This window comes from Eulemur rufifrons, chromosome 2, assembly GCF_041146395.1.
Source record: "Eulemur rufifrons isolate Redbay chromosome 2, OSU_ERuf_1, whole genome shotgun sequence".
Classification (NCBI taxonomy): Eukaryota; Metazoa; Chordata; class Mammalia; order Primates; family Lemuridae; genus Eulemur; species Eulemur rufifrons.
Window position 1 is genome coordinate 101,508,349 of NC_090984.1, and position 144,179 is coordinate 101,652,527.

The 144,179-nt window shown below is 42.3% G+C and overlaps 2 protein-coding genes across 4 annotated transcripts; both read right to left on the minus strand.

Moving 5' to 3' along the window:
* Positions 1-2,645: 2,645 nt before the first annotated feature.
* Positions 2,646-44,663, minus strand: NEK9 (NIMA related kinase 9). 3 transcript variants are annotated; one of them, XM_069489015.1, is made up of 22 exons: positions 44,323-44,663; positions 41,883-42,060; positions 40,000-40,055; positions 39,378-39,448; positions 37,993-38,098; positions 36,315-36,446; positions 28,474-28,584; positions 26,490-26,554; positions 24,145-24,195; positions 23,549-23,741; positions 21,755-21,899; positions 20,945-21,145; positions 20,710-20,756; positions 19,269-19,424; positions 17,491-17,599; positions 16,813-16,974; positions 13,570-13,740; positions 12,712-12,771; positions 9,243-9,442; positions 7,997-8,158; positions 6,217-6,429; positions 2,646-4,508 (listed from the first exon to the last, which is right to left on the minus strand). In XM_069489015.1, the coding sequence occupies exons 1-22, from the start codon at positions 44,539-44,541 to the stop codon at positions 4,386-4,388; spliced, it is 2,931 nt and encodes a 976-aa protein (XP_069345116.1). In that variant the 5' UTR covers positions 44,542-44,663; the 3' UTR covers positions 2,646-4,385. The 3 variants fall into 3 exon arrangements, with proteins under 3 accessions (XP_069345116.1, XP_069345108.1, XP_069345127.1); XM_069489007.1 differs by having other exon boundaries at positions 20,909-21,145; XM_069489026.1 differs by lacking the exon at positions 28,474-28,584.
* A 7,258-nt stretch (positions 44,664-51,921) lies between these two features.
* TMED10 (transmembrane p24 trafficking protein 10) lies at positions 51,922-87,692 on the minus strand. The gene is made up of 5 exons (XM_069465132.1): positions 87,431-87,692; positions 68,843-68,954; positions 65,608-65,681; positions 55,703-55,829; positions 51,922-55,258 (listed from the first exon to the last, which is right to left on the minus strand). Exons 1-5 carry the CDS (start codon positions 87,653-87,655, stop codon positions 55,137-55,139), a joined length of 660 nt encoding a protein of 219 aa, XP_069321233.1. The 5' UTR covers positions 87,656-87,692; the 3' UTR covers positions 51,922-55,136.
* Between the last annotated feature and the right edge of the window lie 56,487 nt (positions 87,693-144,179).

Below are 144,179 nucleotides of genomic sequence, written 5' to 3' on the forward strand. Positions count from 1 at the left end.
TAACAAATGGCCACTCACTCCTCCTGTTCCAGTTCCTCTGCAGCTTCTGTCAGGTGGCTGGGCTAACAGATAAGACCAATTTGAAATGTGAGTTTAAGGCTTCAGCAGTGGAGCTATAGGACACTAGGCTGAAAAAAATTATCTACTTAAAGAGGAGCATATATTGAATTGCTTTGCACTTTTTTTTTTTTAAATTTTTCCAGATGAAAAAAGGTAGCACGTAATGGGGCCTTTGGTTAGCCCCTTTAGGAAACCTCACATAGAGACACTGGACATTTAACCCAATGTGTGCATTCTCCAGCCAAGTTTAATGAAGTTTTAAGTTTCACACTCGATGTTAAAAGCAATAGATGGCAAGAATAAGCCGTGGCCAAGGTCACAAAGTGGTAGACTGTGGACTGCTTTACCCCACAGATGTTTTATTGGGCTGGTACAGCATTAAATACGTGATCTGACACTTCAAAATCGGGATAGGGAGCAACTCTTGAAAAACTGGAAGTTCTGGAAACACTGGGCCAGCAACCTGCACAGCACAAATTGGGTGGGGTTCAGAATCAGTGGCTTTCAGATGGGGACAGCAGCACCACCTGGCCTGCTGCCCTTACCTACCTGGCCCCCAGGCACTGAGGTTTGGGATCCCTGGATGATGTTATAAAGGTCACAGTCGGGGACCTCCACAGAGAACAAATGTGTGAGGGGGCAGTGCTTTCTATAGACACAAGGAAGCAGTTATTCTTATGTTACTAAAGAAATAAAACAATAGTCAATGCCTTAGTGTTCCCTTGGATCTCTATGTGTTCAGGCCTTGATTATACTAGGAATATCTATTAGTCTTTTAAATTTAGCTTGATCTGGTCTTTGGGAAGAGGTTAAGAACCTTTTTCTGTCTGTCTCTTCCGGGATAGCTCAGAGGATGATAGTGGATAAATAAATGCTGCTTGTTAACGTCTGTATTTTATATTACTTTATCCAAGAAACTTTAGTGCAAGTAAATGTTATAAATTTTAAAGTTCAAAAGGTTAAGCCATGGGAAAAATTTCCTTGTGGAACTCACATGGAAACCCATTTCATTTTAAATGTATGTAGACGTGCTGAGACAATATTTCTTAATAGCAATGTATTTACTTCACAGCACCTTCTGGCCAAGATTTGCTTTCAGTCATCAATTTATCACTCTTCACAACTACACAGGAGGTAGCAGAGATGTGACATAGTGGAGTTTTTCTCTCTAATGTTCATGGTTTTGTGAGATTTAATGACCAGCATATTTATCTCCACAGTTAATCATTGAAGCAATAAATGATTTTTGGCTTTGCAGCAGGAAGGAACATATTTTATAGTCCTGACTACAGCCCCCTCTGCCCTGACACTATCATGAGTAATACTTCTTTGGAGGCCCAGGGATCTCATTTGAATGAATTTATTTAAAATACATTCTTGCTCTTCAGTTGTTCTTTCTATTATGATTGTTTGTGAATATATGGGAAACCAAATGAAATCTGAGTTTTACTCTGCTTTTACTTTAACCTTTAGTGAAATGTGAAGCCAAGAGAAGTTATAACTTGGCCGTGCTATTAGCCCAAATACAGTTCACCCTCTCTGAGGGAAAAGTTTAAAAACATAAACTGGCATAATCACTTGGAAAAGCCCCCTGCTGAGACTGAGGAGGTAAGTACAAGAAGGGATCCTTCTTTTAAAGCCTTATTTTTTTCTCCCCCTGCACTTTCAGCGCTGTCTTTTAGACATTTTTTGGGGAAAAAGGACATAATTCTGCTGGCAAGAATAAGAAACTGGAAAGAAGCAAAGATTATTTCTGTGCAAATGTCCCTTGTGTTATTTCTGTTCCAAGAACATTTATTTATTTACATAAAGACTCACTGAATCAAAGGTTCATGAAAGCCTAGAATCTGGGTGTTTTAACCCCAGTGACTAAGGTCCGTGTGCAGGCTTACTGAGGCACAGCACTGATCGAGAGTTTAAATGTTTATTTAAAACAGAAATGCCAAACCATTCCACCCTCAACCTTTCAAGCATATGGCTAACAATAAGCTAGTTCTTCCACAACAATGTCAGAGCAGAGGAGTAACTCAGGTTATACTATAACTCAAAAGCGATACTACTAGAAAACTTAAAACACCTAGCACTGCATAAAGTAGAAAAGCATGACAAAATCTAAAGAGAATTAGCTACAGAAAACCATTCAAAGGCATTATTACTGCCTCACCTTTCACTTTATCCACCTTTGAACTGGTTTCTGTTTGCATAGTTGTTTGGTGGGAAAAAATCGTATGGCTGTCCCAGGCACAATTTGGGAAAGTGCAAATTGTCTCTAAGGCACACAACTTAGATACTCGGCTAGATTAATAGCAAATCTAGACTTTCCAAGGGGACATGCTAGAGAAAATGACCACAGTGTTCCACCGCTAGGGAATGACCCCCCTCTGAACAAGAAAAGGGCTCTCACCCACCTTCAGCACTCACTTTCACCCCACAGTCTCAGCAACGTGCCCATGTCCCTCAGCTTCACACGGGAAGCAATCCTCATGATGCACACCCAAACTGACCCTGCCTCTCAGGCCTGCTGAGATGGTGAGCATGAGGATACAGGGACATGGCAGGCCAGTCAGTCCTTAAGAAAATCAAAGTTGCATTTACATGATGAACCAAAACCCACTGTTAGGGTTTACAGCAACCCCCAAGTCCCCAGAACTTGTAACTTTAATCCAAAGTTGGCCCTTCCCTTATTTCAAGAAAAGGCTTCAGTGATTACAATAGTACTAATGTACTAGGCTTCCCAGAATTGAGAAAACAATGAGAACATCAAACCAAAGAAGATCCCATTGAACAGAGTTGCCCATCCCCAGCCATGGGGTTTTCCCAGAGCATTAGCCTTTCCACCACCAGGTTTAGGGAAATGGCAAAATTTCCATTGCACAGGACCTTCCACAATATTAAACAGATATCACACATTTTGGTTTGGGGAAAACGAAACACAATTTAGCTGTTTGTAGGGAGGTAGGATGTGAGACTCATCAAAGCAGCTCTTATGACTCTAAGTACTAAAGGAACATTTCCTAAGGCTAGGCAGAAACAGAAAGCTCACATCCTTAAGTGAAACCATCAAATACCTGCCTAGAATGTTCTACATGAAGTTTTATTCTTCTAGGATACTCTTTCTCCTTGGGAAAACTAGTTTGCTCTTGCCTATAAGGACACAATGAATATGGGATTAGCAGTGAGCTCTCAGCCAAATTCCTTCCACTCAGCAGGTTCTACCTGTTCTGTTAGGCTTCAGGGACTCCCAGGGTTTGGTGCTGGCTCTGGGCCACTCAAGTAGGAAAGATGATACAGATTCACTGGTTATGATATGGCTTCATAAACACCAAAAGGGGAAAAATACTGACTAGACATACAGAAAGGGAGTGTTAGGGGCTGCAGCTGTCAAGGTTAGAACCTTAAGAGCCATGAAGGTAGAGGCATAAGCCTTCTCCTGAGCAGAAGACCAAGTCCCTCTCAGCCCTCTCTAAGATACCAGGTAGAGGCAGCTAAAGGAGGACCTCCATTCCCTCATGACTTTCTCTTAAGGCCATTCCTACTGCCCCACTGACACAATTCTCTGAGACACCTCATCCCTCAGAGGTATCTTCCAAAGCTACGAAATCCCACCCTGCATCGGCCACATCCTGAAACTCCAGCTGTGTGATGCGGAGGGACCTGCCCTTTCTCTACTCCTCACTGAAGAAATTTCAATCAACCTCAGAGGAAAAGCGATCTAAGCCCACTTTTCCTCCTAAAGCATTTGGCTGCATGAAGTAACTGAACTTTCTGGAAACAAGCTCTAAATTGTTTTCACCAGACATACTTTCCCGGACTTAGGGCTCCTGAGAGGGCTCAGAATGCTTCACCACTCTCGAGGACACTGGGCGGACCACGGCTGCTTCCAGCCCACTCCAGCTTTACACTTTGCCCTCCCCCACCCAGAGGTGCAATGCCTGGTGTTTAATTCCCAAGGCAGCTTCCAATCAATGGTGAAAATGATATATGGGATATAAGCTGCTACCAGCGCAATTAAGGTGAGCACTGTGTCTCCTCTTCAAAGGTGGGATCAACAGATGAGGTACAGAGCTGCTGTTGCTATGGCAGTCACTGATGACAAAGCCAGGGCCATGGGGCCCTTCCATACTTCAAAACAATAAAATCACTTCTAGATCCTATCTAAAAGGCAATGCCACTCTCCAAACGTACAAGGAGAGTGCTTCAGAGCCTCCGCCTTGCGCTCCTTGTCTGCAAGTGAACAAAGCCAGGAAAGCTGCTCTCTGCATTTGGTAAGTGTGCTGTGAAGTTCTTTGGGTCCCAGTTTCCTGGGGCTATATAGGCTCAGGAGACTAGAGGCTGGGTCGACAGGAGTCTGTTCCCAGGAGGCACCAGGAATCTGAATCTAAGTCAGGCTTTGGATCCATTTCCATCTCTTCCTTTGCTGTCTGAGTTCCTTTGGAATGCATCCCCACCTGTCCAGATAAAACACAGTCCACATTAGCAACAGTGCCACCTAGTCACAGCAGTTCAGGACAGTCTTGTGAGAAGCTCAAAGCACTATTTTACATAAAGTCCACACCCTCACATTTGTTGCAGGTAACATGACCAACTGTCCTGGTTTGTCCTGGACTGCAGGGTTTTTTGGCATGCAGAATTCTCAGTTTTAAAACTGGAACAGTCCTGGACAAAACAATATTCCTGCCTGCCACAGCTGCTAATCTTGCCTCAAGTATGTATGTTACTTTCTAAAGTAATTTCATAGACATTGTTTCTTTTGATCCTCAAAAGAACCATATGAGGTAGGTGGTACAATTTTCTTAAGTGAGAAACCAGGGCTCAGAGAAACAAAGTAATTAGCCCAAACACATACAGCTGGTAAATGGCAAAGCCAAGGGCTGAGCCCTATTTCCTTGTTCCTAGTTCACTCTATATAGAACAATACTATGGCTCGTTAAAAATAACGCAAGCAGCATCACCTGTGAAATATTTGTACTAAAAATGTTCAACCTGAATCTAATCAAGCCAGAAGTCAAACTTCTGGTTTTCAGAAAAGACAGGGTGACAGAAGAACAAGTTAGACAATACCCGAAGAAAACAAGACAAATCCAGAATGTGGGATATTCTGTTAAATAACTGGCCTGGTTTCCTCAACAAGTCAATGTGATGAAAATATTTTTAAAAAGCGTGATGGTGGTGGAGGGAATTGTTCTAGGTTAAAAGAAACAAGAGACATAACCAAATGGAATGTGGGGTTCTTAGATTTTGGTCTGATAAAAAAAGTGATAAAGGACATTTCTGTGGGGAAAACTGGAATATCAACTGGATACTGGATGTGAACTAAGAATATTAGTGTTAATTTGTAAGGTGTGATAGTATTATGGTTGTTCAGGAGAATGTCTTTATTTTTAGAGATGTGTAATTAAGTATTATGATTTTTTTTTTTTTTTTTTTTTTTTTTTTTTTTTGAGACAGAGTCTCACTCTGTTGCCCGGGCTAGAGTGAGTGCCGTGGCGTCAGTCTAGCTCACAGCAACCTCAAACTCCTGGGCTTAAGCGATCCTACTGCCTCAGCCTCCCGAGTAGCTGGGACTACAGGCATGTGCCACCATGCCCGGCTAATTTTTTGTATATATATATTTTAGTTGTCCATATAATTTCTTTCTATTTTTAGTAGAGACGGGGTCTCACTCTTGCTCAGGCTGGTCTCAAACTCCTGACCTCGAGCGATCCACCCGCCTCGGCCTCCCAGAGTGCTAGGATTACAGGCGTGAGCCACCACGCCCGGCCAAGTATTATGATTTTTATAATTTACTTTAAAATGGTTCAGCAAAATAAATAAAGCATATATTTATAAGTTGAAACAAATACAGCAACATGTTAAAAACTGTTGAATATAGATGGTGGATATATGGTTGTTCATTGTACTGTAATGTTTAAAGTTTTTCATAATAAAAAGAAAAAACAAATAGTAACACAAAAGAATGGAAGTTAGTTAGGTGATGAAAATGATTCAATCCAAGTAACTGAACAAGAACCAAGGCTTCTGGGATTAATTACAAAAGTGACATCATGAAAAAGTGAAGACCTGCAAAGGAACAAATCTATTTCAGCACTTGATGTTTTGTTTCCGTGATACTTCAAAACAGACTTAGATACTGGATAATTCTCGTAATGCTCTTACCTGCTGCCCTCCTTCTAATTTCTTATTCAGCTTCTGTAGTTGGGTAAAAATCTGGAGGTTTTCTTGCTGTAGCTTCTGTTGTTCAGCCAGACACTTTAACACCAGACCTTGCAATCTCTCAACCTCCACCTGCAGAGAGCTGCATGCACAGGCAGGAGTCGTCAGTGGTGTACCCTTCCCAGCACATGTTACTGCAGGATTCAGCTGAAGAGGCTAGAGAGACAAGGAGAGATTGTAGGAGGTTCTGCCCAGGTGCTACAGCTCCCCAATACAAACTTCCTCTAGGTGCAATCAGATTTTCCTTTTAAACTAACAAGATAAAACATATATACGTAAGAATATATGCAACAGAAACAGAAAAATACTGGGATTACAATAGCACTTGGCACTGATATAACAGGGCAAGGGAACCCTCAAATGCCTCAGTCCCCATAGGCTAAGGTAGAAGACCAATTGCCTATTTTGGAGGACGTTGTGAAAAATTTTAAAGTGCTTTGATACCTTCTCATTTAAAATGCTGAAGTGGGAGCTGGGCATGGTGGCATGTGCCTATAGTCCTAACTACTGGGGAGGCTGAGGTGGAAGGATTGCTTGACCCTGGAGTTTGAGGTTGCAGTGAGCTCTGATTGTGCCAGTACACTCCAGCCTAGGTGACAGTGAGACCCTGTCTCAAAAACAAAATTGGCCAGGCACGGTGGCTAATGCCTGTAATCCCCGCATTTTGGAAGGCTGAGGTGGGAGGATCACTTGAGGCCAGAAGTTTTAGACCAGCTTGAGCAACACAGCAAGACTGTGTCTCTACAAAATATAAAAATAAAATAAAATAAAATAAAATGCTGAAGTGGGGAAAAGCATGATTTGGTTTAGAACAAGTCCTTCAGACCACAGTGAGGATGCAGTGATATGCAGTGGATATATATATAACAGATGACACTTTAAAAAAGATTAGAGAAATGTGCAGTCAACAGGACCACCAACACAATTCAAGAAGGCTAACTGACAGAGGAATTAAAACACTCACCTTGAAGCTTAAAAAGTTTTATTACCTCTTCTGGGGAGCTTTTCAATTACCCCAATCTGGACTTTTCTCCCTTCTACTGTACTTTGTTTATAGCAAGGGCCAGCAAATGACAGCCCACGGGCCAACTCTGACCTCCTGTTGTTTTTGTAAATAAAGTTTTATTGGAACACAGGCATGCTCATTCACCATGTATTATTTGAGGCTGCTTTTGTGCTATAATGTCAGAATTAAATACTTGTAAAAGAAACTGTATGGCTCACAAAGTCTAAAATAATTACTATGTGGACCTTTATATAAAGAAATATAAACAAAAAGTCTAAAATAATTACTATGTAGCCCTTTACAGAAAAAGTTTTATGCCTCTGGTTTATAGTTTTATTGAGATATTCACAACAATTTCATTTCCACCATGGTTAGGTGTACATTAGGTTCACTTCCAAACTAAACTACAAGCTATATACTTCTTATATTTAGAGTTACCCACCCTAGCAGTGTCATGAAAAACTGAATTTGAATTTTGGAATTTCAATTTTGGTACTTCTGAGGCAGAGAGCAAAAGACAATCCCCTGGTGTAGAAAGGTGTTAGCCTATCAGAAATGTGAAAGAGTAAATACCTTAACAGACAGTATGATGAGTTAATGCAAGGCAGCTGGAAGACCAAAAGCTAGAGGAAGAGACAGTGGGGCCAGGAGAACTGGGCAGAGCTCACAATAACTGTTTACACCTAGTCATGATTCAAAGGCAAAAAGCTCAGTTACCCAGGCTCCCACTGGGGGCTTGTGTTCCGAGGGAGCTTCAGAGGCCACTTTGAGTCCTTGCAGCTCTTCATAAGGCAGGGTATCTTTCTCAGATTCTGAAAATGCTGCACTTAAGGGAGATGGGCTGTCAGGCATGGGGATGAATTCTGCATTTTCCAGCTCCTATGTATATGAGAAAGAACCTTATCAGTTCTGTTTGCAGTAATTTGCTTTCTCCCAAATTCTCTTTTCCTATAGTTTCCACTGTCATGACATCAGCACCCTCTAGTGGAGCAGAACAGTTGTTGTGGTGATTAACACCACATCTCACCCTACCTGTGAGCAAACTGCCATCCCTTCATCAGAGGAGTAACAGTGATGCAAATTCAACTTAAATTCAAGGACAGTCTGGAGAGTCTGGTGTGTTTCTCCAAAACATTTATTCTACACAGGCTATTCAGTGAATTGGGAAGTTCTAAGGTACTGGTAGTGAGTCTGGCTTCGAGGCTCCTTAAGGCTGGGGCTGAAGGTGTATCTAGAATAGTGTACTGGTTCTTCTGTTCAGACTCCTCAAACAACTATCAAGTTTAGTCTTATTTGATAGATTTTTTTGGGGGCGGAGGGTAAAAATTTTAAATTTCACAAACTGTAAATATTCACTGTAGAAAATGAGAAAATACAGATGGGAAAAGGAAGCTAATAAAAACCACCAACAATCCCATCACTCAAAGATAATCACTGTTTAAACAGTCAATTTATAGTTCTGTTGACATACTTTTGTGTGTTATATATTTTCTAAAAGAATGACATCATACTAACATGTATTTTAACCTCTTCTGCATAGTCAAATGTTGTGACCAATTTTCCTTGAAAATAAATATACTTCAATGAAATTCAACTTACATAAACCATTTTCTGATTGTAAGCATTCCAATTGCCCCAATATTCCATTTCTGTAAATGACAGTACAAAATCTACAAGCTTAATCTTTGCATACATGCACTACAAAAACTACCTTCAAGGCAGACTATATTAATTTACATTCACTTAACTAATACCGGTAGGAGAACATTTTGTATCTCTTCTTGTTGGAAAGAAAAAAGGATTAATGATTTGGTGATTTCTTTCTAGGTAGAAATCAGAAAACTTGATTCCTGCTGCAAAACAGTTCATACGACATGAAAAACTGAAAGATCATGACAGCTCCTTTCTAGTCCTTGCTAAGGGACTGATATTTCATCTGAGGTACCTCTTCCAAAGGAATTACCTTTCGAAGCCAGCCAGGACAGGAGCTGCTGGCCCCACTACCGTTCCCCATGGCCTCCGTGGGACTGATTAAACCTTCCATTCCTCGGTCTGCTTCCATTGTTCCTCGGAAGCCTCCACTTGGATCAGGAGTTTCAGATTCCTGCTGACTGTCCTCCTCTTCACCACCACCACCTCCTCCAGGGCTAGAGCTCTGAACCACTGACAGATACAGAGCACAGAAGTAGAGAGCTTTGCTGTGCAGCAAGAAAGATTTACCATCTGACAGTCCCACTTACCCTGAAAAGCTTCCTAGAGTTGCATGAAGTGGAATTGCAACAGTGCAAGTCAGATACTGGGGACTAAATTTTTATTTCTTACACAAAGTATGTGGGTATCAGGATGTTCATAATGATGATTCACTTCCATTTTCCAAACTTGCTTACCCTATATCCATAGCAGATTAGCAATATTCTAGAGCATTACTGAACAATCCCCCCAACCACACAGCTCATCAAATTTAGCACCCATGCTTACTCTGCTTCCTTAACACATACATTCAGATTCTAGCATCCCCCATGGACATTCATTTTATATAAAAAGGTCTTTAACATTTGAGCCAAACACCAATTAAAGCTGACAGATGAACTCACCACTAACTCCCTGTCTGGGGGAAAACATGAATGGTAAATTCTTCAACATTTAATGTGAGCATTAAATGTTAAAAATATGATAGCTGGTTCTTTTTATCATGCAGCATATTCCAAATTACTTTAATGATGACTACCTGATATGTGGTCAGGAAACAAAATTGAATTTTAATATGGGCCAAAGAAAAATATAATTAAGAAAATAAATTTGCCAAAACTAAAAAAAAAAAATTGCATGGTATATTCTAAGGTTAAATGTAAAAAAGTGTGTATTACCATCTGTTGTACTGGCCTGAGGACTGATTGGGCCACCCTGTGATCCTACTGAAGCAGCAGAACTAAAGTTACCAAAATTAGCTCTGAAACTTGTTTTTGTTTTAAATGGTTTTTAAAAATTATGTTACATTTGGCCGGGCGTGGTGGCTCACGCCTGTAATCCTAGCACTCTGGGAGGCCGAGGTGGGCGGATCACTTGAGCTCAGGAGTTCGAGACCAGCCTGAGCAAGAGCGAGACCCCATCTCTACTAAAAATAGAAAGAAATTATATAGACAGCTAAAAATATATATAGAAAAAATTAGCCGGGCATGGTGGCACATGCCTGTAGTCCCAGCTACTCGGGAGGCTGAGGCAGGAGGATCCCTTGAGCTCAGGAGTTTGAGGTTGCTGTGAGCTAGGCTGACGCCACGGCACTCACTCTAGCCTGGGCAACAGAGTGAGACTCTGTCTCAAAAAAAAAAAAAAAAAAAATTATGTTACATTTGAGATTCAGATAAGACTATTTTTAACCTATGTGTAAGTTCTGATGCCTAACAATAAAACAAACATATGTGAATCTGCTACTAGAACTAGAATTACACCATCAAATATGATAGTGACTAGCCATATGTACCCATTTAAGTGTAAACAGAATTAAACATTCAGTTCCTCAGTCACACGAGCCACTTTTCAAGCGCTCAATGGCCACATGGGGCGAGTGGCTACTATAGTGAACAGCACAGATATAGAACATCCCATTGTCATAGAAAGACCTACTGGACAGTGATGAACTAGAGCATCACCTGGATCACTGGAGCTGCCTTGTGAATTCCTTTCTTCTCTGGCCTCCTACCCAGAATAAAGCCATTCTCATTAATTCTGTATTTATCACTTCTTCCTAAAAAACCTTATCACCTACTGATATACCCTTAAACAATACAGTACTATTTATTTTGCTTGTTTTTAAACTTTATAAAAAGGCATGTAGTCTGCTGTCACTTGCTTTTTACATTTCACATTATGGAAATATTTGGAGATGCTGTTCATTTTCACTTCTGTTTAGTAGTCCAATGGATGGTTATAACACACTCAATCAACAAATATTTATTGAGCATTTACCAGGCCCTGTTCTAGGCAATGTGGATAAAATTTATGAATAAAAATGACAAAAATCTCTGCTTTTATACTCATTTACATTTGCTTTTTTTTTTTTTTTTTTTTTTTTTGAGACAGAGTCTCACTTTGTTGCTGGGGCTACAGTGCCGTGGCGTCAGCCTAGCTCACAGCAACCTCAAACTCCTGAGCTCAAGCAATCCTCCTGCCTCAGCCTCCCGAGTAGCTGGGACTACAGGCATTCACCACCATGCCTGGCTAACATTTTTAATATATTTTTAGTTGTCCAGCTAATTTCTTTCTATTTTTAGTGGAGACGGGGTCTCGCTCTTGCTCAGGGTGTTCTCAAACTCCTGAGCTCAAATGATCCACCCGCCTCGGCCTCCCAGAGTGCTGGGATTACAGGCGTGAGCCACCAAGCCCGGCCTGGACATTTGCTTTTAATGTTATGCTTTTCCTTTAAATACTTTTCCAGCAAAACAAAGTTGTAATAGAACAGCTGTGCTTAGCAGAAAAGATATTTTAGTCATTGTGATATGCACAAATAGAGATGCTGAGCAATAGATTACTTAAGGAAACCAATAAAACATAAGTGTATGTGTATGTGTAAACTAAAGTTCAACAAGTCTAGATCATATTTCTAACTGTTTCGTTTTGGGAAATTAATATGCTTATTTATTTGCTTTTTAGAAATGGTGTCTTGCTAATGTTGCCCAGGCTGGTATACACTGGCTACTCACAGGTGCAATCATGGCACACGACAGCCTTGAACTCCTGACCTCAAGTGATCCTCCCATCTTAGCCTCTTTAGTAGCTGGGACTATAGGTGCACACCACTGTGTCCAGCTGTAATCTGCTTTTATTTGGGGTGTTTATGTGTTTTGATTCCACAAAATATCAGAATCCAAATTCTGAGACATCAAAGACTACAGGAACTCTAGCAGGTGGAAAACCAAAAAGGTACATAGATTCAATCTCCTGGCATGGTTCCAAATAACACAGAACCATAAAGAAAGCAGCCAAAGGAAAACTATCAGAGAGCTTTGGGATGGTTTTCCTAATCATGTTGAAAGTTTAGCCAACTTTTATTTCTGAGGACCTGTTTTAAAGGACTGTTTCTATAGACTGGAGTACCCCTGGGAATACCATGGAAGTAAAGGGCAGAGAGGACCTATAGCCCCTAGGGCTGTAAGAGAAGGAATAATATAAAAGTCACATTACAGTGTTGGGCAAGCCACTTAATCACGTCCATATTTGTTGGGGGCAAAGAAGATATACCGTCCCTCTGACTACAATGTGAAAGTCATAACTTATTGTGAAACCCACCAAAATATGATCCTCCCTCTTAATCCTGTATACCTCATTTCCCAAAGAAATTTCCTATTTTCCTTTCAGTTTTGGAGACTGCATGGACTCTAACCCAAAGATCCACACTTTAGAAAACCACTGGTACCTGACACATTGCTACTCACCTGTTCCAATGGATAAGCCGCTGCTATTGGAACGGATGGTCTTAGAATTCAATACTTTCTCTGAGAAAAAATATTTGGTAGGTAAGCACTGTATACAGATATAGGCAAGAAAAGTGAAAGAAGACTAAGATAGGGAGATATTTGCTATCCCTGACTCCAAATAACTTTATAATTATTACTGCTTTAGAAATTAATACCATAAGCCAAGCACCACTTGCTATTCTAACTATATTCATTATCTAAAGTAGCAATTCCCTATTTTGGCTCTTCACTGGAATCACCTGGGAAGCCTTAGAATGTAACAATACCTACGTCCCACCCCAGAGATTTTGATTTAATTGATCAGGGGTAGGATCTGACAATGGGATGTTTAAAAGCTCCCCAGGGGATTCTAATGTGCAGCCAAGGTTTCAAACCACTGATCTAAAACAATGGACTTGTGAACCCTTACACACGCATTTAAAATTTAGTTCTTAACAAAGTAATCTTTATGCAAAAGCATTTATGATTTAAAGTTTCTTCTAAAAGATGTACTGAATGTTTCTCATGAAAGCATGAACACAGACAACAAACTATTAGATAATTAGTGGATGATGACTAGAAGTAACAAAGAGATGAGGCGGAGCCCAAAGTTATATTAAAAAATGATCAAGGGATGGTAGATTGCAAAGGTCCAGGAAATGACAGTGTTCTGTTCCTACCACTAGATATGGCATCCCTGACCATTATAGGACTTATAGAAGTAACCTCTTTTTTTCAGGATACTTCTGCATCCAAGAATGTGACCAAGAGTACCTTAGAGATGTGGGTCTGCCCTCTGTCAAAGCCATCCTAACCCTACACATATGAAACTCTTACCAACAATGAGAATGGTATGCCAGCCACGGCAAGATAGGTCTGGGACGTGGTGCAGAGATCCAAATATAGGCCGAGGCCATGAGGTACAGATATCAGAGCCATGTGGTCTCTCTGTGGGGGTCATTGCTAGGCGGCCATTACCACCATTGCCCCAGGCAAAAATGTGATTATCTAGAAAAAAAGTTAAACAGCAAATCATTTAACAGAACAGTGGCTTCCCAACTCCTTATGTGCCCCATCTTTATGCCCTAGAACTGGAAAGACTACGTACTATGTACACATGTACACTATGCAGCAAACAAGGGAAAGCTGCTTATTCCCCAATATAAAACCTAAACTCTTCTGATCACACCCACATAAAAATGCCCACATACTATTCATTCATTCACTCATTTGACAACATTTTATGGGTCATTCAAACTTCTATTGGGCATCTACTTCATAACAGGCACTGTATGAGGTGATAGAGCACTGAACAAAACCAAGTCCCTGCCCTTATGGAACTAATATTCTAGCGGGGGGAGACTAATAATACATCAATAAATAAACATCTAAAATTTCAGGTAGTGATAAGTTCTATAAAGGAAGATAAGTGGTTAAAAAGTAAGTGGAAATAAAGAATAGAGAGGTGCAGTATCATTATTTTAGATAGGGTAGTTGGAAAAGTCCTTTTTGACACTTGAGCAGAGATCTGATTGAAGTGAGGAAGAGAGTTTCGAGGCAGTAACAATAGCAAGTGCCGGGTCCTGCATAGGTAATGTTAGTAACACAAACAAGGAACAAGGAGGCCACTGCAGCTGGAGCTAAGTAAAGGAGGAGAAAGTGGTAGCAGAAGAGGTCAGGAGGGGCTGGGGTCTTGGGCTGGGGTCCTGGTAATGTACGGACATGCAGGCCATTGTGAGGACTTTGGTTCCTACTGACTAATAGAGGGAACCATTAGAGGTTTTGAGCAAAAGGTATTTAAAAGGATCCCTCAGGCTACCATGAGAATTGACTGCAGAAGAGCAAGGGTGGCACCAGGAAGACCAGCTGTAGTAGTGCAGATGGTGAGACGTGGTTGGACATATTCTGAAGATAATCAACAGCATTTGTTGATGGATGGGATGTGGCGTGTAGAATGGAGATGCCATTTACTGAGATGGGAAGGCTACAGGAGGAACAGGTCTGGGCCAAAAATGAGAAGTTTGATTTTGAATAGACTAAGTTTGTTTTGAGATGCCTATAACTTCTTGTCCAAACTAGGCCTTTTTTGAAAAATAGTTTTCATTTTTGAGACAGAGTTTTGCTCTGTTACCCTGGCTAGAGTGCAGTGGCATCATCATAGCTCACTGCAACCTCAAATTCCTGGGCTCAAGCAATCCTCCTGCTTCAGCCTCCTGAGTAGCTGGGACTACAGGCAGGTGCCACCAGGCCCCAGCTGATTTTTCTATTTTTAGTAGAGATGGGGTCTCACTCTTGTTCAGGATGGTCTAAAACTCCTCCTCGAAATCCCGCCTCGGCCTCCCAGAGTGCTAGGATTACAGGCATAAGCCACCATGCCAGGCTACTGGCTAATTTCTATATTTTTTGTAGAGACAGGATCTTGATATGTTGCTCAGGCTGGTCTTGAACTCCTGGCTTCAAGTGCTCTTCCTGCCTCAGCCTCCCAAAGTGCTAGGATTACAGGCATGAGCCACTGCGCCCAGCCCTCTTTTTTTTTTTTTTTTAATGAAAATGGGGTGCTATTAACGATTAAGCCAGGACAATAAGCATGAATCAGGTCTGATCCAGGATGACTGTGCTATATAGCCACCCTATCTTCAGACATTCAAGTCAAGAAGCTGTTGAATAAATGAGTCTGGAGGTCAGGGGTGGTGACATAAAGCTGTCAGTGTATATGGGGGATATAAGAGAATAAGCTCACTTTGGCATGAGGACTGAACTTCGGGGCACTCCAGGGCTTAGAGGAGTTGGATGCTGTTATCACAGCACATGAAAGACCTGCCTGTATTAGTCCCTTGCTCTACCAGACTGTGAGCTCCTTGAGGACAGGAGCTTTCTGAGATGCATTCTTTCATTTTCAGAGCCTACAAGAGGACCTGGACACAAAAGAGGCTAACAAGTACAGTTCGGAGAACAGGAACATTTATCAAGAGGTAACATGCCCAGCCACAGAATCCAATTCTACACTCCTCATTCTGAAGTTTAACTCATGATGTTTACAGATCTATTCAAGAAACACGACCTCTCCGAGACCCTGTCAGAAAGTGCTACTGAATTTGCTGCACTAAATTTATCCTCAGTGATATGCTGATTCTGTCCTACTAGGTACTGTTTCCATTTATCTAAGTCTGACAAGCAGTTTGCTCCCTAAACTCCTTTGTTTTGAGACAAGCAAGGAGGGTTAATGTGCTGCTCTGAAAGCTGGTTTACTTAATTACATACAGTAACAGATCACTTAATTGGGACTATCCCTGCCTGAGACTCCTCATGTGTATACACGGGCACAGACCAAAAGAAAACAAGGACATCTCAGAGTAAAGCAACAACAAAAATTGACGAGTCAAAAGATAAGAAGATCAAATGTGATTTGTTGTTCACCAATCATGAGAAAAAAGTGGCTACATAAATCAGGAAGTCCAGAAGACAATGCAGGAAGACGCGAGAAAAAAGAGAAAAAAAAAAGAAAGCAGAAGAAAGAGGGAAGGGAATGAAGGATGGCAACAGTTGCATCAAAGAAGAGAAGCAGACAGGAGCAAGAAGAAAAATGCAGAGAAGAAATAGCCACAAGAGAAAAGAGAGAAGAAAAATCAATTTAGACCAATTCAGAAAGCAGAGACACATAGCACAGAGGAAAATAGCCCTTCAGGCTTTAGCGGTCCCTAAGGATATCACTGCAGTACAACTGACCCCAACCAAGGAGCAAGATTAAATTATTCTGTTCTCTCCAGCCACTCAGTCAATGTTTATTGAAACCAACAAGGTGCTGGGCAAGGTATATACAGAAATACTTGATAATTCTTGAAACATTTACCAAAAAAAGCTGAAGTGAAAAAAAGGAGGAACTTAGAATATTAACTTGTCATTATCTAGAAATATGATCTTTTAAAAAGCTCAATATGCATATCTGGCCACTAATTTAATATAAATACAAAAGTACATGCATGATTCAGCTATACAAATAACCAGTCTACCTCTTTCCAAGTCAAAAATTAAAACACAGCCATCTGTCCAGAAAGCTTGAAATGACAGGTACAGACTCACCATCAGTGGCAGCAATGGTAAACTCATCACCGCAGGAAACCCTGATCACTTGCTTCCCACCTAGGGGTCCCCCCAACAGATTGATTCCCAGACGCTTCTTGTAATTCCCAACGCCCAGCTGCCCACACTTATTGCAGCCGAAGGTCAGCAGCCGGCCTCGCTCTGAGGGAAAAGCAAAAATAAATAACCAGGCACAAATGGGTGATTAAACAGAGAAAAGACGCAGCCAATGCAGAGCTCCATGGACTAGCTTCTGGCTCTTAGAATACACAAGTATAAACCAGCTACATGATCCTGGACCTATAGCAGCTAGGGTATCTAGACAATATATCCAATGAGACCCACTTAGTGACAATATTGTATTTTTTTCTCCAATATGGCAGTATTTTTAATGTGGAAAATAGGTACTATCTTAGAATACTTATGGAAGGTGCTCATTAGAGACAACAGATGTCTGGAATTATAGGTGTGGTGTTCTCATTAAGGGATATATTTATCCTGCATTTATAATGATTATCAACAAAAATGTGTACTTGAATGCCTAACTTGTTAATGAGATAATCCTGGATGCTAGCGGGAAATCAGAAGGATGTATATATTGTTAAGAAAAGCTAGTACTTGATAGGATAAAAGAGCCTGAGCTACTAAGGCATGTAATACAGTTATAAATTCACTCACCATCAATAGCAGCTGTGTGAGTCTTGCCTGGGGCAATGGTACGGATCTTATAAAAGGACAACTGTTTAGCCAAGGTAAAGGAGGTTGTGTAGGGAACTTCGTGGTAAGCCTGAAACAAGGTAAAAAAAAAAAAAGATTCATGAGTTTTTTTAAAAAAAAAACCAAAAAACAAAAAACAAAAAGGAGGAATAATCAGGCTGAGGAGACACAGTCTCACTCTGTTGCCCAGGCTAGAGTGCCGTGGCGTCAGCCTAGCTCACAGCAACCTCAAACTCCTGGGCTCAAGCGATCCTCCTACCTCAGCCTCCCGAGTACCTGGGACTACAGGCATGCGCCACCTTGCCCAGCTAATTTTTTCTATATATTTTTAGTTGTCCAGCTAATTTCTTTCTATTTTTAGTAGAGATGGGGGTCTTGCTCTTGCTCAGGCTGGTCTCAAACTCCTGACCTCGAGCGATCCTCCCACCTCAGCCTCCCAGAATGTTAGGATTATAGGCGTGAGCCACCGTGCCCGGCCTCAAAAGGCAAATCATGTTACTAAGAAGAAAGTGCCAGGTAGTTTCCAGCTCCAGCAGAATACAAGAAGAAAAAAGCTCAATATATAATCAGAGAATTTGGCATATGAAGCAGTACTTTCTGACAACAAAAGTTTTAGATTCTGAATTAGGGTATAAAAAACATGAACTCTCTATCCCAGAAGGTATTCATATTAGTATAGAATCTCTGGCATTTGTTTTGTTATACACTTTGTATACCTAACAAAGGCAGCAGGGCAAAGAATTAAAATCCTGAAGAACTCTCCAGCCCATAATGCAATTAGTCTCCTGTGATCTAATTTCATCTATAGGGTAGTGTTTCTCAATTTTGTGTTAAAATGCATATTCCCTGTGAATTAGTATAAAAAAAGAATCCTCTCATGTGAGTTTAAAATTTCACAACAAATCCAATGTTATAACAACAACACAAATCAAGTAATGGTAATGCTGAACATGCCTTCTCAAACTACAAGAATCTCCAGCCTCGCCTTGAATTTGTACTTTTCCTAATTGAGAATCACTACTTCAGAGACTGCTTAAAAATTAACTTTTACCTTTTTCATTGAGTCAGAAAACTTGTCTCTTAACCTGATTCTTTAGAAAATGACAAAAACTCATCATACTAACACAAACAGGAAACTAAGACAGTATCAGTGGTGAATGTCACAACATCCTTGAAAGGGGAAGATGGTAATTACGTTTAGTAAGCCTGTAATAGGATCAGTGACTTGGGAACCAATCTAAAAAACTCCACAGGGAGATGACACATGGAAATATGTTTCTTTTTCATAATGTTAACTTTCTTGTTTCTATTTAAATGATAAGGTAGAACCTGAATTCCATCATTTTATTCTTTGTAATCAATTTATTTATTGATGTATAACCAACATACTGCAAAATACTATACAGCTTGACACATTTTTCTGTATGCACATACTTGTAAAACCACCATCCCAATCAAGATAGAGACCATTCCCATCAGCCTAGGAATTCTCCCATCTCTTCTGTTAATACCCATACCCCTCGTCCCAAAACAGTACCCAATATTTTGACTTCTGCCATCATAAGTCAATTTTGCCTGTTCTTGAACTTTACACAGTTGGAATCCTATAGCACGTACTCTTTTGTGGCTGACTTCTTTTGCTGAAGACAAGGTCTGTGAGATCATCACTTTATTCTTAAGTCAAATTCTATGGTCACTAACCAATAATAGCATCCCAAAGAAACAAAGTGGGTACTCACTTCATGGTTGATGATTCCAGACATGCACTGATTCAGACCCAGTTTGTTGAACTCATTGAGTCCACAGGCAAGCACTTTGCCTGACTGGGTCAGCAGAAATGTCCCATCACAGCCACATTGAACTGCAATAATAATTAAGGCCTTAGGAACATCAACCTGCAAGGAAAAAAAAAAAAAAAAAAAAAATCAGAAAAAGAAATCCCAAATACAAAACTCAGATCAGGAAAAAAAATCCTCAAATTGTTTCAAAAGTAACATGCTGCATTTAGCAGAATGACTACAGGGAAGTAAAGGTTTCTGTATTCTCTTTAGATTTGCCCAGCGGCTTAGAGGCTACTATTTTCAAAAAGGAGCTCAAGTTTTATAACATAAAGGAAAAGGCAGCAGTTCCAGGTGACCTAAGCAGATAGTCTCAGTCAGTATGTTTTAGTAACAGGTTCTACTAATAGGGAGACTTCTCAGAAAAAGTTGGGAAAGAAGCAGCTTCAATCCATTACTGATTTTGTCCTCTGAGATGGGAGGCTGCTTGATAGTTACAGAAGAAACACAATAGCCCTGCGGGGTCCCAATCTGGTCATTTTATAGGAGAGGTAACAGAGTACTGAGGTAGCAGCTAGGACTTCCAAATGCTTACATCCTTCTATAGCTAAACAGAGAGAGAAAATGGTAGGGGTGACGGATGTGTGGGGCCACGATGGATGTGCGTAAAGCCTGAAACCTGGACCCTCATAGTTTCCATGACAGCCTTTCCAGGAGGAGGAGAACAGCCGTGAATCCCAGTGAGAATGGTCCCTACAAACACATAATTTAATTTTTAAAATGTAAATAAAAACTGGTAACAGTCAATAGTATAGTTAATTAGTCAACCTTCCAGTAGGGAAGCCTGTGCCCTAGATGGGGGTGGGAGAGATGTAACCATGCTTGTCCCTCAGCTGGTCTCAGCTTTTGTGAGCCCCTTGCAGTGCCAGCTCTGACAGTGCTGAGAGTAATTAGACATTATGTTTCATACAACATGACCCTAAGCAAAAACAACGATTTCATCTGGTGTTCAACTGTAGAAATAGGAGGGTAAAATGGCTGCGCAGGGTTAAGAGACAGTTTACTGCTTTCTAATATCTTCTTGAGGGGTTTTCCCGTGTATATGTAGCTATATTTTGACTTTTCTGCTGCACACGCTGATTTTGGCTCTCATCCCTGAGTGAGATGTGACAGTGTCCACAGTTGCTATTAATATATACACTTTCTCAACTTTCTGTGATTTAGTCAGATGATAAGACCACATAGTGCTAAATCGGAAATCCTACATTGTCAGTCTCCCACAATATTTCCTGAAATAGGAAATATTTAAAAAACAAACACCTTGATACGAAGTCAAGAGGACATATTATTGGAGTCTGTATGACTGAGACAGGCCTTAGGTAGAAGCTGCTTCTGATTTTACCTTTTGTGGTGTATAATAATCCTCTTCTGAATCCAAACCCAGTCGTCCTGAAACACACATAAAAATAAAAATCATTATAATGAGCACCTCCTTCCAATGAAGATGTTCTATAAGATTCTCTTTTACTGAATTAACACTTCTCATATAGAGGCTGCATGATGTGTTTAGATGCACACAAGCTTCGAGTCAGGCTGTGCACCTGGGAAGAAGTGGACAGAGACAAGGCTACCCCTACCATATTCGCCACAGCCCCAAGAATAGACTTCCTTGTTTCGTGTCAGAACCACCACATGATTATCTCCACAGGAGACCTGCTCCACTGGATTGCTGAGGAAGAAGTTCAGCTGCATGGGTTCTAGCACTTCAGGGCCAGCAACCTTGTCCACTCCCATGCAGCCATAGTAATCTGATCCAAAGGCATAGAGCTGACCCTCATCTGCAAAAGAAAGGAAAACAGAACCCATCAAAGGACTGAATTATTTTATTCAATCAGAAAGCTGGGCAGGCAGGGCTAGAATGAGAACTACCTGGCCAGTGATCTCCCATGAGATGACTCCATCAGGGAAATCTGAAGGATAGACTGTGTGAGTCTAGAGTTGTTTGTATATAGACGGTCACATGTACTATAATTATAATATAGTTTAAAAAGTATTAAAAGGGCTTAAAATTTTACCGGGGCCATCTCTATTTTATAGATAAAAACCAAGTGAGTAATGATAAGACAAAAACTAAATTGAGGTCTTGATCTTGATTTTGTGTTAGCTGTAGCCTGATGAGGTGGTAAGATTATTTTTCCCCCCAAATGGGACATACAACACATTTCTCCTGATCCCACCTCTTCTCCATTATCTATCTGCGTTCTCCTTGTGCACCATCCCCTAATACTAAAGCACATTTGGCATGTTGTTATTAATGAATATATTTGCTCAATGTCTTTTGCTCTTTGAGTATTGTCTTTTGTTGTAAAATCCCAACTAAAATTGTACAGCATTAAGCACAATAGCCTACATTAAATAAACATAGATGCTTTCTGCTGACGGCTTACCTGTCACACAGACAGTGAAATCATCACCACACGACACCTGGTGGATAGCTTTGCCTTGCAACTTTTCCACATGCTTTGGCTGTCGATAGGAGGCTTTGTCTCCATGGCCCAGCTGACCATGGAGTTTAGTACCCCCTTGCATGTTCTGTGAAATAGAGAGGTCTTGTGAAGTTTTAACTTTTCATGCCACAAACTAATCTTCAATATAATTTCATGTGAAGACAAATAGGAAGCAAAAAAGAAAAGCTGGAAATTTAGACATTGGAAAAAAAATGGGTAAGGGGATTAAACCTTTTAATGGTAGGTAGCATAAAACCCCTGCCAACAGGTAAAGAAGATTTAGAAAGTATCCAGATTGATATCCATCAAGACTTAAAAGGATACATTTCCAATTTTGTCTTTATTCTTCAAGTCTAAGATGAACTATATATTTAATTATGGGTGATGATGAAAAAATTCTTTATAGAATCTAATTGGATCGCTTCTCCAGTAGTACAGCCTCCTGGAAACCTGTACTAGAAGTTTTATAAATTTTGGTCACAGTTTCCCTGAAACGTGGAACAGTTATAAAGAATTGGGCTACATCAAAGAGGCTGCTATATGGCACTGAGAATAGTCCTGCCTGACTTTTCAACGGTTTTATAGAGATAAGTAATTCTTTCCATTCAATGACTCAACTACAAGTCCTTATATAAATGTTTTTTAAGGTACTAATTTCACTCCATTTCTGGTAGCTTCCCAGGAACTAGTTCTTTAAGGGATAGGGTTTTAGGATAGAACAGCAAGTCAACACTCCATAACGAAGGCCAAATCATTCATTCATTCTTTCAATCAATCAATAGTTGAGTGTCTACTCTCTTACATATTGGGGATGAAACAGTGAAAAAGACATATATGGTCCCTGTCCTCAGGGAGAAGGTATCTGAAACCACTGGAAAAAATGAGCTTCCTAAGAGAGGTGAACCGAGGGCTGAAGACAAGCTGGAGTAAAGAAAAAGTAGCCTGGAATGAGCCTGAGAAGGCACAAAGAAACAGGAAGAAAGCCAAGAGAACATGCTATCGTGGAAGCCAAGTGAAGACAAAGCTTCAAGAAGGAGGGAGTGGTCAACTACATCAAGCGCTGCCAAAAGGCCAAGCTAGGTAAGGACTAAAAATTATCTGTTTTATTTTAGTAATTTATAAATCATTTTGTCAAGACCAGTTTAAATTGAGTGGCAGAAATGGAAGCAGCACAGTAGGTGAATGAGGAGAGACTGGGGATAAGGAAACAGTTTAGCAAGAAGGTGAGAGACAGAGTGGAATCTAGAGGGTAACGGGGAAATTCTACACAAGCTATACCTAGCTATCATCAGTCATGGGTGGAGGTCTCAGAAGATTCCTGACATGGTTTAGCGCTTCATTTGTTTACAAGGCTGTTTCACAGATACTAGTTGCTCTGGACCTCATGGTAATAGAACAGAATAATTAAGTGACTTATCTTAAATCATCCAGCTGTAAATGGGAAAGCTTAGTCTCCTGAGTCCAAACGTAGGGCTCCTTTAATTTTCTCTCCTTCTGCCATTCATTCATTCAGAAAACACTTATAGGTGACCTAATATGTACCAGGCACTGGGGGATACATCAGTGAACTAAACAGACAAAATCGCTCCTCTCCTAAGAGCTTTCATTCCATGACCCCATACTGCCACTCCCTTAGCACAGGTTAAACTAACGAAATGCATAAACATCCTGGGCCCAGTAAACAATGAGGCTTATAGCACTGTTCCAAAGTATTAATACTTAACTTTTACTTACCACCCAGGTGTACAGTTCCTTCTCCACTGTGACCACAGCAAAATGGGTATTCCCTGCACACACCTGCCGGGCACTACAGCCACTCTTGATGACATCCAGTTTCTGGGGGGTAGACTTTCCACCACCCCAAACATAGACTTCACTGGTTCGTGATGTTACCACAGCAATGGGCGCCTCAGTCACAGTGCTTGACCTGCCAACAACCCCAGAACAAAGGCACATTTAATATAAAAACAACATCAAAGAAAAATGCTTCCAGTCTGTTCCCTGAGAATAACTGCCAATTATGGTATGAGAAAGTATGTTCTTTCTTGACAACTTTTCTCAACCCTCTATCATAGCAAGCTTTGAAATTCTTGCCTCAGGGCTTCATCACAGCTTGGCTAGATCAGATTCCGGCCTGATCCGCAACATCTACACTTTTCAATATTCGTCATAGGACTGATGGCTACTTTAGCGTGAGGGTGAAATTATAGCTTTCTCTCCTGAAAGGATGACAAATCCTACTGGAATCAAATAATGCACAAACCCAAGAAAGACCCTCCGCCATTGGTAAGTTAGGATGTATTAGTTTTCAATAGTCTCTTGAGCATTACCTTGGTCTCTTTGTAGGGGCATTAAGCAGAGTGACTTTTTCCTCCATCTCTCTACCAAAAGAAAAGGAAGGAAACATGAGTGAAATAATAGGTTCCTATATTGCAAAGATGTCTCTCTAATACATTTCACATATTTAATCCTCTTATAAACTGTATGCATCCTATAGCATTACAATACTTTTATGAAAGCACCTCAGTACAACTCAAACAGTTTTATACAGACCTAGCATTAGACAATTCATTAAATACCAAAGGGTCAGCTGTTTAAGACCATTTGTTTTCTATTTCTGAGAAGTGGTCCAGGCCGGAAGAGAGAGCCTTGAGAACCTCTGATACACATGTTTAAGTACCTGATGGACAACTCCATTCAGTCTGCCCACTGACTCTACAAATGAAACATCTCCAAATCTGAGCTCATTATCCTTCTCTCAAACCAGCTTTTCTTTCTGACTTCTCTATTTCCATAATTGTCAACACCCCTCTCCCATTCTCCCAATCAACTGGGCTTAAAACCTCAGTCATCTCTGACTCATCTCCTTCCCTTTCTTCAACATTCAAGTTCTACAGATTCCACCTATACAGTAGTTTTTACACTCACCTGTTCCTTTCCAGTCTCACCATCTTAATTCTGGGGCAGCTCTACTTCCCAACTGTACTGTGGTAGCATCTCTTAATTAGTCTCACTTGCTACAGTCCTAAACCACTTTACTATCCTAATTTCATTAAAACCAGTACTGATAAATAACTCTTTCTGAGGTACACCTCTTATCATATGAACTGCCCTCTCACAAATGTCCAATACTTCTGTGCTATCACGTGAATTAAGCACAAATTCCTTGGCCTGGCATGCATGATTCTCTACCCATCTTTCCTGTATTCCTTCCCTTTGCTTATACCCTGTGTCCTAGCCCAGGGGTGTCATTCTACCTGAATCAAATATAGCTGAACTATAGGGGTAGTGCTCAGGCATCAGTATTTTTTGAAAGTTCCCGAGATTTTGCATTGTGAGCCCCAGGCCTAGAACCACTAAACTAGCCAAGTAGGACTATGTGTTTCCTGAATATTTTCTACAACTTCCTGTGTCTGTGCCTTTGCTTATGCTATTTTTTCTGTATGGAAAACTCTTTGTCTTATGTTTTTCCATCAAAGTACAAAGTTCCAACAGAGTATTGAAGGTAAATCTATAATTATCTATGAAAAACTGCAATTAAAAATTATCAGTCAAAATATTTCAATATGAGATTAAAATAATGATATTTTTGGGATATAAGCCAGATAAAAATTTTAAATATGCTTAACTGGCCTAAAAAAGTGGTATTGCCTGAATATGCACAGAACATAAATGGAAGGTCATAGTGCTGTAGTTGGAGTATTACACATAATTCCAGGTATCAAAACACTGGCTAGAGACCAACTGGAGAAGAATCAGAAAAGATTAATTAAATAACACAACAGAATAAAAGTACTGACCAAATAGCAAATATTATGGAATTAGGTATGTACTTAATGTACTTAAGGGCAAGACTTGAAAAAGAGCATAGTAAATGTTTGAATATTTGGAGGATATAAAAACAAAGAACTGGTAGAGGAGGAAGAAGGGTAGTAAGGCAAAAATAGTATAAAAGGATGAAATACAGACTAGAAAATTTAAGAAAGACAAGGAATACCTTGTCCTTTAAGGTTTGAAGCTTCCTACAGGAAGTGAGGGAAAAAGGACATCCTTCCTATCCCCAGAGACCTCTGACACAGAATAAATCTCAGGAAATAACCTGTCAGGAGTCAATAAAGCTCAACCTCCAGAAATGGGCAAAAGGTATCTGAAGAGGACTCCACCAACTCCAACCTACCATCTACACGAATGCACTAAAAAACAAAGGCCCCATCCAATTCATACTACTATCCAAAAATCATTGAGCACCTTATACCAGGCCCTGGGTTGATCACTTTCTATGTATTACCTTAGTTAATCTTCACCTTATCTCACTTTATAGAGGAGAAAACTAAGAGATGGAGATGTTAAGTAACTTGACAAAGATGACAGAACTCAGATACAAACCTGAGGATGCCTGAGTCTCCCTTAATTACTATGCTGTAATGCCTAAATTCTAGACTTAAAAACCTACAGATGGGGACGAAGAGGGTTCTGGGGTCTCATCAGTACAAATTTAGAACTAAGGAGATGAAAGTCAAGCACTATCCTCAAGCAATGAAAGCAGAGATGTCGACAGAAAATAGCACTTAAGTGGCCAAGTCAGGAAACACCACCCTTTTTGTGGTCCTCTGATTAGGCCTCTAACAGTCAACCATGTCAGGAAAGACAATGGAGTGACTTCTTTGTACTTTACCTCCTGCGTTTCCTGAGAAGGGGGCGATCTAGAAGCTCGTCTGCAGTGGGTCTCTGCTCAGGATCCTAAAAGGTAAAAACAGAGTTAGTTTTCACTAGGGGGAATAGACAATATGGGATCTAAAGAGGCATTTTTACTTCCTCTTACTAACTCTTAGGGTTAGTTAGTGAAAGACCACTCTATATTATACTTTTGTTTCAAAAATCATAACTTCTCACGTCATACTCCATGGTTCATGCTTCTCACCTTATTATCATTAACACTTGTACATGAAAGAGGATATTTACAATGCACCTTCCTCACTTGTTCAAGTAGGGCAGTGGCTCTCAAACCTTAATATATATAGTACAGGGCTGGGCGCGGTGGCTCACGCCTGTAATCCTAGCACTCTGGGAGGCCGAGGTGGGTGGATCGCTCAAGGTCAGGAGTTCGAGACCAGCCTGAGCAAGAGCGAGACCCCATCTCTACTAAAAATAGAAATTATATGGACAACTAAAAATATATATATAGAAAAATTAGCCGGGCATAGTGGCGCATGCCTGTAGTCCTAGCTACTCGGGAGGCTGAGGCAGGAGGATCGCTTGAGCCCAGGAGTTTGAGGTTGCTGTGAGCTAGGCTGACGCCACGGCACTCACTCTAGCCTGGGCAACAAAGTGAGATTCTGTCTCAAAAAAAAAAAAAAAAAAAAAAAAATATATATATATATATATAGTACAGGCTGGGCACAGTGGCTCACGCCTATAATCCTAGAACTCTGGGAGGCCGAGGTGGGAGGATCGCTTGAGGTCAGGAGTTCGAGACCAGCCTGACCAAGAGTGTGATACTGTCTCTACTAAAAATACAAAAAATTAGCAGGGCATGGTGGTGAGCATCTGTAGTCCCAGCTACTCGGGAGGCTGAGGCAGGAGGATCACCTGAGCCTAGGAGGTTGCTGTGAGCTAGGCTGACGAAATAGCACTCTAGCCCAGTAAACAGAGCAAGACTCTGTCTCAAAAAAAAAAAAAAAAAAAAAAAAAAAAGAGGAATAAAAAGAAAAAGATAAATATATATATGTATGTATGTACAGCACAGAAGAATTACCTGGGGTGTTTATTACAGATAAAGATTTCTTGACTTTATCCACAGAGATTTTGATCTAGTTGGTCTGAAGTGGGGCCTAGGAATCTTCTTTTTACTTATAAAACTCCCTCATTTTCTGGTGATTCTGATGCCAGTGATTCATGGACCATATTTCGAATAATACTAGAACTATATAGCAAAGGAATTATGAAATATTATGAGCATATATATTTTGTGTATTAGGAACTCTAAATCATCTTTGCCTACAGTTTTATAAAATAAATATTTAGTGGCCGGGCGCGGTGGCTCACGCCTGTAATCCTAGCACTCTGGGAGGCCGAGGCGGGTGGATCGCTCGAGGTCAGGAGTTCGAGACCAGCCTGAGCAAGAGTGAGACCCCGTCTCTACTAAAAATAGAAAGAAATTATATGGACAACTAAAATATATATATACAAAAAATTAGCCGGGCATGGTGGCGCATGCCTGTAGTCCCAGCTACTCGGGAGGCTGAGGCAGTAGGATCGCTTAAGCCCAGGAGTTTGAGGTTGCTGTGAGCTAGGCTGACGCCACGGCACTCACTCTACCCCGGGCAACAGAGTGAGACTCTGTCTCAAAAAAAAAAAAATAAATAAAATAAAATAAATATTTAGAAATTAATCTTGGTCATAAAAAATGGAGCAAAATTTAAATGGCAAAATCATTTCACAAATTACTATTTATAAAGCAGAATAAAGTAAGAATTTGTTTGTTGAAGCACACAACTGTCTTGAATTACTGATGCCTCTTCTGGGTACAGCCGTAACATACATCCTACCCTGGGGTGAAGCAAATGTGGTTTTGTGTGGTTTGTTTCTGTGCCATACTCCAAACACTGAGGTTGGCAGGGGAAATATATAACTGAAATGAATGTGTAACTCATACCTACCTGGTCGAGGCACGCATGGACCATCTGGATCAATTCCAAAGAGTACTGGCTAGAATCAACTTCCATGGCCCGGATGCCTTGCACGATCTTCACACACAGGTTGAGTGGATTCTACGAGAAAATGATTGCATTGTTCCTGGATATATAAAAATTATGTTATAATCTACCATAAAGGGGCTCTGAGATGTCTGTGGCCATTATTTAAAGAATTGGCAATAGGTCTGCATTAGGCCTGACTTCTTTTTATAACTATTAGTTTGCATCAGCAAGAAATGGTTAGGGATGCACTGCTGCTATCAGACGGAATGAAGCCAACTGGCCAACGCGGAGATTAAATCTGTAACTGTGTGGCCAACAGCAAAATGCTCAGAGAATATTATAATCTAACCCTTCAACTGAATCCCAAGAAAAAGGAAAGCAAGATTAGCCTCGCTTCTTAGCTTCAAGTACCTCCTTTATCAACTAATTTGCCTCCTAATAATGGCTACACAGGCAATACTCTGCTGCAACAGACAAAACAGTGAATATATTAATAATAAAAATATTATAGTAATATCATCACCTTACTGAGAGACCACTATAAACTAGACAGGCACATTACATATATGATCTTTTTTATCCTCAGAAACACCATTCAAGGAGGTTATTATCATTATCAATTTGTACAACAGAAAAATGGGGCTCAGAGACGTAAAGTCACTTGCCCAAAACCACACAGGTAGTAAAAACAGAGCCATATTCCAACTAAGGTCTATCTGACTCCAAAAGTCATTTTTGTTCTACTATATTATTTAGGAAAATTAGATGATATACCAGAAAAAACTTCAGGATTTACAAAAACAAATAGAAATTATGGGCGCAAGATGGCTGACCAGAGACATTGCTTGCCAGACAGTCCCTGAGGGAAGAAAGGGTTTCAGATAAAGGAGATGGAAGAGGAAGAGTAGACGCAGCTCAGGTGTAGGTCGTAGAGAGAAGTGCTGGAGCCTGATGGGGACTTCACAGAGAAAAAATGCAAAGCAGATAAGGAAGAGGAAACCCAGAGAGGCTCGGAGCCCGGTGATCGAAGGGCTACTAAGTTACTTGGAAGCTTTCCCACTACCGAAGCCCAAACAATGCGGCAACCACGGAACTGTGGGGAGAACTTGTGTGATCCCAGAGCTTGGACATTTGGTGAGGGACTCTCCTCCAAGGAGAGTGACCCGAGGGGCTGGAGAGTCGGCTTTCTTCCATTCAGACTCTTATCCTTCCTTGCTCCTCCTCTACCCACTGCAACTGGGAGAACAATTTGAGCGAGTGGCCGCCTCTCCCCAGCTAGCGTGACCTCCGGTCTGAGGTTTCCAGAGAGTGGGGCCCATACCTTTCCCCATGAGGACCTGCAGGGGACCTGGGGTGCCTGATACGGGAGCTCCCTGCCTGCTGGCATTTCTCGGAGACACATGCCAGAGGGTCAGACACACAGGCCAGATCCCGTGCTCCCAGGACTGGAGTGGGTTGCTGGGGGAAAGAAACAAAGAGAAGTTTTGGAAGCTGGACTCGGGAGGTGAGGGAGCCCATGTGGGTGGAACTGACAGAATAATACTGTGGGGTCCGAGACATGGGGATCTGGGAGAGTGCCTACCCCCAATAAAGGAAAGGCGTGTTGTAGGACTAGGGCAGGTCCTCCAGTAGGAAAGCCCCTAGCTCATGAGGCCATAGCAACCAAGCGCAGCAGGTGCCAGGGCAGTAGGGGAATTGTGGCCTCTTCCTCATGAGCAGCCATACCTTGACGCTCCTCCCAGTAGCTCCCCCTAGTGGCCAGGAAAACAACCTCTGAGCGCTGCTTTGCAAAGCCTTCCACGCTCACACAATCTAACCACACCCTGCCTTGTTCCTCCACCCACCTCTGTGGTAGTGGAGATCAAAGCAACCCCCTGGGAGCTGCAGGGCCCCTCCCAAAGCCTGGGGCATTCAAGAGCTCCACCTGACGGACTAGAGCTTATCACAGACACAAAGAACATCTCTGCAGTTGGCTCTTTCCTGCAAGCATCCACCACTGACAGGAAGAACAACTCTATAGCTCATCACAGCATCTACCAACTCAAACAGGGCGGGGCTGATTCTTACTCACAAGTATCACCCACCATCTCGGAGATTAAGCTGGGGGTCCCAATACAATTCACACTGGTGGGAAGAGGTGAAGACAGCAGGATAGAGGCAACCCGAGGGGACACTGCTTTTTAGGAGAGAAATGAAAGTTACAGGCAGCTTGATCTGTGAGGGGTCTCCCTCTTCCACTGCAGACCTCTGGACTGACTGGGGAGCTGCTCAGAGTCTGTGCAGAGATATTCCACCAGAAAACAGGTACAGCAGAGATCTGGTGCCTGCCCTTAGGCAACCAACCATGTCCTGATCACTCTGGTACACAAAGCCAGGTCTGCTTGGGACCCAGTCTTCCAGCAGACAGTAGCCTTTGCATCACCCCCGCCAGGCTGGGGAGGGAACACACCCCCCTGTGTCATGTCCTGTGACTGGCAGCTGAGCATGCCTCCTCTCCCACGTAGGAGCCGAACAGAGGAGGAGCCTCAGACACCACAGGCACCACTTGGGAAGCCTGGGCTACTGCCTCAGTGGGTCCTAGGTGTGAGCGGAGACCCTTGGCTGACCAGCAGATCTGGCCCACCTACATAGACCCTGGGTCACTGAGACAAACCCCTGCCTACGTGACTGGGCATCAGCAGTCCCCATGCTAGAGGAACAGCTCCCCATATGGGCAGCTCTCCCCCAGAAATCCCCAGAGCCAGCTCTGAAGCTCTTGCTGTGCCTGAGTCCGAGGCTCTGCCCCTATATCTCCTGGGCCCCTGCTGGGCCTGTGACTTCACCCCTGAGACTCCAGAGCTGTGCCTAGTCCCTAAGACCCCACTACTGAGTCCCCACCACTACCACTGGGCCAGCAGAACCTCCCTGAGGTCCAACACTTCACTTGGGACCCTCCAGCCCTGAGCAGCTGCCATTCTTGGACTTCATTCAAGAGAGTCCCCAGCAAAGAAGAACAGGTGTCTTGCAATCCTATTAACCCAGAGCCAAGAGAATAGGAGCCAGATGAGGAGAAACCAGCAAAAGAACCCTGGCAACATGAAAAAACAAAACAATTCAACACCCCCAAGGGAACACAATGGAGCTACAGTAGTGGACTCCACCCACAACGAAATCACAGAAATGACAAAAATGGAATTCAGAATATGGATGGCAAGTAAGATGAATGGAATTGAAGAGAAAGGTGAAAACCAACAAAAAGAAGTTAAAAAAACTTTCAAGGAAATCAATGAAAAAAGTCACTAGAGAGCTAGATAACACAAGAAAGGATATAATAGAACTTAAAGAAATGAAAGAGTCATTTAGGGAATTTGAAGACATAGCAGAAAGCTTTAAAAACAGGCTAAACCAAGGAGAAGAAAGAATCTCAGAGCTTAAAGATAAGGTTCTCAAGATAACCCAGTCATTCAAAGAGGAAAAGAAGAGCATAAAAAAGTTGGAGCAATCATTGAGAGAGATGGGGCTATGTGAAGCAAACTAACATTTGAATTACAGGTATCCCTGAAGGAGAAGAAGAAAGAACTAAAAGCAAGGAAAACCTATTTGAGGAAATTATTGAGGAAAACTTCCCTGGTATCACCAGAAATTCATACATACAGACACAAGATGGGCATTGAATACCGGGAATATTCATAGCAAATAGGTTATCTCCAAGACACATAAGTAGTCAACCTGGCTAAAGTCAAAATGAAGGAGAAAATTGTGCAAGCAGCAAGACGAAAGCATCAAATAATCTACAAAGGAAAACCCATCCGGCTAACTGCAGACTTCTTGGCAGAAACCTTACAAGCCAGAAGAGACTGGGGCCCATCTTGAATTGACTTAAACAGCATAACTGCCAGCCTAGAAGTTTGTATACTGCAAAACTTAGTTTTGCAATAGACGGAGAAATTAAGTCCTTCCCAGATAAGCAAACACTGAGGGAATTTGCCATGACCAGACCTCCCCTGCACAAAATACTTAGAATAGCACTATACACAAATCAGCACAACAGATTCCCACCAGTGTAAATTCACCTAACAAACCCCAAACTCAAAATTCTTATAAAACAATAGAACAAGAGATAAAACAAAGCAATAAGGGACAACTTCACAGGATAAATGGACCAACATCCCACATATCAACTAACGTTAACAGACTGAATGCCCTTCTCAAAAAACATAAGCTGGCTGAATAGATGAAAAAAACATAACCCTACTATCTGTTGTATCTAGAAACACATCTAAACCACAAGGTCACACACAGACTCTATGTGAAAATACGGAAGAAAATATTCCACACAAATAAAAATCAAAAGACAGCAAGTGTGGCCATTCTCCTATCAGATAAAATTGACTTTAAGCCAATAAGATAAAGAAAGACAAGGAGGATCATTATGTAATTGTAAAGGGGGCAATTCAACAAGAAGACATAACAATCCTAGATAAATATGCATCCAACACAGGAGCTCCAAGATATGTAAAACAAATTTTACTAGAGCTAAACAAAGAAATAAACAGCGCCATTGTAATTGCTGGGAACCTCAACAACCCATTGTCAGAGCTCAACAAATCATCAAAGCAGAAAATAAATAAATAAACAATGGACTTAAACCAAAATCTAAATCAAATGGACCTAACATTTACATTAAACAGGTCTCAACAAATTAAAAAAAAACTGAAATTATACAATGTCCCTTCTTAGACCACAGTGGAATGAAACTAGAAATCAATCACAAGGAAACAAACATACACAAAGTCGTGGAAATTAAACAATCTGCCAGTGAACGATTATTGGGTCAAGAATGAAATTAAGATGGAAATCAAAAAATTCTTTGAACTTAACGACAAAGGGGACACAAGCTATCAAAATCTATGGAATGTATCAAAAGCATTCCTCAGGGAAAAATTCATAGCCTTAAATGCCTACATCAAAAAGACAGAGAGATCACAAATTAACAACCTAATGTCATATCTCAAGGAGCTAGAAAAGGAAGAACAAACCAAACCCAAAGCCAGCAGAAGAAAAGCAATAACAAAGGTAAGAGCACAACTAAATGAACTGGAGGAAAAAAAAGGATTAACAAAACAAAAAGTTGGATCTTGAAAAGACAAACAAAATCGATAGACCTTTTGCTAGAGAACAGAAGAGAAAAGACTCAAATAAACTTGATCAGAAATGAAAAAGGTGACATTACAACTGATACCACAGAAATACAAAACACCAACCATAAATACTACGTAAATCTCTACGTGCATAAACTAGAGAATGTAGAGGAAATAGACAAGTTCCTAGAATCACATAACCTCCCAAAACTCAACCAGGAAGAAACAGAACTCCTCAACAGACCAATAATGAACAGTGAGATTGAAACATAATTAAAAAAACTCCCAAAAACAACAACAACAACAAAAAAGCTGTGGACCAGATGGATTCACAGCCAAATTCTATCAGACCTACAAAGAAGACCTGGTATCCATAATAGAGAAATTATTCCATAATATTGAGAAGGATGGAATCCTCCTCAACTCATTCTAAAAGCCAGTATCACCTTGATAGCAAAGCCAGGAAAGGACACAACAAAAAAGAAAACTGCAGACTAATATCCCTTATGAATATAGATGCAAAAATTCTCAATAAAATACTAGCAAACCAAATTCAACAGCACATCAAAAAAAATAATCCACCAGGATCAAGTGGGCTTCATTCCAGGGATGCAAGGATGCAAGGGCGGTTCAACATATGTAAATCAATAAATGTGATTCACCACATAAACAAAAGCAAAAACAAAGATCATATTATCATCTCAATAGACACAGAAAAAGCATTTGACAAAATCCAGCACCCTTTCATAAAAACCCTCAATGAATTAGGCATAGAAGGAATACATCTCATAATTATAAAGAGCCATATATGACAAACCCACAGCCAACATCATATTGAATGGGGAAAAGTTGAAAGCATTCCTTTCCCCTAAGAACTGGAACAAGACAAGGATGCCCACTGTCACCACTTCTATTCAACATAGTGCTAGAAGTCCTAGCTAGAACAATCAGGCAAGAGAAGAATATTAAGTGTATCTAAAGCAGGAAAGAGGAGGTCAAACTATTGCTCTTCACTGATGATATGATCTTGTATCTAGAACACCCCAAAGATTCCACCAAGAGTCTCCTGGAATTGACAAATAAATTCAGCAAAGTCTCAGGATACAAAATCAATGTACATAAATCAGTAGCATTTCTATATGTTAATAATAGTCAAAGTGAGAGTCAAATCAAAAACTCAATACCATTCACAATAGCTACAAAGAAAATAAAATACCTTGGAATATACTTAACCAAGGAGGTGAAAGATTTCTATAAGGAGAGGACACAAATGGGAAAAATGCCATGCCCATGGATAGGTAGAATCAATATTGTTAAAATGTCCACACTACCCAAAGTGATTTACAAATTCAATGCAATCCCCATCAAATTACCAAAGTCATACTTCACAGATCAAGAAAAAATAAATCTATGCTTTGTTTGGAACCAGAAAAGAACCCAAATAGCCAAAGCAATCTTAAGCAAAAAGAACAAATCTGGAGGCATCACATTACCAAACTTCAGGCCAGGGGCGGTGGCTCACACCTGTAATCCTAGCACTCTGTCTCAAAAAAAAACCCCCAAGAAACAAAAAACAAAAAAACATTACCAGACTTCAAACTATACTACAAGGCCACAGTAACCAAAACAGCGTGGTACTGGTACAAAAATAGAGACACACACCGATGGAACAGAACACAGAACCCAGATGTAAAACCATCTACCTACAAGCAACTGATCTTTGACAAAACAGACAACAATGTGATGGGTATACCTATAGCGGGGACTCAAGCATTACAAAAATGATCCATGTAACCTAAAACATTTATATCTCCTTAATATTTTGAAATTTAAAAAAAAAAAAGCAAAGAAAAACAAATGGGTCTCATGAAAGGCCAGTGAATTTGCATTATTTTACATTTGTATTTTTCACACATATTATTAGAGAATTTCTGTGAGGCGAATATTGTTATTATATTACAGATAATGAAATAGAGGATCAAAGAAATGAAGTGATTTGCCTAAATTCTCACATCTGGTTGGCAGAGGAGATTGGATGTGAATCCACTTTAGTTAGTCAAAGTCTGGTCCATGGACTAATAGCATCAGCATCACCTGGGAGCTTGTTAGAAACGTAGAATATCAAGCACCCCCTAACAGAATCTGCATTTTAATAAGATACCCAGGTGATTTTCTATGCATATTAAAGTTTGAGAAGTGCTGCTTCACCCCAGGCTATACTTTAATTTATTTAGAAAAAGAAAAGAAAAAAGACTTAAAGGGATTTGTTGTCCATGAAGCAATGACAATCTTTAACAACAGTAAAAGCGTAATTTTTAATAAAAAAGATCAAAAATATCTTAATGGGCATTATATAATTTGCCTTAGCTTTTTAAAAAATGATGTACTGAAGCATATGAAATAAAATGGCTTTTCAAAACTGCAGCATCACATAATTTGACCCTACAGCCAGTTTTAAAATTATAGTCAACAAATTCAATATTTCAACAGGGAATTCAAGTTGAAGATAAACAGGGTCTATAGCATTTTAATAACATATTACTAATCCAGTGCCTGAATACAGGTTATTTTTGCCTGTAGTTGATTTCCATTTAAGAAATCAGAAGTTTGGGGATAAAGTTGATTCGTTTAGCCAAGTTGTACCATTTTCAAGGACAATGTGGGGGCGATACACCAACTTACTGTAGCATCAAACGTTCTCTTTAGCGTCAGCAGTTCAAAAATGACGCAGCCTACTGCCCAGATATCAGACTTGAAATTGTATTTTACTCCTTGACAGAGCTCTGGAGACATGTAATATGGGGTTCCTACAAGCTGAACAAGAAAGAAAACAATCAAAGAATAACATCCCTTCTGAGGTAACTATATTAACATTTCAATAGCTAAATTAAATTTCCCAGGAACTAATGATAACAACCATAAAACATTCATTAGCAGATTCCAAAATGGTTTTTATGAGATAATACCACTATGGGGAGAAATCTTTTTAATATCAAATCTCTTGGGCCAATTATAAAGGGGCAGTTTCTGTGATAAAAGCATTGTGGTAACTTGGGGGGCTCAATAGCTCTGTGACTTGTAGACCACAGAGGCTTTAGGCAATTAAGGCCTACCAAAAACTTTACACAGATACACTTAGTAAAGTTCACCAATAGAAAAACACCAAACATGGACTGTAGGGAGATAGTAATTGGATGAAAGGGTTAAATATTTTAACTAAAATACTAAATACATTTTAACTAATAAAACTTTTTAAATGGCCCAATTTGACATCTGTTAAAATAACATAGCTGGTAAATTTTTCTTTGAATTTGAAAAAGATTTTCTGAATTTAAGAATGGATTGGAAAATAAAAATGTCCTAAATAGAACTCATGCCTCTCCCAAGATTAGAGACAATGAATGCCCCAGCAGTTCTAATAGAACTGATAACCATCTTCAATCAGCAAAGCAAAGAATTTTCAGATGGCTTACATGGCATTTATAAATTTTCACATCATTCCTTCTTTGCATCTAACTGGCTAAAAAAAGTCAAGTCTTGGTTTTATCAGATTGTTCTTGATGAGAAAAATCCATATAAGGACAAGATTGCTTCCTTATAAGTTCAATTTGGCCACTATCATACCAAAAACTGCATCCCTGAAGCAGAGACTGCCAACCCAGGATGTCTAATTTGCTTGCAGGCATACCCTGACATTATCAAAAAAACATCAGGACAAAATTAATTTTCTTAACTTACATTTTCAAGTTCTTTTAAGGACAGAGCATTGTGAAACCATAAGAGTTAATAACTGGGTTTTATAATTCTTAAAAGCATAAGATCACTATCCTAAAGATCAACTTATGTCTACTCTATGTCTTTCTCAAAATCAGGTAAGAAGGGAGCCCTGCAGGTCAGACTATGTATGATATTAAGGAACAGATTGTTGTCCGGGCATCAGCCTTTATTTGTAATATAGGGCTTCTCTTTGAACATGAAGAAGCATTCAAAGGAAACACAAAGAGAGATGTCTGACACCTTGAGCTCAAACATTAAATAACACATAAAGCAAAATCTACTAAAGATCCTAGACTGGAAAAAACAAAGCATTTTGTTGCTTTTAGAAAAGCCTCTAGTCAGTGTTAGAAAGAGTTATGAGATCAGAGCCGTAATATGGACATTGACTCCTGAAAGAACACCTACCATGTACATGCCTATTAATGAGCCCAGGGAAAAGGTCTCTAAAGATTTGCATTGTAAGTATGGAGAACTTGCAAGAACACTGAAAAAAAAGTGCAAGATATAGGAGGTATAGTTATACCTCACAGTGCTGGAAGCGAAAAGAAAAAAGAATTAAGATTCAAGGGCAGCACATACATACCGTCTCAGCCATGGAATACTCAGAATTAAGTTTCTTTGCTAGGCCATAATCTCCAAGTTTTATCAAGTTTGCCTTGGTCAGAAAAATATTTAATGTCTTTATATCTCTGAAAAAAAAGAAGATGTGCATATTAAGTCCATATAGTTAATTGTTTTATTTCATCCCCCACCCTGCCCAAGATTAGTACAGAATAAAAATGAGTGTGTTACCACTGTTCAGATTCTGTTATGGGGTTCTAAACATCCCATACAGTGGTCACCACTTTCACATACAGTTTAACATTGAAAAGGGAACTCAAAGGAGTACAGGCAGAGAATTAACTCCATCCTCTATGGCTTCATAGCATAGGAATGTCCCCCATACCAATGAAGCCATTAGGGTGAGGGTGAGCCAAGGAAAATGGTGCTCTAGCTAAGCATAATTCCTATAAGACACACTGCCCCTTCAACTACCACCTATACCTTGAATTAAGTGTTATCAAGGCAATTTTAACTCTTGGTTGGTGTCAAAAGTTTCAAATAATCTGTTCAAAAGAAGAGGCTGCATATCCCAACAACGACATGACTAGGCTGCTTAGATTATCTAAATAAAATCACTGGCTATCTTCCTAATGATGAATTACCAGTTTTGCCACATGTAAAACAAAATAAACTGTGCCTGATTACCCTGGCTTCCTTTCTTGAAAGATGTGAATAAACCAGAACAATTTACCTTGTTACTTTAAAAAAGAAAAGAACAACATGCAACAGTAGCCATTCAATAGCTATCAAGAAATAGATGTTAACTGAATGAATAAATCAATAAAAAAGAAACCATATATATTATAATCGCTGGCAATGGTCAATAGCTCACTTAAAACAGGTACAATGATGTGAAAATGTTCTTACAATGGTTCTCTTCTATAGCTAGAAAGGAATGGAAATTGGTTTTTTTTAACCCCCAAAGACCTGGTAAGTTTATATAACTCATTGTACAAAATAAATAGACTTTTATTTAAATTAAAAGAACTTAATTATAGAATTAAAACAATGGCAAATTATTGCTCAGAGAATACATTTACTATGAATTCCAACCAAACTGATACTACTTCTCATAGTGTCTTCTAGGCTTTACTGATGAATTAAAAAACTGAACTCTAAATATCTGTAAAAGAAAAGCTTATGTGGTACTTAGGTATTAAGGAGATTCTTCCTAGATCACAAACATGGTTTCACCTCAGGAAGCGACGTTATCATTCTGCATTACTCACGCTTTCCTTTCCTAATTATATCAATGGAAAACCTATGACTGCTTCATCAAGAAAATAAAAGTGCTGATGGGAGGTAGCCAGGGTGGGGGTTGGAATGGTGGGAAGGAATTCATCCCATAAATTTTTTACTGATTACCTATGAAGGATTCCAGCTTTATGGATACAGCTCACTGCTGATACAATCTGAAACAGGTACCACACCACCATCTGCAAAGACAAAATAAATTATATTTGGATTAGAAACAAAAAGCTCCATTTACATAAACAACACACACATACACACGCACACACAAACAAAACAAAGGAAGCTGCAACCAGAGGTTATGATTCAACCTGATTTAACATTTCTTGCTTGTAGGTTGAGTAGGCAAAGAAAAGTGTAGGGATAAAAAAAAAAAAAAAAAAAGCAGGTTATAAAATAGTTCCAATATCATTATGAAATATAGTATGGTGAAGCAGATTTGTGGAAACAAACCCAGGAAAAATGCAAAGGTATAGAAAACTGGGCATACCAGTATGTAGTAACAGAACCAGGAAAGAAAGCCCATAGAGAATCATGATGTGGAGGTAAAACGTTTAGAAGCAGCTAGAGAAAGTTTCCTTGTTAGAGGTTTCCTTTCTCATGAATATCAGAGCCTGGAAGGAGACTGAACAAAAGGAAAAAAACACTCTTCACTGTTCGAAGAGTAAATACACAACTAGAATGCAAGAATTACAACATTATAATTCTAGCTTCCTTCCATAGAAATATGAATTACCTCTTCCTCAAACAACTTGTCCTTCTGACGAAGGATTTTGTCATACAGGTTCCCTCCTGCAATTAAACAACAGACAGGTTTGAATTGCTTAATATAGATCAAAGCTTGGATCCTATATCTAATAGGGCTTTTTTTTTTTTTTTTTTTTTTGAGACAGGGTCTCACTCTGTCACCCAGGCTGGAGTGCAGTGGCGTGATCACAACTCACTGCAAACTAAAAGGCTCCAGTGATCCTCCTGCCTTGCCTCAGCCTCCTGAATTCTAGTAGGGTTCTAACAGGTGATACAGGGAAATGAAGGATTCTGCTTTCTCTCCAAAGGAAACTACTTCTTCCCTCTTGGCTTTTCACATGGGTATAAAACTATTCCCATCGCCCAGAATCAGAAATATTCTTCAAAGATCTCCCTCCCTAATAAAGGAGGCTCAATAAAAAAAAAAGAACGATATTTTTAGAAAAAATGACAGTAAAGGCCATTCCTATAGTCCCCAGTTAGTGAAATATCTTCAAAATCAGATGATTTACTTTTTCATAGTTCCTTTTAAGGAATCTGCAATATTTTTATAACAACTCTCACAGTGTGACTACCAGAACATTTGGATTACACCTATAATGCAATGTTTTGTACATACAGGATCTATATAAACGAATTCTTTTTCTTTCCACTTCACACTGAAAAGTTTTCCCAAAATTTATGGTCCACTCCTAGATTGTTTCCAATAATTACTCCCTTTATTAATTTCTTCCTGTGAAATAAATGTGAATTAGCTTTTCTCTTTCCTTTTCCAAATAACATACACTACAAATGATCATGGTTCATCTTACTTTCCACCCGCAACTACAACTTACATTTTAGTTCTGGCTAAGTTTTTACAACTTCTCTTTCCCCGCAATTTAATATCTCAGAGTTTCAATAAATGTATCATTTGTTCTAGTTCCTCCTAACCACAAAGGACTTTAACTACTTAAGGCTTGCTACTTCAAAACTTTCTAATATAATCTCAAATATTTAGCATTGATCATGATCAGAACAAGAAACAATCATACACGAATCTAGACAAGAAAGTTCTAAGTGAAGAATACGTTGGGACCTCTTTATACAGTTCAAGAAAGGGCTCTGGGGGTTCTCTTGCGCAATGAAGATAGTGGCTAGTGCAGTAGGGTATCAAACACTTGCCACATACCAAGTACCCTGCTATGGGCTTTACATATTCATTTCATTTAATACAACAACACTAGAAAGTAGGCATCATTATCAACAAATTCATTTTAAAATGAAGAAGCCGAGGCACAGAGAAGTTAAATTTCTTGCTCAAGGTTATAAAGCAAGAAAGTGGAAATTGGGATGTGGGTTCAGAGTCTATTTTCTTAACAACTAGGCAATAAAGCTATTACACAGGCAAAATGGTCCAAAGAAATCGCAAATAAATAAAGCTCTGCTTTACTACATATCATTTTCACTCAGTTATAATTTTGGGGCCACTTTTCAATAGGATAGCTTTAGCCGAAGGTAATACAAATAAACATCATCTACAAGATTTCATTAAATATTGCACCAAATGGTGCCAAGCCACACTCTGATGGCTAACTAATGTCATTTCATGAGGTAAAACCTTGAAAAATAAATGTAAAATCCAACTGAAAAAATAATTTGAACACAGAACTATAATCACAGGGAAGAATTTGAGTATGCAGGGGAAAATCCCTCCCCTTATTTTGTACATCACTTCAAAACTCTCCAAGGCCTGAAATATTTCTCTTAAACTCTAGAAATCCATTTAAAGTTTTTATCACTCTATATGCCATTTCTTGTACTCTTCCTCCCAAGGTAAGTATGAGCACAAGAATGTCTTGCCCGAGGAAGTCCCGCTGAATTCCACCTTACCATTACAATACTCCAGCTCAATCAGCAGGGTGGTATTGTCCATGAAGTGATTGTAGTAGGCAATAATGTTGTCATGCTGCAGCAGTGCCAGAATAACAATCTCATTCAAGGCATCACGACGTTCCTTCTCAGACAGGCGGGTCAAATCAACTTCCTTCCACACAACCAGTGAGTCATCCTACAACACAGTGACAGAGGTATCGTGCCTTCCTCTTCCCTGGCAGCAAATTAATTCACACCCTCAACTCTAAGCCTAGAAAGAAACTTCCTAGAGGGGCAGAGACTGACTCTTTTTATTTTTTCCTTTAAACAGACTTTAGTGATAGGTTCTGCTACAATTGAACACTATAATTTACTGCAGGCCTGGGGAAAGTAAAGCATTAAGATGTTGTTATTTTGTTGCTACACTTAATTTGTATGATGTCAGTTCCAGGTAAAAATATAGGTTGGGGGTAGATCTCAAAGATTCTGTTGAAGACACTGACAGACTACTAGTCATGATGGGGACTGTAGTAGGACTAGGATATTGGAGAAGTAGAGAACTGAAGGGCAGTTATCTATAGCTAACTACAGATTCTTGTAAAATTAAAATACTAAACTTGCCCCATATTTTATAAATTTAGACTTCTCTAGTGATTTTTATTTACCCTTTCTGGTTAAGAATGTCGTGCCCCATTTGCAACTCTGTAATCTCCTGTCACATTTATGTATCACATTTTCCTCTATTCACGAAGAGTTACCTGCAGATCCCCATGTCTACTCTCCTTTATATCTCTAATTCTTTACTGACAGATGAGCAGCAGCACCTATATAACCCTCCCCATAGTTTCGAATGCCTCTTCAGGGCCTTTAAAACTGTTTTAAAAAGACCCTGATGAATCTTTTACTGTACATGTATTCAATGTAACCATCCCTTAATTTTCAGAGCTCATACACTGAAATAATATTTATCCATTACTTTCATTTATATATATACACAACTTAAATACTGTTTACTAACATGACTGACTTGTTTTCCCATTGAAATACAAACTTCTAGAGGAAAAGGGCTGCTTCTAATCAAACCTTTGTAAATTCACACATCTAATAAGCATTTGGTATGGATAATGCTATGCAGTTCTGGGGAAGTATAATCAAGTTTAACTCAAAACAAAAATAGTAATCTAGTTCAACAGGATAACAATGAAAAGGCATGGGCAAAAAGATGTGAGACTTTAGTTCTAGTCCAAGATTTACTACTAACTTAAGTGGGCAAGTCACAAAAACATACTTAATTTCTCTAAAAAATATAAATTCTGATGCTTATCTCTTCTTTCTCATATTGAATGCAAATAAGAAAACAGACTACAAATAATAACAGTAACTCTAACATCATACATTAATGTGGCATTAGGATAAAAAAGAACACCTAAAAATATTCTCTTGTAACCAGCTCTCTCCTCCATCTTTCAGCCTTAAAAGTATGCTGGCTTAGAACACATACCAGAACTGCAGATGGATCACTAATGGATGAATCATCTTCAGCAGCCCTAGCAAGTTCTCATTAAATGTTTATCCCAAAGCTAGAGTTTTAAGACTTTAGTGATCAAATCCAGTTTACCGTTAGGTTTTGAAAGAATCACCACTGCAGGGTTCTACATTAGTCTACATTCTTAACTTGGGATTCAGTGATCCACGGATCTCTCCAAAGATGTGTATATGTACAACCTGAATGGACGCAGGGAAGATTACTTTGCTTACGTTAGGTTCTCAAAGGGTTTCTTGTCCCTCCAAAAGTTTAGAACTGATGGCTTAGAATATACCAATAAAGTATTTCTCATGCATAAACCCTGCAGGATTAACACTGAGGAAGAAACCGACACACAATGATCTTCCCAATGATTTTCAAGAAGAGCCTCCAATTGCGTGATCACTTCTGAACTTAAGATAATGACAGAGACAGCGGAGTTGCCACTACTGTGGGCATTTAGAAGTTATGCCCCTCGTTCCCATTCCAATCTTGGACAGGATGGAAGTTTGGCAACAGCATGAGAGGAAGGAAGTTTTGACAATACCTCACATTCGTATACTACTTTAATTTACACTTTGCAAAGCACCTTCGTTGGATTCTCAAAAAAACCTTAAAAAAGTAAAGATGATTTTTTTAGGGAGTTATCAGTAAGCCCATTTTATAGAGAGGGAACAGCTCAGAGACAGTTCGGTGACTTGCTCAGTTCCCGTGTTAAACAAAAATGACCAGTTAGTAAAACCAATGCTCTAACCGATTCCCCGTGCAGGTGAGTTGGAAGAGTGGTGGAGAAGACCCTAAGACATACGCCCTGCGAGTGGCTAATCACTAAGTGAGGAAAGGCCCAAGACACGGAGAAAGCAGGGCCGGGAAGGAGGGACTCGGGGCGGCCCGGCAGCGCCGGGCGGGGCGGCGGGAGCCGAGGGCCGCTACCTCGGTGCGGCGGTACAGCGTGGCCTCCCCGAAGGCGCCACGGCCCAGGACGCGGATGGGGATGTAGTGCAGCTCCTCCTGCTCCGCCGCGCCGCCGCCGACTCGCGGCCCCTGACTGGCGATGGGACCGGGGCCCGAGTCCCCGCCACCCCCGGACTCGCTCCCAAAGTCCGAGTTGATGGAATCGCAGTGTCGCTCGTACTCGCCCAGCACCGACATGGCGGCGGCCGCGGGCCTTCGGGACCGGCCTGCGTGTCCCCGGCAGCGCTAACCGCGCTGCGCCCCGTTCGCCTCAGACACCGGCCTGCAGACCCGCCGGCCCGGCCACCCCGTGAGGTTCCATGGTGGCTCCTGCCCCCTGACCCGGAAGCAGCTCTCGGTGTTTCCGGCCGGGCTGAGTTTCCTCCGCCTTCGCTGGTCCACTTGATTAGTCCAGCGGCCGAGACTTCCCGCCCTCGGGGCCGGCCCGGAAAGTGAGGCCTCGCGGGGGCTGGAGTTGGCGGGCGTGTGGCGAGGACCGCGTGGAACCTCCGGGCTCCCTCAGGGTTAAGGGCGTCCCTAATGGGACGCCCTCCCAGATCGGTAGACCCTCCCCCGCATCCCTGTCCAGGTCCCGGTACAGCTTTGGAGGTCTGGAGGTCGTCCAGCCTCATCTTGGGGTCAGACCTATCTCAAGAGGGTGATTATGGAAGTAGTCTCTTCCAACATTAGCGCTCTTTTTTAGAGAGATATTATAGTAATTAAAGATATTAGAGCTACCTTCCCTTTACAATAAAGAAAAAAGAAGTATTAGAGCCAGCCGAAATAATTGCCTCCCCAGTCATCTCAGTGGTCCAGTTCTTTCTCCCAGAGCCATCCTAGGTCCCTCCCTCTTCCACACAACCCCCAAAATATTTTAAGTCAACTCTCCTTCTCTCTTTTCTCTTTTTCCAGATTCAAATTCTCCTGTTTTTCCAGACTTTGACCATCTGATTTCATGAAGCATTCTTTGAGCAGACACTATCTGGGAATGGGATGCTCCCTGCCCTCAAGTCACTAAGAAAATGGCAATAAAATGAACAATACGTGTTGCATCCGTTATGTGATCCTGGGCAACTTTGCACCTCCAAGCTTGTTTTTTAAGTCTATAAAGTTGTGGGACATTCAGGGTAGCAGCCAACATTTATTGAGTGTTATGTTCTGGGCACTATGCTAAAGATTTTCCATTGTATTATCCCACTTAATCCTAACATTGCCATTTTACAGAAACTGAGATACAGAGAGGCTAAGTAACCTGCTCAATGTGGCACGGCTAGTAAGAGGAGCTGGGAAGTCAAACCCAGCAATCTGACTCCAGAGCCATGAAAAAGCAGGAATATGGTGGAGCCAAGAGAAGGCCATGCAGCTGGAGCCCAGGGTGCATGTGAGGTAGAAGCAGAAGATAGGGTCTTGGATGTTTTATAGTTTGGTGTTTCCTGTGGGCAATGGAAAATTACTGGAGATTTTTAAGGAGAGTATATGATTAGTGACTATATGTTCTGATTTGCTGGTATGTCCCAGTTTACACCTTCTTCCCCTGACATAATTAATGGAGCCTTTTGCTCCAATGCCCAGCTCAGACGATAAGCAATATGGTCACCACAGGTAAGATCAAAATTATATTTCACAAAGAACTCTGATGCAATGTGGAGGATAAAGACTGGAGGCAGGGAGACCAGTTAGGAGGCCATTTATATTCTAAGAAGAGGCAGAGATATTAGTGAATGAAGAAGAGATCCAGATTTAAGAAATCCATCTGAGGAATATTTAGAACTTTATGATCAGTTGGGATATGGTTGCTGAGGTAGATGTAAGAGTTCAGGAGACTCACTTCTAGGTCTTTAGTAGATAGGGATAGCAAATATAGGAGGAAGACAGAATTGGTAGAATGGGGTGAGGGCGTGAGGGCTAATGAGTTCACATCCCTCTGGCCTCTCTACAGTTCATCAATGTTTCTTTTAAAATACGATATCCTGCACCCTGCATGACGCTCCACATCAGGTCTGAATGGAGAGAGTACAAGGTGACTTCCGTCTTCCTTGATCTGCAGCCAGTATTTCTATTAGTGCTCCAGCCTTCATGATGGTAGTCTTTTTATACAGGTTGAGCATCCCTAATCTGAAAATCCAAAATGCTCCAAAATTTGAAACTTTTTGAGTGCTGACATGATGCCACAAGTGAAAAATTCTACACTTGACCTCATGTGAAGGGTTGCAGTCACAATGCAGTTTATTCAGCATTCCAAAGGGAAAAAAGGCCCTCCCAACCCCCTTCAGCTGTGATTTATCTTTTCCATACATACCCAGATTTCCCCATGTAAACACACCCTACAGATTAATAAAATGGCACGCGTGTAGGCCAGATGTGCCAGCGACAGGTTCCTCATGATGCCCACAGGGAGCCAAGACTTACATGCATTACTCATTGTGTTGTTTTGTTTTTTTTTTTGTATTCTCTGCTTTGTGGTGTAAAGATAGTGTTGAAAATGTCAAAAAGGCTTACCGATACCCCTATGGGTAACAGTGATAAGAAAAAAGGAAGTATTTATGTTTATCTATAGCACAGAAAGTCAAGATTTTGGAGAAACTAGACAGCCATGTTAGTGTGAAACGTCTTGCAGAAGTGTATGGTGTTGGAATGACCACCATGTATGACTTGAAGAAACAAGATAAACTGTTGAAGTTCTATGCTGAAAATGATGAACAGAATTTAATGAAAAATAGCAAAATACTGCATATAGCTAAAAATGAAGTTCTCGGTCATGTATTGAAAGAGTGAATTCATCAACATCACGGTGAACACAAGCCACTTAATAATATGCTGATCATGAAACAAGCAAAGATCTATCACAATGAACTGAAAATTGAAGGGAACTGTGAATATTCAACACAGTTGAATATATTCAACACATGGTTGCAGAAATTTAAGAAAAGACCTGGCATTAAATTTTTAAAGATTTGCAGTGTTAAAGCATCTGCTGATTGGCCAGGCGAGATGGCTTATGCCTGTAATCCTAGCACTCTGGGAGGCCAAGCTGGGAGGATTGCTTGAGCTCAGGAGTTTAAGACCAGCCTGAGCAAGAGCGAGACCCTGTCTCTACTAAAAATAGAAAAAATTAGCCAGGCAACTAAAAATAGAAACAGAAAATTAGCCAGGCGTGGTGGCAGGCGCCTGTAGTCCCAGGTACTCGGGAGGCTGAGGCAGGAGGATCGCTTAAGACCAGGAGTTTGAGGTTGCTGTGAGCTAGGCTGACACCACAGCACTCTAGCCCGACTCTGTCTGAAGGGGGAAAAAAAAAAGCATCTGCTGATCAAGAAACATTGGAGAAATTCATTGATGAGTTTGCTAATGTCACCTCTGATGAAAATCTGATGCCAGAACAAGTCTGTAAGGCTGATGAAACATCACAGTTTTGGCATTATTGCCCCAGACAGACACTGACTACAGCTGATGAGAGCCCCTACAGGGATCAAAGATGCCAAGGACAGAATAACTGTGCTGAGATGTGCTCATGCAGCAGGCATGCATAAGTGTAAACTTGCTGTGACAGGCAAAAGCTCGCATACTCACTGTGTTCAAGGGTGGATTTTTTACCAGCACATTATTATGCTAACAAAAAGGCCTAGATCACCAAGGACATCTTTTCTGTTGGTTTCATAAACATTTTGTACCAGTGGCTCATGCTCACTGCAGGGAAGCTGAACTGGATGACAACTGCAAGATGTCGTTACTCTTTGACAACTGTTCTGCTCTTCCTCCAGCTAAAATTCTCCTTAAAAATAATGTTTATACCATGTACTTACCCCCAAATATGACTTCATTAATTCAGCCATGTGACCAGGGTATCCTTCTGTCAATGAAGAGTAAATATAAAAACTTTCTTCAACAGCATGCTAGCAGCAGTGAACAGAGGCATGGGTGTGGAAGGTTTTCAAAAGGAGTGTAGCATCAAGGATGCTGTATGTGCTGTTGCCAACGCTTGGAACATAGTGACTAAAGACACAGTTGTGCATGCCTCCTGGCACAACACGTGTCTGGCAACTATGTTCAGTGATGCTGATGAACAAGGTGGTGACTTTGAAGGTCAAGTGAGAAAAAAATCAAAGGGAAACTTCTAAGACAAAAACCACTGTTAATGAGACAGATGACTCTAAAGGAAACGTTTTAAAAAGCCCTCCAGCAGCATGCCTCCTCATCCCTAGAGGACCCACTTCTTGGCTCCTCAACTGTTTCTGACATTTCTTCTCACCTAAAAAAATGAAATACAATGTTCAGTAAATTTTAATCAAAACATAGCATTGTAGGTGGAGACTGAAGCCTGCCATTGTTTGTTGTTGCTGTTGTTTAACAGCTGATAGGTATTCTGGACGCTACTGTGCTGCTCAGCTACCCTGAAAACATTATTTTTTCACTGTATTTATGGTATGTCATTTTTTTACTGTTACATTCTTATATGTGAATAAGCATAAGTAAATGATTGCTTATCGATAGCATATAAATTCAGGCTCAGGAATGATGGTGATGCCAAACCACCATGAACTGCCCACAAAGTTGGCTGAGGTAGTGACACCTTTGCTTTCTGATGGTTCAATGTATACAAACTTTGTTTCATGCACAAAATTATTAAAAATACTGTATACAGTTACCTTCAGGCTATGTATATAAGGTGTATATGAAACATGAATGAACTCCATGTTTAGACTTGAAAGATAACACATTATATATATACAAATATTTAAAAAGATCCAAAATCCAAACCACTTCCGGTCCTAATCATTTTGGACAAGGGCTCTCAAGCTGTAATATGCTTGTGCTTAACTAAATCTCTCTTTTCCACATCCAATCCAATCCAAGATAACACAGCCCTTCCATCCTATCACATCAGTCCTTATTTTCTTCAGAATGCTTATCTTTAAAATACTGGTTATCTTTTTAATGCTTATTTTATTGATTCTTTCCATTCATTAGAATATAATCCCCATGAGAACCTGGATTTTTGCTTTCTTTTTCACTGTTATATATCATCAGTGCCTAGAAATGTGTTTGGCATTATAGTAGAGGCTCAAAAATTATTTGTTGAATGAAAATCATCTTATTATCACATATGTATATAACATTTTTTAAACCTAAATGTAAGACTGCCTGATAACCCTTTGCTAAATTTTATTTTCAAAGTTTTAGACGGTACAGATATTTTTGAATTTTTTAACTAATTCACTGAACAAACACTGAATACCAACATGTGCCAGGTGTTAGGTTACCAACAAGGAAAAGAAGTAAACAAGTTTCCTATTCGCATGAAGCTTACAATCCATATAAAAGAAAATAACTAGGCAACGACAACTGTTTGTATAAAGGCTATTAAATTGTAAGATTCTAGAAAGGCATTTTAGGAGGGACCAATATTTCCAAGTTAAACATGCTGGATGAGTGAAGGCTTTCTGGGGGAATATCCAAAATGTTAAGTCCAGCTAAACAAAGAGATCATTCCAGATAGAGGCCATTTCATCTACTAACTCCTATTAATTAAAAGGGACTGTGAGGACAGGTATTGCCTCTTATTTATATGGATATACTACACAATTTAGCTTGGCTTAAATGTTAATTCGGTTAACTGTTAATTCTGTTAAACAGAATACTCAATAATTTTTTTTTTCAGTTAAATGGAAAGAACAATTACTTAATATCAGAACTGTGGAGTTTCATTCAGAGAGGCTGAACAGATTTCAGCCAAAGCTTAAACATTCCTTTTTCTGGCACCTTTGCAATGAGGAACTAGATAGCTTTCTATAACTTGGTTAACCTGAAATTGAATTGTTCTAGTTACAATGCACAGATATCATGAGCTTAACAGATATACGTCCCATTACAGAACAGAAACACTCATGCTAAATTTTTCATTATATTGGATATAAAAGAAAATATTAATAATCATCTGACCTTTAAATATTCATAAGTCCAGATTCAACATTTATTCTGAAGGTGTAACTGAATTTAAAGTGCCTTTGGTCAAAAACAAACCATTTCCACATTTTAACAAGTGGATATTAGAATGCTAGCAGAAGTTCCCAATCTGTGAACGGCATATTCTCAGGCGCCATGGAGTTACTGTAAAGATGAAAGAACCTACCAAAGACTAAGCCAAGTCTGTATCTTCACTATCTGCTACAGTAGCTGCTAGCTACATGTAGCTAGAACACATTTGAATTATAGCTGAATGAGAATGTGCAATAGTTGTAAAATGCACACTGCATTTCAAAGATGTGATATGCAAAATAGAATGTAAAACATCTCATTAATCACTTTTATATTGACTACATGTTGAAATATTTTAGGACGTTAGGCTAAATATATTATTAAAATTAATTTTATCTGTTTTACTTCTTTAATGTGTCACTAGAAAATTTAACATTATACACGCAGCTCACATTATATGGGACACCACTGCAGAAGACTGAATAATTTATGAAACATGTTTTACCACTTAATAAGTTTATGATACTATTGAGACTACTAAATTCATTTATAAGTTTTGCTGAATTCATTCATTATTTATGCTCTCTAAAAGTAAAACATCAGTAAGAAACAAAACACTTTTGATGTTAAAATATTTATACCCAAATAATGGGAACCACTACTTTACAGATTATGAATTCATTAATATACTTTACCTGTTTTTTCGGAGAATGGACATAGTTGATAAATAATAGGCCAGCCAGTGATTATGCAAAGCACTTCATGTTGGCTCTCGGAAAAAAGCTTTGTGGAAAATGTTCAACTTAAGTAAAAGGAGAAAATGGCCTTTTATCTCCTCGGGTGAGATTTTGCATAGATATGATAGGCCAAAAAAGCAAGTCTCAAGCAGATCTAAATTGGGAGGGATATTTTAGGAATGAAGGGCAAGGAGAAGGCTCTCTGTAGGAATAATTCCAGCAGCAGTTTCCAAAAGGGAGAAGATACAGAGAATGAAATGCCTGGCTTATAGAACCCTATTTGTTTTGAGGATATATAATTAAGGATTATTAGCTGTATATATATATATATATATATATGCATATATATAATTTATGTAAAATATAATAAACTTGTACTGGCTTACATAAACTTTATCTATCTGGAGTAAATTAAGGACAACAATATTATTTCTCTTATTCAAGAGTGTCATTTGCCATATTTGAAAACTAAGGAATATGGCTGGGCACGGTGGTTCACGCCTGTAATCCCAACACTTAGGGAGGCCAAGGTGGGAGGATCAGTTAAGGCTAGGAGTTCAAGCCCAGCCTGGGCAACATAGCAAGACTCCCATCTCTACAAAAATTTAAAAAATTAGCTGGGTGTGATGGTGTGTACCTGTAGTCCTAGCTACTTAGGAGGTTGAGGCAGGAGGATCCCTTCAGCCAGGAGTTCCAGGTTACAATGAGCTATGACCATGCCACTGCACTCCAGCCTGGGTGACAGCGAGACTCTGTCTCAAAAAACAAAACAACAACAAAAACTAAGGAATATGGAGAAATTGTTCCTAATCCAGACATATAAATAAATACTCAAGAGTAACAGAAAAATATACCTAAAATGGTTTCTGCTAGCTTTTATTTGAGAAAATTTACACAAAAATCCCCAATCCAACATTTACAAGTAAATCTGTATAAATCCCACATGCCTGTTTCCATTAAACAGAAAAATGGCTTTATGACAGGGGTGCATGACAATGGTAAAACAAAACTTACTTCAACTGTATCATTCTCATTTATATCATACATGGCATTTTGAATAATATGCTCAACAATGGAGGAAAGCAGATAACATCCCTATTTTTAAAGCTGATTTGCTCTTGTATTAGCTTTTTGTCAAAGGCAAATACTTTTACTTTTTAGACAAAATCAAGGTATAATATCAATCAACCTTTAAACCAAAAGCACAAAAATGTCCAAGTTGATAGTTTTAGCATGAATAAAAGGAAGGGACATGAAATAATTTCAGTTCCACAAAGCTCAGAGTCACACCTGGGGAAAAAAACATCAACAAAATAAAATATCCTCTTCTCCTATCTTCTTGACATTTTATCAGATCAGAAGACCATAACTAACAGAGTAGCTTTCATTGTTCCTAAAAAGGGGAAAGGCACCGGTTAGAAATAGGAAAGAGTATCTTGTTAGGCTAATGGCACAGAATAGAATTCCACATTTAAAAGTCTAAATATGGATCTTAACCCACAAATTTGTTTATTCTTTTCCCTACTTGGACGCATCCTCTTGTCATTTAGTATATAAAATACTAAAGATAGACTTTCTCAACATCTGCTGCCCCACTTTGGAAAGGATTCTACTGCCTGGTTCTCAGAAGCAGAACCTATCAATTCTCAACAGCAGATGGCAATGTTACACAAGTTAAAGACAGACCACTTTCATACTACACAAGAGGAACAAATACACAGGGAGTCAAAAAGAAAAACAAAAAAGGCTTTTGGGTTCACAGTAGCTGGAACGTTACCAGAATAGCCTGAGATTTTAACAACACAACTCACTCCCTCTTTCACCTTTGTACTTCATCCACGTCAACACAAGTGTTCTCTATGATAATTCCAATATTCTACTTCACTGCAAGCTACATGTAATTCTTGCCACTGTGATTAGACAAGCCTTGTAAATAGCATGGTTTAAAAGAGATTACAAAGAAGATAAACTCTTACCTACTTTCCTAGGAAATGAGGGAAAGATTTCAAGTGACAGTATTTTTCATAACTTTATGAACATGGTCATTTGTATCCATATCTTCTCTTATTTACATTCAACATGTATTTTCAAGTATTTACTCTATGACCCTCCCAGATGTCTATTTTATACCTCATACATCTTAATTCTCTAGATGGAACACATAAGAACAGGAATTAAGTCAGTGACTGGCCATGCAAGAAGAGTTGGCAAATTTTACTTATTTTTCCTTGGTAGAAGTTATGTTAAAAATTCAAGCAACCACATACTGAGGCTTGTATCTAGGATATATAAGAAACTCTCAAAATCCAAATGATCTAACTAGAAAATAGGCAAAAGACATGAATAGGTATTTCACTGAAGAGGATATGTAGATGGCAAATGAACAAATGATACGATATTCAACATCATTAGCCACTGAAAAATCCAAAGTAAAACCATATGAGATATCATTACGCATGCCTATCCCAATAGCTAAAATAAAAGAAAAGTAATAATACCAAATGCTGGTAAGGATGTAGAAGATGTGAAGAAACTGCATCAGTCATACATTGCTGGTGAAACGTAAATTGGTACAACCACTTGGAAAAGGACAGTTTCTTACAAAAATAAATGTGTTTACAACACAACCCAGCAACTGCCCTTTTGGGCATTTATCCCAAACAAATGAAAATTTATGTTCACATAAAAACCTGTACATGAATGTTCACAGCAGCTTAATTAGTAAGGGCCAAAAACTGAAACAAACCATATGTCCATCAGTGGGTGTATGGTTAAACAAACTGTGGTACATCCATGCTATGGAATATTACTCAGTAATCAAAAGGAACCAACTATCGATATGTCCAACTTGGATGGATTTCAAGGGAATTATGCTAAGTGAAAAAAATTGACTTCAGAAGGTTACATCCTATAGGATTCCACTTATGTAACGCTCTTGAAATGATAAAATTAGGCCAGGCATGGTAGCTCACACTTGTAATCCTAGCACTTTGGGAGGCTGATGCAGGAGATTGCCTGAGGCCAGGAGTTTGAGACCAGCCTGAGCAACACAGCAAAACCCCATCTCTACAAAAAAAAAAAAAAAAAAAAAATTAGCCAGGTATGGTGGCGCATGCCTGTGGTCTCAGGTACTCAGGAGGCTAACTCCCAGACTTGAGCCCAGGAGTTTGAGGTTGCAGTGAGCTACAATGATGTCACTGCATTCTAGCCTGGGTGACTAAGACCCTGTTTCAAAAAAAAAGAAGAAGAAGAAGAAGAGAAAAGAAAAGAAAAAAAGAAATGGTATCCAGAGGCTGGGGTGAGGTGGTAAGGAAGGGAGGTGGCTGTGGCTGAAGGGAGAGATCTGTGTGATGGAACTGTTCTGTCTCTTGGATAGTAGTCACATGATTCTACACATGTGATAACATTGCACAGAACCAGATACATATACACAAAAAGAAAAAGTTCAAGCAGTTGAGCACAAATATTTTAATTGTCTAAAATGAAATTTTAAGAGTTATCTACAGTTTAAAGTTCACTTTTATGAGGTGTCACATCCGTCACCCTTTAAAGAAAAATAAAATTATGAAAAGGTATCACCAGAAGCTACGTAAACATTTCAGCTAAGGGCCAAGAGAAAGTTAAAGGTGTTTTCATAAGAAAACCAAAGAGGACAATCAGAATGAAACAAGTTCAACATGGTCATACAAATTTTGGTGAAAGAACCAGAGTGGAAGCCCAAGCTGATGAGCAAGTGGGAGAAGGAAAGAAAACATGGTTCAAACAGATCACACGAGGAAACCCAGTACAAATGCTGGCTTTGGCATTATCTAGGTAACCCCTATTTTTTGCCATAGGTGACTCTAACAATACTCCTATTGTCACAAAACCAGTCCAAATCCTACCAAGTTAAAAGAAGTCCCTCATTGACTTATTGGGTGTAAGTTGGTACCCTGTGTCCTCCCACAACAAAAGAGATCAGTTCTGGCAAGAAAGCTCCAATGTGCCTCGATGGTGCCGTTGGTAGGATGCCTGAGGCCAGGCACATCCCAGCGATGTTCTGCTGGCTGAGATACAAGGTGGGAGGAGACTGCACCTCATTCATTACTCAATCAACTTCTTGGCCTTGAAGAAGCGACGCAGGTAGAAGACCTGCCAGGTGGCTAGTCCAATGAGGCAGAACATTGAAAAGATGCTGAAGTACAGGACCCGAGTGTTTGTTGACTCTAAAAAACAAAAGCATTGTAAATATAATGAAGTGAGTCTCTTCAGCCGCTGAAACAACTGGGGTGGGGGGACAGAGGGAGGCAATTAATCAACTTTACTCTGTCCCTAGGTCTAACGGTAGGATCTCAGATAATTTTTTTTAAAAGTTCATTATTCTATATATAAATGTTAACAATTACAAAGATTAGTGCTATCAGTTGGATATGCTTATAAGCTGATAATGGTCAACTGCACAGCAAAGAAAAAATTTTTGTTCTCCTGAAAATCTAGGAAGGCTCATTTACCTTCAGCAGCAATAGCAGAGAAGCAAGCGATTTTCCTCCCACGCCATCCCCCCACATCTTTGCCAAAACTGAGAAAAAGGTATAACCAGAATTTAAATTTTGGGGCTCTGTCTCCTTTATGGGTCACTTGTTGAGAAAGAAGAACTGCCCTGCCCTCACCATTAGTGTCACGCATCTCCTCCTCTCTCTTCTTCATGTAGGCAAAATCATTAACAATAGATTCTGAAAGGTCTTCTAGGCGACGTAGCTCCACCTCTAATGGTTTGAGCTTCTCAACTTTTGCAATCTGGAAAAGAAAGAAATTAGGGAAACTGCTCCCTGAAAAAATTGCTCTGGTCTAGAACACAAGGCAAGAAGAATCTTTTTAGAAAAAAGTATTACCAGATTTATATTTTCTCCTGTTGATCAACCTAATGTATTTTAAAACTTGGACTTCTTCCTTTCCCTACAAACTATTTATATCTTTCTGTCTCACACCTTTTCTTATACTTTAATTTTGATTAAAATCTCTTTAGAAGTATATACAATAGGCTGTAAAGTAAGATACACTATTTTCCCAAGACTTTTTACTTTAATAAAGCACTTTACACCTTGCCCTTCCACTCATGTCTAAGAAATAAACAATATTATTAATAACATAAGTGTAAGAGTCATATTAGGTCAAACCTGATTTTATTTATTTTTTTGAGACAGAGTCTTTTTTTTTTTTTTTTTTTTTTTTGAGACAGAGTGTCGCTTTGTTACCTGGGCTAGAGTGAGTGCCATGGCATCAGCCTTGCTCACAGCAACCTCAAACTCCTGGGCTTAAGCGATCCTACTGCCTCAGCCTCCCGGGTAGCTGGGACTACAGGCATGCGCCACCATGCCCGGCTAATTTTTTTCTATATATATTTTAGTTGGCCAGATAATTTCTTTCTATTTTTAGTAGAGACGGGGTCTCGCTCTTGCTCAGGCTGGTCTCGAACTCCTGACCTTGAGCGATCCACCCGCCTCGGCCTCCCAGAGTGCTAGGATTACAGGCGTGAGCCACCGCGCCCGGCCGAGACAGAGTCTTACTCTGTTGCCCAGGCTAGAGTGCTGCAGCGTCAGCCTAGCTCACAGCAACCTCAAACTCCTGGGCTCAAGTGATCCTCCTGCCTCAGCCTCCCGAGTAGCTGGGACTACAGGCATGCGCCACCATACCCGGCTAATTTTTTCTATGTATTTTTAGTTGTCTAGCTAATTTCTTCCTATTTTTTTTTTTTTTTTTTTTTTTAGTAGAGATGGGGTCTTGCTCTTGCTCAGGCTGGTTTCAAACTCCTGAGCTCAAACGATCCACCTGCCTCGGCCTCCTAGAGTGTTAGGATTACAGGCGTGAGCCACCATGCCCGGCCTGATTTTATTAATAGAAGGGAAACCACTGAATTCTCAATAGTACACAGAGTATGAGAGCATGTATTATTATAGCATTAAGGCATAATTTATTTTTTTTTCTTTTTTTTTTCTTCCCCATATCAATAGAGATGGGCAAGGGCATAATTCAAAATTACACAGTGAATTCTGGTTTGCTCACATATATCCCGCAACAATTTTTTTATTTATATTTATATTTTTATTTTTTAAAGGGGAAGTAAGGAAGGATGGGGGTGGGAGAAAGTGATGGGAGCAGTAAGAGCCAGACTCACAACTTTAAGATTTGTATCAGAGCTCAGAGCTGAGATGAATCTGTGGTTTGCTCAAAAAATTCCACTGAGTTGTTTTTCTGGTTTTTTTTTTTTTTTTTTTTAGAATAACACAGCCAGTTATCAAAAGCAATCTTCAAGGTCTTCCCCGTATGCTGAGGAATTATGGGCGTGAGAAAGAAATGAACTGTCCTCCCTTCTCATCCTAGACCACCGTGAAACCTCTAAGAGTATCTAATAACCAGAGACATATATCACACAAACAAGGATTTCATTATTCTGCCTTTTTCTTATAAACCTTAGAAAATGATTTGCTTTAAAATGGGATAAACCACCAGAGCTTTCCAAATTTTAAAACTCTTATATACCAGCTGCTTTTAAGTTTCCACATAGGGAATTCTTCAATAATTCTTTTTCTGTATCTGCTTCTTTACTCCCTATTTACCATACATTCTCTATAGAATTCCCCACCTTTTCTTCTCTTTTGTTCAATTCACCATCCTTGTTCTTTCTCTGTTAAATATTAACAGAGATAGGCCGGGCGTGGTGGCTCACGCCTGTAATCCTAGCACTCTGGGAGGCCGAGGTGGGCGGATCGTTTGAGCTCAGGAGTTCGAGACCAGCCTGAGCAAGAGCGAGACCCCATCTCTACTAAAAATAGAAAGAAATGATATGGACAGCTAAAAATATATATAAAAAAAATAAGCCGGGCATGGTGGTGCATGCCTGTAGTCCCAGCTACTCGGGAGGCTGAGACAGGAGGATCGCTTGAGCTCAGGAGTTTGAGGTTGCTGTGAGCTAGGCTGACACCACGGGACTCACTCTAGCCTGGGCAACAGAGTGAGACTCTGTCTCAAAAAAAAAAAAAAAAAAAAAAAAATATTAACAGAGATGAAATAGTGAACATGGGATGAAAGGGAGGAGTTTAAGGATGATTTTTACCTTCTCTTTGCTTATCTATATTCTTCCCTGCGTGTGGAAAGAACAAATCAAAAGTTATTTAGAATAAAACAAGAAACTGCTGTTAAGATAGGGCTATAAAAATTCAGTTTATATTTAAAGTATATAAAAGTGTGGCAATGGATTTGTGATGATACAACTAAATTTTCTTTCACCGGATGCACATTTTCTTACATTTGTAAAATCATGGCTTGAGTTAATGGTGTGACTGGCAGCTGTAGAACAGCTTTTGGGTATAGAATATAACCAATGGTTGGTTAATGCATTGAGCTAACTTTCCTAGCTGAATGCCCAAATGCAGGGTTTTGCCATTAGCCCAGAATATATATCTGCTGATAGATTTCATATAGAGCTGGAGAGCAAAAAAAATTTGCCAAGAAAAATACAAGAGATACACAATAAACTGAATGTTAGTCTGTTAACATCTTTCCTTCTGCTCTATACTTCCTCCTCCAAAGCTTCCTGAATCAGATAGTATAAGGGAAAAGGCATGACACTTCTTAGAGATAAATTATTTAAGGCTGCCTAAATAGAGACTTGCAAAAGAAACTGGAAGTGAAACTATGGCTGTGCCTCTGCCAGCTGAAAATATTTTAAAAATTACTTTGAAGACTACTTCTAGTCCCTCCCCCACTTTTAATTAAATGACAACAGCCCAAAGGTCTAAAACACAAAAAAGGATGACAGAATTAAACCTGGTAGTGAGGATGGACTTTGTAGATTAAAAATCTACAAAAAATCTGTTCCCAATCTCTTCCCAGTATTATTTTGTAGTTGTATAAACAACACATAAACATATTCTCCTGCTAAAAATTTAAACTATTCAGAAACAGAGGTCCACCTTCATAGTTCCTTAATTCCCAAATCCCCACATTCCTTTTCAGAGGTGACTATGGTTATAAACTTGATGTGTAACTTTCCATACATAAATAGTGCTTATCTTCTAATAAGATATACAACTCCTGGGCTCAAGTGATCCTCCTGCCTCAGCCTTCTGAGTAGCTTAGACTACAGGCACACACCACTAGATGATGCCTGGCTAATTTTTGTGTTTTTAGTAGAGACGGAATCTCACTCTTGTTCAGGCTGGTCTCAAACTCCTGAGCTCAAGTGATCCTCCCACCTCGGCCTCCCAGAGTGCTGGGATTACAGGCGTGAGCCACCGCACCTGGCCTATAAGGCATTACGCATTAACTTCTACAACAAAGATACACATTGAAAGAATGGAAAGAAAGCAGTGAGAGATTAATTCTAGCTGGGAGGATAAAGGGCAGCTTAACAGGAAGTGGGCGAGCTGCGTCTTACAAGTTGGGTATGACTTTGAAAGAGATGGAGGGCCAGGCGCTGTGGCTCACGCCTGTAATCCTAGCACTCTGGGAGGCCAAGGTGGGCGGATCGTTTGAGCTCAGGAGTTCGAGACCAGCCTGAGCAAGAGTGAGACCCCGTCTCTACTAAAAATAGAAAGACATTATATGGACAACTAAAAATCTACATAGAAAAAATTAGCCGGGCATAGTGGCGCATGCCTGTAGTCCCAGCTACTCGGGAGGCTGAGGCAGTAGGATCGCTTAAGCCGAGGAGTCTGAGGTTGCTGTGAGCTAAGCTGACGCCACGGCACTCACTCTAGCCTGGGCAACAGAGTGAGACTCTGTCTCAACAAAAAAAAAAACAAAAAAAAAACAAAGAAAGAAAGAGATGGGAGAAGACATTCAAGGCTGGGGGGAACGTGTAAACCAAAACACAGAGGGAGAAAAGTACAGGCCATCTTTAGGAGACTACGAATAGTCTAGACATAAGTAGTCTGATGTGCTAGAAGCTAGACTAGAGGGGTGTGTGTGTGTGTGGTGTGTGTGTGTACACAAATATGTGCCAACGCTAGTGCTGGGGGAGGGTGGTGGATAATAGCAAATGAAAGGCTCAAGCTGAAGTTAGACTGAAGCTAAATTAGGGAAGGGGATGAAAAAGGTAGTATAAATGAATGAGACCTATTTGTATATGCTCAGAATGTGGTATGTATTTTATGCTTTATAATCTCATTTAATCCTCATAACCCAATATGGTGAGTATTATTATCCTTAATGTTTTTCAGATGAGGAAACTAAGGCTTGGAGATGTTAGATAATTTACCCAAGGTCTCACAGCTCAGTGGAGCTGAGCCTGGAGTCCAAGTCTATCTGAGTTTATACTCTTTTTGTAGGTACTAGAAATCTGATGAAGAAAGCTAGATGACTACACTAAGTTTTTCCTGAATCAAAGGTGAAATGAACAAGCTATTTAGGCAACAAGGATCTGGATAAGTAGTCCAGTTTGTTTGACTAATAAATGTACTGGGTTTCCTACTGCTATTACTTTTGCAGGCAACAGAGTAAATTTTTTAAATGAATTTTAAGTTTTCTCAAGAAGATCCTCTTTACTTGCTCAGGATGAAGCATTCAATGACTATCATCATAGTCAGTATAAAAAACTAAAAATGAAAGCCCCAGTATCAAAATCCCTACTAACTTTTGTTTTGCTCTTCTAAACATTTGATTTACTATTCAGACTATCTGTAAGAATGCCAAATTATACATGCTTCATGAAGGCAGGCCGGTATTTTTCCAGTCCACTTCTCTCCTGTATGGCTGGAAGCATGAGGTATGTTTTGCCAACAGCTTGAAAAAAGCAGTCTATATGACAAGATGTACCATAAGTTCTCCACTAGGGGGTGGCACTCCCTTAGTAGGCTGCACGTAGCTGTTAAATAATCAAAGGATGTTAGAGCTACAGGGGACTTCATTTTACAATAAGCCCCACCTTTTACAAATTAGGAAACTAAAGATGCCATAAAGTTACTCAGTCTTTGGGTGGCAAACCAAGATCAGCAGCACCATGGTCTTTTAACTCCCTATCTAGGGCCAGTGAAGCATTTATTTAACATTGAACTGCAAAACTCTGCTGCAAAATGCAAGAACAGAATTCCTGACTTCCAGAAGCATGCATACTCACTGTACCTAAATCCTACCTATCTTTCAACACTTAACCATGAAGCCGCCTTCAATCACTCCCATCCACTGACTCCTTCGTCCCTAAAGACCTATAGCACTTAGACTGTGTCACACAATTAACAATCATACACTTTCATAGTCACAAACTGTTTTGATTTTTATCCTTTTCCCTCACACTCAAATCTGAACAAAAGGAAATTAAAATGATTTCTAGTTTGTGTAATGCTAAATATCTGATGCATAGTAAACATTTGTAACTAACTTGTTATGTCCATTCTATGCCTTCTTCAAAGGAGCCAACTTTCTCATAGTACGTGAGTGCAGCTAGTCCCCTAAAGCAAGTGCTTCCTCCTATGCTAAAAGCACTCTGCATCTGTCTTCGCTTAGCATTCATATCATGAAGCCCAGTGCCCAAGAGAAAGCCCTCTCTACAATATTGACCATTCTCATCCATCCTGGTAGGTACTGTTTGGAAAACTAAATGTTATAAAGCCTTTCTCTGTATACCTGTGACACCTCCAAAATATCAGTAAAATTAAACTCTTCTTAAACCATATTCAAATCTTCCGTTCTAATGATTTCAACCTAGGGCTCACAGAGTTATTTATATGTAACTCTACCAAGAAAAGGTATTAACTCTCTGAAAACCTGCTTCTTAAACAGAGGTGTTAATCCAGCCTCTAGAAAATCTCTAGATTACTTTCCTTGGTGGAGCATTGAGACCCAAGAGAGAAGCTTCTTGTGACAAGCCAAATTCAGTCAAATTAGTTTGTTGCCCCCACAGCCCTCACAAACTCCAGAAACAGCAATAGACGTGAAGACCATCTAGTCTAACATAACTGAGATAAAGATGACATACCTACATCCAAGGACAAATCTACTTGCACCTGAGGTGGGGATATATGAATCACAAGCGTAGTTACAGAAGTTCAAAAGGTCAACAGGGTGCCAAAGTAAGTCCAGTTAATACTGCCAATCTTAGAGCTAAGTGAAATTTAGAAAGTTCCTATGTACTCTGTCATAGTCATTTGGCAGTTTCCAGAACAGGTAGGAGTAGGGAGCTAAAATATATTGAACTGACCAACAGCGTGTGCCTTACTCATGTTATTTCATTTAACCTATGTCAAGATGGGGATTTTGGATCTAGTACATGGAACAAGAGTTCTTCCTTCCTGGGGGCATTCAGAGAAACAGAACTTTTGAAAAGTCTTCAGCTATTGCTCCAACCAGGGCAACTTTGTTTTCGGTGTATCTGTTGATAGCAAATGACAGACTAAAAGCATCCCTAGGCAGAACAGGATTTTACTCATGTTGAAAACGCTGACATCCACAGCAAAGAAGGGACAGACACAGCCCAGAAGTTGAGGATATGTCAGATAACTCCTTCTTTGTGGGACAGTAATTGTCTTCATTCTCCCAGACTGCATGACCAGTCCCTGCAAACTGCTGCTCTAGTCACAGACCACAAATTAAAAAGAAATGGCTCAGTTCACACATCGAATCTACAAAGATGTTCCCTTCTGAAGGACAAAAGCAAGACAATGGCCAGAGGTTTGTAAAATACCTCACAGGTAACCTAAAGTCCTTTATTTCTGGGGACATAAACATTCTTTTTCTTTAAAGAATTCAAGCTACAATATGGCAAGCATTCTGTCTTCAAAATAATAGCATCTTATATTTGTATTGTGCTACATTGCAATTTCATGTGTGTTAACTAACAACAATTTAAGCAGATAACGTGGTACTCTGCCCAGCTATTAGTACTCTAATTACTATTGAATTTTACAGGACCACATGGGATTTCAGAATTATGAGTCCACAAATATAAGGGAGCGACGTGTTAGATGTGCGGAAAATTAATGTGCCATCTTCCTGAATCTTTATACTGATGCCAAAGATTCCAAATCATCTGGAGATAAAGACTCTCCATTATCTCAAGGGCCCGAAATTAAATGCCTCAAAAACTCTACAAATGCTTAGCGCTCTCTGGTAATTACCCAGGGAACAAAATGCTTCTATTATCCAAGTTCTTGTCACAGGCATTAGCCCAGAGACAACTAACAGCTATTTCTAAGCAAGGTTCCGGAGAGCCTAGCCATAGACAGAAAAGGGCTGGTCTTTGGCCTGTGTTATAATCACTCCTCCTCTGCCTCAGTCTGGTCTGCTGTTTGCGGGAGAGAGGGGAGTTAGTAAAGAAAGTAGTGGGGAGGAGTTTCTTGGTTAAGAAGCAGAACCTTAGAGCTATGTTGTAACCATGTGCGTAAAGAAAGGCTTAGGACGTGCCAGACATCTGAAGCAGGAAGCAGGCAGAGGAAGCACTGTGGTTTCCTTTCGGCTAGGGATTCCCCTCTTAGGTTAAGCAGAAGGTCAGGAAAGATAAAGCCCCTTTCCCAATGTCAATAAAGCCCGAGCATGATGAAAATTCCAGGAAGGGGTTCTAAAATGTTATACAATAATTGTGTCCAAGTCGTTCTTTATGTAAACCAATAATAATGTCATCTGTTTTTGAGGGGAACTAGCTATGTCTAATGTCTAACAGGGCATGGGTGCCCTGTTATTTAATAAATACCCTTAATGACAGCTATCATTTTGGAGAAAAAAGTTACAACAAGTAAAATTCCACAATGAATGCTTGCATAGAGAATGGTCCCCAGTGGGGGAACGGTAAACACATGCTGAAAATCATTTTACCTATTCTCCCACCTCATAACTACAACGTTTTTCTTAGCGTTTTATACCTTACAAAAGCATTGTAACATACATTACCTATTTGAAATATTAAGATTCTTCTGAATCATGAAGTAAAACGAATTTTCAATTTACTTTTAAATTTATCAAATAAAGAGGATCTCGTTTTATTTCTTTTAAACAAGCCTAGAGACTAAAACAAGCAATTGAAAGTCTCTACCGGGAATTGCCTCCCATTCACTACTGTATCACATGCTCCTACTTGTTGCTTCTAAATAACACTACCTAGTTTCATTTAATTGAATGTTTGAACAAGGAAAAAGAGGAAAGACCCCAGGAGATGCAATTGTTGTACTACTTCCTGCTGCAGAATTAACTAGTCACTTTCAATCTTCTTCCATTTTAGGATATCTTCCTTCCAAAGTCCTGACCAAAAAGAGCAACTTCTGTGCCATGATTCTTAGAAGACTCCTAAATCACTTAAAACAACTTTGCTTCATTTATTTAGTTTACATTCTTCAAAAGCCATTTACATTTCCTGTACCCCATCCTCTTTTTCATGCCCTCAGGTACTGTTTTGCTGGGTAAAAATATTCTTATCTTTCTGTAAAGATCAATTCTATAAAGATCAGTCTTATATAGTTCTTGTGGTTTTTCAAAGGTGCTCTTCATTTGAAGAACCATTTTGTGCTGCCTCCAAAGTCTCTCACAGAGAGATGAAAAAGGTTGTTTCTCTTCTCCTTAGTATCTGCACACCTCCACCTCCCTGTCACCCAAATAAATGTCAGTTTTTATTACTCTGTAATACTCCCTGTCAGCATCAAATTTTTATTTATTATCTCTATTCCTGGTCTCTTGCAGCTTTTTTCTCCATTCTTCCTTCTTCCTTAAAAGTTTGAAATTATTTTAACTAAAAGCTATTTTTGACTATTGTTGTTTCTCAAAGACAGCACAGTTCAAGACTACACAGCACTGAATTCATGTTCTAGAGAGAGAGAGAATGTAGTTGTTGGTCTCAGAAAAAATGTCTTAGGAATAAAAACTAATCATTTTTCTTAACCTTGGACATTAACACATAACTGAATTCCAGCTTTAAAAATTTTTCTACATATGTGTGTGTGTATGTATACATATATATATATAGAGAGAGAGAGAGAGAGAGAGAGAGAAATCTATCTTTATCTATCTAGTTTCTGCCTCAGGAGAACTAATGGCATTTTTTTTTTTTTTTTTTTTTTTTTTTTTTGACAAGGTCTTGCTCTGTCACCCGAGCTAGAGTACAGTGGTGCGATCATAGCTCACAGCAACCTTAAACTCCTGGGCTCAAACTCCTGCTTCAGCCTCCCAAGTAGCTGGGACTATAGGTGCATACCACCATGCCTGGCTAATTTTTAAATTTTTTATAGACACAGAGTGTCACTCTTGCTCAGGCTGGTCTCAAACTCCTGAGCTCAAGCGATCCTCTTGCCTTGGCCTCCCAGAGTGCTAGGATTATAGGTGTGAGCCATGGTGCCTGGCCTTTGAGTGTTTTATCACACCAACATTTCTATGGACAGCTGGTTCAGTCCTTTGGCTGACAGCACAGCCAGAATTATTGTTCAAGGCTGTTAATACAACTTTTTGTATCAATAAGATCACAGCTGGCTGTCACATGACTGCTGAGAAAACCACAGCTTTCTGGGCAAAGCATAGCCTATTGTCCCGACTAGGTCACAGAAACCTCACAGCACAACACGCTACTCCCTCCTCTGGCTGTTACAGCAGGACATACCTCTTCATAATTTTTTGCCTCCACTCCATGCTTCATGTCTAGGATCACGAGTTGGTCAGGTACCCGCCCTGTTCCTGAGAAAGAAATCAAAGGATTCATTGTGTGGAATGCTTAAAATTCCGGGAAATCACTCATCCACCCTCCCTCTCCCTAACCCCTACCCCTCTCAATAGAGGGAAACAGCCGTAACTCCTCCCCCTACTCAGCTGCAAAAAATTCCTGGCTCTGGCTAAAATCACAAACATTCCAAACAAAGCCTCTGTCTGTGTGGGGTGCCGGAAAGCAACGTGAACATGCTACTGGCAAACATATCTGAGCAGGCAGGACACAAGACACTGCAACTGGTGCTACAGAAGAATAAAATAGGAGAAGAGAAAACATGTGGGCTTATAATATTGGAAAATAAAAGTCCAAACAGTGTGAGAGTGAGTGGCATATAGATCAATAGATAGTAGGCACCAACTTAGGCTGAAAATGCATATTTCCACATCTGAAAAGGTTGCCTTGTCAAATTTTGAAAGAAGGTCATGCCCAATTAGGATAATTGGGTATATGCTAAGTTTGGATTTACTTAATACAAACTTGAATACTGAAAAGGATATAGGTTTTATCTAATATTCCACTTTAATTCAAATATTATGATCAATGTATGATCTATTTTAATAGGTGAATACAATGTTATAGGGCTATTCCCACTAAGCCCTTGAAACAGCTCAAGGAAAAAACTTTACAATAGGAGTACAAATCTCAGGCATGAGTCTTGGAAAGAAAAATGTCTATTGGGATAGTAGGACCAACAAAGCAGTGTTCATATTAGAAAAGTTAATCTGATTCAACTTGATCAAAAAGGAACTCTAATCTTAAATTATCAAGTAGGAGAATGGGAAAGACCCAAAGAGACCCAGAAAACTGTTCAGCTCCAATCTCCTGGAATTTACCTACTTATAAAATTAAAAGCTGCCTACATGAAATTTAGAAGTTTTGGGAAACTTGGTGCCACTTAAGCACTGGGGTTCCTGAGACCAGAAGTCACAGGGAATGGTAATGTACTCACTCTGTGAGGACTGAGAGACACTGGAGGTTTTCTGAAATGAACTGAAGTCAGTTCAATAACTACTCATTCAAACTCACTGTGTTAGAGATTTTTAAGGGTTATGCTATGGTTTAACTGTGCCACTCAAAGTTCATGTGTTGAAAAATTTATTATCAATGCAACAGCACTGAGAGGTGGGACCTTTAAGAGGTGATTAGGTCATGATCACATTTAAGAGGGGCCTCAACATCATGAATGGATTAGTGCTGTTATCAAGGGAGTGGATGTGTTACAAAAGTGAGTTCACCCCCTGCTTGCTCTCTCTTGCACACACTCTCACCATGTGATGCCTTCCACCATGTTACTGTGACACAGTAACAAAACCCTCACCAGATGTGGCCTCTCAATCCCAGACTTCCCAGCCTCCAGATAAACTTCCACTGTGTGTAAATTACCCAGTGTGTGGTGTTCTGTTATAGCAGCATAAAATGGAGGGTACCCTAAGATAGGGTACAATCTGCCTTCAAATAATTCAATGGGGATCTAAGACATACATACATACACAGTTATGGCAGACGTACATAACAATTACAGTGAAAATGCAAAGCAGTGTAAAATTTTAAGCCAAAACAACTGGTTCAGATAATCCTGGCTATGGAACAAAGGGAAGAGGAAGGAAGAGATTAGTTGTGCACAGACTTCACTAAAGAGGGAGCACCTAAAGGCAGGACTTGGGCAAAGTATTCTAGGCAAAAGGCAAAGCATGGGCAAAGGCTCAGATACTGAAATGAATATGGCATATTTAAAAAACAGTAAAGAACTTCTTTTGGATAGACTAGAAAGATTAATTTGAAAGCAAGAGAAATCGATTGCATAGGTAAGATTAAGAACAAACAAAGACAAGTTACATATGTTTTCTGAGCATTAAACCAACAAATCTCCAAGCAAAACAAAACAAAATGTGCCACTCAGCATGGTCTGCTCTCCCAAATTCAATGTGTAATTGTGATTATGACATTTCCCATAGGAGATGTAATACAAATTTTTGCTTTTCCTTCATCACTTAAAAAGTTGTGAAACCTAAGCCGCTCATAACCCGACCTAGTCCAAATGATCAAGACACCCTCTTCCTAACAGAGTCTTCCAACTATTTCTATTTGTCATAACACACTGCAGTCATGTGCTGCCTAACAATGACAGACTGCATATACAACTCTAGTCTCATGAGATTATAATACAGTATTTTTACTGTATCTTTTCTATGTTTAGATACACAAATACTTACCATTGTGTTCCTGTTGCCTACAGTATTCAATACAGTACCATGCTGTACAGCTTTGTAGCCTAGGAGCAATAGGCTATACCATATAGCCCAGGAGCACAGTAGCCCCACTGGATGATAGGGCATACCATCCAGGTTTGTGTAAGTACACTTGATGCTTGCACAACAACAAAATCGCCTAAGGACCACTTCTCAGAATATATTCCCATTGTAGACACATGACTGCATTAGCATTATTCAAGCCCAACCAAAACCTCAAAACCACAGACCTCTGGCTGGTCAGAGTCCAGACCATGTAGTCTCTTGCATAGAGAAGTCAGCCTATCCTCCTAGCTGATAACGTGGCCCTAAAGGGTCTCCTTTGTAAAAAAGACCCTTCAGTAATTTCTCTCTGCATTTGCCTGGCAAACAGACAATCCTTTTTTTTTTTTTTTTTTAGATTTTATTTTGTTAGAGCAGTTTTAGTTCACAGCAAAATTGAGAGGAATGAACAAACACTTCCCATATCCCTCTTACCCCCACATGTGTATAGCCTCCCTCATCATCATCTCCCACCAGAGTGGTAGGGTTCTTACAAATGCTGAACCTACGTTCACACACCATTATCACCAAAGTCCACAGATTACATCCGGGTTAACTTTTGGTGTACATTCCAAATGTAATGTTGGGACAAATGTACACTGACATGTATCTACCATTAGAGTATCATACAGATACTATTATCCTCTGTGTTCCACCTAATCTTTTACTCTGCCTAGACAATCTTTTAAAAGGTGCTTCAAAGACTACAAGATATCAGGTCTCCATATCAGAATAAAAAAAAGAACACAAACGAAACCAGATTTCGAGTGCTGACTATAGCAGGGGGCACTAAAGGTGGGGAAGATGCTTAATCCAGGGAAAACACTCTGACTACTTACCCTTGCTCTCAAAACACACTTCAAACATGTCATAATCTTCAGTGGTAAAGGCAAATTTCCCCTTGGTTGCATCCTCCTTGGAGTAGAGAATATGGCCAGCAGAATCTGTGATCTAAAGTAAAAACTTAAGTAAGAATAGGCAGCTAATAACACCCAGGAAGAGAACTTAGAGAAACTGGAGAGATAGACACACTATCTATAAAAGACAGTTGATAGTTCTCATTATGATGACTATGTTCCAACACCCACAAAGACAGGAACTGGATTAGAAGATGAAACCCAAGTACAACAAATTTTATTCATTCAAACTGCCTAACCACACTGCAGGCTAGAATCTGTTGCTGCTAAGACATAACAAAAAGTTGATCCAGTGATCCAGCCAATGCTCTAAGTTACATAAATTGGGGTTTATCAGCAAAAACTCAACCTTATAGAATGTAGACTTAGTTTCTTTCATTCCCTACAGAGGGACATATCACAAAAATGGAAGTGGCCGATTACTAAAAGATTATACAAGAGGGAGAAAGATATGTAAAAACACATTTCTTCTATAAAACAGATGTGATGGGGCAGGGGGTAGGGGGAAAGAATAGAATCAGGACACTTGATAGAAGGACAGAAAGAAAAGAAGGCATACATAGAGAAAAAAATCTGGGAGATCTCTTCCTGCAAATTTCATGTTAATTTTGTCAACAGCTGCACAGGGTGGGAACAAAACATGGGAGATAAACAAAATATTTCTCCTAAAAAAGATATTCTTGGTTTCCATATGTAGTTATTCTTTTCTAGGTCCTTAGCTTTATCTCTTCAAATTTAAACTGCTCCATTTACTAGAGGATGGCCTACAAGCACAGACGAAGGGGCATATGTTGGTATAAGTGAATGGCCACATACAAAACAAGGGAACAACATGGTAACTTAATACACTGGATCTCAGGCTTCTTTTCTAGAGCACATGGCTGTCAGAAAGGTGATGAAGACATATTTCATCATCTAAAACAAGAAGCTATTTTACAACATGGAACACAAAAGTAGTAGCTTCGTTATATTAAATTGGATGTGCTAATGCTATTTGTTAAAACAGAAGTCTTTTATAGGTGAAATTTTAAACAGGAAATTAAGTAGCATATGTTTGTACTTATGTATTTAAAAGCACTTTATAATAGTAGTTATTTCTGAGGGGTGAAATTTCCTCTTCATATTTTATTTTCTTTCAACTTTCTACAAAGGCATGTTCATTTATGGTCAAAATAATAAAGCTGGCCAGGTGCGGTGGCTCACGCCTGCAATCCTACCACTCTGGGAGGCCGAGGCTGGAGGATCGCTCAAGGTCAGGAGTTCGAGACGAGCCTGAGCAAGAGCGAGACCCTGTTTCTACTAAAAATAGAAAGAAATGATCTGGACAGCTAAAATTATATATATATTAAAAAAAAATTAGCCGGACATGGTGGCACATGCCTGTAGTCCCAGCTACTCAGGAGGCTGAGGCAGTAGGATCGCTTAAGCCCTGGAGTTTGAGGTTGCTGTGAGCTAGGCTGACACCACGGCATTCTAGCCCGGGCAACAGAGTAAGGTCTCAAAAAAAAAAAAATAATAATAATAATAAAGCTATTTCACTTTGGAAAAAACCATAATAACTAAAGAAAGTTATCAATACTAGATAAGTTTGAAATGATGGGTTAGTAAAAAAGGTTTTATGGTACATCTTCTAAATTTCCTAATAACAGCAGTTAATATTAAACAAGTGTCTTCTGCCATCCAACATCTTTCATTAATTTGTCAAGCATTTAAGATATCTAGATCTGTGCTGTCACTGGGGATGCAAGGATGAGTAAGATAGTTCCTGTCTTCAAAGGCAGGGCTATGAGTCTAAATGAGCAGAGGGATAAGAAATGAGACACCTTCATTGTGGTTTTAATTAGCATTTCCCTGACGATTAGTGATATCAAGCACTTTTTCATATATGTTAGCCAATCGTATGAGGTGATGAAATATGCTAATTAACTTGATTGTGATAATCATTTTACAATGTATATGTATATCAAAACATATTATCTTGAATATACAGAATTTTTGTCAATTATATTAATACCTCAATAAAGCTAAAAAAAAAATGAGACAGCTTCACTGCAATGTGAAAAGCTTGCTACTGGAGGGTATGCACTGGTGCCATGGTATGGAGGGTCAAGGTGGGTGTACAGGAGGGAGTAACATATGAGCCGAGTTCTAAAGGATAAATCTCAATCAAGGGGAGAATAGGGGCAAAAACATTCAGGGTAGAAGTAGTAAATATGGTAAATATGAAGGCCTGGAATCCAGAAAAAACAAACAAAAATATGGCATCATCATAACACTAATAGCTAATATTTACTAAACACTAAGTGTGGAGTACTGTACCGCTGCTTCATATGGTTGGTTTTTTTTTTGTTTGTTTGTTTGTTTTTTTTGAGACAGAGCCTTGCCTAGGCTGGAGTGCATGGCACGATCATAGCTCACTGTAACGTCTTATTCCTGGGCTCAAGTGATCCTCCTGCCTCAGCCTCCTGAGTAGCCGGGACTACAGGCACACGCCACCATGCCCAGCAATTTTTTTTATTTTTTGTAGAGACAGGGTCTCACTATTGTGCTCAGGCTGGTCTTATACTCCTGGCCTCAAGTGATACTCCCGCCTTGGTCACGAAAGTGCAGGAATTACAGGCATGAGCCACTGAGCTTGGCCTCTGTTTTAAATTTAATCCTCACTATAACCCTATAGGTAAGAATTATTTCCCCCACGTTTTACAGGAGGAAACTGAGGCACGGAGAGGTTAAGTGGCTGGAGAGGTACTGGCCAGATCATGTAGAACTAGAATACCAAGCTAATGAGTTTAAATTTCGTTAGTACAAAGTGGAGAGGCAATAAAGAATTTGAAGCTAGAGAGTAATGTGATTCAATGTACAATTTAAAAAGATGAATCTGAGATACTGTAAAGACAGACTAAAGAAGGACAACACCAGAGATAAGGAGATGGGTCGGGACACTAATCCAGTACTCCAGTTGAGAAACGAGGAAGGCCTTGGGTATGTATAGTGAGAAGGGGACAGATACAAGGGATTTTAAGGAGGTGGAATTTACAGGACAAAGTCAGAAAGTAAATGCCCACAGGGATTAAGTGAGAAACATATTGAGTCTAATGGAGCAGCATAAATAACAGGGAGGGGTGGGCACTATGGCAAACTGGAGAAGCCAGGAAGGCCATGGCACTCCAGGCTTTCAGATCACCCAATTTTTCAAGAGAAACTAGACATTTTAACTTTTATTTGAAATACCCTAATTTTTAAATCTTCACAACCAACCTCAACATTTGAAAAACAATCTCAAGGCCAAATGAAACATGCCTATCGAACCAAGTTCTTCTGGGCCAACAATTTTAACCTCTGCATAAGCCCCCAAAAAGCTGACTAAAATCACAGAAAAACTGGGCAGTACTGAGGTCTCAGCTAAGATAATGAACCACAAATTTCTAGTGGTAACATCTAGCAGCCAGAATGCAGGAGCAAAGAAAAGGCATGTGCATTAACTGATCTAAGCCTGGGGTTCCACACTGAGTGGTTTGGAAAAGGATTAAGGAATCACGCTATATATTTTATAATCTTCAATTCTCTCAACAACCCCACTTAGATCAGGCTTATTATCCCCATTTTACTGATGAGGAAACTCAGTAATTCGTCCATTATTACAATTAATAAATCGTGTTATGTGGCTCTGAGAAAGTCTAGAACTCATGCTCTTTCCACATTCCATTGTTGCCCCCTGGCAAAAGGAACTTCTGAAAGAAGTGGAATGCACAGAAGCCAAGAAAGACTAACAGAATCTTTGGATTCTTTGGATCAGTGCAAATCAGAGAGCTGAGAGTCCTCTCAAGTGGGACACAGCAATGTTCAGTGTACATTCTCCACCTTAGAGAGATCAGCACACAGCCACAAGGTAAAGACCCTGAAGTCAGCAACAGCCAAACAACCTGCACGGGAAAATTTAGCCCTGAAGATTCCTAAAGGCCTCTTGTTCATGTGACACTTTTTCTGAATCATCAACTCAAAGAAAAAGCATAAAAAAGGATGACTTTAGAAACTTGGATGTGCACATATTATAAGGCAAAAGGGTCTGGGAACTAATCAAATCCCAAAGTGTCACCACATTGTAGTCACCAGTATGGTGCCACTCTTCCTTTTTCCAGAATCAGTTCATACCACTCAGATACCCACTTCTCCATTCCCCAGTCCCTCAAAAACAAAATGACAATTCTCAAGGGCAAAGAGGAAGTTCAAAAAGATAGACACCAGGAATAATAGATTTTCACATTCCAAGCTGCTCTAAAAACCCTAATTTGGATTTGGCTCCAAGGAATAAAGTTACAGATAACGTAACTTCTCTAAGGTGAATTTGGTTTAAAATAAGTTTCCAGATTTGCTCACTGCACTATTTAATTCTAAAGGGAGAAGGTAAGAATTATAGATTGCTAGAAATGTGTAAATATAAGTGAAACTGGTAGAAGACAGCAGGGAATAATCATCAAGGCTATAGCACTGAACCTACGAGTCATCACAGATTTCATCATCTCCACACTAAGGCAAGGAAAGAGACTAGGTCACTGGTCTAGGACAAACAACTCAATTTAACAGGGCTTACAAGATTTGGCACACATTTGTCCAACCACCTTACTTCCTTCCTGGAAGAACAGATTATGATCTCTTTATTTTCTCCTAAGACATTAAAAGTGTCCTTCAAAAAAAATTTTTTTTTTAATTTAAGGAGAGGAGTCTCTTCACATCATAAAGGGGCTTAATGTAGGTAGTAACATTCTTATTAAGGCACTGGTAAAAATCTTTCATTGAGTTACTTTGCAAAATGAATTAAGAAGTCCGTCATGTTTTTCTGAAAGACTCCAGAAAAATCCACACCTCCAACAGGTACTCAGAAGGGGTAAATTATTATTTAAATTGTGCTCTACCACGTTGTACTGAGGAATCCTGGAAGAACTATTTGCTTTGTCTCTTCTCTCTATAACATCTGAAAAATTATTAAAAATTCATTCTAGGCCTAAGACTCAAATGCATTTTAAGAGGCTGAAGGCAAAGGACCCACGACTGCAGCCTGCATCTTTTATCAGCATGAAATTTTCCTCCCAGAAACAGTGTGTGATGATGCTTCGCAGTTCCCTCGGAGGCTCCACATGTCTATACTCCCTATAACCTTCAGGTGACACAACTACACAAGGGTATTTATCTGGATATTTGGAAATCTAGGCACACAACTTGACACCTGAACTTTTAGGTTGGGCTAACTCATATGGACTATAGGGCATTCGAAAAGATCCTTAGGTTTTTCTGAAAATCAGTAGATTTCCTATCTAGCTCCTATAACTTTGCAGTTATTTAGGAGCCAAGCCATTAGTCTTAAAGGGAAAAAAAAAATCACATCCCCTAACCCCAACATGATTACATAAACCAGCAGGTAGCTAAAATGAGGGAATAGGAAGCTGGGCCAACCTCAATGACTAACCAGAGCTGGCAAAGTCTAATAGGCTGAAATGATAGATTTTAATTTCCTTTACTTAAAATGTTCTGATTACAGATCACCTTAAAAGATCATTTGGTTTCTCAGGAAATGAGAGGTTCCTCCCCCCCTTAAATTCTACTAGAGAACCACCTTGGTAATATTCTACGTAACTGCTGGTTTTACCTTTAAGAGCTAAGCAAGCCCTTAAAGGATTCTTTTCTTTCCTTTTAACAATAAAAATACGTATATTTACCATAAAGTTATTTAATTAAACAAAGGTAATATCAAGCTATAAAGTTTGTCCATATGACATCAATGCATGGGAAGTAATAAAGATTTATTTCTAGATAACACCTTCTGAAGAAAGCAAACCAAAGTTCACAACTTAAAAAGTAGGGGGAAAAAAGTGTTAATTGTACATGCAGAGTAGCTGATGTCAAGACTATGTGAATACTCACACTGCAACTGTCAAATAAGTGAGAAGACAGGTCACCGGGAAAATAAAACTCACTTAGAATCGGATTTTCTTGGGCCATTCTAGGCAGTGGCTGGAAACAGGTTCTTGAGTAGGTCCTGCTCCCGAAGCCTGCCCCCATTCCTTTACCAAACAGTTAAGATAATACCCTGCCTACTTCAAAAGGGTCTCAAGTAACTTAGACCAATAAAGCAATTAGGAATAAAAGAGACTAGAGTTCACCTGAAGGAAGAAACACATGTGTTATGAAGAACCTGAATTGAGCAAATGATATTCGCACAATAAATTTGGCTCTAAGTTTTCTGGAAGACAAGATTAAAAGGCCAAAAGAGAAATAAGTTGGGTTACACATCATTTGTTTTCTAACAAAAGCTCACAAATTTATCTCAGGGGCAATTTTCCTGGAACTAACCATGAACAACAATTTATCAGGAAGGTCCCTGTAAAAGGACTGTGACCAGTATTAGACTCTTCATCTTCAACCACGGTCATGCTAAAGATACAATACAGTTAAAATGGATGCTTTTAGTGACCCTCCCTAATGATGAATGGCCTGACCTAATGCAGAGGTGGGACCTGGTTCTCTGCCCTGCCCCCCAACACTACCACTTTTCTCCCCATCATAGCCCACTCTTGCTGCTCACAGAATTCCAGCCTTACTCTCTAAAGTTGCAAGAAGGATGAGATTATTTTTGGCCACTTGCTGCTACCACAATTGTGTTAAAAAACAAACAAACAAAAAAGCACCAGGAAAAGTGTCTTAAAAATATTACTATTCACCCAGATTGGTTTCTAATACCCTTCCTCCAATAAAAGGAACCAGGGCTCCTTGGAGAAATGGTTGATCCTAGGACTGAGGCAGGAACTGTATAAAATGAGCCTGGAGCATCTTATAGTGCCAGAAAGTAAGGAAGTGCTCAAAAACAAGAACAAAAAAACACAAGAATGGGAGTTTGTCAAAGAGCCATAGCAGCCAACCTAAAAAGCATACAATAGGCCGGGCGCGGTGGCTCACGCCTGTAATCCTAGCACTCTGGGAGGCCGAGGCGGGTGGATCGCTCGAGGTCAGGAGTTCGAGACCAGCCTGAGCAAGAGTGAGACCCCGTCTCTACTAAAAATAGAAAGAAATTATATGGACAACTAAAATATATATATACAAAAAATTAGCCGGGCATGGTGGTGCATGCCTGTAGTCCCAACTACTCGGGAGGCTGAGGCAGGAGGATCCCTTAAGTCCAGGAGTTTGAGGCTGCTGTGAGCTAGGCTGACACCACGGCACTCACTCTAGCCTGGGCAACAAAGCGAGACTCTGTCTCAAAAAATAAAATAAAATAAAATAAAAAGCATACAATAGCCAAAGCTGAAACAATTTGAGCAACAAAATAAAGTAGTATTGGATTATAATCCAAAATACACAATAAATATTCATGAATCGATATTGATATAAATGATTGAATACATAAATGGGGAGAAGACAAATCTCCCGTGGAGAAGACTCTCAAATAATTTATACAGACAATGTACCCCTATGGAGGTGATGCATAACTCCTCACTCCTGAAGTGTGGAATGCATAAAGTGACTTCCTTCTAAAGAACACAGTATAGAATGGGGTGGGGCGGGGGAAGTAACTTTATAAGTGGAGAAACCTGACAGACACTCACTCAGCCAGATAATGAAGGGTAGTATCACCAGTGATAAACCACGTTGATATGATGTAATGAAATGACACTTTACCTCTGTGGTCTTTCTCCCCAAAACCCATGACCCCGGTCTTATCATGAGAAAAACATCAGACAAATACCAGTAAAGGGGCACGCTACAAAATACTCAAAACTTTCAAGGTCATCAAAGACAAGAAAGGTCTGAGAAACTGTCACAAACTAGAGGAGCCCAAATAGACATGACTAAATATAATGTATCCAGGATGGGATCCTGGAACAGAACAAAGGACATTAGGTAAAACAAACTATGGAAATATGAATAAAGTATGGACTTCAGTTAGTTTATAATAATGTATCGATACTGGTTTATTCATTGTGACAAATGTATGGTAGTAATATGTTAACAATAGCGGGAACTGGGTGTGGGGTATATGGGATCTATATTATCTTGATTATTTTTCTGTAAATCTCAAACTGTTCTAAAATAAAAAGTTTATTTGAAAAAAATACTATCCAGAAGGATGAAGTCAAACACACCTTGTAGTTCCTAACTCAGGAATTTAGAAATAGCAAGTCCCTTGTAAAAGTCCTATGTATTGAATAGAAATGAATCGAAACAGAAATAGCTAGCCTTTACTCTCTTTGAGAGACAGTATAGCATAGTAATTAAGACCGAAGGTTATAGAGTTAGACTGGGGTCTGTGCTCAAATCAGTTACGCCACTTAGCTGTAAAGCCTTGGTCATGTTCCTTAACCTCTCTGTGCCTCATTTGTAAAACAAGTACAACAATTGTACATGCTTCACAAGGTTATTGTGAGGATTAAATGTAACACAGGTAAAATGCTTTGAAAAATGTTTGTCACATAGCAAATAAATGTTACTATTATTGTTAACATCATTGTTTTTATAATGTTTGTTGGTGATAACTCAGAACTCTGTAAATACAGGCAGTCCCCCAGCTATGGACGACCCAACTTATGGCATTCTATATTTACAAATGGGCCCCCAAGGCTCTCCCTGAGGATAATTTATAATTAAATTAATGATTTGGGAACTAGTTTTTCCACGCATGTAAACAAACCCGCATGGCATAAGTGGTTCGGTGGCGTGCAGCATCTTTACACTAGCAGCTCATAGATAGAGAAGCAGCTGACAGAAACACAAGAACATGAAGAATCAGAAAATCCAGACAAAAAAGGTGACAACAAAAGAATTAGCTGAAGCCTTTTGACTCATTAAAGCACGATCTGCTAAGCGTGAGGAGCAAGATCCTAACATTGAGTGGTTTACAAAGTTTTACAGTGTAGTCAGTGAGAACATCAGCTGCTACAAAGCCACTTACGATGAAAAAAAGAAAAAGGCTGTGCAAACAACCCTAAGTACCTTTTTCAAGAAACTGATTTCAGTGGTAAGCTCCTCTCCTCCAGCAACAGAATCAAATCCTGATTCTCCAGCACCATCATTTCCATCATATTCCAATTAATGTTAACCTAGCTTTTTGCCTCAAAAATGTCCCTTCCAGTAAGCAAGACACTGATACAACATTAGGTGTTAACCTTTAATATTCTTTTTTGAAATTTCCCCTATCTCTTATCTAAATTTTTTGTATGAGTTTGTTTTTATGTTCTGTTTGTTTGAATTAAAAGGAAAAGCACACTAGTTTCTGTAACTTATTACAGTACAGGGGCAGTATTATTATTGCAGTAGTACATTACCGAATCTGAGCCATTATAGTATTATTATTATTATTATTACCATATATGTACTGTTCATCAGGGATCCAAGTTACATACAAATCCAATCTAAAGACATTCTCAGGAACATATCTCATCAGTAATCCAGGGACTGCCTGTATTTAGGTCACTAACCATACTTCCAATCTAACAGTACTAACAGATGGGAAACTAGCTGAAGTATGCTATGTTGACTAAACCCAGGAATGATTGGGGCCTGAATGGTTATTGCATGGACACAGAGAGAAAAGGACACATAGGTACACTCTCAAGAAAGCAGCCGCAAGATTTAGAAACTGAAAAGATAAAAAAAAAAATGCCTAACAGAATAAGTATTCAATCCTTTTAGCTGATAAAAAGGGACAGTAAGGAATCAAAGATGATGCCAGCATTCCTACCTGTGGTTTTTAACCTGATAAGGAATAAACCACATGAAGGATCCAACATTAGGGGCATGGAGGGAGGGCGAAGAAAGGACGGTGGCTGCATACATAATGATCAGGGGTTGTGGTTCTCTACGTTTCATTTGGTAAGAGTTCACAAGTACGCTTGACCCAATAGGTCTTTTCTCCTAAGATATAAAAAAGCAGAAAGAACACCAATGCATTAAAGATGCTGTAGTTTTAGGCTAGAAAAACAGTACCAGAAACACTTTCAAAAAGCTACAAGTCACCACTGTATCTCTTTAAAAAAAAAGAACATGGACAACTCTGAGGGCTTAGAAGCTTAATGGGCATAAAATGAATTTGCCCTGATCTTATAAACAAGAGCAAGTATCAAGTCTATCAACTGCATTCCTGAAATCAAAGGATCACATCTATATTTTACCTAGAACAAAGTCAAACTTAGAAAGGCCACGAGCAGCATTTAGCAACACTAAATTCTTTCAAATTTCCAACACAATTCAGTGATGGTATAGCACAGTACAGAAGTATTGCTTAAGCTAAAATATGATCAAGGAGGCTGGGAGACTTTTTGTAGAAGTGTTGAAACCAGAAATAGAAAATTTCCAGGCACTGGCATGATAATGGATAGATGCTCTGTTCCTGCTTCTATCAGCATTTGCTACATTAACTTAACACAGGCAATACGTCATGCTTGACTTGGGGGAGGAGGAGGTGGGGGGAAGAAAAGGGGAGAAAGAAGGGGAATGAGAACGAAAGACGGGCGGCTGCCTTAACAATACTACTGCGGGGGTGAAGCCAGATCAAATGTTTTTTTTCATACTGTTCCAAAGTTATTTACGGTAAAACCTCCAATGTGACCCTTTTAGGCACAAACAAAGCCTTGTTCTTTCTTAACAACTAGTCCCTTGATTTCCCACACTTCATGTTGAACAATGAGATTGGGGGCACAGGATAAAGCAGATGACATCAACTTTCCTCAAGTCGGAGGCTTGTTTGGGAACCCAAATTCTGGTCTGTGGCCAGCTGGCTGATTTCACAGAGAGCCCTACTGTCCAGGCTGCCAGGCTGCGTATGCATACGGGTGCAATGGCTCAGGATCAACCACCAGTCAGCAATCCACAATTCACAAAAGAAACAGCATAGAAGTCATTGCACCCCACTAGGTTACCTTTAAAAATTTGTTCCACTTTACTAAAAACTAGATTGCCTTCCGAAGTCATCATAAAGATACAGTATGGCAATTTCAAACTCTAACTAGCTCCCTTCTCTAGATCAGTTCAAAACAGAGGAGACTGTAGAAAACTGTTTATTGAATAAGTGACATATCTCAACTTCTATGGAGAAGGAAACACAAGGTCAAGTTTTAATGAAAAGCTAGAAATTTTAAATATAATACAAAAAGAATCTAGATTTATGCTTTTAAAAGCTAATATACTAGGCCAGGCGTGGTGGCTCATGCCTGTAATCTTAGCATTCTGGGAGGCCGAGGCAGGAGGATCACTTGAGGTCAGGAGTTCGAGACCAGCCTGAGCAAGAGCGAAACCCCATTTCTACTGAAAATATTAAAGAAATAAGCCAGGCAACTAAAAATATAAAAAATTAGCCAGGTGTGGTGGCACATGCCTATAGGCCCAGCTACTGGGGAGGCTGAGGCAGGAGAATAGCTTGAGCCCAGGAGTTTGAGGTTGCTGTGAGCTAAGCTGATGCCACGGCACTCTAGCCTGGGCAACAGAGCGAGACTCTATTTCAAAATAAAATAAAATAAAATAAAAATAAAAGCTAACATACCAATTAGTCTCCTGTACTGAACCATCTACTTATTGACCTGTTGCTAACCCAGTGGACACTAGTCACGCTAAATACAAATTGAAAGGGCCATATTTTTCCCAATAGAAAAAGATCAGCCTACGTAAAGGCCCATAGGATAGTTACTGATAAAAAAAAAAAGGATGGCTACGTTTGAGGAATGAGCAACAAGCATCCTATTCTTTCTCCTTTCCAGCACAGAACAGCCCTCAGTACAGATACCATTAATAAAAAGCTGAAATATAATCATTCCAAATAAAATAATCTGAAAACTATAGCATATATAGTATATTTTCATACAGCTTTTGGTGAAGGGGGAAAAAAGTTATAAGCCAATGGTTTCCCAACTGCCAAGTTGCTTCCTCATAATTTTTAGGCTTAAAGTTTGGCAGGACTACATGACTCAGGGCTGAACTCTTCAAATGATCTGTTTGGCTTTCTTATCTATAAACTAGCTGGGAAGGATTGAGACCATAACTGGGTATAATATCCAAATTTTAGAAAATCTCATTTAGCAAAATAAATTGTTAATTAGCATTAGTACTCTTGAAAAATGACAACAAAAAAAAAAATGTTAGACCAATTAGATTATTTGGAAAAAGCTGAAAAGGTGTTTATAAATGACTTAATTATTATCATCAGGCTTTTCTTTCCTTTCTGGTGATCATTATGACAACTCCTCACAATTGTTTTTTCCCTTTCTGTAACCTATTTCCAAAGTATAAATTACCCTTATGCAACAACTCCTCTTATCCCCTAAAATTAACTCATACCCCAATCTTCCCTAATAAATGGTACTGAATCTTATTAAACTATTATGGTATCATCTAGTCTTAATGAAAATGTGGTTTTCAATTCAAAATCAAGAGAGCTAAAATTTTGAGTACCTTTAACAGGCTTTTATTATGGACCTGAAATAATGGGGAAACTTCCATATTCACTATGAGTGATGAGTTGATACTTCCTGCTTCAACTCTGTGCAGCAAAGTCTTTATATCTGATACTATTTAGCCTGATTTAGCCTCATTTTGTGAAATGAGCAGGGAAGAGGGGTATGGGATAGACTCAACTGGAAATCGCAACACAAAATGCATGTCAATATAGGCCTAAAGCAGGTATCTTTGCAGCAGAGGCCCATCCATCATTTCAATCCATCTCTCTCTGTTCAGAGATGCCTCCCATGACCGCTCAAATACTCTTAACCCTATCAATCACCCTCTACCCCCTACTGCCTGACTTTTCCTTAAAGGACTTATCACTACCTGAATTTGTGTTTTTTAACTTGTTTTTTGTTTTTGTTCCCCACGAGGGTTCAAGGACCTTGTCCCCTGTTCATCCCACATCCCCAGCCAGGGCTGGCACATACTAAATATTAAATAATTGTTGAATGAATGGAAGAATCACAAACAAGGCCGGGCGCGGTGGCTCACGCCTGTAATCCTAGCACTCTGGGAGGCCGAGGTGGGCGGATCGTTTGAGCTCAGGAGTTCGAGACCAGCCTGAGCAAGAGCGAGACCCCACCTCTACTAAAAATAGAAAGAAATTATATGGACAGCTAAAAATATATATAGAAAAAATTAGCCGGGCATGGTGGCGCATGCCTGTAGTCCCAGCTACTCGGGAGGCTGAGACAGGAGGATCGCTTGAGCTCAGGAGTTTGAGGTTGCTGTGAGCTAGGCTGACGCCACGGCACTCACTCTAGCCTGGGCAACAGAGAGAGACTCTGTCTCAAAAAAAAAAAAAAAAAAAAAAAAGAATCACAAACAAAATACTCAGAATTCCTCTCATAAATATTCCATATCTGGTTATTTCAATGACATATAGGGCAAAGGGCTCAGATTAGCATTTTATTTATTTATTTTTTTTTTGGAGACATGGTCTTGCTCGATCGCCCTCTCTAGAGTACAGCAGTGCCATCATAGCTCACTGCAACCCCAAACTCCTTGGCTCAAGCAATCCTCCTGCCTCAGCCTCCCAAGTAGCTGGGACTACAGGTGCAGGACACTACACCTAGCTAATTTTTTTACTTTTTGTAGAGATTGGGGGGGGGGTGTCTCACTTTTGCTCAGGCTCATCTTGAACTCCTGACATCAGGTCATCCTCCCACAGAACTAGGATTACAGATGTGAGCCACCACACCTGGCAGCAATTCAATTTTAATTCGACAGAGAGGGAAACAAAGAGTACTAACATCTATAGAACACCACAATGCACCCTGTGCAATAAAGAACTCACCCATCTCAATCAGTCCTTCTAACAATTCTATGAGCTCTATCATCTCCACCTTACAGATAAAGGACCAGAGGAGAAAGGTTAAATAAGTCCCCCAAGACCATACACCCTTTAAGTGGTGGAGCTGCCGGGATTTGAACCAAATCTACCTGACTCCAGATCTAGGCTCTTTCCACTGTAGCACAGGGCTTCTCAAGAAGACTACGATATTTAACTCATTTGTACTACAATGTGTATGTTAAACTGAAGTCATAAATATGAATAAGACATTAAAGAGTTCACAAAGTAAGCACTACACTACATAAAAAATGCCATGTAAAAAAGGATTGATGGAAGCACATAAGAGGTGTGGAAAAGGCAAAGACCGATCCAGGTTAAAAGAACATTATGTTCAAAAAACTGCAAGGTGCTTAGTATGGCTAGAGTCAGAGTGGGAGGAAGGAAATAAAGACGAAGAGGGAAAGATCAGAGATGAGGCAAGGACAGTGCCTATTCCTTTGTTCACTCATTGCTTATGATGAAGTCCTACTGTGTGTCAACCACTATATTAGACAAGCATTGCAATGATGAATGAGACGTAGCCAAGGAGCTTATAGTCTATCCCAGGAGACTGGTAAACACACAGTTGCAACAGACTGATACACGATAACACAGGTGTGTTCATTGGATATTAAGATTCTCCTAGATGGCAAAAAGGTGAAATCAGACAGGTTAATCAAGGCACTACATTCAGAGATTCTTCTCAGAGAGAATACCTCATTCACTACAACCACCAAATGCCAACCCTGCTGGCAGGTTTGCACTATAGAAATTTCCCAGTTCTCTTCTTACCTCAAACCAAACCACAGCTGCTTGAATCAGGGGAAGACATGTGACCAAAGAGAAGACAATCCATAGGCTAATCAGAGACCTAAATGTGGCCTGGCATATAAAGAGGAGCTCTTGCACTCAGTGGTTGCACTTCAGAAGCCAAAATGATGCACAGAATCCTTGAGGCAGAGTCTGAGGCCGAGTGGTCAAAATATAAGAAAAAGCGGAAGTGAACAGACACTATGAAAAAGGTTGCATAGCTCACAAATGTGTTCTGTAGCCTGCATAGCATATTATATTTTTAAAAAATGACACCCGGCTTGCGGTCTCTAAATACTATTCCCCACAGAAAAGGGAATCAGAACTCCTTGGAAATAGCTGCTCTGAGGTCAGGGGATAGACATACACAAAATAAGCCCACAACACCACCTCAGCGTGCCAGAAAACAAGGCGGCTATCAAAGCATAACAGGATTGTGTCAAAAGGATACAGGAGCCAATATGAAGGAGCCAAAAGGACAAACTGAGCATAAAGAATGGATACAACTGACTAAAACACAATGAATCTAAAAATTGAAACAAAGCAATGAATTCAGTATAATACTTAAAAAAAAAAAAAAAATCCTCATTGGACTGCACCAGAAATACCACAGGCAGCAATTCCTTACTCTGAAAATTGTCAGAAGAAACGAATTCTGCATTTATTCTGCCTACATGAATTATAAATTTTAGGGTAATTAAATAGTCGTAATTGATGAATTTCTTAAGAATAATTTTAGCCAATAAATATGAAAGGAATAACAAAATTAGAAAATCATCACTTTGCCACTTTAATGAAATAATAAATTCATACAATAGTCATTAGTGGATTCATAAGTGAAAGATTAATGGGAAGCTTTACAATGGAAGCTTTAGGCTCTTACTACCTGGCCAGACAGAAAAATGCACCCCCACCCCAAGATGTCTACATCCTGATCCCCAGAACCTATGACTTTGTCATCTTACATGGCAAAAGGGACTTTGAAGAAGTGAATAAATTAAACTAATGGTCTTGAGATGGGGAGATTATCACTAGGGTCCTTATAAGGGAAAGGAGGAGGCAGGAGAGTAAGAGAATGTGATGAGATGATGATAGCAGAGGAGGGAAGGAGGGAAGGAAGAAGAGAGAGGGGAGAGATGGAAGAGGTAAGGAAGAAAGTGGAGAGAGGAAAGAGGAGGGAAAGGGAGAGAAAAGTTGAAGACACTGTGCTACTGGCTTTGAAGATGGAGGAAAGAGACATGAGGCAAAGAATGCAAGTGGTCTCTAGAAGCTAGAAAAGCAAGAAAACTGATTCCTACCCCCACCGGCCCCCCAGGTTCCACAAGGAACACAGCCCTGTTGACACCTTGATTTTAGGACTTCTGACTTCCACAACCGTTAAGATAAACGTCTGTTGTTTTAAGCCACTAAATTTGTGGTAATTTGTTAACAGCAGCAGGACACTAATATGCACCTGATCCCACTACTCAATCTTAGCAGCAGTAAAGGGCACAAAAAGTACTGTGTGTTCCTGCCGTGATGCCACATGGAGTACCCTCAACAAAAAGATAAACCTAAATCTAATTACAATCTTATAGCTGATTCCTTTTACAAGAAATATTGGAGAAGAACTGGTTAAAAGACACTTCTAGGAGGCAAACAGACAGATCCAAAATGTAGGACATTCTCTGAGGGCAACTGACTCCAATAATTCAATGGCAAGCCAAAAAAAAAAAAAGATGAGGCAAAGAGTAGACTGATGAAAGACTTGAGAAATACAAAAAATTAATTTTAAATAGATATTTTTGAGACAAGTGGGAAAATCTGAATATGAACTGAGTATTAGATGATATCAAGAAATCACTGTCAATTTTGTGAGGTGTGATTATACCCAAATAATACTATGGTTATGTTCGTATTTTAAAAGAGATGCATTCTGAAGTATTCAGGACTGAAATACCATGACATCGGGATTTACTTTAAAACAATCTAGCATAAAATGATAAGAGGGAAGCAGTTAAGATGACACAAGCGTGAAGATCCTGATAATTGCTAAATCTGGGTAATGAGTACAAAGATAGACTCACTGTACTATTCTCTGTAACACTGAAAACAAACCAATGCCAAAATCAATTGGAACTAATTGGTGACATTTAAAAATCTGGAGCTTTCACCTCAAAATCTGGATTTCTGACTTCATTTGAAAAATCAGATGTGGCAAAATGGGGGATAATTTAGAACAGTGGAGACTTATCATCATTATTGTTTTTTTTTTAAAACATCTGGCCCAATTCATTTATGTTACCTACTTGGCATTTGGGTTTAGAACCCTGTTTGATTAAGCTGGTTAGCAGGCAAGAGAACAGAATAGACACGGGAGAACAACTGAGTGATAGCGAAATGCTAATGTGTAGATGCAAACTCCTGCTTGAGGTTCCTTCAGCAGCCATATATCTAATATAATTCCCATAAGGCCATGCTACATACACCGAAAATAGTTTATACCTTCCAAAAAAAGTGGAAATAAATTACATCTATTACCACTAGTGAGTTCCAGTACCTTAAAAATAAATTATGGTCCTATTATATCTGAAGCTTTATTAAAAAGTAAAAATGGCCAAGCGTGGTGGCTCACCTGTAATCCTAACACTTTGGGAGGCCCAGGTAGGAGGACTGCTTGAGGTAAGGAGTTTTAGACCAGCCTGAGGAAGAGTGAGACCCTATCTCTACAAAAAAACAGAAAAACTGTCGAGGCATGGTGGTGTGCACCTATAGTCCCAGCTATTTGGGAGGCTGAGGCAGGAGGGTCGCTTGAACCCAGGAGTCCAAGATGGCAGTGAGCTATGATGACACCACTGCACTTTAGACAGGGCAACAGAGTGAGACCCTGTCTTAAAAAAAAAAAGTAAAACTGTTTCTTCCCATTTAGTCTAAAAAGAGTACTATTGTCTTAAAAACGAAAAAAAAAAAAAAAAAGACCACCACCAGACTTATTGTGATTGAATAAGATTATCTAAAATGCAATCAAATCCTGACTGATATAAAACTATATTAACGTCTCAAAGACCAGGCCAGAAGGCCACTCTTTAACCGCAAAATGGGACCAAACTGGTATTATGGTAATAGTTGTCACCATCCAAGAGTATAGCTAACATTTACATAAAATTTGGCCAAGTCCAGACTCTGGCATACTAAAGAAAAGGAACTAGAAACTGAGACCCTTTTGTAACCAATAATCAACTTTAATCAATTGCAAGAATTACAAATTTAAAACGAGGAGAGAATAAGATTGCAGTACTTTTCTCTCAACATACTTAGCTACCAAACTAAGAAATCAATTCCACCTGTGACATTTACTAGTTTAACCTACCTCTATAAGCATCAGTTTCCTCATTCGTAAAATGGGGCTAACAATACCTACCTACTCCGAAGGGTAATGCACGAACTAAATAGTAATATATGTAAAGTAGCACAGGAACTGACACAGCAGATTTTATTAATCACTGTCAGCTTTACTGTCTCCATTATTTTCCTACAGGTAGTGTTGTGTCTTATGACACCAATCCCCATAAATACTCAACATCGAAAGACTTCTTTGGAGAAGTTCAAAGTACCTGAGACCAAAACAGGTACAGGACCCTGACAATGGCCACCCCAGCTCCGCTGTCATCGCATCCGCCACGGCCTCAAGCCCTTTCTATGGGTTCCCAAGCATTGGTGCCCAGCCCCGCCCCGCGAATGGTAACGAACGGGGTGAGGGGGCGGTCTCCACCGCACGTCCTTCGCGCTCCGGGGAGGCCAGGCCAACCCCCAGGCCTTCGTTGGCCCGACTCCCCCGCACCCGGGCCTCCCCTCGCCTAAACCTGTGGTCCTCCCTCCCGGCCCTACGCCGCCCAGTGCCGCACCTTGAGGTGGCTGCGCAGGCCGCCCGCGCCTCCAGACTGGTCGGAGATCTCGTACGCGCCGGTCACTAGCAGGTCCTTGTGGATCTCCTCGCGGAGGCACTTGCGAGAGTTAATGGGCAAATGGAAAGAGATGGTGAGGACCAAGCTGGGGCCGAGCAGGAACAAAAGCAGCAACGCCAACGGGCAAGGGCCACTCCAGGCTAGTGGGCCAGTCAAACCAGACATGGTGCCGGAGACTCGTTCACCTACCCGGGCCTCTACAGCGCCGGAACCGGGAGGACCCACGTGACTCACCTCTGACCCACTGTTGCCGCCCACGCCATTTTGGAGTCTGGCAAATAGAGGCAGACTATATAGCGAATCTTTCTAAAGGGAAGAAAGCATGTGATACTATGTCACAAGTTTAAGTGGTTAAAGAAGATTTTCTAGAAAATTATTGCAGAAGTTTTATTTTTGTTGAGGTTCGTGACCATTGAGTCGGCCATGGCAAGTATGGGCACCCCCGGAAGCAATTCTCCTTTAACTTCCGGAAGATGTACCCGCGAGTTTTGAGGTCGGTGACACCATAGCAACCAAGCCCCAATAGGAAACAGCCACAAGGCCTTTCACTGGGCCCGCCCACCGGTCGCCTGGGTGCGCGGTCGGAGGCGGAGGTTGAGTCTGTGTTTCCCCGGGCTGGGGTAGCTTGCAGCTACGCAGAGCACCTTGACGCCTTGGTGACAGTTGTGACATTGAGGTACCCGAGAGGAAAATTTCGAGGAAGGATCTTAATATGGTTATTAGCGAGTGTGGATCAGTACGTCAGAGAAGAAGCTGTGACAATCACACCACAGGCGTCCAGTTCGTGCCCCCGACTAGGGTATTTGGGCTGGAGTAACTGGCTTTCTGAATGTGCATCTTATTATTTTTTAGCAAAGAGTGAGCATCTTCTATGCTAAGTTATATTCCAACTAAATTTGAATTGATTTAAGTTGAATAAAATACCACGTTTTGGTCCAGTCTGAGAGATGACCATAATTAAGGCTTTACCAGGTAATCGAATATTTGTAGGTTTTAAATGCACACTTTAGGGATCAAATTGGCTATCGATAGTAAGCAAATTCACACAGTCATCATTCATGCATTCAATCAACAAATATTTATTGAGTATTTATGATTTAACAAACCATTATTAGGATGCTATCAAATATTCAGAACTGAAGAATATATGAAAATAAACATGGAAAACAGCCTATGTTTGGAATCATTATATACTTTGATTAATGTTTATTGAGCAACTACAGAAGTACACAAAAGATGGACCATCTGCTCTTAGTAATTTAAATGATTGTTCTTTTTTTAATTACTCCTTTCAGTCCATCTAGTTCTTTTCCTGGAACTGAAGTCCCACAAACAAAACAAGAACTATAGAACATTAAAATTTTGATAAATGCCATACAATAATTATTTTATGAGGTGTCCACTTAGGAACATTTAGTTTGATTGTTTTATCTCTCATCTAAGATAAGACTGTTAGTCTACTCAGTACATCCTGATCATTTGCATTTGCCAGTGCAGGGAATCAGTATAAGCAGTTATCTAATTCGTTGTTTACTTGCATTCCAGAGGCTCTGCTGACCAATAGCAAGAGTTTTGCAGCCCATTAAAAAACTGTGTATTAGGCCAGGTGTGGTGGCTCATGTCTGTAATCCCAGCACTTTGCAAGGCAGAGGCCAGAGGACCGCTTGAGCCCAGGAGGTCAAGGTTACAGTGAGATATGATCAGGCCACTGCACTCCAGCCTGGGTGGGCAATAGAGGGAGACCCTGTCTCTAAAAAAAGACAAAAACAAAACCAAAAACCTGTATGTGTTTTCTTTACAATTTCCACCTTACATTTTACATTTACATAATAGATCATGTATTTTGAAATATTTTTACACATCTGAATGATCACATTTGACGTTTTCAAAAACACTGTGAAATAGTCTGGGTAAGTCTGTTCATTTTACAGATGAGGAAACTGAGGTTCTGAGAGGCCGAAGAACTTTTGTATTGTTAAAGAAAAAATTATTCATAACACCTACCAGAGAACTGTAAAGCGGACCTTCTTTATTCAAGGGAGACCATCAAGATAGGTATACAGGGGACTACTACAATGGGGCATCGTAGTAGGGGAGGGAGATTGGACTCAACTGTGAACACAAAGAAAAGTAGGAATTTATAGCCAAGGATCAGGGTGAGAGTCAGTAGATGAAAAATTACTAAAAGAAACTATTGGGGGAAAGGGGAGATTCTGGCGAAACTAACTTAGCAGGATTCTTTCTAAAATTGGACAATGCAGAGACAAGGAAGTCTAAAAGTCATGGGCTAGTTTAGAAGGCATTTCAGAATAGCCTGAACACAGTTTGGTTAAGGAGCGAATCTTTGTTAGTATCCCAAATCCCATATCTGTTTTTTTTTTTTTTTTTTAAGAGATGGGGGTCTCACTATGGTGCCCAGGCTGGTCTCGAACTCCTGGGCTCAAGCCACCCTCGCGCCTCAGCCTCCCAAGTAGCTAGGACTACAGGCTTGTGCCACCATACACAGCTCAAATCCCATATCTTAAAAGTGACACAGGCAGTCTGAAGGCATGAGCTTTCCTCAGGAAGGTGCTATTATTTCTTATTTTACAGATGAAGAAACTGAGACTTAGAGAAGTTGAGTTACTTTCCTATGTCCCAGCCCTCAAGTCCTTTCTTGTCCTGTAGTCTCACTTTTCAGCAACCTCCAAAACCTTCTGTCTCCCTTCCCTCCTTTATAGTTTTCTCCTTAGCACTCACTACTTTCTAATATGCATACATTTTACTTATTTATTGTGTTTATTAATCTGTCTCCCTAATTAGAATGTCTGTTTTGTGATGGCAGGGATTTTTGTCTATTTTGTTAGCTGCTTTATCTCCCAAAGCTAAAAAAGTGCCTGGCACTTAGATCAAATAAGTAATGGTTCAATGTAATAAGACTGTTTCCTTAGAAGGCCTAACAGCAAATTCCTTCCATTATTCTTTAGCTATTTTCACACAAATTAACTTAATCCATAATGTGTCTAAAGTATAGGTACGATTTCAGTTTCACCAGTAACATGCATATCTTTTTTTTAAATTGGAAAATGTGTTCTTGTTTTCATATAAGGACAGAAAAAAAAAAAAACACAGCAGTTCTCTCTGTGCTGTGGAACTGGAGGACAGGGTAGATGCTCCTAGGAAACTGAAACTTTTAAACTTGCACTTGCATTAAAGAAGGTACCATTTTACATCTTTATGGGAAAAAGGTCTTGTTTGGAATTGAAGAGCAGATGGAAAGTGTCCCATAACTAGAGCAAATGCTGCTCCCTGGCCAGTAATCTTCTGCCATCCCGCGTCATCCTGAGACTTCCCCAGCCAGACTCACCTAAGATTCCTGAGCCGTGGGACCCTCTGGAGGTGAAGAAATATCATGACACACTCTCTACCCTGTCTATCTCTCAGCCACAGGTTTCTTTTGTATAGGAAGGAGCATATTTAAAACACACCTCATCCCAGACAGTGAATCAGAAGCTCTTATTAAAAATCTGCATTTGTAACAAGCTTGCTGGGTGATTCTGTGGCTGGGAGTCCTTGGAAGTGCTTGGGCACCTTCCTGACACCTTCTTTAACCAGCCTGATCCTCCAGTGTGGCTTGAGGCTCCCCAGCTCCAATGCAAAAGCCATCAAGGATTCCTAACTCCAGTGTCTCTCTGCCCATTCATGTGTACCGTCCACTCACAGTGTGTATTTACATAGCTAAGGCAAGCTGGGAAGATACAAAGGACCCCTTTGGAAAGCAATTTGGCAGTATTTGCCATGTGCCATACTCTTTAACTCAGAGAGGTTTCCAAGGGTCTCTTCAGTGGGTCCTCTAAATGTTGGAGTCCCCCAGGACCTGATCCTGGAAACTGGTGCTGCATTCCAGGTGATGTCATCCAATTCCACAACTTTAAATGCATTCCTAGGCCAATAACTCCCAAGCATGGATCTCCAGCCCTGACCTCCCCCCGGAGTTCCAGAGTCTATATCGAGCTCCCTACTTGACATCTTCACTTGGGTGACTAACAGTGAACTCATACTTAACTCCTTCCCCCCCCTCCAAATCTACTTCTTCTCCAACTCAGTCAATGGCATTACCTTCCACCCAGTCACTGATACCATCTTTGTTTCCTCTTTCTCTTATCCTCTTCCCACACAGAGCCAGTTCATCAACAAGTCCTATCAGTTCTGAGTCCTAAAATATACGCTGATCAGTTTCTACTTCTCTCTAAGCTAGGGGTCCACAAACTACCGCTCAGCTAGGCAGGCCATAGCTGGGATGCAACCTCCTGTTTTTGTATTGCCCGAGAGCTAAGAATGGTTTTTACATTTTTTTGGAGGGTTGTTAAAAAAAGAGGAGGAGGAAGAGCAGGCGCAGGAGAAAGAGGAGAAGAATGTGTGACAGAGAGCTTGTGTGGGCTGCAAAGCCTGAAATATTTACTATCCGACCTTTCACAGAAAAAGTTTGCTTCTCTCACTAAGCAAACAAGACAAAAGCCTCCTGACTGGTATCTCTTTCATTCTTGCCTGACAATAACCATACTCATTAATACATGCAGAATGATTTTTTTAAAAAGTGTAAATCAGATCAATTAGAAGAACACCTAAACACCTTACCACAGCCCCAGAGGCCACGGCAGTCTGACTCTTGCCTACCTCCTTAATCTCATTCTACCCAATGATGACTTACCCGGCCTTCCAAAAAGTTTAAGCTCCTACCTGCATCAGAACCTTTGTACTTACTATCTACCTGGAGCTCTCCTTCTCTCGTGGACTCTGGACTCTGCAGACTGTCCCTCACCATCCAGGTCCCAGCTGAATGTCAGGTTCAGAGATTCCACCCTACATAAGTAACTCCATCCCCAGGTTATTTGTATCACATTATCTGGTTCTATTATCTACATAGTACTTACCGCTATTTGAGAGTATCTCGTCTATTTCTTTTCCTGTTTATTACCATCACCCTACGCCACTGGAATTTAAACTCCAGAAGAGCAAGGACTTTGTTTTTTGCCTGATAGATCCCTGAGACCAGGCACAATACCCTGTACAGAGGGGACGCTCAACAGATATTTGTTGAATGATTGAACGAAATACTGTAATGTAATATAAAGTGCCTAGTGCAAGATGAACATAGAGCAGTTGCTCAATAAGTGATAGTTCCTCTATCTAGTAAACACAGCATTTTCGTTGCCATTTTTCGTATGGAGAAGCTGAGGTCCAAAACTGTTAAGTGACTTGCCTCAAGCCATACAGTGAGTCAGTGTGAGAGCTGAAAATAGAACTGAGAGCTCCTAACTGCAGACCAGTTTTTGTCCTCTCATCTGATAAAACCTGGTATCTATTTAGCTCCTACTCTACTAACAAATTTTAGATTCCTGGGTAGTCTTTCCCTATCCGCACTTATATTCATAATACAACTTTTGTGGTTCATACATGAATTTGAGTTTTCCAGAACATCCATGAAGACATTACTAGTTAATACTGAAACTTGTTACATCCACTAGCATCTCCCCTCAATTTATTTTGCTTGAAGACACAAGCTTTGTCTTCCTTTTCAGATTCCTGTGTTGCTACATCTTTGTCTTCTTAGGTGGAAAGATAAACCCCTCTGCGGCTCCTCATTAATGCCCATCACCAATGTTCTCTGTAGAACGTTGTCACAATTAACTATTAGGACACTGCCTTGTATGCTCTGGCCTGTAAGTCCTGATTGCCAGGATCAAAGCTCTTCCAGTGATAGATGTGGGCTGAGAGCACTAAGAGTCTGGATTTAACAACAACAAAAAAATTTTATTAGGAAGAATCTTAGAGATGATGCAAGCAAAAGATACCAAATGTGTGCCAAAAGTGCAAATTTCAGGAAACATAAGAACCATCACATGAACTATCATCACTACTCACAAGCCTTGAGAACAAACCAAAGTTGAAGAGGACAGGACTAGAATAGGGGAGGCCTCCCTTCTGCCCCTTAAGCACTGTTTGCTCTGCACCCCAGGCCCTGATGTAGAGAGGTGAAGTCCTCGAGGCCAGGAAGGCAATGTCTCAAGGCAGAAAAGAGAAAAAAAGAAATCCACTGGACCAGTTGGAGTGGAGGAAGTAAGGGACATATAGGAAAGGACATAAGGATTGTAAAGAGGGGATTCTAGGGGAAAAAGAAAGGATCAGGGAGGGCAGATGGGAACTGCAGGGGCCCCCTGTTCAGTTGATGTCTGTAGCCACTTATGCTACAAAGAAGGAAAAAAAGACATAGTGAAAGAAAGAAATAGAAAAATTGCTCAGAACTTTATGAAGTAGCTCCAGAGTTAAGATCCTCTTAAGGAAGATTAATGAAGAATCAAAAGACATCTACCCACAAACATTAGCTATACTCTGCACCTGGACACAGCCTTTCCTGAAGCCTGCCCACATACAGATCCTCAGAGGGCTTGGGATTACTTCAAAAGGGCTCTGAGATCTTAAGGGTTGGTGGCCTAGAATGGAGGACTACACTGTTATAGGTCTTTACTCCTGATTCTGAGCAAGTTTTGGGTGTCCTCTCCAATGCATATTCCTTGCCAGGCCATTAAATTGGCCAGTATCTGGCATCCACTATCACAGGCTATCTCTGAAGTCTGCCAAAACTCATTCTCCTTCAACAAAAGCTCCATCGTGTGAGAGCGATGGACCATACAAGTGGAAAAATAGCACCAGCTGCAGACACCTTGATGATGTCTGTATGACTGCTTTTCTTTATTATCTACTGGAATAGCCTCTGCATCCAAGAATCACCTGAGCAGTTTTTTAAAAAAAACTACCAACCTACATGAATGAAAACAGAATATCTGGGTGTGGCATCTGGAAATAGTATACTTCAGTGATTCCCTAACTTTGCTGCACGTTGGAATCATCTGGAATCTTTAGAAAACATTGATGCCTGGCTCCCATTCCCAGACATGCTGATGTAATGGGCATGTGATGCAACCTGGGCATCAGGATTTTTAAAAACTCCCCTGTGACCTCTAACAACTAAAGCAAGTCAGTGCTATTACAAAAAAAGAAAAAGAAAACTCCCCTGTGGTCCAATGTGCAACCAGGGTTGAAAACCAACGTGCCAACCTAACCCAGCACCTAACATTTCAATGCCTTCTGAATAGCATCCTCTCAATAAATATTTCTGTTTTTCTTTTCTTTCTTTCTTTCTTTCTTTTTTTTTTTTTTTTTTTTTGTTTGTTTGAGGCAGAGTCTTGCTCTGTTGCCTGGGCTAGAGTGCTGTGGTGTCAGCCTAGCTCACAGCAACCTCAAACTCCTGGGCTCAAGTGATCCTCCTGCCTCAGCCTCCCGAGTAGCTGGGACAATAGGCACATGCCACCATGCCTGGCTATTTTTTTCTATTTTTAGTAGAGATTGGGGTCTCACTCTTGTTCAGGCTGGTCTCGAACTGCTGAGCTCAAGCTATCCTCCCGCCTTGGCCTCCCGGCCTCCTAGAGTGCCAGGATTACAGGCGTGAGCCACCGCGCCGGGCCAATAAATATTTTCTTAGTTTGATTTGCACCCTTTGTTTTCCTGCTGAAGCACTGCCACCCTTCCACCTAGAACACAGCACGAAATGTGTACTCTGGCAAGTAGAGCACCTGCGATACCAGCAATACCAGCTTGGAGACCAGGTCCATTCCTCCCCGCTGGCCACGTGCTACCAGCTCAAGCGTTAGCAACGAGGGAGGAATGGGAAGTGAAGGCTTCAAAGGAGGAGGAAGCTCTCTGCACAGACACATAAGGGAGCCTTTTTCTTCCCCCTTGCAGAAAATCATGTGGCACGTGGACAAAGGAAGTATTAATAAACTTTCTAAAGACATACTTCTCCAACATTTGGTGTTTCACAGACCACAATCAGTGCTGTCAGTTCTACAGATGGCCAACTTCCGCATTTTGGATGACGGCTTCCGAAGATAGCTCAGCTCGTATCCCTAAAGCAGAAGACCCAACTGTGGGGAAAACCATTCACGTCTCTAAGCCAGAGGTCAAAAGCCGCTACCCACATGTTGGTCAGGGGCAGGAAGACGGACCGCCAAGCAAAGGCATTAGAGGCATCCAACTTTTGGGGAGTAAAATTAAAGGATCATTACAGCATTATCACAACCAGGGCTTAATAGCACGGACCAGACATTCCACAGGAGATATGTACTCTAGCTGGGGCTCCTGGCTCTGCCCTGCCACCCACTCACTGGGTGACCTTGGGCTGCTATTTACATGTTTGAGGCATTGGCTTCCTCCCTTGTAAAGGGTGAAGCCAGGGCCCAATGGCAGAGCCTTTCTTTGACTTCTTACAAACTGCATCCGGAGAGAAGTGGAGAAGCAGCAAGTTCACAAAGGCGAGGATACTGCATCACCAACAGTTGTGGGTCGCCATCCTCCTTCAGGGCCTAGTGTCCCTGCGGGGGATTTTGCATGGGCTATGACCTCCACTGCTCAGAGTCTAATCACAAAGACCTCCCCAGGGCAGCTTTTGTGACTAGGATGAAAGCCTTTGTATTAGTTTCCTAGAGCAGTGGTGACAATTGGAACAACAGAAATTTATTGTCTCCCAGTCCTGGAGGCCAGAAGTCTGAAATCAAGGCCTTGGGAGGGCCTCGCTCCCTCTGAAGGCCGTGGGGGAGAATCCTTCCTTGCCTCTTCCAGCTTCTGGGGGCTCCAGGCATGCCTTGGCTTGTGGCTGCATCACCCCAATCTCTGCTTCTGCCTCCCCACGGCCTTCTCTCTTCTCTGTGTGTCTCATCCAATGACGAGTTAGACCCACTCAGGTAATCCAGGGTGGTCTCAACATCCTTAACTTAGTTACCTCCACAAGGACCCTTTTTCCAGATTCTAGGAACCTCTGCCACAGGTTCTAGGAATTAGGACTTCAATACGTCTTTTTGTGGGTCACAGTTCAGCCCGATACAGCCTTCAAATGGAAAAAGGTAGGGGGATGCCCAGGAGGCCTTGCCACTTTATGCCAAATGCTACCACTTGCAGGACGCCTTGCCACGTCATGCCACACAGACCCGAAATCTTCCACCAGACCATCTAGTTACTCTTGTACTGTCCAGATCTTCTTCTTCCTCTACCTCTGGGCCACCTGCATGAGAATTACCTCAAGAGCTGCTTAGAAATGCAAATTTCTGTCCTTCATTCCATAGCCCCCACTGTCACTGCTGCCAATGAATCAGGCTTTCCGGGGACAGGGACCAATAGTGTGCATTTTAAATCACCTCCCTGGGAGACTCTGATGCACCTGACTCTTCGGTACCACTATGCCATGCTGTGAACGCAGTGACTGGTTTTCTGCTGTATCCTTAGATGTCTTACAGTTACTAGAGTTGATAGGAGGCAGGATTTAAGTGTGTAGCCCTGGAGTCAGATTGCCTGGGTCATGCTATCAGCCTGCTATGGTTTGAACATGTTCCCCAAAGTTCATGTGTTGGACACTTAATCCTCAATGAAAGTATTGAAAGGTGAGGCCTGATAAGAAGTGATTAGGGGCCAGGTGCAGTAGCTCACGCCTGTCATCATAGCACTCTGGGAAGGCAAGGCGGGAGGATTGCTGGAGCTCAGGAGTTTGAGACCAGCCTGAGCAAGAGTGAGACCCCTGTCTCATTAAAAATAGAAAAATTAGCTGGACATCGTGGCATGAACCTGCAGTCCCAGGTAGTTAAGAGTCCAAGGCAGGAGGATGGCTTGAGCCCAGGAGTTTGAAGTTGCTGTGAGCTATGATGACTCCACCGTACTCTGGCCCAGGATAACAGAGTGATATTGTGTCTCAAAAAAAAAAAAAGGAAACTGAATCTCCTCCTCACTCCCCCCACTTCATATTAAACAAAAGAAAAGAAGTGATTAGGTCAGGCGAGCTCTGCCCTCCTGAATGGATTGGTGTTATTATCGTGGGAGTGGGGTCTTGATAGAAAAGTGAGGTCAGCCCCCTCTTGCTCTCATGCCCTCTCCCCTCTCTTGCCCTTCTCCCTTCCACCATCAGATGTTGTAGCAAGAAGGCCCTCACCAGATGCCACCCCCTTGACTCTGGACTTCACAACCTCCAGAGCCGTAAGAAATAAATTTCTTTTCTTTATAAATTACTCAGTCTGTGATATTTTGTTATGGTAACACACAACAGACTAAGACAGAAAACTGGTACTGAAAAGGACTGTTGCCATAAAAAGTGCCTGAAAATGTGGAAGCAGATTTGGACCTGGGAAATAGGTAGAGGCTGGAGGAATTTGGAGAAACAAAATAGAAAAAGCCTGGATTGCCATAAATGGAGTATTAAGGGCAACTCTGGGTGAGGGCTCAGAAGAATAGGAGAGCTGTAGGGAAGGTCTGGAACTTCTTAGAGATGACTTATGTGGTTGTAATCAGAATGTTGGTAGAAATAAGGACAAAGGCCATTCTGATGAGGTCTCAGATGGAAATGAGGAATAAGGTATTGGAAACTGGAGTAAAGACCATCCTTTTTATGAAATAGCAAAAAACTTGGCTGAATTGTGTCTGTGCCTGAGGGCTTTATAGAAGGTGGAATTTAAGAGCAATGAACTAGGATGTCTGGCAGAAGAACTTTCTAAGCAAAATATTGAAGGAGCTATGTGGCTACTTTTTTATTTTTAAGAGAGACAGGGTTTGGTTCTTGCTGAGGCTGGTCTTGAACTCCTGACCACAAGTGATCCTCCCACCTCGGCCTCTCAGAGTGCTAGGATTACAGGTTTTGGATTTACTTGGTACCAATTTCTTCTTGTTTATTTCTCCCTTTTGAAATGGAAAGTCTATCCTATGCCTGTTTCATCACTATATTTTGGAAACACATAACTTGTTAATTTCACAGGCTCATAACTGATGAAGAATCTGCCTTGGGATAAATTGTTCCTTGCATCTCCCCCATATCTGATCCAGGTGAGACTTTGGACTGTGAACTTTCGAGTTGGTGCTGGCGTGAGTTAAGACTTTGGCGGGTACAGGGATGAAATGGGTGTACTTTGTATATGAGAAAGACATGAGTTTTGGGGGGCCAGGGGCAGAATGCTATGGTTGGAATGTCCTCTCCAAAGCTCATGTTGAAATTTAATTGCTATTGTGATGGTGTTCAGAGGTAGGACTGCTAAGAGGTGATTAGGTCATGAGGGCTTTACCCTCATGACTGGATTAATGTTATTATCATAGAAGTGGGTTTATTATCACAAGTGGGTTGTTAGAAAAGTGAGTTTGGCCCTCTCTGTCTCTCGCTCTCACCCTTGCTTGCCCTTCCACCTTCTGCCTCCTGCCATGGGAAGATGCAGCAGGAAAGCCCTCATTAGGGGCTGGTGGCACACTCTTAGACTTCCTGGCCTCCAGCACCATGAGCCCAATAAATTTCTGTTCATTATAAATTACCCAGCATGTGGTATTTTGCTATAGCAACACAACATGGACTAAGACACAACCAAATCCAAGCTCTGCTATCCACTAACTGTGTGAGTTCAGGCTAGTTACCTGAACTCTCTGTGCTGTGTCTCTGCCTCCTCGTGTAAATGAGGATAATTATAGTGCCTACTTTGCAAGGCTGTGGTGAGGATTAAATGAAATAAAGCAGGTAAAATGCTTGGAACAGCGTCTGTCACGTGGGATGCACCCAGTAGATTTGAGCTGTCATGAAACACAACAGGTTGGCAGTGGCTTATTTTTTCACTATTATTATTCTTCACTGCATTCCTAGATCCTTCCCTTTTGGGAATATACCCTGATCTTTCTACCATCATTAATTTTTGCTAACATTGATTGGATCTTTTTGTCTTCCAGGCACTGTAATAACCTCAACACAGGCCAAGAGACCTGGGATTTAGTGGGGATGGGAGAGGCATCCTGAGGGTTGGCTGGTGTCGGCTTCCTGACATCTAGGCCTTCTGGTTTCTGCCTTACACTTGTTTCATCCTCACAACAGTATAAGGCATATGATATTATCTCCCATGTTATGAATAGGGGAACTGAGGGTCAGACAGGTTAAGGAACTTGCCCAAAGTCCTACAGTCAGCGGCCAGGAGGTGGGATGTGTAGTTTCAGCTTGATCGTCACATTTGCTGCTCTTCTGCACTTTTGTGTCTCCCTGAAGGCACCTCCTGTACTGTCATCTGGCCCAGCCATCTCTCTGAACCAGCTCCCTAAACCTCCCCTCACACAGCTCTGTCACATCAAATTCCGTCTTTTCTGACCCCTTGAAACTATGCTTTTCCATTACCTTCTTGCTCTGGGCGCTCCAGGAAAATGTGCTCTTCTTCTAGGTGTTGAATCAAACCATAGTTCTCCTCCATTTTCCTGTAGAGCTCCTTCAAATCCTACATCTACCCCCGGGGTCTCCCCAACCCAAATCCTTCCCCCTTGCACCCCCGTACAGAGTCCTCCCCTCCCACACAGCTGCTCTGGCTGGCTTCCCCCAGAGCCCCCAGGTGACCCTGTGTCCGTTGAGAGGTTGCCTCCCTCTTACTTTCCTGTCTCTGTAGTTCCTTCTGGTGAGAGAAACCTGAAGGCCTAGATGCCAGGGAAGCCAACATCAGTCAGCTCTCGCGATGTCTCTCCCATCCCCACTAACGCCAGGTCTCTTGGCCACCCCAGTCCTTCCCTCTGCCCCAGCAGGGCATGCATCTCACTCTTGTTACTGGCGCAGGGCATGGGGTGTGCCATCAGGCACATGGGCCTTATCACTGCACAAACACTTCTTCTTTCCCCAATGCTGGTTCTCACACAATTGGTAATCAGGGTAAACTTCCTCCGACAACTTATCAAGCAAACATTCACCATGCAACTGCCCGGTGTAGGGTTCTGTGCTAAGGGCCAGAGGGAACCTGAACCTGGTCTCCACCTTGAGGTGACTCAAGTCTGGTAGAGATGAAGCACACAGTGAGTGTCAAATGCCCTGTGCCTTATGGCCACACACACTGCATCCTAATCCCATTTCTGCTCTTTACTTGCTGTCCCACCTGGGAGCAAGTTACTTACCCTTTCTTGTCTTAAATTTCCTTAGCTATGAAATGGCAATAATGCTATCTAGGTTTTTTGTGAGGATTAACTAAGATAAGATCCATAAAGGGCGTAGCAGAGCACCTGAGATAGGGACAATAGCTCTAGGAGCCAAGAGTAGATATGGTGCCACCTCATATGTAGAAATTGAGTGGTCCTGTGAACCACAGGGTCAGCCCATCAGTCAGTCATCAAGAATGCATTAAAAATTAAAGTATTGGGCACTGTATTGGCTAAAGTGAGGAACACAAATGAAGTATACAACCTAACCCTTTAGTTTAACTGCGGTGAGTGGGTGATGGGGGGGTGGTTAGTTGTAATATATCCATATGCAACAAGAGAACATTACGGGACACGGTTTCCTAGGTAAATGCTAATTCTGTTTGCACAGCCTAAAAAGCGAGGTCACTGCAGGCCTGGAGTAGTCGGGAAATTTCTCATTGCTGAAGAGTCAGCATCCAAAATCACAGCAACCCAGGCAAAGCAATCATCGACATATCAAGACACAGAGAGTAACCGCAGTTCCCTCCCTCTGCCCTTCCGTCAAAACAAGCAACCAAAAGGGACACCCTTTAAACCTAGCGTTTGCTTCTTTTTTTTTTTTTAATTTAATTTAATTTAATTTATTTTTCTGAGACAGAGTCTCACTCTGTTGCCCGGACTAGAGTGCCATGGCATCAGCCTAGCTCACAGCAACCTCAAACTCCTGGGCTCAAGCAATCCTCCTGCCTCAGCTTCCCGAGTAGCTGGAACTACAGGCGTGTGCCACCATGCTCGGCTAATTTTTTCTGTATATATTTTTAGTTGTCCATATAATTTCTTTCTATTTTTTAGTAGAGACGGGGTCTTGCTCTTCCTCAGGCTGGTCTCGAACTCCTGAGCTCAAACGATCCTCCCGCCTCGGCCTCCCAGGGTGCTAGGATTACAGACGTGAGCCACCGCGCCCCAGCAGTGTTTGCTTCTTTCTCAATACTTTAGGGTTCCTTTGTGCTCTGGCCCCGGTTTGTAGGAAACACAGGAAGGAAGAGGGGAAAAGGGCAGGAAGGGAGTGGGCAATGGTAAAAGGCACCGGGGAGTAGGGGTAGGGCACAGAGTGATGGGTGAGAGGGTAGCAGGAATTGTAGGTCTGGGCTAGCTGCCCTCTGGGCCACAAATGGGACAGCATAGGGAAAGAGGTGACATTGATTATCCCTCTGTTGAAGGAAGATTCCAGTGAAGGATGCCCAGAGGGAGCACAGCACCACACCGAGTGTGAGCTTTGGTGCGAGGCCCCCTTGGTTTTCATGGGGTCCTTGGCACTGACTTGCTGTGCGACCTGGGTCAAATTACTTTACCTCTCTGAGCCACAGTTGCCTGATCTCTAAGTGAGTAGAGCAACATCTGTTTCATAAATGTTGTGAAACATCTGTTTATGAGTTTGTGAGGACTGTAAATTATATAACACAGAGCCTGCCAGAATGTAGGTGATCAAGCTCCCTTCCCCACACTCCAGCTTCCAGGAATGCCCCAGAAATACAGGACTGACTATATTTAGTGTCTGGCTCCTTCCCCCGCCAGCCTATGGTTAAATTAGAATGAAACTATTTGTGCTAAAGTCCCTAAAGTTCTAAAAATCTCTGGTAATACGAGTAGATGGGGCCGGGGCGGGGGGTGGGGTGGGAGAAGACAGCCAGTTCACCTCCTGGGGAGTTGGTGGCCACTGCCCCTTCGAGGGTGCACTCTCTGAGCAAGCACGTGCCGGTGTCCTGCCGGGTACAGGCATGTTAGAGGGGATGCCCAGAAGCCTGGCAACTCCTCCCTTCCCCATCCAAGTTCCCTGTGTCCTCATTCCCTCCTCCCCTTTGCCGGGATTGGCCTTGGGTGATGGTGGGGGTGGAGGAAGAGATAACATTTGTAGAAGAGAGAGGGGAGCTGTCTGGCTCCACAAGAGTGTGTTTGCAGAAAAGGTACAGGGAGGCTGATTTCCGCCCACTCTGGGAAAGGACGTTGTAGCAATGGGATGTCCCACACTGGAAAGGTGTCTCAGGCAGCAGTGGGAGATTGGGCTCTGGACGGTTCACCTGGACACTATGGTTTTCCACTCTGGACACACATAAAATATCCCAGGAGTTTTGTAAAAATACCATTAGCCTGGCCCCCATCTAGAAGATTCTGATTCTGTTGGTCTGTGGTAGGTGTAGATTGTTGGGATTTTGTTCACCATGCTCCCGGTGACCACGTTGTGCAGAGGCGGATGAGTGAGGACCAGTGTTCCCGGCACATCCCTGTGCCTCGAGACAGAGCTCCCCTGTGCTATTGTTGCTGTAGGAGACCACGTTCTGGTATGATGTGTGTGTTGTAACCACATGGTTACAACAAGGGGCTTCCATCCTGGCCCCTTGCCATCCCCTCTTTGAGGCACAGCAGCCAGAGTGATGCCTTTCAACACAAATCAGATCCCATCCCCTCCCCACCTCAGCATCTTTAGTGTGCCACACTGCAGTCCCCATTGCTGTCACCACGGCAACAGGATGCTGTGTGACCTGGGTCTCCCTTACCGTTGACCCTTGTCCTCACCCCTCCCACTGCTAGAACCTTTCTGCTCCTGAAACACACCCAGCTGTTCTTGCCCCTGGGCCTTTGCACCTGCTGTGCCCTCTGTCTGGGTGTTCTTTCCCAGCCTATTTCATGGCTGGCGCCTCCTCATCCTCCAAATCTCAGAGGCCTCCTTTCCAGAGAAGCTTTCCCTCACCTGCCTAGTCCACCCTGCACTCCTTCCCCCTCCCCTCCCCTTCACATCACCTGGAATACTCCCTGCTAGAAAGCAAGTTCCGTGAGAACCGGGAACTTGTCTAACTGGTTTGTCACAGTGCCTGACACACGTGAATTTTTAATAACTAGCTACTGAACAAATGAGTGAATATATACATGGAATGTTTGTATATTAAAATTATGTGTTTTTGTGTACACAGGCATATGCGTGTACCTGGTATAACATGATTAGAGGACAGGAGTGGAAAGGGATAGGTGGTTCTAGGGAATAGGGCATGGAAGGACAAGGGAAAGGAACGCTGACCGAGCCTTGGCACTGAGTCACTATTCTAGAGCTTTTCATGCACTTGATCCTTACAGCAACCCACTGGCCACTGTAAACAAAAGTCCAGGGATCCAAGCCACCATGGCCCATCAGAATCAGAATCTTGGGGCTGGCGGGCTGGCAGTATTGTCCCCATTCTACAGATAAAGAAACGGAGATTAGAGAGAAGAAATAACTTGCCTGAAGTTAAACTACTAACAAGTGCCAGAGCAGGATATAAACTTGAGTTTATTGGACTCCAAGGCCGTCTTGTTCATTGCATCATTCTTGAAGGGGAAATTACCTTAATCATTATCTCTCTCCACTATCAGGGAATAAAAAATCTCTGGTGAATGTGGCTCCAGATTGCAATGGCTAATTGGCGACTAGAGCTAATAACATTGGCAGAGGAAGCTGGGCAGATAAGGAAAGGAAAGAGAATTTACTAACAGTCTTGCCATCAATCTAAAATCAACCTTGTTTCTTCATTTTATTTGTGTTCAGTTAAGAATTTGCACTCCTTTTTGCAAATACATATAGTCTGCTTGACTTAAGTTCCCAGAATGCAGCACCTGTAAGATTTCCTGGGTCATTAGGATGTCCCGAGGGTACACATAACCTTTCTGCACACCACAGCGCACAGCCCAGAGGGGTTTGGATTCATTGAGAGTCAGTGGGCTGGTAGTTTGGACCCTCTATCTTAAACTTCTATATCTAATTTCTAGCCAAAGGAATAGAAAATACTCTTCAGAATATACTTTTAAAAATACCCCCAGAACTTATTTTACATTCAGGTTGTCTGTAATCTTAGTCTCTGGCAACCTTTAAAAATGACAGATGCCTTTTCTTATTTTTAAATGTCACAGCCAGTTCTTAATTATTTCTGATTGAAACATATGAGCCATGTAGCACAGGACCTCAAGGGCTTATAGAAATGAATTAGATATCCTCCTTGCCTATACAATGCAAACAGTCTAATAGCTAGCTCGCAGGGGATTATCATATAGGAACTTAAAGCTTAGTTAGGGCAGAGGAATTAAATGACATACAAACAGAATGTGAGAATCTGAATACAAGATGAGAACTTCGTATGCTTCCTTCTGTGGACAATGGGGAGATATATCAATTAGGGCTCTATGGTTTCAGGAGACAGGAACCAATTCCAGGTTAACAGAAAAAAGAAGAGACAATCTGTTGGAAGGATATTGGGAAGTTTACAGAAATGGAGGAAGAAGTGACCAAGCAAGAGGGGATCTCCAGGGGAACTCATGACTCAACTTCAAACCTCTCATCCCTGTTCAAATTTCAGATTCCTGGCCGGGCGCGGTGGCTCACGCCTGTAATCCTAGCACTCTGGGAGGCCGAGGTGGGCGGATCGTTTGAGCTCAGGAGTTCGAGACCAGCCTGAGCAAGAGCGAGACCCCATCTCTACCAAAAATAGAAAGAAATTATATGGACAGCTAAAAATATATATAGAAAAAATTAGCCGGGCATGGTGGCGCATGCCTGTAGTCCCAGCTACTCGGGAGGCTGAGACAGGAGGATCGCTTGAGCTCAGGAGTTTGAGGTTGCTGTGAGCTAGGCTGACGCCACGGCACTCACTCTAGCCTGGGCAACAGAGTGAGACTCTGTCTCAAAAAAAAAAAAAAAAAAAAAAAAAGAATACAAATTTCAGATTCCCAGGAAAGAGTCTCATTGGCTTAGCTTGGGTCATGTGCCCCCCTCTTATGACCTGGGACTCATTGTCCTCCAGAATTCTGCACAACAGGGAAGGGGAGACAGATTCCAGAGGAACAGATGCTAGCCAGACAGACATGACATATCTGCTCTAGTAGCCACTGGACATTTCTGAGCACAGAATTGATGTGATTAACTTAGGTCATATGTCACTAGGTGCTTGGATCAATAGACTTGTTTGATCCTTACAACAATCCAGTGATGTGGGCACATTCATTAACCCTTATTTTTGAAGATGAGGAAATTGAGGTTTTGAGAGGTTTAACGACTTTTCCTAAGAAGTAAAACTCTCTTTGGGCACTAAGTCCTGTTTCTTTTTATTATATGATTTTCCTGTCCTTTAGAAGCATTGGTTTGGCTGCAGTGTTTAAAGAGAAGGGGGCAGGCAGGAGATGTGTTAGGAAGCTGTTAGAGTCACCCAGCATGGAAGGAATGAACCAGGCTGGGCTGGTAGGGAATGGAAGGAAGCAACCAGATATGTGGTACAGGGTTCTGAAAAGTAGTTTGCAAGTAGCATTAGAATCATCTGATCCAAGGAGTCCAGCTCCAACCTGCACCAGAATCCTCTGTGGGTGGTGACTGGGACTCTACCATTTTAAAACACACAGCTATCCTCCACAGAGGTGATTATTCTGTAGCCAGTTGGACACTGGTCTGTAGACGGGCATTTGGAAACCACTGACCCATTAGACCTTTTTTTTCAGAATGTCCTCTATCCAGTTTCTTGTCTTATCTCTCTGCTTTCTCAGTGAAGCATTAGCAAAGAATAGCTTTTGAGTACTTGTAATTTGTACTCATTACATTTAGAGTCATGTATCTGCAGGATCTCTTCTGAGGTCTTTGGGATGAAAACAAGGACAGAGAGGTACGGTGGCTGCTAGCTGTCCCCTTATTTTGTTAGTGTGTCTGGGGCTTGTGGAGATGACTTTGTCAGCTTTTCCCTTGAGGACAATAACCCTGGGTTCTTATCCTCCCTTTTGGTATAGTAAATCTCCATAACAAACACACCCAAGTCTGGTGTTTCTGAACTTAATGGCTGTGTGCTGAATACACGCTGTTCCTGGAGCCAAGCTCATGTTACATTTTCCCCTCCCATCTCCACCCTGCTGCTGGGCTCATCCAGCCTCGGCATGTGACAACCTGCATGTTCTGGGTGTTCTCTCCAGGACACTGCAGAAGAGTATTGACTTTTCAGTAATAGCTGGAGTTAAAAAGCATGATGGACTTTGGGAGTGGGGGTCTGGTACAGGGGGGAGAACAGGAATTATGGTCCCAACTTGCACCTCCCTGTTTCTACAGTGAGGGGACTCAGAAGAATGAGTAACTAGGAAACGGTTTCCCAAACTTCAGTCGTTTGAATACTGTCCTCGTGATTTTTGCCAAGTCTGCATGCTATCCATCTGTTCTTTATTTAATATTTTTCATTACATTAATTAACATGTTTTTGCTGGAGTAATCACTATCCACTTTAGCCGTGCCATAAATAACAATATCCATGAAGTCGCTGATTCATGAAATCAGGTCTGATATGCTACCTATAAATTTTTTCCTAGTATACACTTATTCAATAAGTTCAACACTTATTGAAATTGCATCAGTGTTCACTCATGTACTATCTAAAATCCTCCCATCTACTCCTAGAGGTATATGTGTCACACTTGGGGAACATTATCCTAGGAAAATGAACTAAGAGATGGGTGATTCCAGACCCCCCCCCAATTCATCATATGGTTGGCATCAGTTTGGGTGCCAACCATAAGGATATTTTTTTTGAGAGACTATTTGCTGAAAAGCTACCCTTTCATGTCTCTTGCTGCAGAAGTCAAGGTTCAGAGGAGGAAACAAGAGCTACCCAAGATATTTTAATCTAGAAGGAAATTAATAATTTTACAGTTATCACAATGATTGGGAACTGAGCTCCCTCTTGGATTGAGTTACCAGAGTATCCCAAAAGGGACCTTCCAGGGCAACTGTAACTCCTCCATAAGCAGGAGGCTACTGGTGAGACGACTTGGTTTGAGAATTCACCACCATGGCTGTAATCCAGGGATCAGATGCCACCTCCACTCCCTCTGCCACCCATTCCACTAGACACTCGTGGATCTGGCAATGGCACACTGGAGCCGCTGCAGATGCTGCATCTCCTTGATGTTGCTTGTGAGCAGCACGCAGCCAAAGCAGCAGGAAGGAGCTACTGATTCAACTCCCTTCTGCTTTTTAAATCTCTTAAGAGTGCATCTAATTTGATGAAACCTACTTGCATCATCCAGAACTCTAGCTGCAAGGAAGTCTGAGAAATATAGTTTATGGGTGGAGACCTTCTGCAATATAAGAAGGCCCAGTAAAAAGTGGGAATGGTTGCTGAGAGCCAACTAGTCCCATCCAACACATTGCCTATCCGTGGCAGCTCTGCTGCTGATTCCCAGTGAATCACTAAGCCAAAGGGGGAAAAAATACAATCAATGCAGGTTCTTCAGTTACCAAACAGTTGCTCTATAGTAAATTGGAGAGGGGTGTGTGTGTGGGTGTGTGTGTGTTTGTGTAAAACCAGGTTTTATGTGATCTGAAGGTATGCATTGCAAACATACAGGTTAAGTCAATAAAAGTGACCTTGGTAGCACAAATTGACATGCTGTGCCAAAACCTCAATGGCTCCTCGCTGCCTGTGGAAGTAATAGCCTTGTGTTCTGTATCTTTTATGAGTTGGCCCTTAGTTACCTCTCCTACCTTAACTCCCAGCACATTCCGTGATACCCTCCACTCAGGTCAAAGAGCTCTAGTGATTGGACAGGAAACAACCCAACAGTCCCCGTCCTGGCCTTTCCTGTCAACAGGGTGCTGCCTGGAAAGTGTGTCCTTTTCCCTTCCACTAACTTGAGTCTTAATCTTCCTTCCAGGCTCAATTCTGCCCTCTCCTCACTTCCCGCAACAGACCTTGCTCTCCTGTTCTCTTCTCCCCGTATTATAAAAACCCTTCCCCTCAGTTGAGACCTAGTTTCCACCCTCCTGGTCACCCTTTCAGGTCTTCACTTCCCTGCAACCTGCTAGGGGAAGTGCTGCTACCGTGTGTCTCCATTTCCCCGTACTTCCATCTGTTCCGCCCAGAACGTGTGAAGCTGGGTGAAGGAAACCACCTGCACCAGACAAAGGCTCGGGAGGAGCATGGCCCTGATTGAAGGATTGAATTTGGTAGATCCTTACAAGTAGTGACACCAAAGCTTTAGCCAAATCATCAGATGTGCAAAAGAAGCTCTGGAGGTGGGAAAATGGAATTGCCGTGCATAAGAAAAAGGGAGGGGAAAAAAAAAAATAAAAGCCAAGAAGAAAGGAAAAAAAAAAAAAAAAAAGAAACAGGGCTGGCTTCTGAGCAACAAGAAGGAGGTAAAGCGTTGAGAGAAGGGAAGTTGGAGAGAGGGAAGGGAGCCAAGAATGATGAAGGGCCTCTGAGGAGATGGCTGCTTGGTGCTGTCGGGAGAACAGGGTACATGTCCCAAACCCTCATGAAGGTCTGCTGCTGCTCCCTCCAAGGCCACAGAGGGTGGGTTTTTGTGCCAAAACTAGAACAGGACTGAGTTCCAGATCTAGGCTGTCGTAGGATATAACAGGGACCCTTCATGGGGACAGCTAGAAGATTCACAGACTGACTTCCTTTGGGGGAAGGAGAAGTGTGGCCCCACAAGTAATCATGGTCACCAGAATCCCCCAGGAAATCACAGAAGTCACAGAGTGGGTAAGAGACCTTTTACGAATGTGTGCGATCCACCGTGCAAAGGGACACCTCCCGGAGGTCACCAGAATGCAGACTCCACTTCCACCCTCATGTAAGTCTCACGCAGAACCTCAGCTGCTGATCAAGGCCTGGTGGGTAGGATTCCAAACTTCCAATTTGATTCCTAACTCCTGGAGGGGATGGAATTTCTAAAATGGTCTCACAAAGATGTCCTAATCCCCAGAACCTCTGAATATGATGGGATTTTAGTCCCATGGTTGTGTTACGTTTCATGGCACAGTTGACCTTATGATAGGGAGATTACCGGGTGGGCCTAAGCTCATGGGCCCTTGAGAGCAGAGAGCTTTCTGGGGCTGGCAGCAGAAGAGAAAGTCAGAGAGTCAAAGCATGAGGGAGATTCAATGCACCGTTGCTGGCTTTGAACATGGAGGGGGCCACTTGAGAAGGAATGTGGGTGGCATCTAGTTTCAGAGAGCAGGCTCCAGCTGGCAGCTAGCAAGGAAACAGGGATCTCAGTCCTACAGCCACAAGGAATTGGATTTTGCCAACAATCCAAATGGGTTTAGAAGTGGATTATTCCCCAGGGCCTCCAGACAAGAGCCCAGTCTAGCTGATACATTGACTTTAGCCTTGTGAGAACCTAAGCCTGCTGGACTCTGACCTACAGAACAGTAGCTAATAAATGGGTGTTGTTTTAAGCCACTAAGTTTGTGGTGACTTGCTGTGGAGCAATAGAAAACTAAGATACTTCCCATGCCCTGCCCAGCATTCACCTGGGCAGCACCTTCTGGCTGTATGGGACTCGTGTACCGTTTTATTATGGGATGCCTTAGCTGGGACCCCTTTGTTTAGCCCCTCCCTCTGTGACACACTCTACTGACCCTATCTGAACACAGGCCTGGCCTCCCTTGGACTGTTCCCTCAGGGGGATTCTTGAGCCATAACTGTAAGGACTCTGATGTCTCACGCACCTCTTCCCTCTCGTAATTACAGTAGCTAAAGGACCTGGACTGGAGTCGCATGTCTAATGGGACTGTGACATTTATTACCCATATCCCCAGCACCTAGTGTGGTGCTTAGCATATAGTTGGTGCTCAATGATATGTGTTGGTGATGCAGATGAATACAGAGAGAAGAAATCCCCAGCTCCTCCACCTGGAACATTCTCAGCGTTGGCCTGTGCTGCTCTAGCAGTGCTGAACTATGAGCAGTTCCCAGTAGACACCACAGTCTCCCTTGCCTCTGAGATCCTCCATCTCTAACCCACCTTTCTCTGCCCTCACACCCTGTATCTTCCTCCCTCCTTCAACTGGTGAAATCTGCTCATTCGTCAGGTCTCAGCCCCAATATGACGTCTTCTCTGATCCTCCAGTTCCAGATCAGGCCCTCTTTTGTTCCCTGTCTCCACAGTTGTCTTTGCAATTGTAATTGTTATTCTCTGCTAGACTATGTGTTCTATGAAGGCAGAGAGATGGCTCTTTTTTTCATTTTTGGAACTCCAGCACCTCACACAGAGTAGGTTTTCAATAAATATCGGTTGAACAGCCATGCTTCTTAACCACCCGGGGATCTTATTAAAGTGTGGATCCTGATTCTCAGAGCTGGGGAGGGCCTGAGATTCTGATTCCTAACAAGTTCCGAGTGATGTGGATGCTGCTGGTCCACGAGCCACACTTGGAGTATCAAGGCAATAGAGCAGGCACTTCCACCATTATCTCGTGGTGGCAAAAAGTTTGCATTTAAGAGAAGCTGGACAGGGTTTGGGGTGCAAATAATGGCCACAGGATAAAATTTTCTCCGTCATTGCTAAGCCAGCTGACTCATTTACAGAGATGAAGCCAATAACCTTGGCCTTAATAGCAACTGAGCTACCTGCCGCAAAAGAATAAATAACAACATTTGGTTAATTTGCATTTCAAAACTGTTTCCTTCCTTTGCTCACACTCTAGTGGAGGTGCTAATGAACCATGAAATGTCTAAAACATTGGCAGCAAGGAGGAAAAGAAGCAGAGTTGACCCAGGCCTGAAGAGTAATGATCTTCAAAAATCAAGAGCTATTAAATGCAATGTGGTATCCTGGATTGGATCCTGGGACAGAAAAAAGGACAGTAGGAGAAAAAAACTGGTGAAATCAGAATAAAACAGGGAGTTTAGTTAACAGTAACGTACAAATGTTGGTTTCTTAGTTTTGACAAATATAGCATGGTAATGTAAGAATGTGGGAGAAATTGGGTGAGGGGTATATGGGACTCTGTATCATCTTTTCAACTTTTCTGTAAATCTAAAATTATTCCAAAATGAAAAGTTTATTTAAAAAAAAAAGAAAAAACAAGAGCTAGACTGTATAGATTTTCTTCACTTTGCATAATAGCATTCTTAAATATAAAGCAAGCTTTTTTGAATATTAAAAAATTGCCATTGACTTAACAATATAAAATTAGAGATGGATATTCACGGAAAAGATTCCCTAACCAGACCTAAGTATCAGTCAAGAAAGAGGTTAGAGGGTGGGTGGTCTCAACAGCATACCTGGCAATGTGACACACCAGTGGCCCCTACTCCCCTGAGACACTTTGCCATTCATCATGAATTCTAAGGTAGTCTGACTGCTATTGGCTCCAGATTCATAGTTTCCTTTCTTGAGCATATCAGGAATTTCTTCCACTCCTGGGAATCCCTGGATTCTGTACTCAGGACTCAGGATGTCTTTGTTTGTATAACGACATTATCTTCAACCGTTGGTAATGGTATCACATTTTGCCTCACCTGTGTTTCCTTAGATACTAGAGACACTAAGTCTAGGAGGCCATGGACTTGCATTTTTTTTTTTTTTTTTTTTCTGAGACAGAGTCTCGCTCTGTTGCCTGGGCTAGAGTGCCGTGGCATCAGCCTAGCTCACAGCAACCTCAAACTCCCGGGCTGAAGCAATCCTTCTGCCTCAGCCTCCCAAGTAGCTGGGACTACAGGCATGTGCCACCATGCCCGGCTAATTTTTTCTATATATTTTTAACTGCCCAGATCATTTCTTTCTATTTTTAGTAGAGACGGGATCTCGCTCTTGCGCAGGCTGGTCTCGAACTCCTGACCTCGAGCGATCCTCCCGCCTTGGCCTCCCAGAGTGCTAGGATTACAGGCGTGAGCCACCTCGCCCGGCCTGCAAACTACATCATGAGACAGGCCAAGAGTCGAGACAAGAAGAGCTGAACTCTGCGGTCAAGTCCCAGGGATGATTTCAAGGATGGAAACAGGAGAGAATTTAGAAAGGTCAGCAACTGGGTGGGCCCTGAAAGAAGTAGGACGTGGGAGAAAAGATCAGGGACAGACACAAAGTGGGAACAGACCGAGTGGGGGTGGCTGCAGTTTGGTTTCTGTGGCTGCCAGCAGCATGGAGCATGGGCGTGTCTTCCTGGTTTAGAGGGGCAGGGACAGGGTGGGCAGGAAGCACAGGTAACCTGGGGGAATGGTGCCAGGTGTTGGGCCAGGAGGATGAGTCGAATCCACAAGCAGGAAATCGGTCATGACGTCAGAACCTCCAAGGCTTGGGAACATGTTGGGATGTAGGGCAGGAAACAGGTCAAGGCAAGTGGTTCAGAACTAATGACCGAGGTATTTTGGAAGCCTCATTCTCTGTGGAGTCTTGTGAACGGGCCTGGTAGGTAAAGGAAAGGAAAGTGGCAAGTGGGGCTGCAGGGAGGGCCGTGCCCCCTCCAAAGCGGGCAGCTGATACTCTGCTGCTGCCTACACCTGCCATGTGGCTACACAGCCCCCAAGTCTTTATATCTCCGATTTTTAAAAAAAAGCAGGAAATCCGGATTTTTATGTGAAATCTCCTGATATTTAAATGCTGGCAACTAATTCAAAATTTTAAAAAACACCCTGTAGGCCAAACAAAACACACTCACAGGCTGAATTGGTACACAAGCTGCCAACTTTTGGCTTCCAGCTTAGAGGAAATGGGCAGGACCAAAAGCATATAAAAAACAAAAACGAAAAAGCGTGAAAGTCGTTCAGTTCCCTCTGTATTGCAAGCACCACAAGATACTACTGGGAAAAGAGCTTTGTGATAATGCTAACAACAACACAGTACATTTGTTCTTTAGAAAAGCTATGGGCTCTGGAAGTTGTCGGAGATGTAGCGTGTAGTTTCCCAAATCTGTTGCAGTTTCCTCAAAATTGTGTCTCCAGCTTTGATGGAGTGAGCTAATTTCCTTTAATCTTTCTATCGGGTGTGTCACTTTTGAGGTTTACCTTCTTTTCTGCAAGGCCATCAACTCTACCTTCGCAGCTGAGTTTCCAGTAAAAGCAATCGCCTGGGTGAAGGTAATTTAGAGAAACGGCACTTGAGCCAAATAAGAATTTGACTTAACTAAATTTTATGATAGGAAATGCTTGCAGGCCAAAAACCTCAAAAGTGATCAAAGGTTTTCAAGGACTGGATCCAACTAGTTCAGTTTATTAACCTTGGCCTGTGTCTGGGCCAGGGTCATGCCCAGAGGATGTGGCAAACACAGAATCTGATTTTTTTAAATGTGGTCTCTTAGAGGGTGTGTCTCGCCATTACTGGCTGCTGAACTGTTCCTTTTTGGTGCCCCAACTTAGTATCTAGCTTAAGGCTTTGCACATCCCAACTGCCAGCCCAGGACTAAGCTGTTTCTTGTGATGCGGGACTTTCAGTGCTAAAACTGCGACATTCTTGGGCAAACTAGATGGTTGGTTGTCTTACACACCAGGGCTTTTTGTCAGTGTTCATGCTATGGAGATTGACACTTTTTGACTGTTCCTTAAAGAAAAACAACAAACAGTAGGCCAGGTGGTGGCTCAGCCTGTAATCCTAGCACTCTGGGAGGCTGAGGCAGGAAGATCGCTTGAGCTCAGGAGTTCGAGACCAACTTGAGCAAGAGTGAGACCCCTGTCTCTACGAAAAATTAGCTGGGCTACTTGGGAGGTTGAGGCAGGAGGATTGCTTGAGCCCAGGAGTTTGAGGTTGCTGTGAGCAAGGCTGATGTCACGGCACTGTAGCCCGGGCAATAGAGTGAGGACTGTCTCAAAATAAATAAATAAATAAATAAATAAAATTAATAAAAGAAAAACAACAAGCAAAGCAAAACACTCTTCATCCCAAACTGCAATAGTGCCATGCTCTCCTGGTTTCCTTCCTGTTTCTCTAATTGTTCTTACTCATCTCTGCTGCTTTCTCTTCCTCCTCCTACCCCTCAACTCTGAATTGTACCTTGAGGTCCAGCCCCTGGGCTTCTGTCCTATTTTCTGCCCATCTCAGGGAACTCACCTGTGTGTGGAAGACTTCCACATTTAGTTCTTGATCTCATATTCTCGCCTGAGATCCAACTGTCTGGCTCCAACAGCTTCATGAACATTTTCCACTGGGACGTCCTGGTCGTCTCACACCCTGAGTCATTGTCTTCCAGACCAATCCAGCGCCCACTCCCTCACTTAGTGTGCTCTTCCATCAGAGGCAATACTGTTTTTTCAAGCTTCAGTCTCAAAATGCCAGACTAATCCCAAATTAGCCTCCACGTACTATGCGTGTATCCACAGCAGGACCGCACTGCTGGGCACATTGGAAGGGCTCAGGAAATGCTTATTCCATCAGATCAGATCTTGGGAAAGGAGTCGAAGGAGGAGTGCTTATAACAGCATCCTACTAGAGGCTCAAGATATCCAAGCAAATACCCAGGATTTTCAGGAAGAAGCAAACAGAAGATCTGGCAAACGTTAGCACTGCAGGGATAGTTAATTTGATGCAACTTCAACCACAGACATTTGACCACCTGTTAGTTAAATGAACCAGAATATTATAAATTTCTAGTTCACTTTGTATTGTGTTTCAGGCATGGTTAAAGATACTTCCAAGCTTCCAGACACTTCTAAGTGTTAAGATGACAAATATGGGCCGGGCGCGGTGGCTCACGCCTGTAATCCTAGCACTCTGGGAGGCCGAGGCGGGTGGATCGCTCGAGGTCAGGAGTTCGAGACCAGCCTGAGCAAGAGTGAGACCCCGTCTCTACTAAAAAATAGAAAGAAATCATATGGACAGCTAAAAATATATATAGAAAAAATTAGCCGGGCATGGTGGCGCATGCCTGTAGTCCCAGCTACTCGGGAGGCTGAGACAGTAGGATCGCTTGAGCTCAGGAGTCTGAGGTTGCTGTGAGCTAGGCTGATGCCACGGCACTCACTCTAGCCTGGGCAACAGAGTGAGACTCCGTCTCAAAAAAAAAAAAAAAAAAAAAAAAAAAAAAAAAGATGACAAATATGGATTCCACTCTTTTGCTTTATTTGACAGATTCCTGAGAGGAGAGTCTGTATCTAATCACCAACTGTTCAGAATCAGAGCAAAGCTAGTGGCCAGAATCCAGATCTTTCTCCTTCCGCCCTCTACCCTTTTCCACATTCTTTTTTTTTTTTTTCCTTAAAAATGCAAGTACTTATAAGACAATCGCTTTAAACAATACTTTTGAAATAGAGCTATACCATGTTTTTGAAGGGAACCAGCCACTTGAAAACATTGCTATTATTTAGGAAAATCCTCTTCCCAGTAGGTCTTCCTTTTCAGATATTCCCAAGTCTTGGGACTCCCCAAGAGCCTCTTTTCTTTGCATATATAAAGCACAGGGAACACCTTAGACCAGAGTTTCCCAACTGTTGGCTTTTGGGGCTGATTAATTCTTTGATGAGGTGGGGGTGTGTTGGGGTGGGGGTCATTGTAGGGTGTTTGGCAGCATCCCAGGCCAGTCCCCTGGATGCCAGTAGCATACCTCCCCTCCATTGTGATAACTCAAAATGTCACTGGACATTGCCAAATACATCCTGGGAGGCAAATTGCCCATGGTTAAGAATCACTGAACTTGATTCCTTTACTTGGAAATGATCATGGAGCCTGTTTACTTGCATTAGTGAAATGCACCTGTTCTTAGAGTCCCTTTGGCTGTGCCCTGGCCAGCGGCAGTTCCCAGAGATGAAAGGAGAGGATTATCTCTGGGCAGGGTCCAAGGCTAGACCTGACAGCTCAGTCAAAGAGATTCTAATTGGACCCATTCCCTTATTTGAGCAAACTCTCCTTTGAAAATCACCCTGTACCCAGGTGCCTCTGGGATCCTTTGCCTTCCTCAGGAGGTATGGGATGGGGGTGGGAGCGGTTCTGCTGGAGAGGGGAGGTCGGCTGGGTTCTGGGGTGCCATTAGAATGAGTGGCCTGAGTCAGCAGAGCTGCTCTGGGCCTTGGGGATTTCCACGGGGAACTGTGTGGACAGAATTCCCCCTGGATGATGGTCTAGACAGGGCTCACCCTTCCTTCTGCTCACCAGGAGCTTCTGCTTCCCCTTTAGGAAGAGGAAACACCCTGGCTGCTTATTTTGGGGCTGAGGATCTGTTGTGAATAAGCTCCCAGGGGTCAGCAGAATGAGTCTTCCCTGGTGCACCTCTCAGGAAACGTGCAGAGCTGACCGCAGCCCTGGGCCACAGGGTTCCATGCAGGCAGGCACACTTTACAGCAATTAGGAAAACGAAGGAAGAGAACACCTGCGATTAAGTTCAATGACTAAGAAAGCACAATTTAAAAGCAGATTAGAGTTCTTGTTAACTTTTCCAATCTTAAAAAGCAATTTGCTTGTTTAAAAATATAAATTAATTTAGAAAAACTGCAAAATGGGATGAAGCAAAAAATAAAGGCACACATAATTCTACAGCAGTAGACAGCTGCTATTAAAGTGTCTTCCACAGTCAAATTAACACAGAGCTGGGCTCTGGGCTCGTACTAGACATACCGTTATATAATCTGTTTTTTCCCACTTAAAAATATTTTTTCTAAGGCCAGGTGCAGTGGCTCACACCTGTAATCCTAGCACTCTGGGAGGCCAAGGTGGGTGGATCATTTGAGGTCAGGAATTCGAGACCAGCCTGAGCAAGAGCGAGACCCCCGTCTCTACTAAAAATAGAAGGAAATTAGCTGGACAACTAAAAATATATAGAAAAAATTATCTGGGCATAGTGGTGCATGCCTGGAGTCCCAGCTACTCGGGAGGCTGAGGCAGAAGGATCACTTGAGCCCAGGAATTTGAGGTTGCTGTGAGCTAGGCTGATGCCACAGCACTCTAGCCCAGGCAACAGAGTGAGACTCTGTCTCAAAAAAAAAAAAATTTTTTTTTCTAAACACCATACTTCATGTTAATAATTAAATATGCTCTTCATTTTTAAGGGCTAAAAAGCTTTTTGATGGTGTGAACGTGTCATAATTTTTTCAAACTAAAATCTACACTTAAAACATTTTAGTTGTTCACATTTTTGCCATCATAAACTATGTGTGCAACAAACATCCTTAGGGTTTTTCTAGCTGCTTTCTTGAAAACGTCTTATTCATTTTCTTTCTTCTTTTTTCCACCTTGTTTCTCTCTTCTTGCACCCTCCTCCACACAAACAGATGTTGACAGCATGGTATATATTTTTTTGACATCTTCTTTTATGCTCAAGCAATGATGTACAGCCTGTACACCCATAGAGGGCTTGTTGGTTATTGGTTTGGTCATTTATTTATGAGTAATGGAATGCTGCTACATATTCTTAGTGACTTGGTTTTCTCTCTGGATAAGAAACCTTCTATCTATAGCCACAGGTTTTTTTCCCAGGTGTGAGCACCCATCGGATTAGGAGACCTGAAAACTTTCTTTTTTATTTTTTATTTTGAGACAGAGTCTCACTCTGTTGCCTGGGCTAGAGTGCTGTGGCGTCAGCCTAGCTCACAGCAACCTCAAACTCCTGGGCTCAAGTGATCCTCCTGCCTCAGCCTCCCGAGTGCCTGGGACTACAGGCCCACACCACCACGTGTGGCTAATTTTTTCTGTTTTTAGTAAAGAGGGGGTCTTGCTCTTGCTCAGGCTGGTCTCAAACTCCTGAGCTCAAACAATCCTCCCGCCTCAGCCTCCCAGAGTGCTAGGATTGCAGGTGTGAGCCACTGCGCCCAGCCACTTGAAAACTTTTTCTTTCCACATCTTCCACTGCTACCAGAAGGCCTTGGATAGAAGCCTTTATCTCGGCAGACTTTTAGTTTCCCAAGCTATGAAATGGGAGCATGCTGCTGCCCAGTCTACTTTACAAGATTACTCTGAGCAAAACTCTCAAGCGAGTATATGTACCTTTATAGGTAGTAAACCCTTACTTCTTAGCCACGGCTGTCAAGAGATACAATGTTCTTTGGGTGTTATTTCTCACACACCCTGGTAGGCCTGCCTCTGTGCCTTCACTTATGCCATTCACTTTGCCTGGAATGCCATTCCACCTGCTCCCTTATCCAAGTCTTGTCCACCCTTAAGGCTCAGAAATCCCATTTCATGCATGTCATTGCCTTTAATGCCTCCCGATGTGGTTATCTTATCCTCCCAGGACCCCTAATTTTGTGCATTACTCATTCATTTCCTTGCCTTATTCTGTTTTAATTTTTTAAAATTCTAAATCAAAAAGAGGACAGGAATTGTATCCTAAACATCTTTAATTCTCATAGGGTTCAGCAATAATGTACATCAGGCGCTCAAATATTTGTCGAATGAAAGAATGAATGAAATGGATGCGTGAAATGAAAGAGCAAGTGAATGAATTCTCTCTGCTATCACCCTCATACAGACATTCCCCCCTGAGTTGGTTTCAGGAAGAGATTAGAATCATGGAAGGTTCTGAGTACTTTGAAAGAAAGATATTTTAGAAGTTCTTTAACTGTTGTAATATTTTTGCCCGCATTGGAAAAAAATGCATTGCAGAAAATACAAAAAATCACAAAGATAAAAATAAAGATCACTCATAGTTCTGCCATCCAGAGAAAATCCAATTTTAACATTTTGATGTATTTTTTAGTCTTTCTATACATATATGTACTTATAAAATATGTGTGTGTATATATATACATATACACATACCTTTATAACTTCAAAAAAGATTAGCACTTGCGATCTGTCAGAAGTGGAGAGGCAGAGAGTGGGGAGAGCAATTTTTAGATGCCCTGGCCCCTGCTCCCTGGTTCTGGTTACAGGAGGTCCAGATGCATTTCCCCTAAGTGCAAGTGGAGGCAAGTTCCTGGGGCCCCTGTGCTCACTGAGTCATTGGGCCAGGGGAGGAGCCCTGAGCACAGAGGAGCGGGTCTCTGGGGGTCCTGTCTCCCCGGATCCCACACGGACAGGGGAGCAGCACCCGCAGCCTACTACTCTTCCAGCTCCCCTCTCATTCTTAGCCCTTTTAAGAGAAGTCCAGATCCCCCAAGAGTTCTGACTCTCACTCACCCCAAAGAATCTTAGCCCTGGGGCAACGATTTCCCTGTTGTCCCAGCCCTTCCTAATGGAAGTGCCAAAAGCACAAGAATTACTCAAGTGGGTGGGTGAATCAGATTCTCCCTGGGGACTGTGACACTCCCAGAGGAGTGAGGGCAGTACACCCACTCCCCAGGGTGGCTCCTTGGACAGACTGGCTGACAATGGAGAGGGAGGGTGCCCTGGGGTGGGGGAGTGGATAAAGACTCACATTCATTGTGCATTGGTTCATTGCTGGCCCTTTATTTAACCTTGAAAAGAAATACTGAAGATGGTATTAATCATGCCCATTTTATAGATGAAGACCTGAGGCCGGTGCTGATGCTGATGTCTCTGAAATAAAACTGTGAGCTTGGCTGACTCCACCTGGTGTTGCTAGCTGGTATTCCTGATTGCTTCCTTCCCAACCATTGGTGCCCCCCTCATTCTGGAAGAGTGACCTTCCTCCTCTTGGGAATCATCCTGACCCTTTGCCTCACCTCCATGTCTAATCCTCCAGCAAAACCTGTCCATGCTGCCTCCAACACATCTCCTGAGTCTTCCCCTTCTCTCCATCCTCACTGCTCCCGCCTATGCCTAAAACACCATCATTCTCTCCTAAACTATTGCAATTGCCTCTTAATTGGTCTTCTTGCCACCTTATGGCTTATTTTCCACATCACAGCCAAAATGATCTTGTAAACAGATTATATCGCTTCTCTGCTTAAAAGCCTCCAGTGGATTTCCAACAAGCCTCCAACAAAACCCCAACTCCTGGCCTTGGCTTGTAAAGCCCTACAGGATGTGGCCTCTGCCTGCTTCTTGGACCTCATCCCTGCCACTGCCCCTGCTTCCCGCCTCTGGCCACACTGCCCTTCTCTCTGTTCCTCAAACAGCCAGGCGGGCTCTGCCTGGGGACAGTGCAGTTGCTGTTCCTTCCGTCTGGACTGCTTTTCTCACTCGGCTTCCCATGGCTGGTTCCTTCTTGCCATTCAGGACTTGGTGTAAAGATCACCCTCTTCAGAGAGGCGCTCCCTGACCACCTGTTCCAAGTAGCCACTTAATCACTTGCTGTCACATCCTCCTAGTTGTAATGATTTGCACTTTCCACTATGGGGAGCTTTTAAAAATGTTGTCATTCATTCATTCATTCCCAACGTCCTCCCCCTAGAATCTACCCCCAATGCCTAGAACAGTGTCTGGCATTTAGTGGCTGCTCAATAAGTTTTTGTTGAATGAATTTTTGAATGACGGAATGAAAATTTTCTCTAATTAATTCAATTAACATTTATCTTCTGTTTGGGGCCAGATGCTAAGTAAGCTAAGGTAATGGGAAACACAGAGATACACAGGATATGTCAACCCTCAGGAAGTGTTTAATTTCTAATGTCTAAGATGTGTTTTAAAATAACTGAGAAAAAAAAAAGTAAGGAACAGATGAAATAAAACTGGCCGAAGGTTGACGACTATTGAGGCAGCATGATGGAAAAAGGGGGTTATCATATCATTTTCTTGGCGGTTGTGTATATTTGAAATGTCCATAATAAAAAGTTTTGTATTCAATTTAAAAAGCAGCTTATGATCAAGATAGGGAGAAGTATGTAAATGCAATTGACTATCTCATTGTAGATTGCTGAGTGTGCTACAAATGGGGAAACTTGTTAGAGCATGTGCGCTTACTGAGCCTCTAGTGTGTGCCTAGGCACTGTGCTAAGTGCTGGAGATACAGTGATACCAAGACACACACAGGCCCTGCTATCACGCAGCTCACAGCCCAGCAGATCCCATAGATAGAGGGACAATGGCTGAATAAAAGGACAACACAGGGTAGCAGGAGGGTGTGTAGCAGAGGGCTCTCACGTGGTCTGGGAGCCAGGAAAGTGAGAGGGGAAGAGTGCGCAGGGACAGCCTTCCAGGTAGAAGGAGCAGCATGCACAGTGGCTCATTGGCATGAAAAAGCATGGCATATCCCAGGAATCCAGAGAAGCTCAGTGTTCTAGGGCAGACGGAACAAGGAGGAAAGTGGAAAGAGAGAAGGCGAGACCAGTGAACAGGCCCCAGACCGACCCCACAGGGATAGGAAGGTCCTGAAAAACACTGGAGGCTTTATCCTCCACCACTAAAAGAAGATGCAGGAAGGTTTCTTGAAGTTGATGGCCTATGATCCAGGCCTTGCATGTTGGGGAGAATTGCAATAGGCAAAGGTAGCCCCCAAAAGCATTCCTGGTAAAGGTAATAGAGTGAACTCTGATCCAGAGGGAGAGAGTCCAAGGTGTTGAGGAAATACATAGTGAGTGGCCTTGCATGGGAGGAGCCCGTGGTGTGTGCAGAGGAGTAGAGGGCAATAAGCCCAGATAGGAATGTCAGAAATGAGCACCAGACACGGTATGCTAAGGAGTTTGGACTTTGTTCCACAGACAATGGGGAGCCACTGAAGACTTTTTTATCATTGGAGAGATATGATCAGAGCTGGCCCTTAGTAAGATTGGATTTGATGGGGAAACTAGGCAGGAGAATATTATTTATGTGAAAGGCAACATGGCTATGATTTTAATACTCAACAATTTATTGAGCACATACTCTGTGCCAGTCCTGAAAACTGGAGGTGCAAAGAGAAAAAAGGGACTGCCTGTGTCCTGCCCCCTGGAGCTGACAGATGACTAAAATGACAATGATAACACAATGTGATGTGGTAGCGATGTGACCATGATGTTATGGGAGGTCTTAAGAAAGGTGAGGAGCAGTGTTTTGGGCAGCTGCAGCACGCATCGGCAAGCAAGGAGCTGGGACGGCAGAAGGGCTCCGCTTGGGCTCAGGATGGGGAAGCTGGTGCTGTCTAGAGGGAAGGCCAGACAGAGGGCAGAGGACAGACCATGAGGACTTTGCATATCGAACTAGTTGTTTCTTATCTCCTCTGGGCTGCTACATTAATAATCCCAATGTCTTCCCTTTGTTCCCACAGCGCTGGGGGGTGGGGCGTAGCTCCTTCCTGCAGTTGCTGCCTCAGTGATACCTTAGTGTTTGTCTTTTCACTTTCCTGGTTGGCAACCTCAGACCTGGTCAATAATTCTTTACCTTACATTGTCTCTGTTAAAATAGCTGGTGTGATTTCAGGTCCCTGTCCAGACACTGGCTGATAGAGATTTCTAGGTAAGAGGAGGAGCATGGTCAGATTTACATGTTAGAAAGTTCTCTCTGGGGACAGTTACGGAGAGTGATGAGGAGAAGCAGAGAGCCCACTGAGGCAGGATTGCAGGATTCCCAGGAAGACACGATGATGCCAGAATGTAGGTGGGGGAATGCAGATGGCAAGGGGGTAGAGCTGAGAGACACTAAGGAGATAGAATTAACAAAAGAGGGAGACCAATTAGGAGGTTTGCGTGGGTTTTTGGGTTGTGCCATTTGCTGGGGCAGAAATACAAAAGAGTTAGGTGGGTGTTGAGGAGACTGGCTCCGTTTTGGACACATTGAGTCTGAGGGGCTGTGGAACCACCAGGTAGAATGTTCTGGGTGCAGCTGTGTATACGGGTCTGTGGCAGAAGAGGAGTCTGAGCCAGATGAATGGATTCAGAACTCAGCAGGGTATGGTTGTGGTTGAGGTTACCCAGAGAGATGGGGAGGGCTGAGGGAGGAACCCCACGGGACCCCAATGTTTAGGAGAAGGACTGAGGAAGAGGAGCCCATAGATAATCTTGAAGAGAAGCCAGGGAACTACAAAAGTGGTCAGAGGGAGGGCCAGGCAGGGCATTCGTGGGAGCACTGGAGCCTGAGCACCCCAATTTGTCAGGGGTGTGTGTTACTAGCACATAGATCCATACGCATTTTTAAAGTAATTTCTTCCCATTGTTTGGAATATGAAGTAAAAACTCTTTCACATCAACCCTGGTGCCACCAGTTGGCCTGGCCCACCCCTTCACTGCTGTCCAAGTGCGTCAGGAGAGCCACCTGGCAGGAAGCAGCCAGGTGGAGCAGAGGGCAGCCAGTCTTACAGTCAATAACCAGCGATAAGGCCAGATGTGTGGCAATATCAAATAACCAAGAAGAATCAGCGTCACCCCCAACTGTCTTCTTCGAGCAGACAAGGAAGTTGCGGAGGAGACAGGAAGTCATGGAAGGGTAGCCCAGACACCTGGGAGGGAGCTCGCATTTAAGGAGGGACCAGGCACTGTGCTAGGCTCCTTGCATGTTATCTCAGTTAACCCTCCCAAAGATAAGGCAGCTGAGGCTGCAAAGAGGTTGCATAATGTGCCCAACGCAGTAACTGGGTGACCTAGGATTTGAACCCAGAAGGCCAATGCCTGTGGTGTCTCAAGTGTGCCCTTGGTCACCAGTTAAATCTATTTCCCTGGTGACCTGAAAGTCCACATTCTCTAATTTTTGGGCACTGTTACAAATCTTCCTGTCGAAGCTTGATCTGAGTGATGGCTCAGCGCCCAATCAGCCGCCCGATTAGGTATTCTCCATGAGTGGTTTACTGCTGGCACTTGCTTCCAAACCAGACTTCCTGTTCGTCTTCCACACCTATTGTCTCACTCCTGGGTTTCTTGCCAAATGCCTTCCTTGCCACTCCTGGTGTAGGGGTGAGGTCACTTGGGCACGGCCTATAATATAACAGACCTACTCACTTTGCAGAGACCCTAAGATCTGATGAGCAGCCAGCAACTGTGGGGGTGGACCAATTTCCGCCCAATTTCTCAGACCCTAAAAGACTCTCTTGGAGCCTGATTACAGATCAAATAATGGAAATAGCTGAAGAGTACTGGGTGACTTTCCATGTGCCAAGCCTAGAACTGTGTGTCTTAGGTGCATTGTTCCATATAATCCATAAAACAACCCCATGAGGTGGGTATGATTATTACACCCATTTTGCACACAAGGAAACAGGCTCAGAGAAGAGAAAGGTGTCTACACCCAGGAAGCACCAGGAATGTCTGAATCAAAGGCACAGAGCAGTGCCTGTCATCCCCGTCACTTCCTCTTCTGTCCCTTCCCCCAAGGCCCTTGGCTTAGATTCCCTGATCCATGAGAAACTCCTCCTCCTCTTTTGTCAAGCCAAGGGGAAGTCTGGCCAGGGTTGCAAGATGGTGGCAAAGGAAATGTGTGCCTTGGGTGTACCCAGAGTCCCAGTCAGGAGCTTTCACTCCATAAATCCTTTTACACAGAGAGAAATAAAAAGCTCTGTACCCTGTTACAGGTATTTTATATTATCAGTGGAGCCAATAAAGAAGGGGCGTGGGTGTGTGTGCGCGCTTGCATGTATCTGTGTGCACACGCAAGTGTGCGGGGGTGGGGTAGGAATTAAGCAAATCAACGTCATGACCTGTTCCCTATTTCTGGGTTCATATGTGACTACAGTGACTGCATTTCTTTTCTTTTTTAAAAAATTTTAGTAGATTTAGGGGGTACAAATTGAATTCTGTTACATGTGTATATTGATACAGTGGTAAAGTCTGGGCTTTTAGTGTACCGATCACTCAAATAGTGTACATTGTACCCCATAGGCAATTTTTTATCCCTTAACCCCACCCACGCCCCTGTGACTGCATTTTTGAACCCAAAATCAGGACACACATACAGGCCAGTGCAATGGTCTTTGAGAGGACAACATTACTGCCACCAAACTGATACCATTCGCATGAGGTATAAAGGCTATTGGCGAACAGATCAGTAGATATGCTCTGGTGTGCTTTGGGGGACAATCTAGAGGCCTCCGAGACAGAGAGAGAGAGAGAGAGAGAGAGAAACAAGATCTTGCTAAGAAGTGAGGCCTGGATACATAAGCATACACTTGACAGCTGCCCACAGCCAGTTTAGGATTAGCATGAGATGCAATTTTAAAGATATTGTCATGGAGGATCTGATATTCCCAGAACATTCAAGAGAAACATTATAGCCTAAAGCCAGAGGGGAAATCCAAAACATTATCTTGTTTTAGGGGCAATCATGGAATGCATTAAATTAATAATTGACTCTGTTCATGTGCATATAAAGTGTCATGGAGAATTGAGCCAGCCCTGCACACACAAGATGTTAAAAAGATTACCTCTGCTAGGCCGGGCGCGGTGGCTCACGCCTGTAATCCTAGCACTCTGGGAGGCCGAGGCGGGTGGATCGCTCAAGGTCAGGAGTTCGAGACCAGCCTGAGCAAGAGTGAGACCCCGTCTCTACTAAAAATAGAAAGAAATTATATGGACAACTAAAAATATATATATATAGAAAAATTAGCCGGCCATAGTGGCACATGCCTGTAGTCCCAGCTACTCAGGAGGCTGAGGCAGGAGGATCGCTTGAGCCCAGGAGTTTGAGGTTGCTGTGAGCTAGACTGATGCCACGGCACTCACTCTAGCCTGGGCAACAAAGTGAGACTCTGTCTCAAAAAAAAACAAAAAAACAAAAAAAACAAAAAAAAAGAAAAGATTACCTCTGCTTAAAATATCCAGCAAGTGAAGACAGAAGCAAATTTTAGGTTGGTACAACATTAATTCAACAAACACGTTTAACTAGCTTCCTACCTATTAGCTTCCAGATACCTGGTGCTGGCCCCAAAGAAGACTGAGACAGGAAATGCAGTGACAATGGGGTGGCAGACGTGTGGGGGATAAATATGATATGATGAGAGGAGGGTTACAGTATTGGCAAGTGTAATACGCTGTGGAGCCCAGAGGATGAACAATTCTTGGAAGGGCAGTGGTATTCATTTTCTATTGCTATGTAACAAATTATCACAAATTTAGCAGCTTCAAATAACAGTTGTGTATTATCTCATAGTTTCCTTGGGGGTCCAGGCATGGCCTAACTGGGTCCTCTGCTCAAGGTCTCCCAAGGTGGCAATCAAGGGTTTTGCTGGGCTGCTTTCCTTTCTGGAGCTTGGGGTCCTTTTGCCGGCGCGCGTGGCTGTTGGCAGAGTTTAGTTCCTTGCATCTGTATGACGGAGGGCCCTGTTGTCTTGCTGGCTGTCAACAGGGACCTCGCTCATCAATAGCGGCTGCCCTCAAGTCCTTATGATGTGGCCCCTTTCACAGACCCTCTCATAAGGTGGCAGCTGACTTCTTCAAGCCCAGCAGGAGATTCTCTTTGACTTTAGGGAGGGTCCCAGTCCCTTTTTGAAGGGATCTCCTGACTAGATGAGACCTACCCAGGAGAATCTCCCTGTTGACTGACTCAAAATCTACTGATTAGGGACCTTAATTACAGCCAAACAATTCCTTTTGCCACAATCAAAGGAATCATATGTTGTTATATTCACACTCAAGGAAGGGAGATTATATAAAATATGTACACCATAAGATAGGAATCTCGGAGGCCATCTTAGAATTCTGCATACAAGAGTGGGAGAGGGAGCGGAACGGGGGAAGCACCAGGGCAGGTAACCTTTGAGCTGAGTATTAACGAGTGAACTTAAATTCTCTAGGCTGCCAAGGAAGGGAGGCAGGTGGGTACGGGAAAGGGAAGAGTAGAGAGGACATTATGGAAAGAGAGAAGACCATGCACGAAGGTTGTTCGTGAACAAAGGCTTGAATAAACCTGTCCAGCGGCAACGGAGCTGTCCAGTGGGGCCGATGTTCACTGGGGCTCTGGAGCCCGAGGTTGAAGTGGCGGGTACAGAAAAGATAGACAGAATACTAAGTCTTGAACACCATGTTCTTTCCGTAAGCTCTGGGCCTCAACTCTTGGTGACTGTCCAGGGTAGGCTAAAGACAAAAACTGTCAAACATGAGAGATTTCACTCTGAGGCTCCCTCTACTCCATTTCTCCACCCCATCTCATCTCCTTTAGAAAAGTCTTTTTTTTTTTTTTTTTTTTTGAGATAGAGTCTCACTCTGTTGCCCGGGCTAGAGTGAGTGCCGTGGCGTCAGTCTAGCTCACAGCAACCTCAAACTCCTGGGCTTAAGCGATCCTACTGCCTCAGCCTCCCGAGTAGCTGGGACTACAGGCATGCGCCACCATGCCCGGCTAATTTTTTGTATATATATATTTTAGTTGTCCATATAATTTCTTTCTATTTTTAGTAGAGATGGGGTCTCACTCTTGCTCAGGCTGGTCTCGAACTCCTGAGCTCAAATGATCCGCCCACCTCGGCCTCCCAGAGTGCTAGGATTACAGGCGTGAGCCACCACGCCCGGCCTAGAAAAGTCTTTTCTTTAGAGGTCTCTCTCTTCTTTCCTTAGAAGTCTCCTGACCTCACCCATCAGGGCCTCACTCTGTGGGTCCAGCAAGATGAGTATTCATACTCTCTCCGAACCCTTATGCCTGGACCTTGAAGCAGAGACAGACTCTTGCTTACTGAGTCAGTGTCTACTTTTTTTGAGACAGAGTCTCGCTCTGTTGCCCTGGCTAGAGTGCAGTGGCATCATTGTAGCTCACTGCAACCTTGAACTCCTGGGCTCAAGCAATCCTCCTGCCTCAGTCTCACCAGTAGCTGGGACTATAGGCACGTGTCATGATGCCTAGCTAATTTTTGCATTTTTAGTAGAGATGGGGTCTCACTCTTTCTCAGGCTGGTCTTGAACTCCTGACCTCAAGTGATCCTCCCGCCTGGGCCTCCCAGAGTGCTAGGATTACAGGCGTGAGACACTGCGCCTGGCCTTAACTGCGTATTTTTTAGGGAAAACGTCTTCTGCCCCGCTTTCCCTCAGGCAGAAAAAGAACAAACCGCCCGGCTGCCTCAGCTGGACAGTATTACTGTGTATCACACCTGTGAGTGGTGATGGTGGCTCACAGACAAGGTCAGGGCCCTAGGCCTACAGAACAGTCAGCCAGATTCACCCAGCCCCGTCTCTCTTCTTGACTTCTTGGCACAACCTTTTATCAGCAGATTGTGTGCTGGATTGAAATAAACACGGTAGGATTTTGATTTTGTTTGTTCTCTATTTTGCAGAATGAGATTTTAAAGAGGGGACACCCCAGCCAAATTTGACCCCACAAAGACCAGACAGAAGTAGCAGTGAAAAGGAACTAAGAAGTAAAATGGGGACTGGGGTGGGAACTGACTTCTTTCCCAAAAGCCTGGAATATTCTTCTCAAAGCCCCATGCAGCCAAGCTCCTTGTCCCCAGCTCCCCGGCTATTCCCTAGAAATGTTCCCTTCAGAGCAGGGCTCCACATGGCACGCGCGTACACCTGTGTACACACATACACACGCACACACGCAGATACACACACAGCCCTGTCTGGTGACAGATTGGGTCTGAAAAATCTGGCAGTCTGCGTGGCCGATGGCAGTGTCGAGTCTGTTCTCACTGTCTCCCTGGAGTCCCTCTGCAGACGCAGGCGCACGTCAGCGCCTGCTCTAATTTTATCCCCGCTTGATGGAGGAGACTAACAGAGCAGCAGGGAGGCTGCTATTTTGGGTCTCTCCGCGGCTCTGGGTTATATAAAGCCTATCGCCGTGACCTGCATTGCTTTGAGGCTGGGCCTCACTCTCTTGCGCGCTCTGTCACAATATGTCATCAGTTCAGATGTTCACACACACCCCCGGGTCTCTGGGGAATGAGAAGGGAGGTGTGTGTCGGAGCGGGGGGGGGTGTGTGTGTGTGTGTGTGTGTGTGTCCCCGCCAGCTCCCGGAGGAACGAGGCCCCCATATACTACTGGGAGGGGCATTGTATTAATATGTGAAGGAGGTTTGTTCTTGAAGGAAATGGAAAGATCTTTTTGATGGAGTCATGTGAGGGTGTGAGCTCTGGGCTTTAGGGCAGACTGTGTTTGTGAGCTGGTGTTGTGGGTCTGCTGTTGGCATGGCGATAAAAATAACTTCTATTTCAGGAACTCTTTTCATTTTGAAGGCACCCAAGGGTTTCATAAATTATACACAAATGGCTCTGCCTTTGAATGGCAGGAATTTTTCACCTGGAATTAGGAGCAGCAGCTACACGAGCAAACGTGATAGTCAGAATGTAGAGACGGTCCGATGGCAGAAGATGGCATTTCCTACATCACTGGGGACAAATCTCACCTGGAGATTTTGACCTACAGATCAAAAAACCCTTATGTTGTTGGTATTGTGACCATTGTGTGAAGGTATGTGTTTTGCTTGAGTTAATCATATATGATATCTAAATTATCTCTGTCTCTCCCAGTATTGAATCTTAATATTTTTAAGATCTAAATTTTGATAGATGAACATACAACAGAATCCTGATAGAACACAACTTATTATTCTATGAATTTGAAAGTACTAGGCTTCTCAAAATATAAATTATTCACACAGAACAAGCCTAACAGAGCTCAATGAGCTTATGACACAGGTATTTGTCCTGTCCCCCCAATACCAGCAGGGGAAAGATGTCCCATACTTGGTGAGCGACGTGTTTCCCATATATAATCTCCAGGGTATGTTCTGGCTGGCATGATGGGGCCCATACGGCATTACCCAGGGGAACGAGGACTTGGCATGTGCACCTCTCGGCTCTGGAGCCTGCCAGAAAGTGAGGCCTGCGGCCGGTGCTCATGCTGCTGATTTAGGTTTCCCGTCACTGGCAGCTCTCTCAGCATGTGGGGTTCCCATAACTCGTAACTTCACTGGGGCACTGTTTCTTAGCTGCCCTTTGAAAGGCATTGAAGACCTTGTCTTCCCCTGGACAAAGCACTTCTGAGGGATTTTAGAAAGAAAATCTCAGGAGCTTTCTATGAAGAAAACCAGAAGAATCTGGCAGCGAGTTACCTAGGGCGAAACCAGCATTTTAAAGAATTCCAGTGAAGGGAGCCACCAAGGGAAGAAGGAAAGAGAAACAGACCAGAATCAAAGACAGGGCTTCTAGGGGCTGGATGGGGAAATGAAGCTGGGAATGGGGAAGGTATAGATGAATCACTGTGTGAGCTTATTAATAATCAACTTCAGCAGAATCTTGCTCTCCCTCCACCCCTGGCCAAGGCAGGTGCTAACCACTCTGGCTCCCATCCCTCCCCTACCCTGCAGTCAGGATGTCCTTTCTGAAACACAGATCTGGTCATCCCTCTGTGTGGCCCTTCGTTTCCGTCTATAGAGAAAACCCAAATGCTTTAGCAAGCAGACATGGCCCTCCGTGATCCGGGGCCTGCTACCTCCCCGGGTCAGCCCGTGCAGCAACCCCTTCCAGCCTCTCCCCGTTCTACTCCTTGACACCTTAAAGCTGAATGTGCTAAACTCTCTCATCCCCTATGTGTTAGCACAGACCCTTCCATCTGCCTGGAATGCCCTTCCTCTCGCTTTTTTTTTTTTTCCTGGAAAATTCCTAAGCTGCCTTCAGGCCTCAACTCAAGCAAGTTATGTTAACCCTTCCACACCTGGATCAGGTGCTTCTCCTCTGGTATCTCTGCTCACCTCTGCTAGAGGGCTCTGGGCAGTCTGTCCTGCCCAGACCATGGAGCTCTAGAGGACAAGACTGTGCAGTTGTTCACTGGGCTCTCTGCTTAGCCTGCCCAATAAGTGTTTGTTGAATGAATGATTGGGGCAGAAACCACATTTCAGAACTAAAGCTTCCTCAAATGTTTTGAGGGACACGGTTTGTGGGAAAATGACAATGAAGTGGAAGAGAAAAGGCCAGGTCCTGGGAACTCTGACCATGAATAAAACCAGTGGACCTGCCATTGTCCATCTCCAAAGCCTAAAACAGAGGGGCACAGAATAGACCGGGCTGTCCTGCCCCACTGCTGTGTCAAACAGGTAGGACAGTTGAGTGGGACAGAACAGTTACTGTGTCACTTGTGCCACCATGGTGATCAGCTGTCATTGATCAGATGTCATTGATCGGCATCTTTCCCACCATCCGTGGCAGGGGCTGCCTTTTCTGCACTCCACTCTGCCATGTGTCTGTGGGGGTGGGGGAGAGGACTTGCCTATGGGCCTCAGTGTCCTTCCTGGAGGACCACAGGCCTCCATTTATGTCCTCCCCCTTGTCCCCCAAGAAACTGCCAAGCCAGCTGAGCTTCTCCTATGACCATCAGAACTTCAGAGCCCCATCCCACTGGACTAGCTGCTCCCTCGGCCCAGGCCAAACCCTGGTGAGGCTGGCCTTAGGGACTTGGGCACGGGAGAGAATCAGCATGCTAGGCACCTAATACTTGACTGTATGAAACTAGGCCACCTTGGGTCAGGGATTTCAGCTTAGCGATTCTGGAGGTAGCTGACAGTGGTATTATTGAGGAAACAGAGACAGGATTAAAAGAGCCCTCATAATATAAATTAGATTCAAATGCACTGAGAGAGGCTATTTCATTAAACCCAGATATAGTCTTCATATAGCAAATAATTTTTTTAATTATCACTTAATTCATCCATTTTAATATTTGCATTTTCATTCATTGGGCTTTATTAAAGTAAGGTCTACCTTTTTCATACTTTGAAGGTATCACTGCCTAAAATATTTTCATTGAATACCATGTCAAAAGCTGCCTACTTAGCAATCAAAGACAAATCTGTGTGTGCACACGCGCGCGTAAGTGTTGTCCTGAGCCTTTTGTCTCCTATTCTTAGAGTTGTCCCATGATAATAGAATAATAATGATATTAACCCAGGAATAAACTGGGGGAGGTGGGAACATAACTGGCATTTTGTGGGAAACTTGCAGATTTTCAACCGTGCCTTTTTAGGCTCATGAATCCTGACAGACACGCAGCCCACTGTGACAGAGAGGGAACAGGACAGAGCCTGTGTGAATGGGAGCCTGGGGGAGTCGCCAGGAAAGGAAGATGGCTGTTGGCATGCTCACAATTTTAGAACAGCTGCAGTGGTTAGACTAGCTCCCCCCGAATGCGATGACGCTGGGCCACTTAGGGGAACGGGAGAGAAGATTCCGCAGCCAATGACAAGGAGGAGGGAGGACTCAGTATACACAGTGGGTGAGTATTAAAGGGATTATGTGTATTAGGTAGTATTACCATCGCCCAGAAAGGCATGTGCTTTAACTGCCAAGAAACTAATAATGAATTGGAACACCTTCCAGGGATGAGAACAAGTTAAAACAATATATTCTGTGCTCAACATGTACCATGTTTCAAAATCAGTAGCACATTTGGCTTTACGGAGCATGAAGAGAGAGTAATTGCAGAGGATCTCATATTGTCATTTAATTTGGTCTCTTTTTGAAAGTCACATAACAGGGCTCTTCACAGTATGGATACTGGCTAATATTTACTGAATGTAAATGCATGCTTATTTGCTCTTCTAAATGTTCTACACCCATCAGCTCAGGGAATCCTCACGACTTGGTGGGGTAGGTACTCTTAGCATTCCCATTTCACAGGTGGGGAAATAAAGCCACAGAGAGACTAAGCAGCATGTCCAAGACTACACGGCTGGCAAATGTCAGAGCTAGGATTTAAACCTAGACAATCTGGCTCCAGATCCCAAACTTGTTACCACCATTCTACACCCCCTTGGTGGTAGTCCATATGCACTTTTAAAACTGTCTGTTGATGGTATGCAAGGTGTGTGTTTTACCTCAATGCATAAGAATGAGAAACTATGTGGAAATCCTGTACGGACGTCAGCATGACATCATTAATAATAAATGTTTATGAATCCAGGTCAGTTGTGTCACCTTCAGGGCTTAGCAGCATCTCAACAGAGGACTCAGAGTGAGTCTCATTCCTAGATGATCTGCCACAAAGTATTCAACAAGTGATCTTTTATCCATTCACTCCATAAATGTTTACTGAGCACTTGCTCTGTGCCAGGCGTGCCAGGCACACTGTACGAGGCTCAGGAAATAAAACTATGTTTAAGGCACAGTCTCTGCCCTCGAGGAGCATGTAATACATGGACATCTCTCAGCCAATGACCAACAGGTTAAAGTTTCAATAATATCCCCAGGCCAATGTCCACTTTGTTTTCCATTTGTCACCTGTTTCTCTTATGAGGGTTATTACCATTTGCTGAAGGCCTTAGAGGAAGCTCAACCACAAGCTGGATGGGCTGCCATCCCTGAAAGTCGCCTGTGTCCAGAAATGTTTTCCTAGCCAATAGCTTGACGTTCTTATCAGGAAAGTGAGATGGAGTGATGTTAAAGATGATGATCAGTTAAGGCAGACAATTGTGAACAGAATGTGTAACACGAACCCACAGTGGTTTAAATATCTATATATGTATATTTATGGCTAACTGTAGGCAGTGCAGCCCCCGTGGCTAGGAATCTCAGCTCTGGAGTCAGATTATGTGGATTTTAATAGCTTTGCAACTTTAACCTTTCTTTACCACATATTCAATGAGAAAATGCGAAGTACTTACAATGGTGTCTGGAACACAGCAAGCCCTCTATAAACAGGAGTGATTATGCTCATTGATATTATTACTAGCCACAGTTTCCCCTGGAGAATGGCTCCAAAAGAGAAGGAGGGTTATTTGTGTTATTTACTTCTTGATTATTAGAATTTAAAAAACATATATTACTTTTGTAATTAAAAACCCAACAACCCAAACTAACCATTTCTTTTGGCTCTCAGGAGGTCCCTGTGGAAATGTAATGAGTCACCTGGAGTGAAAGTGTACCCCTTCCACCCTCTCCCACCCTGTGCCTGTTTAGGGAAAAGTTGACATCAGGTAGGAGACCTAGAAACCTTCTGGGCTAGTTTCTCTAGGGAGCAGCTCATGGAACTGAAAAGTCCAGGGTAGTGTGCATTAGGCAAAGATCTATCTAAGGGCTCTAGGACTCATCTCTTTGTCTTTCAGCAGGGCTCTCCTCCACCGCTGGTGCTATTCTCAGGTACAAAGTGGCTGTCAGCAGCTCCAGGTCCATATGTTCCCAAGTTCAAGTCTAGTGGAAAAACAGCTCACGCTCCTGTCTCAGCAATCCCTGCAAAGGTCTCACTTGGGTTATGTGCTCACCTCTGGACCAATCACTATAATAGAAGAATTGAGCAGTGCTCTGATTGGCCAGGCCTTTGATACACACCCACCTGTGGAGTGAGAGGTAGAGTCAAATGCACTTAATGCACAGGGACTGAGAGTGGGAAGGATGATTCCCTGGAGGAAAATGGGAGTCCAGTTTCCAGAAGAAGCATGAATGATTTTGGGGCAGCAAAGCAAGAGGTCTAACACATCAACTAAGGAAAATGTGCAGGTCAGGGGGTGATCTGAGGGTGCCATAACTCAATTAATTTGCTTGTCCAAAGCTTCCTTGTGGATACCCTCACAGGCAGACCTACCCTGGGGTGGAGCAAAGAAATGACAAACTTTCCTTATGCTAAGGACAGATTATGAACAACCATCTATATCTGGGGTAGCAAGAACTGGTGACTTGGAATCAAAACTCATGCAGGGAAGAGCAGGACAAAGTGAATGATTGAATATAGAGGAGAAGGCCAGACGTGAGGTGTCAGGAGCCTCTAGCTGTCTCCTCCTCAGGAGTGGCAGCTTTGTGAGTGCCTTTCAGATACACAGGACATAAGCCTGGAATCTCAAATGCCCCTGAAAGCAAATGAGTGCAGTGGGCTGCTGCACCAAACCCAAGACATGTGCCCACCTGAAGGAGGCAGCTGTGACCCACTATCACCATTTTTTCCCCAAGAGAGGCAGTGAATCCAGTATTGGATGTGTGCGCACACACGTGTATTTTTAAATGGTGATAACTGAAGCAAGTTTCAAAATGCTGAAATATACAAACATATCAATGGGTCTGAATCTGCCTGAAGACCCCCCCCCCACCCCCACCAAGTTTGTGACATCTGGTAGAACCATACTGTCGTAGAACAAATGAAAATCCCTTCTCCATTTGTGCAATATTAAATCTATGTGCTAATCTATGCTAAAATCAGCAAGTGCCCAATGACAGCCCACTGCCTGAAGTTTAGCCCTTTCATCTATGCTATCTAACTAAAATCTGAAAAATACTGTGTGGGCCATGAAAGGTGAGGAAACATTACTGTGAGAACTGTACTTTCATTTCCTGGCGGGGGTGTGGTTAAATTCACAACTTTGGTGTGACACCAACCGTCAGAGGGTTTTACATTTGATTTCCTGTTTCCCTTTCTTAATAAAGAAAGGAAAAGTGGGCCCCCGCAGCAACGGTATGCTGAGTTCCATAGGAAGACACCATGGGAGTTCCGACTTAGCCACAAGCAAAAACAAAACGTAACCCCGAAACCTGGTAAATAGCAAGATGCAAAAAACTGTGGGCCATATTGTTGCTTAGGATTGTTTTGATCAACTTATGCAGCAATTTTCCACTTCAAACTCATTAGACCAGTGGCCATGTCCTCTATTTTTGAGTTGCTGGAACCATTTCCTACCAAAGGTTTAGAATATAATAATGGTGATAATGGGCTGGGCGTGTTGGCCCATGATTGTAATTCTAACACATTGGGAGGCCAAAGTGGGAGGATTGCTTGAGGTCAGGAGTTCGAGACCACCCTGAGCAAGAGCGAGAGCGAGACCCCGTCTCTACTAAAAACAGAGAAAATTAGCTGGGTGTGGTGGTGCACACCTGTAGTCCCAGATACTTGGGAGGCTGAGGCAGGAGGATTGCTTGAGGCCAGGAGTTGCAGTGAGCTATTATGACACCACTGCACTCTAGCTGGGGCAACAGAGCGAAAATCTGTCTCAAAAAACAAAACAAAACACACACACACAAAACAAACAATAATGTTGATAGTGATAATTATGGTAGCTGTCATGTGCCAAGGAGTGTGAGAGGTGCCTCACATGTCCCTAATTTTAGCATAAACTCTCTGAGAATTATTCCCATTTTACAGCTGAGGAAACTGAGGCCTATAGGAGTTAAGATAATTTGCCCAAGTCACTCATAAGTGGTGGAGCTGGGGTCTCATTCTTCCTTTCATTCATTGAATATTTTATTGGTCACTTATTTATTGGGCTAGGCACCACAAAAAGATTTATGGTTGAAGGCAGCTGAGCTCAAAATGGACCCCACTTGCTGAAAATGACCTCTGTGAAGAGGCCATATTTGGAATATTTATCTTAAGTTTTCTTTCATTTCTTCATATTCTTATTGAGCACAATTTTAGGCTGAATGCTGGGGGGAATACCAAGAGGCATGAGAAGCTGATCTCGATTTCTGGGGGCTCGTAATTTAGTTGGGGAGACAGAGCCTATGCAATAAAACATTTGCATGATAATACAAGATAACACATCATTAAGTGCCAAAGTAAATGGTCAGATGGGAAAGTTCAGAGGAATGAGAGGCTGCTCTAGACTGGAAAGGCTGGGACAGTAGAACAGAGGAGGAAGGTCTTCGAGGGATGCTGAGAGTGATGACATCACGGTAGGTGTGCAGGAGGAGAGAGGGAAAGCACAGCATAAACAAAAGCGCAGAAAGAGGAAGACTATAGTGATGCGGCATGATTTGGTGCGTACACACTCTGTTTCGGCAGTCACACAGTCCTGTGTGCGAATCCAGACTCAGCACCTTTCTACCCGTGTGGCCCTGGCTCAGTTATTTGACTTGTATGAAGCCTCAGTTTTCTAACTTGTAAAGTGGTGCAGACAAAGCAGTACCTGGCACACGGCCAGCCCTCAGCGGCAGCGACTGTTGTTACGGTGTCTCTGTGGGGGTACCCTTGCAGGTGTTCCACCTGGATAGTGGAGAGAGATGTGCGGCCACGATGAAACCATAACGTAAGAGCCCAGAGGAGGACTGGAAACTCTCTAGCCATGAACTAAAAGCAGCCCCAGAATCGGATAGCACAACCAAACCACAAATGTGCCGCTCAGGTCTTCAAAGTTCTACGGCAGGGCAGGATCCACTGCGACTGACTTTGTGTGATGGAGTCAAACCACAGTTTTTTTTCTTCTTTTTCTCATCAGACTTCACAGGAAATAAACTCCTTTGTTCAGATTCGAGATAAGGCTTCACCTTGACTCTCCTTTGCGGCAAACTCACCCATTAAGTTGCTCACTTTCTATCCCAGGCCCCTGTCATCATCAGCTTATATTTAGTAGGCACATGGGTTTGTATTGCCCTCATGCTACAAGTTGAATAGAAGTTAAATCTATTAAAACATGGTTTGTAGTCAGACTGAGATGACAGCCTAAGAAAAGGAGGTGAGAGTCTCCAGGAGGATTCAGCCAAGGGGGTGGATTTTGTTTTTAAAGTTGTTTATTTTGCCATTAGTAATCCCCTATAATGCTGTTGCTCAATAATTATTTTAGGTTCCATGACTTTCAACCTAACCTCTGTGCCCAACAGAGAGGATCTATACTGAGGTGTTGACATGATTTCTCAGCAGCTGTTACAAATTAATAGCTTTGGCTGACTTCCCATGTTGACCCATTAAAATTCTTAAGAAAACTGGCTTGAAGGAGTTTCCCAAAGATCCCTCACCTAATCTAATGGGACCTCTGTCCCAATGTAAAAGTGTCTCTATTCCTAGATCTCTTTAGAAAGGACTAACATAAGGATTCACTGTAGGAGGGCATGGCAGGAGGAGCCATAGGTATAGCCCAGTAGGGTATAGCTTATAGCCAGTGTTCAATAAACTTACCTCCGTATCCTGAGAAAGAAAGAGGCAAAGATTTAACAAACCACCACCATAGCACTAACGTCTACCATTTGTTGAGCATTTGCCCAATGCATACTTTATCTTATTGTCCCCCCAGCAGCAACATAAGGAAGGTACTATTGGTATCCCCATTTTATAGATAAGGAAACTGAGGCACAGAAAGATTAAATAATTTGAAAGATACATAGTTTGCAAATGAGCAGCACAGCTAGGATTTGAACCCACGGAGTCTGGCTGCAGGGCTGGCGCTGTCAACTGCCACCAAAATAAGTATATTTTATTAGGAAGAGGCAGGGGGAGAAGAGGCACTGTGCAGGGGCCAGAAATAGCAGGGTGGCCTGGTAGGTGATGCCATCCCAGTCACACACCCAGAGCCCAAGCCCAGATGGACAAGGGCATATCTAGACAAATACCCAGAGATAAGACAGTCACGGTTTTGTATCTACTCTGTATCCGCATCCTTTTCTGTTCTCATGGGGCCAGCCAGGTTCCAGCCTGGCCGTAGAAAGTGTGGATCTAGTTAGCCCAAGGCAGTACTGGAGCCATCTCTGGCCCATGGAGCGCCAGAGTGGCCGGTGAGTGCCTGGGTGCTGAATGAGACAACTTCTGGGGGCCTGGCCTATGGTCCCAAGGATCCCTAGCAAACTGGACTTTGGGGCCTTGAACCCCCAGTCCAATATGGAAATGTCTCAAGACTCTTCCCTGGTCCTGTGCCTTCACTGGCCCCGATGGAAGGGCGTTCATTTTGCTTTAGATAGTGGAGCACAGTCTGGAAGTTCAGCCATTGTTTCTGGGTTTGAATTCGTGCATTGCCTGTGCTGACTTGGGGAAGTTAACTTCTCTGTGTCTCTATTTCTTCATCTGTCAAAGGGAAAAATAACAGCATCTACCTCACAAGGTTGTTTTAAGGATTAAATGAATGAATCCACATCAGCCACATAAAGCACACTAAGCTCTCAATAAATGTGGGTGACGGCAATGATCTACATCTTGCCTCCATTTAAGACGTAATCCTAACCGTGTCCAGACCCACAATGTGCATTATCACATCCAGGTAGGGAGCGGCCTCAAGAACAAAGCCTGTGGCCTTGCCAGGCCCTGCAGCCATATGCTTAGGCCTCTCTTGGAGAGGAAATGGTTTCATCACCCAGCTGTCTAGGTCATGGCCACTTTCTTCTGGGAAGGGCTCTCTGTGGCCCTGCCTGCTCAACATGCTTGGTTACGCCCAGCACCCAGCCTGGCTCTGCCAGCCCCCAGCATGCGAAGGAGCACAGAAAGGCATGCACCCGCCTTCTGGGCAGAAGGCTCATTCATGACAGGCTGGGGACGTCATTGCGCCAAGCCTTATTCTTGCCCCAGGAGCAGGTGAGGAACCCATGGAAGCTAGTGCGCTTCTGAAGGTCCTTTTGTTATCCTGGCTGGATGACCATGACTGTCACCTTCAGCTAGGAAATCCCTGCAATTCAAGGAAAGTGTACCCCAGGGTCCAGGGGAAGGGCAACTTTTAGGCTAGTAGAAAGACCCTTTTCAAAGTTGACTTGGGAATCTCAGAAGGGAAGGGTGGAGATGACAGGGTGGGGCCTGGGGGGCTGTGTCTGTGTCTGTTCTCTACTGCATCTAGCCCCTGGCACTGCACGGCTCTTCCAGGAATGGCACCACCACTCTGGTTAAGTGCATGGGTTCTGGAGCCGCAACACCTTCTGCCGAATCCTGGCACTGTTGCTTCTGACCTGGGTGACCCCTTTTGTAATCTCCTTAACCTCTCTGCCTCCATTTCTCATCTGTAAGAGGGGATGACAGTACTAATACTCACCTGCTCACCTCTTTAGATCATCTTGAGGCTTCAGTGAATTTCTATGAAAATGCCTAGAACAGTGCCTGGTATGTAGTAGCGTAAGTGTTAGCTATTATTTTCCATGTGCTAGAGATTTTAGTTCTGGACAGAGGCTCATAAAAACAAGGGGACAAATCCAGAGCTCTGGACTAATTCTATTTGACCTTGAAGTCCATCCTCTTTGAATGCTACCACCTTGATGAAAAATAAAATCCCGACTTTGTATACTTTAGGAAACCCCAAATTTCAGATTTGAGGACACCAGACCTCCAAAGTAGAGCACAACTGTTGGACCTCAGATTTTTGTCTTAGAAGCAAGAATTAAAGTGTCCATGGATAGCAGGAAGTCAGGATAATCCAGCCCAAATGGACTTGACCAACCATTTCCTGATCCTGGATCTCAGGATGACAGGAGTCTAGTAAGCCTGCCCTTTGACCTGAAATTGGGTGACGTTAGTTATACAGGAATAGGTGAAATGCCAGCCACACCTGGCTGGCCCATAAAAAGGAAATGCTTCCCACACCTTGCTTTTGCACACCAAGGGCCCCCAGGTAAAGGCATCCGGGGGCACAAGCTGCCTGCTTTAATGCCTGGGTGTGGCTACAGGAACCACCCAGCACAAACCAGAGTGAACCTGTTGCCCTTTCCCCTCCCCATTGCCAAGTCAAACAGAACTCAGGGAACACAAATAGAATCATCACAATAAACCGGTTGTTGGAGCCAGACACAGGCTAAACCACTCCCTGGCACTGCCACCCCGTTCGCAGGTCCAGACATGAGGAGGTGCTCTGAGGGATGAGGAAGGTGTGGCCCGTGGGCATTCCTGCCCAGCAAGAAACCCTCGGGCTTGTCTGTACTCATTGCCACCCACGTGGACCTCTCGAGGAGCTGCTTGCCAAAGCAGAGAGGGAGGAGGGTCTTCCCTTCCTCCAAGCCCTGGATCACCGGGAAATGCCCTTCCCACCCACTCCACTTGACTAATGCTGCTTGTCAAAGAGGGAACTCTTCAGACACATACAAATCCTAAAGACATCTGAGGTTTGAAGGAATTCGTGCTGGACGTGCTTCCCTGCAGGGTCAGGCATGGGGGGAGGAGGGAGGAGAAGGAGGAGGGGCTGGTCCTAAGTGACAGCTTCAGATAAACCTGGGCAGAGCTCTCGAGGTAGCCCGTGAACTCAGGTAGTGCCCTCCCTAGCCTGGAGCAGGTCAGAGTCTCCCAGAACCCGCCCAGACCTTTCTGCTGCGTGTGCTCTGGGGCATGTCTCTCTTTGCCTCCTCGGATCTTGGGCCAATGAGGATGTTCTTACTTTGTGGTGTCAGCACCTTTTCATTAAGTTCTGGTCGATCTTACAAAAGATCTTCAATCTCCCCTCCATCTTTTCTTTTTAATAAGTTTGGGCAAGGGGGCTAGCGTCTCCCTGTGGAAAGGAAAGCTTGTGGAGTGATCCAGCTGGAGGTTTTCTGTGCATTCCACCATACCATGGAGATGGAGGAAGAACACAAGATCTGAAAATGAACACCTGGGTTGGAAGCCTGGCTTCGTATTACATTCTTGGGCAAGTTATTTAACTACTTGAACCTCAGTGTCTTCAGTAGTCCAAACAGACACATGGAGACTTAGTTCTCATGGATATCAAGAGGATAAAATGAAATAACATGTATAAGAGGACTCTACATAGGCTTGGCACATCAAAAGTACTAGATAAATCTTGCCTTCATTTTTTTCCTTCCCCCACACTCTGTCAGTGACTTGCTGGGTCCTTGATTGGCCTGGAGAATTAGAAGAGAGACCTCAAGAGAGATAGAATTGTAGAGTAAACAAAACTGTCTTATTCTAACTTAACTCTTGAGTTTAAAGTAGGGGAGATAAGAAGGGCTGCTACTCCACTTCTTTTCTAGATGATAAATGGGTTATTTCTGTGCCTGAGGGCAAATCACATCAATGCTTTCCCATCTGAAACAAAACATAAACCACTTCATTTCCATGCTAAAAACTGATTCAATCTAATCCACTTACAAGTCAGGCTTTCCCATTAACCTGAATCTGAGGTTTCTCTCTTCCATCCGCCTCATGCTTTAGGTGGAGTTTTGGAGGGGGAGATAGCAACCGATACTCTCAAAGGGGTCTAGCTTAACCATTAGTTGACAGAAAAAAAAGTAGAAATTATCATTGCTTCCCTGAAAATGTCAGAATTTGTAAATTGCTGCCTCACCCATAGTCCTATATAATAAGCAGAATCTGCATTATGGTTGGATATTTGGCATGAATCTCAACTATTATCTGGAGCTTTAAAAACAAATTTTTAAGAGACAGGGGGTCTTGCTATGTTGCCCAGCTGGCTTCTAACTCCTAGGCTCAAGCGATCTTCCTACCTCAGCCTTCCCAGTAGCTGGGACTATAGGCGCATACCACCATGCCCAACTGGGGTGACTTTTTAAAAGAATGTTGATTATGGCTTTGTTCCATGCACTGTGCCCTTTCTCCTCTGTTTGGAACTGGATAGCAGTTCCAAAATCCCACTGTCTTCTACTAAGTAAGGACCAGACATGAAAAACATGCTAGGGATGAGTAGATGGGGCCAGGGTTTGAGGAGTGATGGTCAACTGGGTAGAAACCTGGGGAGTGGCAACAGAGTGGGAAGGGAGGTAAGGGAGAAGTGTTTAGAGAAGGATGTCAGGGAAGTGAGTAATAGGTAGGTCAGAGGATGGAGCAAGGGAATGTTGAATGGAACAGATATGCTCTGTGGACAGGTGGTAAAATGTCTGAATGGGAGCCCATGAGGGCTCTTATGGAGTAACAGGGAAGGAACCCTGAGGTGCTTACTTGTCACAGATAGAAAATGGGATTGGATATGTGTTGGGGGAGCAATGGAAGGATCCTCGACCAACCCCCAAATGCCATTCGTTTTCATGAAATCCTTCTTCTTCATGCTTCCACCATATAAAACAGACTCGATGTGCTCATCCCAACAGATTATTTTTGATTCTAACAAATAATATCTCCTCTGCTTTCCCCCCAAAACAAGCGACACGATTTACATTTAGCCAGGTGCAAGATTATGGTATTTGGAGAAAATTCAAAGTCTGGGCCCCTCAGCTGTGCCCTAACATTCCAGTGTTACACTCTGTTCAGGGTGGTTGCCTTCATCTCAACTCTTCACTCCAAATCTTGATCTGGTTTTGTTTACAATTTGTTGCTGCAATCTTCCTGTAACTGTTTCCAGAGTTGTGTGACAAGGAGGCTGGCTGACTGCGAGATTTCTCTCACACTCTGCTGGCTTGTGTAGCCAAGATGGAATTAAGCAATGTTGAAATCAAAGCTTCAGTTTTTATTGGCCTAGATTTCTCAGGCCTTTCCATTTTTGAGTATCACAGTCCCCAGGGATTTCTAAGCATTCTCTGCCTTTGAGAGGAACCGTTCTCGAGTGGGATTATTAGGCATCCCTCCCTCAATTCTTCGACAAAGCTCTAAAGAATGGATATCTCAAGTCCTGCCGCTTTTAAAGTATAAAAGACAAATCCAAACTTTTTTCTGATTCTCCTTTATTCTGGGTTTTAGTCCAACAGTGGGAAATTTTTCTAAGCTGAGTTTTCTTCCTGTCTCCCGGGCAAGGCAGTTTGGTCAGTGGTTGTTCTGTGGGCTACTGTCTGGAGCAGACGGCGGTTAGGGAGGTCACCCTGACACCTACGGCCAACTGAGGGTGGAGGGAGTGGTCTAGGTTTGGCCCTCAGTCTGGAGTCACAGGCAGCACAGACAGATCTTGGCTCAGAACATGAGGCTGAGGCGTGCTGGGACAGCCTAGGGGGTGTCCTGGCTTTCCAGGGGCTGGGGAACCCTCTCTGGCCCGGGGGCGGGAGACGCCGTTCCAGAATCGGTTCTGGCTCCACTGCCACCTCAGCACTTTCTAATTGCAGCTCCAAACGACAACAACCACAGCTGCAGTCATAGCAACAGGCCCCGCCCACCCGGCTCCGCTCCCGGCATGCAGCACGTGACGGCGACGCCTGCAATCGCTCCCTCCGCCCCTGGCGCTAAGGGAGGCGGGGTGTGGGGGGGATGACGTTTACTCTGTCGTCTCCATGGATATAATGCATAGACGTCAACGTCGCCTGTGTTTAGTGTGTAACGTTCTTCCGTCTCCATGGGAACGTCAGGCGGCCAAACACAGGGCCCCAGCAACAGGCTTCCGATTGGCCCGAGGCTCCTAAAGGCGGAGCTTCGTCTCCCGCGCCCGTTCTACTGTGTTGCTGTTTTGGTTGTTGTCTCCAACTTGTTTATTTCTCTAACAGATCCTGGGCGCTGAGGTCTAGATCGGTCGCCAAAGATAGGGTCCAGGAGAAAACGTGCCCAACAGGCTCAACGTGCAGCTTGCTCCTACCCATTACAGCCCAACAGGTGACAATTCCACTGTGACCAAGGCCATTGTGGGAGCAGTCCTCATGCCGGCGCCTGTCACAATCCAATATTTGGTGTTATAACCCCGCTCCCACACCGCATCACATCTCAGAAGTGCCATTACCCCTCTCAGCCACATCCCAGAAACTGTCGCCTTCACGTTTACGCTTGTTTATGCTCTTCGGAGCAGTCCGAGGCCTTTCGTAGTACCTAAGGCCGG

Coding starts and splice junctions, on each gene's coding strand:
- NEK9 (XM_069489007.1), bottom strand. CDS start 44,541: ATGTCGGTGCTGGGCGAGTACGAGCGACACTGCGATTCCATCAACTCG. Junction 13,741..16,812: donor TACCATTGCTGCCACTGATG/GTGAGTCTGTAC, acceptor CTTTTTTTCTAG/ATAATCACATTTTTGCCTGG. Junction 8,159..9,242: donor GTCCTGGCTGGCTTCGAAAG/GTAATTCCTTTG, acceptor TCATATACATAG/GAGCTGGAAAATGCAGAATT.
- TMED10 (XM_069465132.1), bottom strand. CDS start 87,655: ATGTCTGGTTTGACTGGCCCACTAGCCTGGAGTGGCCCTTGCCCGTTG. Junction 55,830..65,607: donor AGGCAAAAAATTATGAAGAG/GTATGTCCTGCT, acceptor TTTCTTTTCCAG/ATTGCAAAAGTTGAGAAGCT. Junction 55,259..55,702: donor GGAGATGCGTGACACTAATG/GTGAGGGCAGGG, acceptor TTTGTTTTTTAG/AGTCAACAAACACTCGGGTC.